Raw genomic sequence first — 144,179 nt, forward strand, 5'->3', positions numbered from 1 at the left:
TTTGGCCATAAAGGCAATGGGGCAGTGAAGGTCTTGTTATAATGGAAGCAGGCTATTTCCAGATAATGTGAGTCAAATTGGCTGCAAGGGCACGTCTGCTTTCCAGATGTTGGAACTGGTCAAGTGGAGGAGGGAGCCAGAGATGGTGGCTCACTAGAAGGAGAACATCAGAAGAGAAGTGTATAAATGATGCTATTTTCTGCAAACAATATTGGTGTTACCTCTGTGGGACTAACTGTGAGAGATGATCCACTCGAGTGGAGAATGTCATCAGATTCAGCATTAAGCAACCAGTAGGATTACACCAGGTGGGTGGGGGTGCGGATGGGGAGGAGGCACATGGAGTCTTTCCCCATCCTTATTGCACCTCTGGTGCCTGGGACAGACCTGGTGCTCCCTTGAGTCCCAGGAATGTGCCAGAGCTAGCAATTCTAGGGAGGGGCAAGGAAGACGTGGGGCCATAGCCCTGTCACATGCTCTGCAGCAACTGTGGGGCTGGCCAGCCATGGTGTGGGGGGAGCATACAATGCACAGGCACACACTTCCCCAGTATGGATTAGTTCTTAAAGGCACATTTGAGCCTGATAGGATGCAGCTCCTGGGAATGACACCACCCACATAATCGGGTGTCATTTTTGAAGCTGGCCAGTGGCCTACCTTGTCTCAGAAATCAGGCCAGCTGGCAACAAACTGAAGGCATTTGTTGGCAGTATAAGCAATCAGTGGAGGTAGTAAGAGATCTGTAGAGTCAAGCATGCACATTCAGGGTGTGGGGGCTCACATCTGGCTGCAAGATGCTTTGAACAGTTTGTTGGACAAAGACTCTTGGTCAAAAGAGGTCGTGGCAGGTTCAATAGTACTGCCAAGGGTGAAAACCATAGTGAAAGTCAATAAAAAAGCTCTCATGGCTTCTAGTTTACCCAAATCAGGAGGGAGAAGGATTGTTAACAGAGGGTTTTCCTTTACCTTTTCAAGGTCATAGGAAGGTTAGTGCAGCTCCACATCAGTGGATTTGCTGCATAAGATTCAAAGGGAGATTGAAAAATAAAATTTGGATTGGGAAAATAAATTCATTTAAACATGCGCTGTACTAAAATGGTATATGCAGAATGGGGAGTCACCAAGGGGCCAGGTGCAAGTAGATTTTGGAGGAATGCATATGAAAATAATGGGTACGAAATGGTTCTTTAATCTGTGGGAGAAAGGCATAGCAAGAACCCAATGACTGGAAGTTAAAGCCAGACACATTTAAATTAGAAATAAAGCACATGTTTTTAACAGTGAGGGTGGTTAACCATTGGAACAAATCACCAAGGGAAGTGGTGGGTTCTCCATCTCCTGATGTCTTCCAATCAAGACTTTGGTGCTTTTTTGGAAAATATGCTTTATTGGGCTCAGTACTGGGATAGCTGGGTGAAATGCTATGGCCTGTGTTATACAGGAGGTCAGACTAGATGATCTAATAGTCCCTTCTGGATTTAAAATCTATGGATCTATTTGCCACTTACCATACCTAAAAGGAGCATCATAAAGGCTCACCTAGACCTTGCAGAATATTCTAGCCCATTTTAAATCTGGCTCCTGAAACAGAGATTGTGGCAGAGTTGATTGAGCTAGATATTGCATTATCTTTGTCTTGGTGACCAACCTAATCATACTGTTTCCATGTATTGTGTTTTAAATGTACAAGAAACATTTATAAGTCTAAATGCTTGCCTGTTGGTTCCATTTATATTATGCTTTCAAAGCTGCCTGAGAGATGTGACAACCAATGCCATTACAAATTAGCAGGGGTTAGGTGTCCAAATCAGTGGGTTATCTACAGGAGGTAGTGCTTCATATGTGGAGAGAGGATTGAAACAATGATTCACCATATTTAATGGAAAGTCAGTGTATGTCCTGTTATTGTAAAAGAGGAGATCTCAACACAGGTTGCTGGTAGGCTTCATGATGAAAGTAGCATTCAGGTGAAAAATTAGTGGCCATACATAGTGAACTCAAGTTGCAGGGCGAGGATACAGAATGCATAAGACTTGTATCTTTGCCAAGGTGGACATCAACAGGGTAGCAAAAAGTTGATATTTGGGGGAAATAATTCTGTCATTTATGCCCTCTCCACCCAGGGTTATCCCATTTGTAGACATTGCCATCTTTTCAGATTATATGACAATAATAAGCAGTAATACCACAGAGAATTCAAAGAAACCTCAGGAACAAATACTGTACAAAGTAATTTTTTAACGAGGTTTCGGGGGGGGGGGGGCGGGAATGGGTGAGGGGCGGGATGTTGGTAGGGTAAACAGAGACTTTGAACATTATATTCTCTCCTTAAGCAACACTTCATCTGTATCCAGTCAACTCCCAGATGTAAATGGCTTTATTAGACACAGAAAATTAAATATAAATGTTGGGTGGTCATGATAGAAAGATCTGAAAGTGGTTTAAAAAGAAATAGAAATCAAAGATGTTTGTGCATGAAGAGCTATGTGTAAATACATTAAAACTTGAATTGCCTTAACAAGATATTTTTCATCTGTATGAAGTTAGGGAAAAGAGCATGTTCTCGAGGGTGTGTGTGTGCGTGTGTGTGCGCGCAGTATACATTTTATATATATATATGTGTATTGTACTGAAGTGTATGTACTTTTCAAACATTGTAGCTAATTTGTTCACAAATTAATCTGTTTAATGCAAAAGTCTAATACTCCAACTGGAGATAAATTTCAACCCTCTAAAATACGGAGATTTAAATACAGCCCTTTTAACACTTACTGTAGAAAAACAGTCTTTCTATCTGATGCGCTGCCTAAAGGCTGTGGAAGTTTTCCATACACTTATACAAGATCTGGCCTCTACTTGTGGAAATAGGACCAAATTACTCCGGGTTTTGAAAGACTCTAAGCAGATTGAAACATGATACAATGGTTGAACTTAAAAAGTTCCATCCATTTTCAGAGATGTTACTGGTTCCAGCTGTGTTCTCCATGTTAAGTATAGGGAATATTGCTCCAGCTGGTAGAATCTTTCAGAATGGAATGAACTCTGCATTAGAATAAAGGCTGCATGATCTGACCCTGAAAATACACCAAAAAGAGTACAAAGAAATTTCTGCTAGATCCAATAACAAGCCAGAACAAAAGCAGAAATGGTAGTCAAATTATATCACAATATTCTGATATACTTTACCTCCTACATTCTTCTTAGGAACTTATTCAGGTGACACTTTATTTAATAAAACAAAATACTCAAATCTGTAACCTTTAAAATTGACCTTAAAGTCATGAGTGATATATTTTCATCACTAAAATTTATTATATCAGCCTCAATAATTTATGTGTTTTAATTTAAAGCATCTGTTTTTAATTTAAATAGTTCAATCTTTGCTCCCTCTCTCCCTCAAGGTTAAGCATTTTTCCTTGCTGCAACTTTGTGGGTTGATATTTGTTGACCATCTTCCCAATCTGTGGATTTCCAGTATAGGTCAAACCATTGTGTCAAAATAAACATTATACCAAAATCACAGTTATTCACAATTTCATTGAAGTTGTTAATCTGAATTTCATTCAGCTTGGACAATGAAAACCTACTACTCAATTTCACTTTTGATTGTAGTCATTTTCACCTTCCAGTTCTCATGTACTAACTCAATTTTGCCATGTTGGGGTTGCAAACTGCAGGAGGATATTTAAGTTCAAACAAATAATAATGAAGTTTTTTATTGGTACTGATGCGACAGCCTGGCATAGTGGCTCCCAGTTAAGGATTCAAGACCCTTTCTTCCTCACTGAATGCATGGATCTTGGGTATTATCCTCAGCTGCGTCAACTTCCCACTTCCAGTGTTGCCAATTTAATAGCATTTAAGGCCAGAAGGAACTATTATGATTATCTAGTTTGGCCACCTGAATAACAGAGGCCAAAGAGCCTCACCCAGTAATTTCTACATCAAGTCCATAGTTTCTGTTTGAGCTGTCATGTATCATTTAGTTAGAAAAATATCCAGTCTTGATTTAAAGACTTAACATGCTGGAGAATCCACCACATCCCTGGGTAAGTTTAATACATTATGGTTTGCAGAATGTGGCTGGAATGAAGGAATGAGTTCTTGGGATGTTTCATCCCTTTTCTTGTGCAACTCAAGGGCCTATTGATGTCAACTGTCAGAGGGCACATAGGGTATATAAGGGTTTCAAGGATACCCTGGGTCTATTATCTACATTTTAGTTCACCAAAGATTGCCATGTAAGATCTCTAATGAAAGCCTGTGTCATACTGTCCTCATTATCATTGTGAAATATATGTATGGATAATTGGAAAGGTGTCTCATAATCATTCTGAAATAGATAAGGAGTTACGTGTATATATACTGAAAATTATGTTCTTAAGGTCTGTGAGTCGGGGCTAATGTTTATCTGTCTACGTGTAAATTGAGTATTGTATAGTTCACAATGGCCACCCATTTACAGTCCGTGCAAAAGGCTTCTCAAGTGACTACAAAGACTACAGGGAAGATCCTAGGCAAGAAAACACAAGCAGCAAGGGTTATTCTGTTTGCAAGTACAGACAGTGGAATTTTAACTATAACTTGTAGGGACAGAGGAAAATTCTGGATCTTTCCCCTGGGGAGGCCAGAGGAAAGCATGTTTCTTTCATGGATGGAAGACTACATATGAGCCTGGCTGTAATATGCTGGGAAGCTTTTGCATGCACCTTGTCTCTGTATGACATGACATCTTATTAGGTAAGTTTAAGCTCTACTGTATGCATGTTATGATTTTATTTGATATGTAACCCTTTGTTTCCAATATTTATGCTTCCTGTCATTTGAATCTCTGTTCTTTGTTAAATAAACTTATACCTGCTTTCTCTACAAATAAATAAGTGCTGTATGCTGGGCAGAGCTATGTTTTACGGTGTAACTAGTAAGATATGGAGTTCCTTTGGGAACAGAGGAACTGGGAATTCTGTGTGTGTCCAGCGGACGAGGGGCTGGGCACTCCAGGGAATCACTCAGAGGACTCAAGGGTGAAGTGTGCCTATTGTTATCCCGTAAAGAGAGAGGGGGGTCTGCAGAGGCCTGGAAGATAGTGCTTGTGTTGCCAGAAGCTGGTGGTGTTAGGGAACTGACCTACGGTAGGCACAGACAAAGCTTCTTCACATCTCTGAGTAACCCCAGGAAACATCACAACTTGATTTTCCCAAGTATAATCACTCTCAGTAATAGAAACAAGAAACTATTTTGTTAGACTGGGGTGTTGGGGGAGGGTTTGCTGTCTGAGTTTTTGAAGCTACAACTAGGATTTCCAATTGTTGAAGTGTCTCAGTCTTCTACCAGGAAGCCAAAGATGTTGGGAATGTCTGCTGAAGCCATTTATTTATTTATACAGACGCTCCCTGGGTTACGCAAGACCCGACTTACACAAATTCGCACTTATGGAAAAAGTTCCATAAGCCAGAAATAGGATTTTCGAGTTGCGGAAATTTTTGCATAATGTATGGGTATATGTTTCCGACTTACGCAAAATTCGAGTTAGCAAGGCTTTCCGGAACGGAACGATTGCGTAAGTCGGGGGGCATCTGTAACATGGACCAGTAGATGAGAGAGGGTTGGGTAAAAAAGGACAAACTTTTGTACAAAATGTTGTTGAAAATGTTGACGCTTTTGTTATTGAAATTCAAAATATCTATGAAATATTTCAACAAAATTGGGAATTCTGAAATGTGTCTGTCTTCAGGAATGTCTATGCTGCAGTCAGTGTTGTCACTGCAGCACATGTAGACATACCGGAGCTATCTTTCATCTAGCAAGCTCAAAGAACAATCGCAGTGGAGCCATGACAGCATGGGCTGTGCAAGCCCACCTAAGATGGTGGGTACTTATTGAGCTCCTAGCTTTTAGTCTTTTATTCTTAATTTGAATTGTTACCGTGGGATCCCACCCACAGCTGTCTGGCAGCCAGAACTGCTACGGTGAATGCATAATGTGTGAGAAAAGGCACAATATGTCTCTTCAAAAAACAATCCAGAGTAACATGCCCTTGGACATCAGAGCTGTGTGAGTGGTGGAAGGTCCCAGACCAGAGCTCTGCAGTGGGCCAACCTAAGCAGACTCATAGCACCATTTTTATTTCAGGAAACTTAAACTAATCTCTCTTTAGAAAATAAAATTGACATGTTCAAATCCTAATTAAATACTATATTTTAAATTCTGTGAACAATATTGTTTAAGAAACATTTAATCATTGTATTTTCTTGTTTAGGATTAGCTGTTTAAAGACAAAAGACTTTAGGCATCAATTAACTGCTGCCAAAAATTAATTTAAGTAGCCTAATTGACAACTTGCTTAAAGCTACATAAAATCTTGGCATAAAACTTATTGTCAAGGGAAAAATATTCCTAATATATTACTTTATAATAAATGAAACTGCCGACCAAAGTGAACTTGCAGTATTACAGCTGTTGTGTAAAACAACAATAGGAAGATGACAATGATAATGGGTTCTTGTCCTTATGTGTAAATATAAATTCCAATAAAATTGTGTTAGGCATTTACTTGCATATTGCTTTCAAATGTGCCACTAGGCTGTAGATCCATAGTGAAACTAGCAAAAGATGCCTTGCTTTCAGCTCCACACCATCTCATCATGGCCTTTCCTTTACGCTACCTCTCCTGTCCCAAATTATATGTCGTAGCAAAGTTATTAATTTAAGCTACCCGGCTCATCTTCTGACCTATCAGTCCCCATCTTCAAAGGAAACCTGCATAACACTTTCAAAAGACAAGCCTGGGAGCTTAAATTCATAACTTTGCTAGACTCTAAAAATCATGGACTGAATAGAGACACTGGATTTATGGCTTCTTACAACAATCTATAACTCACTAACAACCCCTCCCTCCAACGGCTTCCTCTTCCCCTCCCCATCTTCCTTTCTTCCCTCCGACTGGAGGGTGTTAGTAAGTCACTTCATCTTGAATGGTCCCTTGAAACATGTATTAACTAATTATGCTAAACTATCTGTTCCATCTTGTATTTAGCTGTGACACTCTGAGTAAGTTTCCCAGACCTGAAGAAGACCCCTGTAGAAGCTTTCAAGCTTCTCTCTCACCAACAGAAATTGGTCTAATAAAAGATATTACCTCACCCACATTGTCTCTCTAATATCCTGGGACCAACCCAGCTACAACAACACTGCAAACATGAATTGCTTTGATACCCAGGCGATGTTGTTATGAGTGTATCGGCATGTGTGTGGATGCTCCTTGACTCCTCAGTACACAGCTATAATGCTAGTGTCACAATATGTAGGCCAACAGTCCTTTGTGACCAGGCATTTATTAGGGAGCATAACTACAAGCTATGAACTAACCAAGTTGGCATCCACCTTTTTTCAGTGATCCGAGCCCACCCCCTTTAGGGAAGGAAACCCTTGATGTATCACAGAGACATCTTGTGTCCAAACAGCATGACTGCAGTTGAATATCATCACAACTAGGTAGCCATTTGTCATGGTGCACCTGGCAAGGAGTCTCTACTTGTTCACCTAGCATAGCCTCTTGGTTGCTGGGAAGCAAGATCAACCAACTGAGAGATAGAAGGAAAATTGTGATTAGCTGGTGTGTGAGATTGACTAGGTCTGGACCTCTTCTATCTGTAGCAATGGTGGAGGGTCAGGTGGGTGGAGGTGTCTCTTGATGGGCTGCCAGGTTACAATCTAGTAGGCTACCATGGGGATTGTGGTTAGAATATGTGTATAGAATAGAGTATGTGAATAATGGATTTCTTGATTTTCTGGCTATTTAAAAAAATTGTTTTGGGTCAATCCTAAACTGAAATTTGCTTGAAATGTTTTGGTGAATCAGAAAGTTGGGGGTGGGGAATCATTTTGGATTGAATTAAATGTTTTGTTCAACCCAAAACAAAATGCTGTGTTTCATTTTTGAGCAAATTTTTGAATTTTTTTGTATAAAATTAAAGGGAATTTTGAAACAAGTCATTTTGAATTGAAAAATTGAAACATTTCATTTAAAAAATGTCAAAACATAATGTTTAGATTTTTTTTTTCAGAATTATTGGTAGGTTTATTTCCTACCAAAATGATTCCATGAATTTGGCACGAATTTGTGAAATGTTTCAATGTCACAGAATTGGCACTTTTTGGTGGAAAAATTTCACCCAGTTCTAATTGTGGTTGGTTGATAACAGGAAGGAGTGCAAGACTGGATTCCCTCTTTCTACATCAGCAAATGGCCCCAGATGTTCAGCCAATTATGATAGAACAGGTGATGGGTTATGTTGCAGTTGGACTGTCTCAAGAGAGGGCACAGTTCACATAGGCTATAGACAAGAGCTAAGCACAATGGATGGTATTAAGAACTGTCTGATAGTATTTCCTTGCTTTTGTCAGTTTGTAGTTTTAAAATATTTTTGTATAGGTTTAATTTTCTTTTTCTTAGCTTTTGCATTATTTAAAAATTCCTAAGACAAGGTGGGTGAGGAAAAACCTTTTATTGGGCCTACTTTTGTTGGCGAGAGAGATAAGCTTTTGAGCTTACACAGAGCTCTTCTTGGACCTGAAGAAGAACTCTGTGTAAGTTCAAAAGCTTGTTTCTCTCACCAACAGAAGTTGGTCCAATAAAAGATCTTACCTCACCCACCTTGTCTCTCTAACATCCTGGAACCAACAGGGCTGCAACAACACTGCATTAAAAATTCCTGACATTTAAGTACAGTTCTGTTGTGTCCTTCCAGTAGGAGGTTCAAGACACTTCTGCATGATCCCATGCTGTTGTGCTTCAGGTTCCCCCTGGGTCAATATAAACATAGTGGGCCAAGTTTTCAAAGCCACCTCTTAAAACTGTGACCATGGTTTTGCACCTACAAATAATTATGTACAAAGATCCCATATTTGCATGCTGAAAAGAATATTTGCACAATTTGGTTGGGTATCTGAATGTCAAAATACTGATTTCACATACACAAGTCTGCGTGCAAAGAAAAGTTTTTAGCGTGGGAGGTTTGGTGTGTGCAATTCTACTGGCTAATTAAAATGCTTTATTTCTTATGATGGACACACATGCAGAGCTTTGAGTATCCCGCAATGTAGTCTCTGTAGACTAGACCTCTGGATTTTCCACTGGATTTTTCTTTCCATCCATCATAATCTGCTGCATGAACTTAGCAGGATCTAACCTTACTTAATACCATCTTATCTCAAATATTTTACAACACTGGTTTGGTTTGGGAAAGATATAATAATTATAATTATAATAATATAATAGATATTTAATATCTATTGCACAAGGCAGATATGTTGGTGGTCCATATCTTTTGCAATTAGACTCTTTGTAGGCTACAAAGGGTGCTTGCACAACATAGTACCCTGACTCAACCTTCATTGTGTAGGCACATTTCATTTCAGTAAATCACAAGCTACCAACACAACCATGTCATTGCAATTTTTCCAGCATTTTCTTTTTTTGTGTGTGGGTGTTTTATATCTTGGTGAAGTCACATCTCCCCCGGGCTATTGGAACAAAGCTCAGCTGAGACGCAAACATATTGTGAGAGAGGAAATTACAAAAGAAAAAGTTAATGGCTGCAGCCATTAGTATGGGCACTACTCCCGCAGACTCTGTGAGCCCTGCAATGTGAGTTCCCAGAGAGAAACACGTTCATTTGGAGAGCTGCTGCTCTGTGGAGCTTCCCAGAGGGACTGTGTAGTGGATGCAAGCCTTGGGAAGAACTCAGGGCATCCACAAAAATAAGAAACTTTGGAAAAACACCCAGGGCACATTGACCCTTCACACCCCTCCTCTGCCCGTACAAACTGTTTAAAGAGCGAGATGTGTTGTAGAGATAACAAGACCTCAAGAATTTACAGCAGGTTCTATTTGTAGAGACTCTGAACAATGCAGAATTACCTGTGCCCATTTTAAGTCCATTAATCTTCTTTTGTAAAAATAGTAATAAACCCTGCAGTGATTTAGAGGCAAGGGAGGAATGAAGCAAGAAGCACTAAGGCTATTATGGAGGCAGATCAGTGCCAGCGGGCTAGTTTTCTTTCTCTCTATGACAAAACACCCTAAAAATCTGAGTACCAGGAACTAGCTGGAAAACACAAAATCAAAGGTTGTGTCCCAAATACATCATCTGCATTATTATTATTTAGCAATTATATTGCAGTAAGAGCAAGAGGATCCAAGCAGGTCAGAGCTCCAATGCGCTAGGTGGTGTACAAACATATGGTAAACGACGCTCCCTGCCCTCAAAGGGTTTACACATAACAGGTGGACAAGACAAACTGGATGGTGAGGGAAGCTTGGGGGACAGACTAACAAAAATAATGGGATGCTTTAACATAGAGTAACTATGTCTGAAATTTGTAGCCAAGCAGTAACAGTTAATCACAGTAATTACAGCCTGCCACCTGCCTATCTGTTATCATACTTGCTCTTGCATCTCAGAATGCACCATAGGCCTCAGAACAAAAGTCTGACTATCATAGATAGACTCCTATTTATAAAACTTTGAATGCATAAAGGATGTGGGCCTGAAACCGAGATGATGGAAATCAAAGGGTGATTTTCCCATTGGATCAGGCATTGTGGTATAGAAACTGATCAAAGAAGTGATAGATGTGATTATGGTAGTAATAGACTTTCCTTCTGAAAAAAAAAATGAGTTTGCAAAGTATTAATTAAAATATTTGACTTGTTAATGAGCAATTAAAAGTAGACATTTCTGTATAGGTTCTGTTCTATATAGATTCTTACATAATTCTTATATTGCTGTTTTAAATATATTCTCGTTTTGCCCTGGTTTCCAAATAGATGCAATAACCTGGTATGTGTATATCCTGCTCCACAGGTTAGCTGAGAAAGTCCAGAGAGGTGCCTGACCTGAAATGGGAACACTCCAATGTTGTAACTGCCCTTTTACATCTGTGATACTGGCATTGTTTCTGCCTCAAAATAACAATACCTGATACAGTGTGACAGATCAACTTAATCTACTAATATTTGCATTAGTTCATCATCCACATTTTCCTGATACTTTTACCAACATTTGAAAAAAAAGTAACAATTTTTGATTTTTTTTGTTTACCAAAACCCCATTTTTCAGCGAAAAACTGTGTTTTTTTCAGAAAGCTGTTGAAAAAAATTCACAAAATGAAGAATTGGCCCATTTTTACACCTCTGAAGAGGGGTGGGGGACAGAGGCTTTCGCACTTGAATTTTTTTGCCAAATAGTTTCCCTGTTTTTTTACTTGCTCTAATATGAAATAATTGTATTTTCTGAAAGGGTCAGTCATTCCTGGATATCAGTCATAAATGAAGTAAATAAATAGCAGTCTGGATAAGGAGGCCACTGGTATTATTCCAAATATGTTGTCAGACAATAAATCCAATTCTCAAAATGAAGTGATTGGCTAAATGCAGATTTTATAAAAACCACCGTAAACTTGAACTAGTGGGAATATTTTCTTTACAAATTACTCTCCCTTCACTCTCTCCCCCGCCCCCAGTCAAATGTTAAGTATCCTTTATTCCTGGACACGAAGCTACACAATGGAAAGAAAGACCTGAGCATCCAGGCAGAAAAACAGGCCTTGTAACACAGCCAGAATGAATTTAGAATTCCTGTTTAATACAATGTTAAGGCATGAGTGTTGAGCAGAACTGTGCAATGAACTCTAAGTGGCTGCCTTTCAAATCTCAAGAGCTGAAACTGACTTGATGCTGAATACTACTGCTTCCACAGTTCAAGTATTCAGGTGACTTTCACCCAACAATAACAGTGAGAAAGGTACAAAGGCCACCACTTCTGCCTGGTGCTCATGGACACAGAATAGCCAATGTGCTAGGATCAGCAAGGACCTACCAGCTCTTCATTGCCAGCTTAAATAGTTAAGTCTCCATTGAAGGTTAGGAATTGGTGGTTAAATATCAGGAGGAAGAGTGATTGGTAAAGGTGGATATCAGAAGTCAAATCAACCGAATAAGGATGCACAGTCTCTAAGATTTTTGTGCACTCCCTAATTCCAGCCCCAAGATCAGAGTGTTGCAGCTTTTTTCCCCACTCAGTGCAATCCAGACAAGATGCCCAACAAGCATTCAATAGAAAAGGCAAAGCAACAAACAAGAAATATAAAGTCAAGCAAGGTGAGAGTCTGAGTGTTTATACTGTGCAGATGATTTTGAAACTTCACTTCTTCCTTATCAGAAAAGAATTCTCCTCCTTCAGATTCCTGCTAAGAAAAAAAAAATCAGCCCTTCAAATTCCACCCACAGTTTAGCGAGATAAAGAGGTGTAGAGTTCGACCAATTTACTACAGCTGGATTTTACACCATGAAAAATTCTTATTAAAAGAAAATTGATGTATAATTGGGATAAATCTCCAGTCTTTGTAACCCAATGCAAAATTATTACAATACATGCTGCCCAAGAGACTTTATAGGATCACCTTTTTCATTGACAAGGTTTCACAAGAAAAGCAACAGAGGGTCCTGTGGCACCTTTAAGATTAACAGAAGTATTGGGAGCATAAGCTTTCATGGGTAAGAACCTCACTTCTTCAGATGGACTCTTGCATCTGAAGAAGTGAGGTTCTTACCCACAAAAGCTTATGCTCCCAATACTTCTGTTAGTCTTAAAGGTGCCACAGGACCCTCTGTTGCTTTTTACAGATTCAGACTAACACGGCTACCCCTCTGATACTTTCACAAGAAAGGCATTTTCTCCTAAAGTATGATGCAGCCAATTTACTAAGTGGCGAAGAATAGTGTGTAGTTTGTATATCGTTTTGCCAAATGCTTTAGGCTCCTTCAGGATGAAAGTTGTCAAAGGTATATGCTCTTTGTCACTGAGACGTTGAAAGGGTGATTGAGAAAATGACTCAATAAAGATGTCAAGGAAAATTCACTGGAGTCCAGTGAAGGAGCAAGTTCGAGGCTCCTATTGCAGACACACAACACCACTAATACTTACCGAAAACTATTGGTCGACGGACCAGACTGCCCCAGCACAGCCCCCTAGACAGGGACAACCATCTCCATGAATTTGTATCCACAGGAGCTGAGGCACTTGTCTTTATTTATTTATAAAATTGGCCTATATAACATGGCTTAAAGTGCATACACACTATTTAATAAAAATACACACGTCACTTCTCTTTCAAGGAGCAAAAAGAAAAGGACATTCCCTAAAACAGAGAGTCTCCCACATTCACAGATCTTCTCAATCAAATATTCAAGGGGAAAAAATGGGCTTTGTATTGTGCCCTAAAGATCAATGTACTGAACTCTGTTGGACCAATGAGCGAAGTGAATTCCAGAACAGCATGCCCTAACCGCCAGATGCTTAAATGTTGCAACCCAAATTGCCTCATGGTCTCTTAACAACAGCCTCAGGTATGTGTTGCATAGAAGAAATGACAGAACAGAGCCCTGTGGAAACCCACGTGAGAGCTTTCTTGGGACAAATGAGCATTATTTGCATTACATAGCTAACAGTATTGAAAGATGTTCTTAGATTTAAAAGAACCGCTATAGAAACCTGAAAGTTGTCTACGGCCAGGAAGAAATCATCAGCCCACTCAACCGGTATCATTTCTGTGCTGTATCCACTGCTGAAACTGGACTGAAAGGGATCAGGGAAATCTGAGGACTCCAATTTACACCAATGCTGCCGTGGCACAAACCTCATTATTTTTTCCCACAAAGGGAGGGTTAGAGACAGGCTGATGGTGGGTGAAATTGCCAACATCTGGCAAAAGCTTCTTGAGTAGGTCTAAATGACCATTTTTCTGAGAGGAGCTGGCACTTCAAGACATTGATCTGAAGGATTGGCGCCCCCCCACTCTTCAAAAAATTGGATATATCACTACTGCAGTTAAACAGGAGAGGCCTCCAAACAGATCCAAGATCTGCTCCAGGACTGAGATAGATCATCATTGCCAAGAGTCTGAGACTGGACTCTAACACTAATGAAGCCAGTGTGGAAAGAACGTGCCCTTATGCATGGGCACGTGGGGTAGTTTATCATCACAGAACAGGCTATTCTAGAGCATGAGCAAAGGGCCACCTCCAAATAACGGCAAACAGCTGGTCTTGCCCTTGACCTTGGCAGGACAATTCACTGGCAGTCCCTGAGATCAGACGCTGCAGGGCGCCGTTCACATAGCCCACATGACCACAACCCTATAGAGTTCATCACACAAGTCTAGATTTTGACTCTTGCTTTTTGCTTTCTCTCCACTCCTGCCACTCCCTCTTCATTACTTCTGCAGCCCCTCTTCTTATGAGGTATTTCCTAAAATTACCCACACAGGATGGATTTTTTTTTTAAATCCATCTTTACTAGTTAGGTACACCTCTACCCCTATATAACGCGACCCGATATAAATGAATTCGGATATAACGCGGTAAAGCAGTGCTCCGGGGGGCAGGGCTGCGCACTCCGGTGGATCAAAGCAAGTTCGATATAACAGAGTTTCACCTATCACGGGGTAAGATTTTTTGGCTCCCGAGGACAGTGTTATATCGAGATAGAGGTGTATTCCCTAAAGTTTGATAGAGAAACACCTCAAACAGGGACTGATCTCGAAACGCTTGAATTCCTGTTTATCAATTGGCAGTGGTGCATGTTAACACCAGTCACAAATCAGAACCAGTGGGACAGTGGGGAAGCTCAGAGCTGGGTTCAAAAAGCACAGAAACGCTAGGATAATCTAATGGGGTTTGAGGTGATGTCCAAAAGGTTTATCCAGGGCCAGAGCAGCCAGATGAAATCATCTGAAAAAGAACCTATTGGAGTCTTTCCCTCACCCTAGACAAGGGGCTTTTCATAGCTGGCATGGGATTTAGCTCAAGTAATCCCTAAAATACGCAGAAGAGAATGTGAGGTGGGATGGGCTGGAAGGCTGGGAAATAATATCCCTCTCCCAGCTACCCTAAAAATGCAATTTAAAAAGGAGCTTTTTTTAGAACAGGATGCAGGACACAAACAGTTGAAAACTGGATTTTCTTCAAAAAAATTGTTATTTTAATAAATAAATAAGCATTTTTATAAGTCAGGAATGCACTCCATGAGGTAGGCTTATCACCCAATGCACACACTTCCCTGTCATACTTAGTCGAAACTTTAAATAGTAGATGGTTTCCAAACCTTCCAAAGAGCTAAAACACACATGATTAAGGCCCTACTTGAATCACGGGATGAGTGTCTAAAAATTGTGACTGAGTTGCGGAAAAGCCATGGAAAATCACAGAAAATTAATAATGGACCTTATTATTTGCAGTGTTTGCAGTACTAAGGTCCATTATTACTTTTCCGCAATTTTTTGCCGTCGGGCGCCTGGACCTGAGAGTGGGAGCTTGGGGCTGAGGGTGGGAGCCCTCACTTTTGGCAGCCCGGGACTGAGAGCAAGGACTCCCACTGTGGTCAGCCCCGGGGCGGCAGGGGCTCCCACTGGCAAAAATTTGTGGTGGAAGACTAATATTGCAGGATCCACAATTTCTGTAATATCGTGAATTAAGTAGGGTCTTGCACATTATTTAACAAATCAGATTAGGAATCAGTTGGGCTGCGGGTGAAAGTTAAAGGGATTTTTTAGTTATTCTCAGGATAAGTGTCTGACTTAAGGTTAGATTATTTACCTTTCCTGGTAAATAATCTAACCCATATCTTAGTCTATGACATGTATGCATGTTCTCATGGCCTCATCAACCACCATTCAGATATCAGGTTGATTGATGGATCATATGGCTTTTAATGGCCATTCAAATCTTCTGAATGTAACCTTTGTCTTCCCATTTCCTCTCTTTTTTCTCTCTTGCCTCCCTTATTCTTACAATAGATTGTAAGCTCTTTGGGCCAGGGAACATGTTTTTTACTTACTCTGTGATATGCCTTGCACAGTTATGAGTGTTGTCAGACATATAAATGATAAAAAAAAGAACTGATGTTTTAAACAAGATCAGTCATAAACTGATAATTCTATATTAGAGCGTAATTTTTAAGAATCTTGAGAAAATTGGTCGAGATCCTCATCTGCTGTAATGAGGTGTAACAAGGGGAGTGATGGCTATCAGCACATGGACCTCCTTCTTTGTCTCTGTGGGTGCACCCCCTCAGGTGTCAGGCCTCATCATAGGTGCTGGAACTAGGTGTGCTGTGGATGCTGTAGCACCTCTTGGCTTGAAGTGGTTTCCATTATATACAGGCTTGACAGTTTGGTTCAATGGCTCTCCACACCCCACTATAAAAATTGTTCCAGCATGCTTGGGCCTCATGCCTTTTCCTCTCTTGGGGTGGAATTCTGCAGTTCTCCCACTCTTAGATTGGACCTTGGGCTACAGTTTCCTTTGTGTCAACGGTGCTTACCCACCAGGTCGGACTGAGTTTGCGCATTTGAGGTTCTTCCCTTCAGAAATCTGTGACCAGGAGTGTGCACAGTGACAGAAAACCTTCTTAAACCTTTATTTTAACGGTATGAACAAAGCATGTAGAGAATAAAGGATTTTACAACAACAAATGATCTGCATCCATGTCTGTCTTACCTGAAGGCTTACCCACCCCTTCTGGCAAGCTAGGCACGTCCAACTCTTCAGACATCCCAAGCGGGGTTCGTGTGACTCACCCCTGAAGTGCTCCCCCCTTTTTAAACTTCCAAAGTTCTTCTGAGTTCCCAAACTTTGACTGGAAGGAGGTAAAACCTTCAAAGCTAACAGTTTGGGCATTGTCCCTTAACAACCCTCACGTGTTTACTGAGAGCTGGCTTGGAACCCATTCTGTTCCCTTCCTGCTGTTTTCCTTACAGCCCACTATTTAACTAATCCAATATATTAATACAGTAAACATTCCAATAACCAGGTCAACATACGTATTCATAAATTACTATAGAGCAACTCCATTTCCAACACCACAATGGTGTTTCACATCCATTGAGGATCAGGCCCTAATCATGATTATCTCTAAATTTATGAACAAGGTTCTACATATATGCATCATGAAAATTACACGTAAAATATTTAATGTTCTTTACATTGCGCCAACTAATGTTGTTCATATCAGCAATCCCAAAGAAGATCTAGTGGTTAAAGTGCCAGTCTGGGACTTGGGACTGCAGGGTTCCATTTTATGCTCCACCACAGACTTCCTGAGTGACCTTGGGTCGATCATTTAGTCTTCCTATGCCTTAGTTTCCCAGATGTAGTATGGGAATAATGATTCTCTGCTTCATAAGGGTGTTGTAAAGATAAATGAATTGAAGACTTTGAGGTACTGACACTATGATAACGGGGGCCATATAAGTACCGGAGACAGATAGAAAAGGTAGGCAATAGAAATTGTTGACATCTGGGGTAATGGTCACAGGGTTGGTAGGTAGGAAGTCTTGAGTGCTAATCCTGGCTTAGCCACTGACTTCACAATATGGTCTTGGGGAAGTCACTTCACCTTTCTGTCTCAATTTCCCCATCTGGTGATAACAATACTTTGTGGTGGTATTCAGTTAATGTCTGTACAGTGCTTTGAACGTATAGAACCCTATAAAAATGCCTGGTATTATTAAAAGGCCTTAACCGGGCAACATCCCTCTTACATTCTATTGAAAATGCATATCGTTCTTCAATGTCTGAGCACTTCTCTTTGAGAAACAATATTTAGGCCTATCTTGCAAGATGCTGAGTACCTCCTGGCGTTGGGTGCCCTCAACTCCTGGGTACACAACCTCTCCAGGACAGTGCTCAGCACGGTGTTGACTCAGGCCTGAATTTAGTTCCTCAGAGAGAAGTGCTCGTTCACAGAATAAATGGGCATTTTAAAAGAAAAGCCCTTTTCTGGGGAGGTAAGAAGGACATTATTGCCTTGAGTGGGCAAAAGTCATTGCCATCAAGCTGTTGAAACTGTTATGCCGCGCATAATTTTGAGGTAAATCAGCAGCATCTTGGATGGGAAGAGTCAGTGCAATGCACTTTATGATCATGATTATTATTTTACGTTACATACAAACCCATTGAAAAATGTCATAAAATGTGACTCATCACATCTGCATGAAGTTATGAAAAAAGTAAGCCTTGTTAACCTGCTGTTTGAAAACCAGAACACTTTTATCAGTTCATATAATTGCTAACCCCTTATTCACTGTTCAACACTGAAGGGTTCTTTGCCTTCTAAGATCCCACTAATTGCTGACAGATTTGATTTCTCTGTGACAGCAGGAGTCCTGTTTCTGGCCTTTACATCAAGTAATTGCTTTATTTTTCTCCCTCTGCTCTGAAAAACGGAATTCCCTTCTCCCCTGCTTGAACCTCTGTAATGACTTCTTTCTATGTTATTAAATCCTTGCCATTTAAATCACATTTAGAGATGTTTTGAATAACTGATTCCAATTACTAAGGCTCTTACTAAGAAGCAGCTGAAAACGCAAGTCATTACTTGCCCATAGACAAGCAGCTACACCTTGCAGTGAAGTCTCTGGTGGACTGTATTATATTTCTACTCAGTAAGGTGCAATTTATACTCCCAGGAGGCTGGTATTCAACAAATATATAGCCGCTGGAGTTCTTGTAACCTATCATTGGTGCAAAATAGATATTAGATTTTATATTTATTTTATAAATAGCACTATTCCTTAAAGAAATCATCCTGCCTTTCCTGTAGTGACTGGGTAAGTCTGCTTAGAACAACAGCAGAGATGAGCAGTTGACCGCTGAATGACCCATGTAAGGTTACTATTCAAAGATCTAATAAAAAAGCATGGCAGGATAAAACAAAACATGACGATAGGTTGTACATTCTTTCCATGAAGCATTATCAACTCTGTTGTTCTTAACATATTTTCTTATACGGGTCACAATTCTTCAGGTTTTGTTATGGCATTTCAAACAATAACATTTTATTTCAGTTATTAATCAAACTTGTAATCATTAGCATCTTTAAAAAAAAAGTGGTTAGGTGATGATTATCTGACAAATTACTACGGAGACCAAACATACAGTCTTCCTGATACTATCAGCTGGGGTCCATTAAAAACAATATAAAATGACTTCCAAGTGGTTTATGAAATACAGTACACCGTATAAAGTGTGAAACGTAGGACTGAGCATTAAAAGATTTGTGTGCAATTGCATGTACACATGTGCCTAAATGTTGTACTTTCACAATTACCATTGTTACACATGCAAATCAAATAATTGTGCATCAAGATGACCTGAATTCATTATTGTTTTGAGGAGGTGCCTAATTCAAAACCAGAATATTAGTAGTTGTGAATGCAAATTAATTGTGCACCTAACTTTGTTTTCATAATCAGACCCTAAGATTATGCATTTTATATGGAACAAAATCCCCTCTCAATCTCCAATAATTTTCTTAATGCACCTTTATTATGTTTTGTAAATATAATACATTAATTGTTTAATATTTTTATTATGCATTTTGGAAAAGATTCTTATTACAACAAAAAGTATTTTAGTGGCTGTAGTTATAAGCATGTTATACTTTTTTCATATCCTATTATAGGTGTGTGGCTATACCTCTAGGTATATATCGGTATCTGTACTTCTATATACACACATTTTTTTCTCTATTTCATAATTAAGGCTTCTTCTTACTCTCACTGAAATCAATGAGCATTTTCCCATTGGCTTCAATGGAAAAAGGAATGAGCTTAGAATCTGTTTAAACAGTTCTCACTACTGATGCCCCATTGTTGACATCTCACACGTATAAAATCAGAGCTAATGAGCACATTGGGGCAGGCTGGTTTTTGACGGTGTACAAAGCTAAGCTTCCTTACATTTATAATTTAAATAAACTATCAAATTCTGAATGATGAGGGTAGAGGAGGTTATCTAGATCCTTGACTGTTATATTTTTAAGCTATTTAAAACATTCTGTTTCAAATAAAGTTGACTGTGTAAAAATGAGAGAATGTGTAACTTACTCAACACAGTAAAAAAACAAGGAAAATAACAGTTGACTGTCAATCTATGTCATGAACACATGCTGATATGCCTTGGCATGTTGTATGTAATCTTAGATTGCTCAGTTGTCTGTGATTTCTTGATCATGGGCCAAATGAAGAGATGTACCTACACATATTTAGAGGAGACTGTGTATTAAGTGGTTGCCTCAGTTCTGAATTTCCTTGCTTTCATGAGTTTCAGTCAACCCTGTTAATACCATTTTTGAACTGGAGAGACAATTAGGTCTCCATTTTGACTCACCTGCAAATGTCTGATATCCTGGTGGACTATTCTAAAGGGGTTCTGTCTTCTCCTCTGACGCCAGTCATGCTTCAGTATTTTGGAAGAGCTGATACTGCCCTTGACTGTGCATATGTAGTAGCTGATTTTAGAGAATGGCACCAGGCCAAAACTTTCAAACTTGAATACCTAAAGTTAGGCACTTAGAACCAGGTTTTAAAGGTCTTTAGGCACCTAAAGATGCAGATAGGTGCCTACTGAGATTTTCAGACGCACCTAGGTGTCTAATCTCCATTGATTTCAATGGGAACTAGGTGCCTAGAAACATTTGAAAATCCCACTAGACATCTATCTGCATTTTTAGGCCAATAAAGACCTTTAAAAATTAGGCCTTAAATCCATATTCAGGGCCCAGTCCTCCACACATTGATGACAATGGGAATTTTGCTATTGATTTTAATGGGAGCATGACTGAGGCCTCAAGAAAATTGTGAGAGTCTGGTTTAGGGGTGTGGAAACATACAATAATCATTCAAGTAATAGTGTCGTTTTTATTGTCTCTCATTTAATTCCAGAAAATTCAAAAGATAAAAGCATTTTACCATTTTTACAGTTTTTTTCCCACCAACATGCAGTAAACAAGAGAGAAACCAGCCCATGTTTATTTGTTTCTTTTTCTCCTTTAGCAGCCACAGTTTAAACAACCAAACAGCAGGGCAGCTTTGAAGCAGACTGAACTCATATTGAGTTCTCTGGAACTTATTCTGTAGGGACATGGTTAAGACACTCACGACAGATGGCACTTTTCAGTCTGTGATGCATGCACTTCGTTGTGTGTTGTATTTGTTTCAGTGTGTGACAGACAGTTTTCTGCATGTAATTTGGATTTCAGCATATAATACAGGGGTGGCCAACCTGAGCCTGAGAAGGAGCCAGAATTTACCAATGTACGTTGCCAAAGAGCCACAGTAATACGTCAGCAGCCCCCCAGCAGCTCCCCCACCCCACTCCCAGCGCCTCCCACCCTCCAGCAGCCCCGCCGATCAGCACTTCCCCCTCCCTCCCTGCACCTCCCGATCAGCTGTTTTGTGGTGTGCAGGAGGCTGGGGTGGGGAAGGGGGAGGAGCGAGGGCATGGCAGGCTCAAAAAAGGGGGCGGGAAGGGGTGGAGTGGGGGCAGGGCCTGTGGCAGAGCCAGGGGTTGAGCAGTGAGCACCCCCAGGCACATTGGAAAGTTGGTGCCTGTAGCTCCAGCCCCAGAATCGGTGCCTATACAAGGAGCCACATATTAACTTCTGAAGAGCCGCATGTGGCTACGGAGCCACAGGTTGGCCACCCCGGTGTAATATGTAAGTTTCATTGTGATATGTGCATCTCATTATGTGATGTATACATTGCTGAATAAGAGGTACCAATGGGCTATCCTACAGAGTTTCCTTCCCCTCCCTGTCTCATTAATGCTCTCCACTCTGATTTGCCAGGAGCATCTCTAGAGGTGAAAGAGAAGGGCAGATACAATGATCATTTCAGGCCAAAATTTGCCCAGACTTCCACTTACCTATGCAATCCTACAGGGTTCACCTGATATATAAATCAGGATGTGATTTGTCCCCAAATCCTTGGCCTCTCTATGTCCCTTTCTAGTCTCTCTGAATGCACCCTTTCAGCCATTAGGCTTGGTGCCTTTACTTGTCCTGGGGTGGAATTCTGTAATTCCCTCACTCTTAGACTGGGCCCTGGGCTACCACACCCTGTGTATTAACCATTTTTACACAGAAGTCCGACTGGATTTGGCACCTGCAGTTCTTCCCTTCGAAAGTGTGTGATCCAGAGGTATACAGTGACCAGGCAGTCTGTTTGAAACCAAAGTAGTGTTTATTTTTCACAGTAGGAACAAAGCATGAGAGAAAGGATTTAAAAAAAACAAATAGTCTACAGGCTTGTCTATCTTACCTACGCCTTACTATCCCCGATGATAACCAAATGTCAAGGCTGTCTCCCCACTTTGAACTTTAGGGTACAAAATGTGGGGGCCTGCATGAAGACTTTTAAGCTTAACTACCAGCTTAGCTTTGGTTCGCTGCCACCATCTCAAGCTAATGCCCTTCCCTGGGAAGCCTTGAGAAACCTTTCACCAATTCCCTGGTGAATACAGATCCAAACCCATTGGATCTTAAAACAAGGAGAAATTAACCATTCCCCTCCTTCCTCCCACCAACTCCTGGTGAATACAGATCCAACCCCCTTGGATCTAAAAACAAGGAAAAATCAATCAGGTTCTTAAAAAGAAGGCTTTTAATTAAAGAAAAAGGTAAAAATCATCTCTGTAAAATCAGTATGGAAAATAACTTTACAGGGTAATCAAACTTAAAGAGCTCAGAGGACTCCCCTCTAGTCTTAGGTTCAAAGTACAGCAAACAAAGATAAACACTCTAGTAAAAGGTACATTTACAAGTTGAGAAAACAAAGAAAAACTAAGACGCCTTGCCTGGCTTTTTACTTACAAGTTTGAAATAGGAGAGACTTGTTTAGAAAGATGTGGAGAACCTGGATTGATGTCTGGTCCCTCTCAGTCCCAAGAGCGAACGAACACCCAAACAAAGAGCACAAACAAAAGCCTTCCCCCCTCCCCCAAGATTTGAAAGTATCTTGTCCCCTTATTGGTCCTTTGGGTCAGATGCCAGCCAGGTTACCTGAGCTTCTTAACCCTTTACAGGGAAAAGGATTTTGGAGTCCCTGGCCAGGAGGGATTTTATAGTACTGTACACAGGACAGCTGTTACCCTTCCCTTTATAGTTATGATACCAAGGGAGCCCTAACTTCTTCAGACGGACACCCCAGCAGGTGCCTCTGTCACAGCATGGTTCCTCCTTGAACAGCTTCCCCACAACTGGCTCCTGTCTGGAGAGAGAGACTTGTATAACTGCAGTAATCTGTTGGACCTTTTTATGTTCCCAGGATTTTGCCTTTCTGGACCAAACCAGTCTGGAGATCTCAACTGGAGGTCGAGTCAGACTCCTCCAAGCCAGTGGATCTGCCATTATCCTGTAACAACCCTCAAGTGTTAGTCATTATCTTGGCTATTCTTCTCCCCTTCTTGCTTAATTTTACTCACTGCCCACTATTAAATTAAACCAACATATTCATATAGTAAACATCCCAATAACCAGGTCATCAAACAGCTCCAGGTCCATCACAACTTTGGGTCTGTCCTGACTTACATCAACCCATGCAATCCTACTGGGTTTGCCTGGTATGTACATTAGGGCAGAATTTAAATGGCAACAATTTTTGCCAAGAGTGATGGTAAATCAGTGGGAGTTAGGCACGTAGGCACTTTTGAAAATCCCACTAAGGTGCCTATCTGCACCTTTAGGTGGCTAAATACCTTTAAAAATCTAGCCCTGTGTGACTCTCCCAAGGTCACACACAAGAAATCTGACAGAGCAGGGAACTGAACCCAGAGTCCTAGGCTAGCTCCCTGATCACTGAGCAATCTTTCCTTCCTTAGTTATAGACCAATGAAGAGCTCTCAGAGGGTGAAAACATATGGTTATAGCTAATGTGGACCACAGTAAAACCAGTGACTATGAGGCTCTGAAACCCATAATGACTTGCCTGAACCACCCAATTGTCCCATTTATCTTTAAAACCATTGCTCCATCACTAAGAAGTTTTATGGGGGAAAAGAAACCAACAAGCATTGTTACAGTGAGACTTACAAAGTGCTTCACCGTTTATGTTTCTCTGAGCATTGCACTTTGTGCCCTTCTGCTCCAAAACCAGCAGAGGGAAGCCAAGTTAGGAAATCCCTAGAATGATGCCAACATCTTTAATACAATTGAGGCACAAAATAAATTGTGTTCCATTTTCTAGGCCTGATCTCTGTGTGAGAGTGAATTTGTTTATAAAACTTAGGCAAAAATTTATTCAGTCATTTGGGCACATAGGGACAGAGAAAAAAACAACAGTGCTTTCTATATCATGAAAAATGTTTATGAATAACCCTTTAAAGGCAATGGCTGGGGGAAGAAAGTTATAATTTGGTAAAGAAATGTGAGGCCTGTGGGTATTAGTATGAAAACTGGTTTTGATTTGACCAAGCTGTCAGCCTTTTAATACCCTGTGTTCACAGTACATTTTTAACTACAGTAGCGCTAACATGGTAAAAAGCATAGCTAAAGAATGCCACACATGTAATGCTACCTGGACTCAATGACAAATTTAGTGAAAGTGGGCACTATGAATGAGGCAAGGGTGATTCTGGAGCCTTTGCCTCACTTCCTGCATGCACTGTAAGGTGGTCAGTGAATGAAGAAAGGAAAGATAGTCCAATGGTTAGAGCTTGTGCCTGGACTGTGAGTACCCTAGATTTAATTCCTGATCTGCTACATACATCTTATGCAATCCTTGGCAAGTCACTTAGTTTCTCAGTCCCTTATCTGTACAATGGGAACAAAGCATTTCCCTACTTTAATATATGAAAGATTATAAGGCACTCAGATACTACAATGTTAGTTGTCCATATTCATATCTAAGATAGAAGCAGGGCTCTGTATGAGCCTTTGCATTTTGTAGGGCAAGCAGAGCTACAAGGCAAGCAGAGCTACAAGGCTACATTGCATCTTATTTACCTTTACCGTGTATATTATATTCTGCTTTGAAAATAGTATCTGGTCATGCACAAGGGTCAGAGTTAAGGTTGAATGTGCAACTTTAGCATTGCCATTGCTTGGCTTTTGAGTGCTTAACTTGCAACCTCAACTGTCTCAGTGCTGTTTGGCACATTTTATTAAATCACATTTGCAGATGTCTTTAATGACATTTGAACTTTATTTACGATTGAAATAAGTCATCTCATTAACAGAATCGATTGTCCCTGACTACTGTTATGTCATTCTCATGGAAAAAAGGAATGAATGTAAAAGCATTTGGTGGCTTAGCTGGTAGCTAGTGTGCTATTATTCTGGAAACCTGAATTCATGCTCTACTTTGGTATGCCAGGCCAATAGGGTACTAGATCTCGCAATATTATCAGGACCGTCTCGATATTAGGGCTTTGTCTTGTATTCGCAACTATATCCTCCCCTCTCTGAAAAAAAGTCCCGATTTTTCATACTAGCTATCTGGTCACCCAACTAGAGGAAGATGGAAGCATCAATGATGTAATAGTCATTATCTCAAGGTGGGGGTGGGATTATGTTGTGCAATACTGAAAAATACCTCCTACTGTTAGTAGGATCATACTTCAGGTGGAACAGTAAATTCTATAATGGGGACAGGTGCTGAAAAGGGGATGTGGGGGCAAAAAACCAGCATCCCAGACAGGGAACAGAAAAATAAAATGCTCTGTTTTCACTGGTCACCTGTTATTGTTTCACTCCCTTTCAGTTTGCCAGATGTGGCCCGGGAAGCCAATTTTTTAAATTAAGCTCCACTCCTTTGGTGGCATCTCTAGTTTACAAAGATGCTGTTGTAAATTTTGCTTTGGCTGATTCAGAAGTGTCAGCTATAGACATGGCGTGGGGGGAAGATTCTCAAGTGCTCAGAAAAGAACCCACCGTTGGGGCCAGTTTTTCAAAAGTGCCCAGCTGCCACTGATTGCTAATGTGACACTTCTGACCAGATGTTTCAAAACAATTCAACCCCGCATGTGCTGAGCATTTCTAAAAAGCAGGCCACTTATTTTGGTGCCTGAATAGGAATGAAGCTCTTTGGGAAATCTGGCCAGCAAATGATAGCCTTCTGTAAGGTATTTTGCCTTTCTTGCAGAAGCAGCAGAGATTAAAGATGAAATGAAAATGGTGATTACTTATTGAACCATTGATTTTTATCAGCTGTGTTTTATATATTGGCTACTACAGTCATGTAAACTTGATATCACCCAGTATGGCGCAAATAGTTTTCTGTACAGCTAACCACGTTGCACTAATCCCATACCACTAAGACCCGTTAATGTCGATTGACGTTAAATGGTTTCACTGCTTTCCTGCTCAAAACAGCAGTTAATGTCCATTATTGCATGTGGTATAGGCAAGTGTTCAAATTTTCAATTAAGTGCTCTGTGGACTTGTTATTCTACGCTTGCCTTTACTTGTCTAGAAAGATTCATGCACCCAGGTGAAATAGCGATGTGGAGCCATGAGATGGACATACAGGAACAAAGATTTTATTTTTAAAACATTTTAATGAACTGAAGACAAATTCATCTGCTTTGGATGTGGGTTTTTGTTTGTTTGTTTTTGTTTGGGGTTTTGCTTTTGTTACATAATAATGCAGGTCCTATCACTGACTGGAAAATACTCATTTAATAGAAAAATATTTTGGGAAATTGATTATATTGATTTCCCATCAATGGGAAAAATATGCCCTTGACGGATAGAGAAGGGGGTTGATTGTGAGAGCAGCCAAGGACCTCATGGTCCATAGAGCCAGGGAGGAGCAGAAGGATGAGTAAATTGATTATAATAATAATTTACACTTACATAGGGTCTTTTGTCTGAAGATCTCAAAGCATTACATAAAGTTGGGTGAGCATTATTCCTTCCCATTTGTAGATATAGGAAATGGAAGCGCAGCACGCAGTTAAGGGCTACATTTGTGCTCGGGGAAGCTCAGCCCAGTACAGGAAGCCAGCAGCATGTGGCTGTACCAGGTGCCACAGTCCTCGAGCAAGGATGGACAGTGTGCCTCTTGGTAAGCCACAGCCTACCTGTTTGGAGCTAGCCCGTGGTCTGAGCTTTGCCCATGAGCGTCTGTTAGTGCACAACGAATACAAACTGACCTTTTCAAGATACCGGTATGTGTTGCTGTTCAGAGGCATATCCTTGGTTCCCACATTCCCAGCTCTACTCCCCCCGCACACACACACACAATAACCCCTATGTTCTTCCAGGGTAAAGCCAGAATCAGGCCCCACATAGCTTACATCAAGCAACACAATGAATCATTGGCAGAGCTGGAATGAGAGCCCCTGTTTCCCACCTCCCAGGCTCTTCCTGCTATCTTGCAATAAAATTTCATTTCAGGCCAGGTTGACATTAATTTCCACGTCTGCCTGAGCAGTCATAGTGTCTTTTGAGAATTGTAATACCTTGTCCCTCATGCCCCTATTCTCCCCTCTGGGCCTTGACTACACTATCAGAAGCAGGAAGCCTGCCAAACAATCAGAGGGGCCACTGGATGATCAAGATGCTAAAGGAGCACTCAAGGAAGAGAAGGCCATTGCAGAGAAACTAAATGAATTCTTTGCATCGGTCTTCACTGCAGAGGATGTGAGGGAGAGTCCCACACCTGAGCCATTCTTTTTAGGTGACAGATCTGAGGAACTGACCCAGATTGAGGTGTCAGTAGAGGAGGATTTGGAATTAAACAGTAATAAGTCACCAGAACCAGATGGTATTCACCCAAGAATCCTAAAGGAACTCAAATGTGAAATTGCAAAACTACTAACTGTGGTGTGTAACTTAGCACTTAAAGCAGCTTCTGTAGCAGATGACTGGAGGATAGCTAATGTGTAGGGCCTTACCAAATTCATGATCCATTTTGGTCAATTTCACAGTCATAGGACTTTAAAAATAGTAAATGTCATGATTTCAGCTATTTAAATTAGAAATGTCACAGTGTTGTAATTGTAGAGGTCCTGACCCAAAAAGGAGTTGTGTGTGTGTGTGTGTGGGGGGAGATTGGAAGATTATTGTGGGGGGGTTGCAGTACTGCTATCCTTCTGCACTGCTGCTGGTGGTGGTGCTGCCTTCAGAGCAGGGCAGCTGGAGAGTGGCAGCTGCTGGCCGGGAGCCCAGCTCTGAAGGCAGAGCCGCCATCAGCAGCAGCGCAGAAGTTATGGTGGTATGACATGGTATCGCCACCCTTACTTCTGTGTTGCTGCTGGAAGGAGGCTGCCTTCAGACCTGGGCACCTGGCCAACAGCTGCCACTCTCCGGCCACCCAGCTCTGAAGGCAGTGCAGAAGTAAGGGTGGCAATACTGCAACCCCCACTAGAATAACCTTGCAACCCCCCACCCCCGCAACTTCCTTTTGGGTCAGGATGCCCAACTTGAGAAACACTGGTCTCCCCTATGAAATCTGTATAGTATAGGGTAAAAGCACACAAAAGACCAGATATCATGGGGGGAGACCAGATTTCACGGTCTGTGAGGTGTTTTTCATGGCTGTGAATTTGGTAGGGCCCTACTACTGTAACATCAATTTTTTAAAAAGGCTCCAGAGACAATCCTGGCAATTACAGGCTGGTAAACCTAATTTCAGTACCAGGCAAATTGGTTGAAACTATAGTAAAGAATAGAATTATCAGATACATAGATGAACACAATTTGTTGGGGAAGAGTTAACATTGCTTTTTGTAAAGGGAAATCATGCCTCACCAATCTATTAGAATTCTTTGAGGGATCAACAAACACATGGACAAGGATAATCCAGTGGATATAGTGTACTTGGACTTTCAGAAAGCCTTTGACAAGGTCCCTCACCAAAGGCTCTTAAGCAAACTGAGCAGCTATGGGATAAGAGGGAAAGTCCTCTCATGGATTAATAACTGATTAAAAGACAGGAAACAAAGGGTAGGAATAAATTGTCTGTTTTCAGAATGGAGAGAGGTAAATAGTGGTGTCCCACAGGGATCTGTACTGGCACCAGTGCTGTTCTACATATTCATAAATGATCTTGAAAAAAGGGGTATACAGTGAGGTAGCTGAGTTTGCAGATGATACAAAATTACTTAAGATAGTTAAGTCCAAAGCAGACTGTGAAGAATTACAAAGGGATCTCACACAATGTCAGATGAAATTCAGTGTTGATAAATACGAAGTAATTCATATTGGAAAACATAATCCCAACTATACTTATAAAATGATGGGGACTAAATTAGCTATTACCATAGATCTTGGCGTCATTGTGGATAGTTCTCTGAAAACATCCACTCAATATACAGTAGTGGTCAAAAAAGCTAACACAATGTTAGGAATCTTTAGGAAAGGGATAGATAATAAGATAGTAAATACCATAATGCCACTAGATAAATCCATGGTGCCCCCACATCTTGAATATAGCATACAGTTCTGGTCACCCCATCTCAAAAATATAAATTAGAAATGCAAAAGGTTCAGAGAAAGGCAACCAAATTGATTAAAGAACAGCTTCCATATGAGAAGAGATTAAAAAAAACAGGATTATTCATCTTGGAAAAGAGATGACTAAGGATATGATAGAGGTCTATAAAATCATGAATGGTGTGGAGAAAGTGAATAGAGAAGTGTTGTTTACCCCTTTACATAACACAAGAATCAGGGGTCACCCAATTAAATTAATAGGCAGGAGGAACAAAAAGAAGTACTTCTTCATACAACGCACAGTCAATCTGTGGAACTCAATTGCCAGGGGATGTTGTGAAAGCCAAAACTATAGCTGGATTTTAAAAAATAGATAAGTTCATGGAGAATAGGTATCAATGGCTATTAGCCAAGATGTTCAGGGATGCAACCCCATGCTCTGAGTGTTGCTAAGTCTCTGATTGCCAGATGCTGGGACTAGATGACAGAGAATGGATCCACTTAGTAATTGCCATGTTCTGTTCATTCCCTTTGAAGCATCTGGCATAGGCCACTGTTGGAAGACAGGATACTGGGCTAATTGGACCATTGGTCTGACCCAGTATGGCCATTCTTATCCCATGATTCACTATGATCTCTCTCTCTCTCTCTCTCTGGGTCTTGGCCACCACAGTGCCTCATGATGTTGAAACATTTCATTTCAGTCATGAATGTTGAAATGAAACATTTCTGAATCAACATTTTTGGAAGATTTCATTCCATATAAAGTTTCAATATTTCAGTTTAACGTTCTGGTTTGGGATGAAAACAAAAGTCAAAATGTCCCATTCATTTTTTGATCAGCTCTATTTACTATTACTGTTTACTAGTCAATCTTTGTTAAGATAGGCATTTTAGAATTACTCAAAGTATGAATTCACAAAATTCAAACTATTAGATCAGTGGCTCTCAACCTTTCCAGACTACTATAATCTTTTCAGGAATCTGATTTGTCTTGCATACCCCCAAGTTTCACCTCACTTAAAAACTACTTGCTTACAAAATCAGAAATAAAAATACAAAAGTGTCACAGCCACACTATTACTGAAAAAATGCGTACTTTCTCATTTTTACCATGAAATTATAAAATAAATCAATTGGAATGTAAATATTGTACTTACATTTCAGTGTATAGTATACAGAGCAGTATAAACAAGTCATTGTCAGTATGAAATTTTAGTTTGTACTGACTTCCCTAGTGCATTTTATGTATCCTGTTGTACAACTAGGCAAATATCTAGATACGTTGATGTAGCCTCCAGAAGACCTCTGAGTACCCCCAAGGGTACGTATACCACGGTTGAGAACCATTGCATTAAACAACAGGGTCTGAAAGGAAATGAGATCTGATTCTCCTCTGTCTTACACCAGTGTAAATGAAAAATAACTCCACTAAAGTCAATGGCCTCACATAGGTGTAAAATCACAGCAGATGAGAGGAGAAACTAGACCATCAAGTGGACCTGCCCTTATTTAAAGAAGACAAATGTCTGCTAAAAGCAGTGAAACAAATGCAAATCTTGATCCATTGTTTTACGTGTAGATTGGATGTTTTTTTCCTTTTTGACACTGACAAATTCAGCCCTGGTGCATGTGGGCAGAACTCCACAAAGTCAGTGGAAGTTGTGTTTGCTCACAGACGGGCTGAGTCCCCTATGTGTAGTATCCTTCTTTCCAGAAAGAAAGTCTCCCTTTCTCTCAATTTCTCTTTTCTAGCTTCTTCCCTGATCACAGCATTTGCCACTTACTTGTGTATGACAACTCTAAAGCAAACATTTTGGGGATGATATTTTCAGCTTGAAAATAATTGAAATAACTATTTTGATGTAAATTGTATGACTTAATAGGTACAAGTGAGGTGATAGCTTAGACCAAAATACTATATGTGAAAGTCAGGCAAGCAGTGTACAAAGGACTTACCATCAATGGGAGTTACAAGCGCTCAGGATCACCTTAAAAACAAGCAGTATATAAACATGGCTATAGTTAAGAGCAATTCAGTGGCAAAGTGCAATTCAGTTGCAAACAATGGGACCGATGCCGGAGTCCTATGCAAATGAAACTCTTTGAAGTCAGTGGAAGACTTTTCTAGGCAAGGACTGTAGTACATAGGCCTGATTCTCATTGGCACCTGTTTTTCATTGAAGACAATGTGAAGAAGGCTTAACATAGGTGTATATTATGTGGTTTAAAGCAGTCTTAGTGTAATGAGAATCAGACCAATAAGTATTTAAACAGAAAGGTTCATCTGCTCATTTACATGCTGCCAAGTGTAAATGGATGCAACAAATGAATGAGCAAATTAAACATCAGCACAAAAAGTACCAACAGTTTAACAAACCATTTCACAAACATTACACCAAAGTTGCATGTGCCTCTCAATCATTTTGCTGCTTTCCAACAGTCTTTGCAAGCACTTACTTTTATCTTTCTGCCCTTCTGATTTAAGATATAGTGTGACTTAAAACCTCCTAACCAGCAACTAAATGTCAAAAGATGAAAAACCATTTTCCATCAAGTTCTGCTTTTCATAAAAATATATCAATTTAATAACTCGGCCTAAACAAAAACAGAATGGTCATGTTAAAATACTGCCAAATTAATAAACTTTGACAGTCCCACATACTGAGATGAACAGGCAAATTTATTTCCTAAGAAATTAAATACATTTTCTCCCTGCATTCATTGAAATAAAAAAGCACACACATCTGTCCCAAATTTCTTTGAAGGAATAGAATGACTGTTACTAGGAGATATTGGGTCAATGCTTTTATGCTGGCTTACCTCAGATAAATTTACAGTTTCACTATAACACTATCAAAATCTGAAATGTAATCAGTTCAAGTAGAATAGGATCAAATATTTTTGTTCATATTAACTCTTTGATATCAGATCCAATATCTCTTGATGAAAGATGCGGATGTAAAATGCATTAGTGTTTATGTATGCAGTACCAAAGGATTAAAAATTCATTAGATCAATTACTCACCATACCTTTCCATGGAGATTTACAATCCTGGTATATTGTAGAAAGGTGACTCTATTACAAGAGTTATAGATATAAGTGCTATTTTTGAAAGATGAAATCCTTAATATTGGCAAACTCTCCCAACCTCACCACCCAAATTCTGCCCAAGGACCTAAAAGGATACTCTGTGGTATGAAAAATTACACAGCTGTATTCCCAGTGCAAGATATTTTTAGAGTAAGAAAAGCAACATTCAACCAAACTACAATGGATTTCACAAGGGGCCAAATCCGGTGGTCCTTATATGTCCAAATTTTGCCCTGCCTCATCAGAGAGTAAGGGTCTTCAGGATTTGGCCCAAAGCAAACAAGGAACCCAGAGAAATGTTTCCATTCACACGAAAGAGAAATGCTTAACTGCGGTAGGAAACACCACGCTTTAAGGAGCACCATCCTTCTCGTCATGCTATGACAGAGCTGAGCCATTACATAAGAAGAAAAATGGATAGATGCACTGATGCCCACATAAAGAAAGAAACCCTTGTTTGTGAACTCACCTCCTTTTTCCAAATGGAAGGAATTTAGTCATGAGCCAATTCCTAAAATTCTCTGGTTCACTTTGTCTGCTCTGCACTACTCAGATGGCACCAGGTGGATAGATTCTGTCCAGAAATACCCTGCAGGGAATTCCCCTTTTAGGGAGGAGCTCTCAGCTGGTGTATACCTGGCAGAAGTGGTGCCATGTTCTTGCAGGATCTTGTCCTTTGACAACTGAGCCCCACACATCTGGCATAGAGGATGCATGAGGAGAGGGACAAGGTGTGCCAGGTCTGAATGATTGTTGGTTAAGTATTTTAACATGTTCAGATTTATTTCTTTGGAGAGGATTTTGTGCCTCATGTGTTTAAAAATGTAAATTGTTTAACGAAAGTTTCAGAACCTGAAGGCCTAGTCTACACTAGAAAATGTTCGGGTATAACTATACCAGCAAGCCCTCCTTGTGTAGACACAGTTTATACCAGCAAAAGAGTGCTTTTACTGGTATAAGCTATACCAGGTCCCCGAATGAAATAATCTATACCAGCAAAAGCACTTTTTTACTGCTATAATTGCTCCTATGCTAGGGCTTTTGCAGATAGAAAAATGTCATTAAAAAATCAGACCATAACGGACATTGCTATACCAGCAAAAGTTTTAAGTGTCAATCAGGCCTAAATTTGCTCTTATTGGAAAAGACTTTGTAGCAACCTCATTGAAGGTGGTTGTTTTTTATAACCAATGTCATGTTTCTTAAGCTTTCTAACAACATTAAAAGACTGGAAACACTCAAACTAGGATAATTATGAGTGAAAACAATGATAACATTAAATGTTCCGCTACAGGGAACTGCTTGAAAACAAGTGAAGGGGGGGCAGGGTTGACTATGAAAAGTGCTGCAACATACAAATCAGGAAAATATTTCCTTTCTTATGAAAAACAGCTTTTAGTCAAGGAAGATTATTCATTTTGGGTCTGGAGGATGCTGTGAAAACTGGTTTGTACTGTAGCAGGCCAGGGTCTTTAGGACCCCTAAGGCTATTCCTTTTGCTAATCATAACACTTTGCTCTTTACTAAACAGAACTATTGTATGTCATTGTCAATCCAGCAACACCGAAGGTATCTTAGTCTGCCACAATGAAAGGAAGTCTTCCTTTGAGAGATTGCCACAAGGAAGATTTAGTGGCCCTGAATACAATTGGCTGGGACAAAGAACTTCTCCACCAAAGAGCTGATAGGCCAGTGGCTTCAGTCGCTGATGCAATAGCCAAGCAATTTCACAAATGCAAATATTCCTTTTTTTTTTAAAGGAATGATCTGAATAAGGATTGCAGGATCTTGTCCTTTACATATAGCACATAGTAGAGCAAATTGGTGAGATAGATATGTGAGGCAAGCCTTGTAATATGATTGATTATTATATATAAAAATGTACCAGTTTATCCTTTAGATCAGCCTGATTTTTAGTTCACTTATGGTGCATGCATACATTTGCTATGTTAGGCAATTGACAGTAGTGTTCTATAGTGACCTCTATGCTGCTTCTTCACCTACAGACAACTAACAGAGGATGTACACCAAGAAGACTAAATGGCCATTGTACACAATATTTAGTTGGCCTAGTGTCACTTGGTCAAGCAATGGTTTATGGGTTTTTTTTAATCCTTTCATCTCCCATAATTTGGTATTTCACCTACACCATTTTTCATAATTATTTGCAGACTGGTAGAATGTCTGCACCCCAGAGTTTTCAGATTGTGTTTTGTGAAGATGGGCGGTAGGGAGAGGGGAGCGATTACACACACTATGGTAGGGTTTTCACTTTAATAGCATCCAATCCCAGCAAACATTTTACTGGGTGCACCAAAACAACGCCCTCATTTCACATACAACAAACAGTTGTGTCCACAAGTGTGCTGTCCACAAGTGTGCTGTGTGTGTGGGCAGTCCTATGTTAGGCAAGAGCAACAAGAGGAAAATGGAAACCATAAAACAATGTATACAAGTGAGTTTGATTCCCCGTTGCACTCAACAGCCAAGGAAAACTGGCTAAAGGCAGATGCTCTGTGCCTTATCACGTAGGAGAAAGACAACATATACAGCAGATGTTTGTTGTCTCATAGAAACGCTTCTAATTTGGGAGCCATAGTGAAAGATAAGTACCCAAAATGTACATTTTCTGAGCCAAAATCTCTGTATTTCACCAGTTTAACCCCATTAATCTCACTGGGGTAGCAGAGGGTTCATTTGAAAGGAGAATTTGTCTTTATTTCTCCTAGTAAGTCAACTCATAAATAAAAAATTACAAAGATTTAGCACAGGGATCGGCAACGTTTGGCACACGGCACGCCAGGATAAGCCCCTGGCGGGCTGGGGTGGTTTGTTTACCTGCCGCGTCTGCAGGTTCGGCTGATTGCAGCTCCTACTGGCTGCGGTTCGCCACTCCAGGCCAATGGGGGTGGCGGGAAGTGGCGGCCAGCATGTCCCTCGACCCGTGCCACTTCCCGCCGCCCCCATTGGCCTGCAGCAGCGAACTGTGGCCAGTGGGAGCTGCGATCAGCCGAACCTGCAGATGCAGCAAGTAAACAAACCGGCCTGGCCTGCCAGGGGGCTTACCCTGGCGGGCCTTGGGCCAAATGTTGCTGATCCCTGATTTAGCAATTATCTGCCTGATTTTCAAAAGTCCCCATAATGGCTAAATCAGGGTAAGCCATCCATTCACTTCAACTGGAGTTTTGGGTGCTGAATACATCGCTCTATGAAACCATCTTGAAAATGTTTGTTAGCAGAGCCCTCTGGGCAACAAGTCAGATCTAAGTGTACTTCCTTTAAGATGAAGTTTCTACTTCAGCTGCAGCTTGCTGTAACTGGTATCAGCGCTCTCAAATAATCATGTTCATTTAAATCAGCATGTATGTCATAAGCATGTGTCACCCTCCACTCCTTGGCTTGGTGAGCAAGCATGATTTCTGGATAAGCAGTAGGCAACTGAGTGTAACTGAAACCAAGAGTCTAGGCTCACTGAGAACAGAATAAAGCAGTTTATGAATCCTGAATCAGATTTATACTTGCAAGAGGCAATGTGGGAAATGCCTTAAGAGACTTCACTGTTAAAACCAAGGTGTCCAACTCTGGTTTGGACAGATCCCTTAGTCACCTACACACTGGTCATGAAATATTTCAGCATCTAAATTATCCATCGTGAGAGCAATTATAATTTAAGAAGCTGACTCTCTGGTTTCACAAGCCTACATGTTGAAATTTTGAGACAGACAGAATGCACTCACATCACCAGGCAGCAGGGAGAAAAAAGCAGAATGGAATTCTCCACAAGAGTGTGTATGTTCCAGGTAGTTGTAGTGGTGAATCTTCAATATATTTATCAATTGCTGCCATGTAGTGAGTGAAAAATAATTTTAACACTGTGGATTACATTTTTCTCTGCCTCAAAAAAAAAAAAAAAGAAATGTAATAATTTTTGGCCCTTAAAGAAACAAATATAGAAAATGCTATAATACGGAGCACATGATGGCTTGAGGGATTGGTGATAATAAATAATTACATAGCCCCAAGAGTTTACCATTTAGAAGGTAAACACTTAACAGACAAGACACATTGCCAAATTGAGAGGTAGGAATAGATTACTGCGGTGTCAAGCTCCATGTGGGTTTTTTTATTATTTTCTTTTAAATGGACTTTAAAGCTAGCTTCTTGAGGGCACTGCAGAAGTGTATGACTTCTAAAAAAAAAAAAAAAGGACTTAATACATTTTCTATAAATCTGCTCTAGCTCCTTTTTACCAAGTGTTCTTAGTGCTTGACAATAAAAGTGCAGGTGAGATGGTCAAAGGGACAAAACACTATATAATATACACACGCAGTAGTACACAGTAATGATAGTATTGCAATTTGTGTAACTACAATAAAGGTTGAATCAGCTATTGTTGTATAAATCAAGATAAAAAAATTATTTGCACATTATAGGCCTGATCCTACACCCATTCAAATCCATGTCAAAACTCACATTCACTTCAGTGGTACAGGAAAGTTCCACTGGTTAATCATAAAAAGAACAGGAGTACTTGTGGCACCTTAGAGACTAACAAATTTATTAGAGCATAAGCTTTCGTGCACTACAGCCCACTTCTTCGGATGCATATAGAGTGAAACATATATTGAGGAGATATATATACACACATACAGAGAGCATGAACAGGTGGGAGTTGTCTTACCAACTCTGAGAATGTTGGTTCTGACCCGGCGGGGCTGCGAGCCAAGCCACTGGCCCCCGGTTTGGTTCGGGCGGTGCCGGTCCCGGTCCCGGCCCTGAAGCAAGGGGACGGGGCGGGGATGCTGCTTTCCAAGATCAACTCGCTGGCCCACCTGTGCTCCGGGTCCTGCAGGGAGGTGCACTCAGCCAAGCTACAGCCAGGGAAGGACAAGGAGCCCCTGGAGAAGCTGTACCAGGTGGGCCCACTGCTGGGCAGTGGTGGCTTTGGTTCTGTATGTGTATATATATATATATCCTCAATATATGTTTCACTCTATATGCATCTGAAGAAGTGGCCTGTAGTCCACGAAAGCTTATGCTCTAATAAATTTGTTAGTCTCTAAGGTGCCACAAGTACTCCTGTTCTTTTTGCGGATACAGACTAACACGGCTGCTACTCTGAAACCTGGTTAATCATAGAATCATAAGAAGTGTAGGACTGGAAGGGACCTCAGTAAGTCATCTAGTCCAATCCCCAGCACTCAAGGCAGGACTGTGTAGTAACTAAACTATTCCTAATCTGTTCTTAAAAACCTCCAAAGTTGGAGATTTCACAACCTTCCTAGGCAATTTGTTCTAGTGCGTAACTACCCTGACAGTGAGGAAGTTTTTAGTAATGTCCATCCTAAACCTCCCTTACTGCAATTTAAGCCCATTGCTTCTTGTCCTAGCCTCAGAGGTTAAGAACATATTTTTGCCCTCCTTCTTGTAATAAGCTTTTATCTACTTGAAAACTCTGGCCACACCTGGGGCAGCAGGTGAACCCCCCTTTGGGGAGGCTAGCCTGCTGGCCCCACCCCTTCTGATCGAGGCCCTGCCCCTTATTCGCTGGGCTGCCTGCCCCCCCCCATGCCAGGCCAAGCCAATGGGCTGAGCCACTGGCCCCAGCACCAGGCCCATCCCAGCATTGGGCCAAGTTACTGGCTCCAGTGCCCCCTCAGGCCACCCCGGCCGCTGGCAGCCCCGAGCTCCAGGCCGCTGGCTGGAGCTGAGCCCCAGCTGGCTTCAGGATAGGGGGGAGGGAGGACAAGGCCTCCCAGCAGAACACGGGCAGAGCCAAGGCCTGGGTCAGGGCAGGCTTAGCATGTCCTGGCCTTTGATACCCGCCTCCCATGACTACACCAAGCCACCAGCTGAGTGTCTGGCACATACCACTTTTAACTTATTTGTATTCATATCTTACAAATTAAAAAGCCATCATACAAAAGTGATTCATGGCCATCTAGCTATGCTCATAGTTGACCTTATTAATGTGGAAGTTAATTCACGTTTTTATTGTTGTTTTCCTCATCTTCCTTCCTCATCTCCGTTCTACTTGTTGTCACTCCCACGGTTGTGTTTTGTCTTAAATTAGACTATAAGCTATTCAGGGCAGAGTGCTTTTACTCTGAATTTGTATACCGCCTAGAACAATGGAGCCTCAGTTCTGATCAAGGGTCTCTATACACATCTATAATACCAATTATTAATAATAGTATTTGTCTTTATCCATCATGGAATCAAAGAAATACTAGTATTCCAAAACAACTGGCACATGCTGTTGCAGGTAGCAAAATACTCCTGATACCCATGGCCCTTTTGGTGTTCTTTGTTAGCCACTAACTCACTTAATTTTGTGTAGTTTAGCACATTACAAGATTGTTCAAGAGTGCCATAAATGATGTCAGACACCATCAGAAACCACTTCAGAAAATCATTGCCTGTAGCCAGATCAAAAGGTGAACACCTGGAAACTAGCAGTGCTGGGAAAGCAGAATAAATCATTTTTTTTTCTTTCCCTTTCTCTTGGACGTTTGTTTCTTTTTGCCTTAAAGAATTTTAAAGGTTTATTTACAGCTTTTCAAATGACCCCTAATCTATTTAGAAAAACACAGAGAGACAAATTCATCCCGGGTGTAACTCCATTTGTTGATTTAAGTGAATTTGCACCAGAGCTGAGTCTGGCCTAGCAGTTTCCTCTATGGAGAAATACAAAGCATTTGAACATAACTGTGACTTGGCTTCTTGAATCCCATCGCAGACTGTCTTGTAACATATTAAAAACAATTCTCTTATTCTGGGAAGATTGTACTTGTAATTGAAATTCACTAAGGGTACAGCTTTAAAAAGTTGTCTTGTTCTATAGGTTTCTTTGCTTGAGGCTGATAATTTTCACAGAGCCTGGCAACAGTTAAAAGACACATTGCACATATAGTTTAGTGAAATCGGACACCGTAAAAAGCTCTGTAAGTTGCTTATGCTGTCAGATATCAGCAACGTAATTTAACAATCCATGAGGGATCAACTTTAAGAAAGTAATATAAAATGTTATTTATTATAGTATAATAAAAGTTAGAGAATAGCCAGGAGCATTTTGCAACAAAGCACGTAGTACACAAGAAATATTAAAATGATGTCTGATCAAATATATTTTCATTTTATTGTTAGACTGTCTGTGCTTATGATTCATGGTCCTATTTATTTTTGTCAGGTGTATTCGAATTTATTATCTTCTTCTTAGTAGCAATAGAGCTGGTGAGGAAATTTTTGATGAAATCGTTTTTTTGATGGAAAATGACGATTAGTTGAATTCTAAACTTTTTGCAGGAACTTACCAGTTTTGATGAGACTTTCATCAGGAAAGATGTCTCAGGTCAAGGATGGAATTTCTGGTCAAAACCAGAGAAAATGAGAGAGACCCTAGAGCAGCCCAGTGCTTATGGCACTCCTGACAAATGCAGGAGACCCAGGTTCAAGTCCCTGATCTGAATCATGCAGAGCAGGGACTTAACACAGTCCATGCACTGAATAGCTTACAATCTAAAGGGGAAAAAATCAGAATGGAGAGGGAAATAATAAACAAATAGACCAATAAGGATGATTATGGGAACATGCCATGTTAGTTCCATTTCTTTTTCTTTCTTTAATTATTCGTTTAGGACTAGATTCTGTCACCCTTACACTGCGTAGTACTTTAATCACCAAATAAACCCAATGAAATCAATAGGATTATGGTACTAGCACTATAGTATTCAATGTGAGCACTGTACTATTCAATGTAAGTATAATTATCAGAACCTGGCACTTATCTTTTATTATGGGGAATGGGTGCAGGAACTGGGAACAACAGGAAGGGAAAAATAAATAGGAACAAGGGTTTTCAAAGAAAAAGGAAGAGAGAGGAAGAGAGAAACTGAGGGGAAAGAGCAGCAATGGCAGGGAAGAATGGGCGATAGTATAAGTGCAAGGAGAGGGAGGATTCAGCAGAGGGATTGTTGGGGGAGAGGCAAGAAGAGGTTGGGGCAAACAACTAATCAAGACACAGAAAATAATGTCTAGAGTTCAAATGGTAAAAATCTCTGTGGGCAACAGCCTGAGGGCTGTAATTGGGGACAGAGGACCCCAGGTAGGTAGGCCTCTCCCTGCCCTGCTGACGCTGCTCCTGGGCATTGTCAAGAAAGGCCTTGCTGCTCTCATGAGCTACCTCCACCCTTGAGAGGTTCTGACTTGACCATGGCTGGGGGAGCAGAAGAAAGAGGTGCTTCGGATTTGCTCCCTCTAGAGGGGAGTATAAGTGCATGTGTTTTACCAACCTTTCCTGTGGGATTAATGACATACACTGAGTTTAGTTAGAACCTGGACAGATGCCCAGAGAGATTTCACAGTCAGTAATGTTCTGCAGAAACCCAATTCCCAAGTGGGGGTTAAAAGAGGAAAACCTCACCCATAGAACCCAACCGAGGGCAGCAAGGAAAGGAAGCACTACCCATATTTTGTGATGTTTTCTCTGTGTGTTCTGGGAATAGAACTGACAGATGGTGCTCCTCAGAGACAATCCTACAAAATGTTCTGCAGAACTGGATTTGGGGAGGGGATATGGTGGGCAAAAGGCAAGAAGCTGGCTTCTTGAAAATTTCCCTGTGGATTCCAGGAAAAGTTCTTCCATCTACTTTTACCTGAGCAGAAAATGGGTGATGGGTGAGCAGAGACCACTGAACGGCTGAAAAGGTGGTAAAAAGATGATGAATGGATGGAGAGTACCAGAGCACCCTGTTAGGAGATCTCGCACGTAAGTGTGAGGTCTGGTGCGAATGCTGTATAAGCTGGGGGAAAGCTGGACCATAGGGATAAAAGAGTGTGTTGTTTAAGGGAAGGCACAAGGGCCAGATGCTTGGGATCTAGGACAGGCATCCTCCCCGTCACCAGCAAGGTCCTTTTGTTTCTATCCTCTACCGAGGGCTGGTCTCTTCAGGTGGAAGTCTCTCCCAATATTCTCCTACTAGTGGGTCATACTCACATCTGGAGAGTCTTGTCTCTTTACTCCCGCCCCAGGCCCCAAAGGGGAGCTAGCAGTGGCTGCAAAGTGGCCTACTTGGGCATTGGAGTTGCAGCTAGGAGTACTGATTAGCCCTCCCAGTGGAGACCCTGTTAGCATCACAAGAGTCCCAAGTAGCTAAAATCCTAACCATCCTTTTCTTGTGCAAGGGATGAGAGTGCAGACAAGGGGTGCCCCATTCACAGCAAGATACTAGAGCCCATCCCTTACCCTGAACAGAACACTAAGTCCTGCCCAGTTACTACTCAGTTACATACTCAAAGATGTAAACTGGAAATACTAGCTCCTGCTGCCCTTAACGAACTTGCCCTGGATGCCTGTTGCACAATTACAACATAATATAATAATGAATATCCCTCCCTCCCAAATCTCCTGATGAGTACTCAGAGGAAGAACAATAACGCCACACACACACATGCCAATCTGTGATGTAGGCAAATTGCTTCAGGATGCCAAAGACAAGAGCACAACAGGGAAGTTTACAGAACAAGGAGTAATGGTCTCAAGTTGCAGTGGGGGAGGTTTAGGTTGGATATTAGGAAAAACTTTTTCACTAAGAGGGTGGTGAAGCACTGGAATGGGTTACCTAGGGAGGTGGTGGAATCTCCTTCCTTAGAGGTTTTTAAGGTCAGGCTTGACAAAGCCCTGGCTGGGATGATTTAGTTGGGGATTAGGTCCTGCTTTGAGCAGGGGGTTGGACTAGAACCTCCTGAAGTCCCTTCCAACCCGGATAGTCTATGATTCTATGAAGTCAAGAACATCCTGCAATCACTGCAACAATAAAATATGAACCAATGGAGATGGGAGAGAGGGTCACTTCCATTATCGCAGTCCTATCTCAAACCTAAATACTTCATGCCAGTGTGGATTAGTGAGTAATGTAATGAACACATAAGCAACCAATGATACTCAATTGAACAAAGCTTCACCCCTAACAGAACGCAAATTGGCTAATGGGCTGTGGAGGTGAAGATCACTCCAAGTTCCACCTCTCCCCAGACCTGGGGGGCCACATGATAGCTGAACGGGAAGAAGGTTCTTCCCTACACTCTCTGACCCAGGTCCCAGGTATATCTACTGTATCCTCTACCTGTCCAGTCAAACCCTCCACAGCAATCAGGGTGAGCAACTGCTTCAGACCCTTCTCTAATAGTTACCTTATCTACTTCTATAAGTGACAGAAACCCTGTAAGGTGAGGTGTAGAAAAAAAGAACACCAATGGAGATGAAGAGGGAGCTTTTTAATGACAGCATTTGAATAGTTTGAACACAGTTCATCTGAAATTGTGAGAACTTGATGTGTTGTGTTATTGTTAATCAATTGAAGCTGCAAAGTTCAAAAAGACAGGGTTTGTTTGAAACTGCAGTTCAAAATATGTTTCCAGTTTGAATCTTTGAAAACAAATAGTTTGGAGCTTTGAGGAGGCTGTGGCTGCTAAAGACTTTTCTTTAGATATAAGGCACAATCTTGCTCCCAGTGAAGTCAATGGGAATTTTGCCATCAACTTCAGTAAGGTCAGGATAGTTAATGGGCCTATATCAATTTACACCAGCTAAGAAACTGCTCCAAAAGACCCATTATTTTTTGGTAGCAACAAATTTCTAGTTACAAATTTCCAGATCACAATTAAATTTGTCATGGTTTTTCCCTTAAGTATAGTTCTTGCATAGATCTGTGTTATATATAAAAACTGTCTTTTTATTATAAAATATATTATGATGAACAATATTGGTTCCTGGCTTCCCAGGACTGCAAAATGAAACTACGTGCATCTATCCCCAAGCTGAGCATTAATGAAACACCCTAAAACCCAATGAATGGCAGTAGATAAATATATAATACATGTAGTTGTGCTTTTAATTGGAGGATCCCTGAAACCCATACAATAAAAATCAAACTACTAATGAAAACCTTATTTTATATCAATTGAAAATATTTTGTTCACAGTGCTCCATTAAACTAGATTACAATCTAAAAGCAGCTAGTTCCAATGCATAAGACACCCATTATATACAGAACTACAGGGTTACAGGTGATCATATGATGACCTATTGCACATCATAGGGAGTTACAGGCACATAAGGCCAGGTTGTCAAAGGTGCTTAAAGATGCAGATAGGGACCTAGTGAGATTTTCAAAAGTGCTTGAGTGAAGTAGGTGCCTAATTGAAAATTCCACTAGGGAGTGTTTGGGTAGCCTATTTATGTATTGTTTTCTCTGGAACAGAAGGAGGCTAGTACTCTTACTCCAATCCACATGGAAATAATGAAGGATCAATAGAAACTCCCCAAAGTGGCAAGAGAGATGCTGAGGAAATCAAGAGAAAATGTGTGGGTTTCCACCAATTAACATTTGTTTTCTAGTTTTAGACTGAAAAAAATTCTGTGGCTTTGTCTGAGTTTTGCTTTGTGTTTTTGGGTGCTAATGACACCCTGACTGGGGGGAGTTAGCTGATCAATTGTATTTTCAGAGCTCCTATCCTGAACCTGGTCCTTTTAACATGAAAAATAACCATTAGGCCCATGTTAAAGGGCCTCATGTAGTCTACCTTTGACCTGAACTTGTTCTTCCCGCCCTCTTTTCTACCTTTAAAATACTTAATAGGTGAGAAAATTGGGGCTATTACACCATTGTAACACCTGACCACTAAAACCCATTGTAACACCTGACCACTAAAACCTGACGTGTTCTAGCTTAGTTTGATTAGCTGAACAGTTGATAAATCCCACAGAATACATGGGAACAAGTATCAAGTGTGGGTAATGAAGATAGGACCAAGTAGGAACCTTTAATCCCCTGAATATAATGAGATTAAGGATTTTCGTTTTAAGGGAATGTACCTTCTCTAATTCAGTCCTTGGTTGTGGTAACTTTGTATAAAAACCAAAAATCTCCCTCCACATTCAAGACAACTGATGTAGAATAACAGGAAGTAATAATAAAGATGGAGAGGCATAAAATAGAGGTCTCCTGCTGAAGCTCCGAAGTCACTATCCAAAATTTTCTGAATACCAAGCTTCTGTTAAAGAGGCCTGCTTGATGCAGAAACACAAACTGCATGCATATAAATATATACTAAATACAATTCATTTATTATATGCAGTAATTCTTCTTAAATTTCAGCCTGGTAGAAATATTTATAGCAAAAAATGGCATTCAACTGAAGGCTCTCTTTGGTTTATAAAATCTGCTGTTGAACATCTACTGTAAGTAAAATTTTTGACTATGAAATTCTGTTATTTAACAGTGACACATTTAAAGATTTTTAAAAGCAAACAGAATAAACATATTACCGTGAGGCTTTTGGAGTTGTTTCTTTCCACACTGATTTCTTTTAAAACAATGAGGAGTCTGGTGGCACCTTAATCTGTTAGTCTTTAAGGTGCCACCAGACTCCTCGTTGTTTTTGTGGCTACAGACTAACACGGCTACCCCTCTGATACTTGATTTCTTTTAAAAACTTAGAAAGGGCCCAGTTACGCTAATCTTACAGTGATGAACATATAAGGTTTTCTCTCCCATTGAAGCCAATGGGAGTTTTTGCCATTGCCTTCAATGATCACAAGATCATTACCCACATGAGTGGTCACACTACGTGTGTTCCAACATGACCAAAGGTTGTACAATCTGGCCCATAAGTAGTTGTTTCTGGTCTTAAAAATATGACACCAAACCATAATTTCTTCTTCTTCTTTCTGACATTTTTTATTGTGCAGATTAAAATGTCAAATAGTATCTCTTCTGTTTTGATGTAACAAAAATGAAATATCCCAAATATTTCTGTATCTGGGTCTGATTCAAAGCCCATTGAAGTCAGTGGTTGTTTTTGCATTGACTTAATTGGAGCAGTCCTCATAGCAATAACAATACTATTGATATTTCTATTGCAAAAGTAGTGTCTATCTAAAATTATAAAGCCTAGAAAAGTTTCCTACATTTCCCCTATATTCACCATTATTTACAACATCTTTGTATGAACTGCACTTGAAATCCTTTCAGAGGTCCCAAGGTTACAAATGACAAATTTAATCTTAAGAGAAACATTTATGTGTTTGATAAGTACAATAACAGCTTTATTCAGTTAGACCTCTTAAAACATTTAATAAAACAGGTACCTGACACATAATTTGTATTTTTACATTTTTCTCTTTATAATAAATGTATTTTTCTAAGAGTATGAAGTGATAAATAATCTGAATACAGATTAATATTTCATAGTGTATTCAGTATGGCTAGCTTGCATGTATTATTACTGCATAATAAATAGATGTTTTAAATGTTTGCTCCTAGAGGTCTTTTGTTGAACTTAAGCATAAGTTATCTAAACAGTTGAAAAAAGATTTATAGTTATGAAGAGGCCTATATGTCAAGCAAAGTTTTATTATATGTTCCATAATAAATTAGCAATAAATGGATACAGGTGACTGTGGAATTTATGGCCTTTAATGTTTTAATGCTTCACTAAAGAAAAAACTATTATTAAGGTCCTAAAGGGTAATACAAGAATACCATCTACAAATTGTCAAATTAAATAGTTGTTCCTAAGTATTTGAGCTATGGAACATTTTAGTTTGACCAACAGCAGGGGCAGATGGCAAAGAAACGTCTAGAGAACTAGACAGCCTCAGATCCTAGAATGTACTAAACATGGGACTGATCCTCCAACACTTATTCAAACAAGTAGTCCCCATTCAGGCTACTTCTTTGGGACTGATGTCGCCACCGTTACTCATTTGAATATTCCTTACTCAAATACTTAGTCTCACTAACAGCAATGGGGTTAATCGTGTCATCAAGTATTACTCACATGAGTAAGGACTGCAGGATTGAGTCCAATGTGCATAATATTGTAAGTAAGGTCTAAAAACATAAAAATGTCACAACTGGTGCCCATTACCACAATTTAGAATAAGGCCCCACTTGGGTTTCTTTTTGTAGTTGCAATTTAAGATGAAAACACTGCATTTTGTGCCCTGCGATTCATTGTGGCTTCCAAAAATAGTAGCTGAACAGCTTTGGGAAGTTGGATTTGTGGGTGTGAATTAGGCAGTTAGTCATCCAACTATTAATATTGAACGTACTCTGAGTGCAAAAGAAATGCAGGTGCAATTTTCATAGTGCCATACCCACAGCAAGCCCATTTTGAAAATGTAGGCTGTAGCTTCTGCATTCTTAAAATCATTCTGATCTTTCTGAATGTTATCTAGTTTAATTAAGAGTTTATTTCATGAAACAAAATATATGTGTATCGCATCTGTTCCTGTTTCCCCTTTAATCAGTATCAAAAGTCCCATTGATTTCAAGGGTACAAGATTGCGCCCACAGTCTGGTCAGGCCATGAACTTGGAGTGCTGAGTGTTCTTACATCTCATTGATCAGAGCTAATGTTAGCAGCAAGCGCAAATAAATTAGTATAGAGCAATGCCAGAAAGTTGAGTGTTAGGCCTCACTTTGCTTGGCCGGCAAGAGCCTTTTTATTATATCTATTTATGAAGCCAAAATAATGTGAAATCTGAACGTCTCACATTGTTCCTTGAACCCAGGAACTAAAACACTGGGGGAAAAAACAGATCTCATTTTTTTCCTGCCCAAGTACTGCCTCCTCACGTGGCACTGAAAAATCCTCTGGCATACATACTAATACTAGACTTTTCATCTACCCCTATAGTCTGATAACTTTCTTTCTGTCAATGTCTCTTCAGATTCAGTGCTTAAATTGATTAAAAGCAAAACAAACAAAAAACCAGGTATGGATGGGTCTAAGGGGAGTTATATTTGGGCATAGAAATCAGATCTGGTAATGAGGAGTTAAGATCCACAAGCAACTTGGCACTGCCTGCCTCCCCTCAACATGTCCATATATGGGAAACAGCCCATGCTGAAGATATAAGACAGATCCAACTGAGCACTGAAGAAAGACTAAGGCAAAATTACTTTTTAAGATTACATATATCCAAGTCATTAGCACTGTGTCTGCATGTTAACACATCAGCACAAAGGTGGTGTGGGGGAGCGAGGGGGGTAAAGGTACTCTGACAACAATACCAGTGTAGCAGTTCATCTATAAAAGGAAACACATGTTCTCCAACCTTGTGCCTAATAGGACCGGACATTAATTAAAAAAGATCTTTTAGTTTGGAGTGTTGGGTCTTGGAGCTAACAACTCACTGCATTAATCTATTTGATCTACTGCACTGATCTGCTCCAAGGGTCAGAGACCATGCCGTCCTCTGTTTGTACAGAGCCAAGCATACTGTCAGTGCTCAATTAATAATAATAATAGTAATTAATACTTATATCCATGAACTTGTTGTGGCTAGGAGATAGATTGCACTTACAATGCTGTGCACTGACTATGGTGGGCTCACGCTTTCTCACACACATCTAAAACCTTTCTCGGTCCATCTCACTCCATGCATTTTAAAATAGCCCATAAATCTTTCCTTTTCAGACAGTGTATTTTTAAATGATCGCCGTTGGCTCCACATTTACTACTGTCTCTTCTCTTGCCTTTTTCTTCTTCATTTTTGTTATTGCCCCTCTCATTTGCTTTTATCTGATTGAATTATAAGAGGGTGATTTTAAATGATTTTTAATTGTATTTTAATTTGTTGTTATGTCACACAGTGCTCTGAATATCTTGGCCAGCATCAGCAGTAGGGGATTGCTGTACTGATTTATCAGTGCAGTGATATTTTTGTGCCAAAAAGACTGATGTATAAACCTCTCTTATTGGTCATGGTGTTTTTTCTTTGACCTGATGTTGGCCCCTATTGTCAAGCTAAGATAATGACGTTGTAGCTGGCACACAAAGAACCTACAATCACTATTTGCTTGTTGCATGATTTCTGGCACTCCATGTAGTCTCTTTAGGTTTTCCAGGCACACACTACAATAAATTCTGGCTTATGGACAATCAGACCTACCTGACATCTGTGTATTCCTTTCCAACTGCAGCAATTGTCAATAGCTGTGGCCTGTGGTTGTCAATAAGTATGATTAATGTAGTGGTAATGCTTCAATGCTATCATAGATAAGGGTTTTTTTCTGCAGATGAAATGGTCTTGTACTGTCATGCAGGCTTCTCATCTAAATCTATAGCTGCTTGGCTCTACTGTAGAAAGGTTTAACTATTAACAGACACCGTGCCAAGCTAATTGATGGCCATAAGTGTAGTCAGTAGTGGAGCCCATGTATGTACATCAAGTTGGGTGCTGAATGAATTACTACCAGCTGATAACAACGAGACAGCTGTCTGTTCTGAGCTTCCCAGCAATGGGTAAAAGGATATGGCCTCCCACTGTTAAACCAACTCTAAACTGGAGGAGCTTTCAAAAATAAAAAATAGCTTTTGCAGCTGTACAAGGCAAATTCTTGGCTTGAATAAGAGTCACTAATAACAGGCCATAGTGAAAGGACTGATTATAATGAAGGTCTTTCCCTCCACTCTTTCTGGCTTCCCATGCCAATAAACGAAACCAAGACACGGTCTTGCTGAAATTCAAGTGAATTGCTTAGCAAAGCGTGGCTACTTGTAGGCAGGATTTGGATGGGGGCTAACTACTGATGGGTTTTCTACACTTAAAAGGTTTGCTGCTGTATCTGGCCTAGCTAAAGTGGCAAAACACTCCTAGCATGAATGCAGTTATACTCAAATAAACATGCCAGTATCACTCATTCCAGTTCAGAAACCAACATAAACTATACTGGTATAAGGTACCTTTATATTGATAAATATAACTACGTCTACTGTGAGGCTTTTACTGGCATAATGATGTCAGTAAAAAATCATACCCCTAACCAACCTAGTTAGTTGGTTTTGTAGTGTAGACAAGACCTTGGGCCAAACCTTCTAAATGGCCTCCAAAGTTGCTTGGAACATATCAACAAAGTCCACTTCTCATTAGGTTTTCCTTAGCATGACTTTAGTTAACAGTTAATCTATTTTTCCCCAGAATTCCAGGATAATAGTTCATTAGCCCATTGGCCTTAAACGTTTCACAATCTCTTTCCTTTCTGCGGGATGCATGCTGATGGTATAAGAATGACTCTCTCTTTTCTTTAGCAATTTGATGAACACCTGTGATTTCATCTGGAAGCTGTTTTCATACATATGTTGTGAATAGCTGACTTCTGGGGTGACTTTCTAGCATCTATCACATGTGCTCATATGTTCTGTCGGGTTTGGGCAAGATAATATATATATATTTTTTGCCTTGGTCTATTGTATTGCACTGTGAATATATTTACCACTGGTAATGGTGATTATTACAGGTAAGTGTTGCCGTGTGAAGCTCAGAGGAGGCACTGTTATTACCTATTAGATATAACCTCTGTGTCCCTAATGGCTCTCTGCCATGCTCCACTCATGCAGCAGCTGGCCATGGATCTCCTATGGGGGATTTCCTTGCTTGGGAAGGTATAGGGCCAACATAGCCAACTCCTACACTTAAAATAAAATATCAGGGTGCAAAGAGCTAAATTTCTGGTGCTAAATCCTGATGTTCTTACACTATTTTATATAATCCGTATTCAATATGGATTATATATGGGAGTTTGTGTGACTTCAGCAAACGCAGGGTAGGGCCCCTAACATTTAGGTAGAGAACTCAGAGACGCTTTGAGGAGGTCAGTTCACAAGAGTGCTCCAGCTTCCTATTACAGGGCAGGTAAAACAATTACTGTGCAAAGAAAGTTAATATGTATCCAACCATGTCATTAAATAAAGAGTTACAAAGATAGATAGATAGATAGATAGATAGATAGATAGATAGATAGATAGATAGATAGATAGATGTGTTAAGGGCAGACTTGCTGGCCCTGGCTAACTCTTGTTTACTTTCCATATTTGCTTAGTATAATATTGTATCAGCACAAATAGATAAAACTTCATTTCAGAAGCTAAATGAGGCTCTTCACTATAACTACTTGGTTCTAAAACATACCAATGTGTTAAGTTCCTGGCTTCCATACCTTATTATATGGTTAAAATGTGTTGAATGCTGTATTCTATATTATATAGCTATGAGTCTTAAGATTTCCCATATATAGGCATATTTTAATTGCATCTACGGTAGTATTTAAATGAGTGTAAAGAAATAAAGTGTATGGGTTTCAGATGCTTCTGAGCTTAAAAGCCGCCCATTTGATAATGAGCTCCAAGTTTGTGCATTTGGGGGTTTTAAAACATGTTTAAATGATCAAGAGCTCTTCATGCCTCTAGACACATTTAAAATCTCTTTCATAAAGATTCTTTCTACATACTGATACTGTGCATTGGGGGTGGGGGCCTGAACCAAAACCCAGATTCAAACACTCTGAATTGGATTTGTGGATCTGGATCAGTATCAGAATTTTGCAGCTGAGGTTCATCCCTACTGTGTACAAGGTTGCCAACTTTTTCACTATTTGGGTGATTATTGTGACTTTGCAGCATTAAAATGGGCCTCTCATGAGAAGTTTCTGACAGCTCAGGATGTGAGCTGTAACGGATGCTGTACTTCTGACTGCAGCCACCAGAGCTTGCTGCTGAGAGACTGAAGTGCAGGCTTTGGGCTGCACTTCCAGCTGCCACCAGCAGAACTTCTGTAGAGTTTGCTGTGTCCTGCGGAGTGAATCTTTGCTTCCCTGTTTGAGGTGCACATGCTGAACGTGTGAACAGCAATCCCATGGGCAAGTGGAGAAGCAAGGGGTCAGCAAAAGCAGCTGTCACTTATCGTCTCCTTCTATCCAGCATTAAACAGGGGTGAGAAAATCAAAGTTGGGTGGAAAAGGGGTTTCAGGAGTGTGTGCTTCCCAGAACCAATCTTCAGGAGTCAGACCCAGCCCTGCTAGAAGAATCAGGGATGAGGGAAAGAAGTATTTGAGGGGAAGGGAAAGGTTGCTGGCAGGGTTATCCAGGGAATGAGGACAACAGAACTGGGCAGCAGCAGCGAGTTGAATTTTACATCAAACTTGTGTACCTCTTCCGTCTTTCCCAGGCCTTTGGTTTACTAAACACTTTACCAGGTGCAATATTGTCTCATGTTACTAATATTTCTAATGTATTTTTATAACAGCCCATATTAAGTGCAGAGGGCAATTTCTCTCATTCCTCAATTTTTTTGTCTGCTTGCTCCCAGCCCAGAGGGACTCAGGAAGAAGGAAGTATATGCTAATTAAGTTCTGTCTCTCACTTTTAAAGAGACAAGCACATTCTTGTGCTTATATGTTTGTTGAAAGTTCAAGATCATAGGGTCAAAATTCAAAATTATTTTTATATTCAACATAAAAACAAATAGGTAAAATTCTATACAAAACCATTTTAAACCACTCATAAAGAGTTTATCTTAAAATTGACTAACCAAGTCTAGTTCAGATTTGAAGCTGAAACTCCATCTTTAACCCTGCCATGCTGTACATAGATGTAGCTTCTCATATGGCTCCATTTCAGCCCCCCAGCGCACCAGGACTGAGGGAGTGAAAATGTGGATTAAAATCACCTTCCCCCTCCCCCCTTCCAGGTGCTGTGCTGATTGCAGCTCAGCCAGATATAGGCATCTGGTTCTTTTTTATTTATACAAAGTTATAGCAAAAATATATGAGTTTGCCCTCTATTTTTGACTGAAGTAATGTACATGAAGATGTCTAACTTTTACACAGATTTTGCTTTTTGCTGTTGTTAGGGCAACCTAGTACCTTGTAAAAAAATGTAACTACATGTGTTCCATAAAACTTATGAAAAAAAATAACATTTTGATACTTACATCTTTCTGGCACAATTAAACTCTGAAACAGCCATCTCTGGTTCTTCACTCCTGCAAATGGATCAAATTACATATTGCTGGGAAATGAAGTGCTGTATAATACCCTGCCCTTTCTGTTCTCTGTCTTGTCTTTTGCAAAGTATCAGATGTATGTATTTGCTGTTCAGTCTAAGGTACCTGTATTTAACATGTACAATATGCTATCCCCCTTTGGAGCCTGCACAGGTTAAATAAAATTCAATTGTCTTTTTCCATTCCTGGTGGCCCGTTTTCATTACCAAAACAACAACAATAATAATAAATAAATAATATGCAATTTATTAAAAAAACCAGAAAAATATAAATGTTTACATATTTTATAAATGTATAAGCAACTTGAAAATCTAGAGAAGAGAGTTCTTTCAATTATGCACAGAAATGAACAAAATGTTGATACAGTCGTGATGTTTTCTTGACTCTCGCTTCGCTCTGTAGTATTCTTCTAGTCGGTGAAAGTAGACACATCACATTTTGATGTGGTTAGACTCGTTTCAAGGTGTGAAATTGGTACGAGCCAACAACAAAGGGAAATATTTCTTTTAATATTGTATTTTCATGCCACTTGAAACAATATTACTCTTTGGCCAATGGCCAAAACAAAACCCAGTGAGAAATATTTTATAGCGCATGACTATAATAATAATTAATAATAATAAAAAATCCTGGACTAACAAAGGATTAAACTAATAGAACATCATTTATATTAGATCACAAGGTGGAATATCAAAAATAGAGGCAATATTTTTGAAAGAACAACCAGCAGTGAAATTTTTATTTCTAATATAAACCAGACAGTCCAAAATAATTTGTGGTTTATTTAATTCTTAGTGTTCATTTTGTGTTCTTTTGAGTAAGCTAAAGTAAGACACCCACATAACAACACCAGCTGTTTTCAGTTTTGATTTGGGATCTCTAGTGAGCTGAAAACTGTAGACTGCATATCTGCAGGGAGGGAGGGAAATAATCTTTGTAAACAGAAACAAAGTTTTGTATGAGGAGGTGAATGGGGGGGAGGGAACAACCCCAGAAATATATTATAATAAATTACTTTTTTGCCATTATCTCATTATATTTGTGCAAACATCAATTGCTTGTGAGCCCTGAAAAAGAATGTCTCGTTGCCTTTAATATGCTCTGCAATGTGCACCCATACAAAATCATTACTGTAACAAAACCAGCTGCGTGTAATAGAAAGCAAATGATTTACAATGTTACTATAAGAAACTACTTTATTTCACATTATCATAAAAAGAACAGAACTGAAAATTTGCATGACAAACACAAGAATCCAGGAAATTCCAAATCTAATTCATTTTGGGGTTTTAATAGGTATTAACTTAAGAAGGTGAATTGTTAAGTACTAAAGAATATTTCCAGAGAGTTTAGCGGCAATATTGGAAATCCTATTTGGTGAAATGCTTACTAGTCCAGTAGACGAAGGAAATGTCTAAGCCTTAAATAGTTTGGAATCACTGACGAATCTCCAGAGGAGTATTTATTTTTAATTCACATGGACATATCCTAGGTCATCCATAGGCCAGATCCTGCAGTCCAGCTGAAGTCAGTGGGAGATTTGCCTGCATAAAGACTGCTGGATTAGTCCCTGTGTGAAATGTAAGAATCTATAATCAACTTGCACAGCTAACATATTAAACTATTATGAGGGGGGGGAAAGACATTACCACTTTTAAACATATAATCTGTGACTAGTCATGCTAAATAGGAGTATTACTCATGTGAATTATCTAATTGAATATAATGGGACTACTCATGTAAGTAAGGATACAGGATCAGGTTTCAGACAAGTTTTCCAAAACCTGAAACACAACTTTAACTCGTGTTTTTGGTGGCTCCGGGAAAGAAAATTGTTTTCTATAACAACTGAATGAGATAATGACTAGCTGTTTAAAAAAATGTGGCAAGCATGATATGTAAAGCAAAATATATTTGAACAAGTGAGGCTGAATAAGACCCAGACAGAACTCAAAAGAATGTGAAATGAAAGTCACTTTTACAGCTTTACATTTGTTTATCAAAAGGCAGCAATAAATGTGTCTTATTAAAAAACAGTAAAAGAAAAGCACCGCCACCACCGATTATTGTAAGTGCAGTTACAGTGAATCTGGAATAAAGACCTTCATTTCCTAGTATTTTATATTTCCCCAAACCCACAAACTAGCTTTCAGTGGACTTGTAGATCCTATTGGATGCTAAAAGCTGCAGGTGGTGTTGGGAAAGTGGCATTTATGGAGCTCTGTTTCTTCCTTGATGGTGAATGAAGATGGAGGTTGAGTGAATACATCGCTCTTGCTGGCTAGTCCAAAGAGCCAAACCACAACCCACCTAAAGGAAGGCCAGGCACTTGCCTATTCTGGCCAGAACAAAAGTGTTGCCTTAGCATTCTGCAGGTGAGAGGGCTTAAAGAGACAAATTCACCCCTGGTGTAGCTCCACTGAAGTCAATGGCGTTCTGTCCAGGGATGAATTTGTGTGAGGGAAATGGGAGTTCCTGGAATGAAACCACAGGTAATTTTTCAAACCTCTTTGCACTCATCAAGAAATGGAGAGCAGGGGGCAGATATGATAAGGGAGAACTCATATGTGAAGGCTGGAGTTTAGGGTGGGAGCCACCACATACAAAGTTATTCTTAGTCTACTTGTTAGAACGTTTTATTGCACAGAATTTACATACATGGTTATTAAGTGGTTGAAAAAGAGGCCTGACAGATATTAAACTGCATGCCATTCTCTTTATGCTGCTGCCATACAGATGTGACTTGACCATAAGCAGCCTTAGATTCAAGATTTAACTGGAGCACAGCTTTTGAAAACCTCTCAAAACTTTTCAGTGTGGCTTCATGAACATTGCTATTGGAATCTGAGTGTATGTATTTTATGAGTTTGGGGGATTTTTATCTATGCAACTGTAATGTAGAATTTTTGCATTTATTTTTAACTAGTAACATCTTTCAATACTTTTTAATTATACTGAAAAAGAAAGAACAGGTTTCCAATACCCAATATTAAATTTCCTAAATATAAAGCAAAGATATAATTACCAGACTTCAAATTCTGGCACACCAGCCACAGCTGTATACAGGTTGGTGAGTCCATTACTGGAATACTGTGACCAGTTCTGATGTCCACACTCAAGAAGGGATGTAGAAAAAAACTGGAAAGGGATCAAAAAAGAGCTACAAGACTGATTTCTGCTCTAGAAATCCTGCCTGAAAGTGAGAGATTTAAGTAGCTCAATATATTGCTTGTTACAAGGAGGATGGAGCTCAAAAGGTTAGTACGAGGAGGAGGGAGAAAAATTGTTCTCCTTAATCTCTGAGGATAGGAAAAGAAGCAATGGACTTAAACTGCAGCAAAGGTTGTTTAGGCTGGACATTAGGAAAAACTTCCTAACTGTCAGGGTGGTTAAGCACTGGAATAAATTGACTAGGGAGGTTGTGGAATCTCCATCACTGGAGATTTTTAAGAGCAGGTTAGACCTGTCAGGGATGGTCTATATAATACTTAGTCCTGCCACGAGTGCAGGAGACTGGACTAGATGACCTCTTGAAGTCCCTTCCAGTTCTATAATTCTATTTAGTATATCAAATAAAAGTTAATAAGTGACTTGCTCATCATAGAATCATAGAATATCAGAGTTGGAAGGGACCTCAGGAGGTCATCTAGTCCAACTCCCTGCTCAAAGCAGGACCAATCCCCAACTAAATCATCCCAGCCAGGGCTTTAAAACCTCTAAGGAAGGAGATTCCACCACCTCCCTAGGTAACCCATTCCAGTGCTTCACCACCCTCCTAGTGAAAAAGTTTTTCCTAATATCCAACCTAAACCTCCCCCACTGCAATTTGAGACCATTACTCCTTGTTCTGTCATCTGGTACCACTGAGAACAGTCTAGATCCATCCTCTTTGGAACCTCCTTTCAGGTAGTTGAAAACAGCTATCAAATCCCCCCTCATTCTTTTCTTCTGCAGACTAAATAATCCCAGTTCCCTCAGCCTCTCCTCATAAGTCATGTGTTCCAGCCCCCTAATCATTTTTGTTGCCCTCCGCTGGATTCTCCAATTTTTCCACATCCTTCTTGGAGTATGGGGCACAAAACTGGACACAGTACTCCAGATGAGGCCTCACTAATGTCAAATAGAGGGGAATGATCACGTCCCTCGATCTGCTGGCAATACCCCTACTTATACAGCCCAAAATGCCGTTAGCCTTCTTGGCAACAAGGGCACACTGTATCCAGTTTCTCGTCCACTGTAACCCCTAGGTCCTTTTCTGCAGAACTGCTGCCTAGCCATTCGGTCCCTAGTCTGTAACAGTGCATGGGATTCTTCCGTCCTAAGTGCAGGACTCTGCACTTGTCCTTGTTGAACCTCATCAGATTTCTTTTGGCCCAATCCTCTAATTTGCCTAGGTCCCTCTGTATCCTATCCCTACCCTCCAGCATATCTACCACTCCTCCCAGTTTAGTGTCATCTGCAAACTTGCTGAGGGTGGAGTCTACACCATCCTCTAGATCATTAATGAAGATATTGAACAAAACCGGCCCCAGGACCGACCCTTGGGGCACTCCACTTGATACCAGCTGCCAACTAGACATGGAGCCGTTGATCACTACCCGTTGAGCCTGATGATCTATTAGATCTACATGAAGAGATTTCTGATAGTAGGGGGCTCTTTAATCTAGCATACAAATGCATAAAAACATCCAATGGCAGGAAGCTGAAGTTCAACAAATTCAGATTGCAGAAAAAGAGCAAATTTTAAACAGTGAGGTTAATCATTGGAAAGCTTACCAAGGGATATGGTGGAATCTCCATCACTAGAAGGCTTTAAATTCTTTCTAAAAGATATGCTCTAGTTTAACCAAAAAGTTATAGGCTTGATACAGGAATTACTGGGTGAAATTCTACAGCCTGTTTTATTCAGGAGGTCAGACTAGATGATGTAATGTGCCCTTCTGGCCTTAGAATATATGAACTGCCACTTTCTTTTTAACTTTAACAAGGATCAATCTTTAAAGATCCTGAAGAAATATATTATACTCAGAATAAGCAATTGGCAGTAAATTGGTCTATGCTCTCACTATGCCTAAAGGAACCATATTGTCAAAGTCAAAACCTCGGACACTTTTCTGGCAATATTTTTAGGTCATGGAATAGTCATACAAAAGGCAAAAGTATACTTTTTTTTTTTTAAGTGCTGGCATCGTTACTGCCAGTTTCTGACTCAACAGTGATATGTGCATATTTCTTGGAGTGGAGAGTTTTTCCAGTAATTTAGCGTTACTTTAATCATGACATGCAATTGGGCCATTTAGTCTCTTCTCATATATATAAATGCAACATTGCCAACCTCGTTTTAAGACTCACCATGAAATAATAATGATCAGACTTCGTAACTATATCATAAACTTCAGTATGATCAGACCTCAGTGTAATTAAGTGGAAAGAACTAATAATAACCCATAACCAAATATTCATTTCTTTCTCTCATTCTTTGATAAGACACAGTCAGTCATAGTTTTACAAGTTAACTTCTCCTGAGTAACTCATTCTTTCAGAAAGTCCATGCTGTCTTTGACTATCCACTGCATTATCATCCTTCAGATTAACTAGAGCAGTCCTACCAGTCTTGTATAGAAATTATTTCAGAGAATTTCATCAACCTTGGTTATCCACTAATGATGTCGGGCCAGATATACACAGGTGTTTAGGTGCCTAAAGATGCAGATAAGCGCCTAGCAGGATTTATAAAAGCACCTAAGTAAGTTAGGCATCTAACTCCCATTGACTTTCAATTGGAGGGGGGGTTGACACTGATATTTTGGCCCTGTCAGTCTCCTAGAAACTGTGGATCTGATGAGCTGGATCTTTGGAAGAAATCACAGTAGAATATCCTGAAGACAGCTACTCATTGGTACCAGCAGCAGGCCAACATGTAATACCTAATGCTGAATTACCCCTTCTGCCATTGCCAGTTGAAATGCTCATGATGCTACAGCAGCATGTGGAAAAGAGAGAGAAAAAGAGATTGAGCTGCCTCAAGGAAATGAAGGAGAAACTGAAAGAAGACAAAATATTGAGGGTAACTTAAAATCACTTCAGAGATCTGGGTAATGTATTTTTTTTAAATTCATTATGACTCACAAAAGATACATTCAGACAACTTCTTCACATTAGAACAATAAACTGCATTGAAAAAGATATGGCTAGTATCCTAGTGTGCTTCGCATACCAGTTTTGAATTACAGCTAGGAAGTTATATCCATTCATTGGCATTCCATAAAGTCAGGAATGTTGCTGCATGATGAGCCATCTATGTTCTTACATGGGCAGTTATTTTTGCTCTTTCTTTAGTGAGGCTATTTCTTGAGGAAAATTTTCTTAAGGATTAGAGTTTCCTCCATTTATCTTGCATCACTGGTACTCTTCAGCATATTTGTTTTGAACTTTTTCTGGCAAGCTTGGGTTTCAAAACATATCCTGATGTAGATAACTTTTATTTACATTTGTTCATTGCATTTTCACAATTAGATAGACATATATCTTTGTATATGTAAATGGTAATCATGGGCACGGTAGTGCGTCAAATAAACAGTAAATAATACAAATATACATTGAAAATTCAAAGATCCTGACTACAGTAGGAACATTTACCACTGTTGCAACACTAACGTAGCTCCACCAGTCTTAGTGTAGATGAGTTGACACCTGCCACTACTCTTTTAACCACCTTGTCATAGATCCCAGATTTAATAATAAGAGTGGTTAAAACAGCAGTTCAGAAGGTGGCCTGTGTGCACCAGCACTTCACAAGTGGAGCTGAGCCAGTATTAGGAATGATGGGAAACTTTTAGAAAATTTCCCTAACATTGACAGCGGCTAGGAGAGGAGGGAGCAACATTAGGAGCAAATTAATACAGATAAAAATGTTATCCCAAATGAGAGATCAATAAAAATAATCTACAACTAACTTTTTTTGATTTTTATTTATTATAAGAGTTCCCCAAAGAATAAGTTGCTTAAAGCAGAGCACATCGTTTTGTTTCCATAAGCAGGTAATTCTGCCAAACACAGTTCTAATGCCACACTGTGCCAATTTGATAGAATACAATCGGTGAATTTCCAGTATAGAAGAATGGTCTTTAATGCTGTAAATAATAATCAAAGACCTAATTCTGCTCTCAGTTACAAGAGGGGTAAATCTGACTTCAGTGGAGGTATCATAGAGTTATGATGATGTAAATGACAGCAGAATTTGGCCCCAGTATAGTAACTGATTTATCTAAGGCCCTAAATATAATTTCATAATATAATCCCCAGATAATTCCAGTAATACACCTAAAGCTAATTTATATCCAGACTATGAGACTATATCCAGTACTGACTTACAGGATGCCTGTAACTCTAGTCAGTGCCAAAACAAATTTACAGAATTCCCACGGCCCTCACAATTCTTCCAATATTTGGTGCAGGGAAGAAGATACACAGCAGATTGTTTGGAATGAGTGACATGTATCTGTTGTATGACTTGGTATTAGATAATTCTTATCTGTGCTCATAAAGGGATAGAATTTACAGTCAGCTGGCATTCCCTATTTGCATGCACAAGTTCTGTAGCCATTCTTCTCTCAATAACTTGTTCTTAACCAAACTGTCTCTATTGAGAGAAGAATTTTAGGTTCTTTAGCAGCTTGAGGTTTTTAAGAATAAGCAGTGCTCCAAAGGGAAGAGGGTTCTAGTAATGTTGGAGAATGGTAGCTTGGAGTGCACAAGCTCAACCTGCATATATATTAGCCACAACATTTTGGGTTACACATCCTTCTATTATCACATATTTATATTAAGAACTTGCTGTAGCCAAATTTAAATTTGCTTAGAGCAGTGGTTCTCAACCAGGGGCCTGGGGCTGCCTGGGGGGCTGCAAGTAGGTTTCAGAGAGTCTGCCAAGCATGGCTTGCATTAGACTCGCTGGGGCCCAGGGCAGAAAAGCTGAAGCCAAACTGTGAGCAACTTAGCTTTGCGGTGCCTCCTGTGTCATGGGGCTCTGGGCAATTGCCCTCCTTGCTACCCCCAATGCCAGCCCTGGCTTTTATATGCAGAAAAACCATTGTGGTACAGCTAAGCTATGAAGTTTTTATAGCCTGGTGGGGGGGGCCTTAGAAAGAAAAAGGTTGAGAACCCCTGTCTTAGATTTAAAATCTGCACTGATCCTTTCACTCAATTAATGAAATCTTCTTTCAAAATACCAATTTAATTTTATTCCCCCCACCCCCTGGGGCTTTATAACAGATCCACAACATATGATGAATAGTTGGAATATTACTTACCATCTAGAGCAGGTAGAAAGAGGAGGGATATTGAGTCTAACAGCGACATAATGCCATCTTCCATATAACACGATATTTTTGTTGGTACACCTCTACCCTGATATAACGTGACGCGATATAACACGAATTCGGATATAACGCGGTAAAGCAGCACTCCCTGGGAGGGAGTGGGGCGGGACTGCGCACTCCAGTGGATCAAAGCAAGTTCAATATAACGCGGTTTCACCTATAACACGGTAAGATTTTTTGGCTCCCGAGGACAGCGCTATATTGGGGTAGAGGTGTATAACCGGAGGGGTAGGATTCTCTTTTGTCCTGCCTGTTACTAGGTGTTGGGTCCCTGCAGTCGATTCAGGTGAATTATTACTGAGTAATTAGAGGATATGTAACACAGTGACCCACTGGTGATTCACTACTCTGTGACAGCAATTCTTGTCAGTCCTGATGCTCACTCACTACACCTAACACACTGTAGTCATAATATAAACCCAAGAGGTGCCATGTAATATATCACTGGAAAATGAGTCACTCACTGATCAAAAATATTCTTGCATGATGTATGTGTGGAATATGTGCAAAAAGTTATGGATATGTGCTACAATTATGTTCTTAAAATGTGTTTAGCAAGCAATGTACAAGCACAGTTTGCTTGTCTGACTAGCCTGGTCGTCAGGCAGAGACAATGAATATATTTACATAAAAGGTAAACAAAGCTATCAAGCTCACCAGGGCAACAACTCAACTCAACTATCACCAGCGAGGGAGGAACCAGCATGAAGTCTTCACCAGACTGCATGGCATCTCTTTGCAACAGGAGAAAAAGAACTTTATCTAAGAATACGTTTCAAAGGTTTACTGGCCTATAAAGACAGGGAATCTGAACCCCAAAGAATAAGCAATATTATTGTATTATAAAAGTGTATCAGCTAAGGTCTTTTATGAAAGCTAACGACATACTGGTGATTAATATAATTGTAAAATATATGTATTAACACTATGACGAATAATGAATACTCACTGATATGCTTTAAAGTCTGGCCAAACAGAGAAACAAGTTTTCTTCCAGACAGGATGGAAGGCAGCTATCAACCTGTCTCCAATGCAGTTAAGCAAGGTGTGACCAAAACAATGGAAACCCTAGTTACATACAAATCATCAGGGGGATGGGAAGTCCACAGGCAGGGAAGACCAGCATGAGATCACCCTGTGTCTGGTGACAAAACAGTGAGTTTGAGACGATATAAAGAGAGAGCCATCGTGGCATCCATCACTGGACAGTCACAAGGTGCCAGAGCTCTTGCAAGCTGGGAAAGATAGGTCCTTAAACAAAGGGGGTTGAATTCTCTGGGAACTGAATACAGATGAAAAACCTGCATAGGAAGACGAAAGAAACCACACCTTGTACTTCTGTCAAATGTCCTTATTACTTCTTTGAGTGTTCCAGGAGGCGGCTGGACACTTCAGGGTAAACAGTTTTGGGGAAGTTTGGGACTGGTAGTGTGTTGGGGTCACTCTGCAAGTAGCAACCAAGGCTGGTGGAGTCAAGGGTGGGACTATTGTGTTGTAGGCAGGCTGCTTGGGTCAGAGTGTTGAACCAGAGCTGCTTAGCACACAGATCCTCACGGAACTACATGTTTGTCTGCCAATTGTTGGTATTCAGGCTGTGAGATTCAGCAGCGGCAGAGCATTAAAGACCCCAGGTTTCAGGGCAGGTGGTGACACAGTCTCTCACTGGTCTGGATTGAACCACAAAACATCACAACAGATGTGCCTCATTATGCTGCTCTCTGAAGAGGAGGGAAGTGGGAGACAGAGTCAGGCAAGGCCTAATGGAAAGAATCCTAGAATCCTAGAAACTGCTGAATCATTAAAAAGGGGATAGAGAATAAGACGGAAAATATTTTATTGCCCTTATATAAATCCATGGTACGCCCACATCTTGAATATTGCGTACAGATGTGGTCTCCTTATTTCAAAAAAATTATACTGGCATTAGAAAAGGTTCAGAGAAGAGCAACTAAAATGATTAAGGTTTTGGAATGGGTCCCATATGAGGAGAGATTAAAGAGGCTAGGACTTTTCAGCTTGGAAAAGAGGAGACTAAGGGGGCATATATATGATAGAGGTATATAAAATCATGAGTGGTGTGGAGAAAGTGAATAAGGAAAAGTTATTTACTTGTTCCCATAATATAAGAACTAGGGGCCACCAAATGAAATTAATGGGCAGCAGGTTTAAAACAAATAAAAGGAAGTTCTTCACACAGCGCACAGTCAACCTGTGGAACTCCTTGCCTGAGGAGGTTGTGAAAGCTAGGACTATAACAGGGTTTAAAAGAGAACTAGATAAATTCTTGGGAGTTAAGTCCTTTAATGGCTATTAGCCACAATGGGTAAGGAATGGTGTCCCTTGCCTCTGTTTGTCAGAGGGTGGAGATGGATGGCAGGAGAGAGATCACTTGATCATTACCTGTTAGGTTCACTCCCTCTGGGGCACCTGGCACTGGCCACTGTCAGCAGACAGGATACTGGGCTGGATGGACCTTTGGTCTGACCCAGTATGGCCATTCTTATGTTCTTATGCTAAAGCCTGGGAAACAGACCTAGGAAGAGACCAAGATTTATGTATATTATTTTTTTTAATTGCTCTCTTGGTTAAGAAACCCAAACCTCAATAATAGTGACTTTTTGACTCTTTTAGTTAAAGATGAGTAGTTTACAGTGAGCTACCAGTTTAACACATACCAAGACAATGGAGGTACAGTAGTTTCAGATATTTGCAAATGCTAATGCCCTCTGATCTTTATTTGCACATCAGATATAGCAGTGTGCAATACAAAACTTATAAAAGACTGTCCTCTAATAGAGCGGGGAGCTGAGATTCAGGATTCCTAGGGTCTATTCCTGACTAACATCAACTCTGTGACCCTGGACATGCAACAATTCTCTCTCTTCCTCAGTTTACCCATCTGTAAAATGGGGACAACAACACCTAGGGCACTGAGTGTTGTGAAGCTGAATATTGAATTCTTGTGAAGCACTTTGAGAACATTGAAAGAAAGGTCTACACAAGTTCAAAGTAGTATTACCAAGAACCTTGCAGGACATAATACAGTATATGGGATTATTTCTAACAAGGAGGATAATTTGTGACATAATGGTCTCTGAGATCTCTGAAAACTTATTACTAGCTTATAAAAGAATGAGATGTAAACCCCAGGAAAAATGGCTCCAGAGAAACCTCACACTCAGACAATAATAAAAGTCTCTGATTTTTCCATAGTTCACTGGGTAACCAGATAGAGGACCATATTCTTCCAATAATTTTATTCCTTTTTAAAAACAATTTTCACATTTGACCAAACACAAAAGTATGTCATATGTAGAGATGGATAATATTTTGGTCATCCTTACAAAATCTCTGTACTATCCACTCCAACCCAGTAAATCTGTTTGAAGGTCATAAACATTAGAAACGTTTTTAACATAAAAGGGAATGCAGATATTTATGAAAAACTGAAAATAAATGACATTTATGTATTGTAACCCAAATTCATCCCTGGTGTAACTCTTCAAACTGGATTCAGTATGACCTTATGTTTACTGAATTTGCACCCCTATATTTAATATAAATATAAAATATCTTTTGAGCTCTGAACACTCCAAAACCAATAACATCAGAAAGGGTGAAATGAAAGTTTTGGTTTATGTCTTTAGAGTAAATGAATTTGGATAAAGAATAACATATAACAATCAGTGTGACTTTAAAAATGAATAATTATCACAGAATAACAATGGATAGCTGCGCTGTGGAGAATGAGAATGTCTATTGCTTATAAATATTGTATGGTCCTCGGTTTACCTGTGTGGTAAGATCCTCCCTGGCTGTATAGAGTTAACTAAAAGGAGGCTGTAAGGAGGAAATCACTGGGGAACAAAATAATGACCAAGACAAGGGAGTCTTGCCCTGTAACTGTGACAGTTATACTTTGTATACAGAATCTTAATTCTCATGTGCACCACCTTTCTCTATTAATTCACTCTTCTACATGTGCTTGGCCCAAGAGATCAGTATTTAAATAAACCTGTGGAATTCCAAGAGTTGTGGCAGAATTCTGTCATTTTCAGTCATTTTAAATACCCTCTCTGCTCTCAACCAGTGAGCCAACAGTACATTTAATTCCACATCAGAGTTGACACTTTGGCTGCCCCAATAAAAGAAAACACTCTCCTTTTACACTTGGCTGCTTTGAGACCATTCCACTCTTCTATTTCATTTCCGATTGCATACTAATACAGAACAGTACTTACCAAAGAGGATCAACACATTTGTCTGCACTTGCAGAGGTAAACAAATAAATTGCAGCAAATAATTTATTTGATGAATGAATTTCTCTATGCTTTCTGTTTGTAAATTGAAAATAGTTTGCTATTTTTGCATTATTTGGAATTATTTGCTAGATAATTTTGGTGAATAATTTTTGCTCAGCAGATCACTGGTACCTATTTGTTTTAAACTTTGGATAATTGGGTGGTCCTGGTTAGTTCTGAGGGGACACATAGGTCACATGGTATAATTTTGTTCCTGATTGGATGACCAGCTCTCTTAGTATCTGCTGTAAATACTCAAATTGCGAATTCTGTTTCCCTTGTGAATACTTGTGGAAGATATAATCAAGGTGTTCAACAAGATCCCAAAGAATCTCTCTTCTCCCCCCACCCCACCAATCAGCCAACTTACTGCAAAACAACATTGCCATAGTCCTCCCACCTTAACCTATCGTCTCCCCTACACATTACCTACCATCATCAACATCCTTGCTGACTCCCCTTGACCATTCATCCCTTCATGTTCCTGATAGCCTCCCACCCCCACTCCAGTGTTTGCTATATCTAAAGGATGATCATTGGGGATACTGAAGGGGATATAGGAGAGACAAAAGAAGGAGCATGTGTGGAAGAGCTGTTCATCTTGAACAGCCAATGTGCAGCCTTAATTCTGACCACAGATATAATACACTTCAGCAAATAGATATGCAGATTTAATATTTGTAATTCCCACACAAAAATTAATACCAAATCACATTAACATGGATTATCCATTTACCTTTTTCTCACCATTACTAAAAAAATTATCTCGCAGTCTTACACCAAAAGAAAACAACGTACACGGTAATTTATGAAGGACACACCAACCCTATTTAATCATCAATACACATACACTAACAAATAGCCTGTCCACATCAGAGTTCAAGAGTACCAGTAGTTGTACAGTACGAGTATGGAGACATGTGGGTTGTGGGTGGTGTACCAGAAGCAGATGTGGTTGAAAAGGGGAACTGATGACTAGTGTACATGAGGTGTTGAATGACATAATTGTTTATTTCTTTACTTTTTATGGTTTGTGTTGGTGGGACATATAGTCTAGCAACCATAAAGTGTGTATGTAGAAATATAGCTAATATCTGTAGCTATGACTACGCACAGGTACACACACACACACACACACACACACATAAAAGTCTTCTGGGGGGCAACACCATTCAAACTATATACAGTAGAACTTTGGAGTTAAGAACACCTCAGGAATGGAGGTTGTTCATAACTCTGAAATGTTTGTAACTCTGAACAGAACGTTATGGTTGTTCTGTCAAAAGTTTATTCATAGATTCATAGATTCTAGGACTGGAAGGGACCTTGAGAGGTCATCGAGTCCAGTCCCCTGCCCGCATGGCAGGACCAAATACTGTCTAGACCATCCCTGATAGACATTTATCTAACCTACTCTTAAATATCTCCAGAGATGGAGATATTTTATATTATAATTGAACATTGACTTAATACAGCTTTGAAACTTTACTATGCGGAAGAAAAATGTTTTTAACCATCTTAATTTGAACAAAACAAGCACAGAAACAGTTTCCTGACCTTGTCAAATCTTTATTTTATAAACATTCCCTTTATTTTTTAGATTACATTTAGCCCAGTACTGTACAGTATTTATTTCTTTTTTCTGTCTCTGCTGCTGCCTGATTGTGTACTTCTGGTTCCAAATGAGATGTGTGGCTGACTGGTCAGTTCGTAACTCTGGTGTTCGTAACTCTGAGGTTCTACTGTATCCCCAAACACTTTACAATTACTTTTGCTCTTTAATTTAAACTAAGAGTGTGGCCAAAGTGGGGTGACTTGAAAAAAAAATGAGATTTCAGAGTTTCTTGAAACAGACTTTGCAAAATCTTGAATCTCAAGACTGGGAATTTTGAAAACTTCCTTTAAAATAGCAGGTATGGGTGACAGGGTTGGACTAGTTGTACATCTAGATTTGTTCCCTAAGTGTGGACACTAATCTTTAATGCAGAAGTGGTGAAATATTTGGTAGTTTCAAAAAGCTGGGACAATCTGAATGATCTATATGTCAAGAAAGTGATATTTTAAATGTCTTATTTAAATGTGCAGCAATATCTCCTTTCAGTTGCAAGAGTTTTTTCATAGGATCCTAGAAAGGACAGGTAGGACTAGAAGGGACCTTGAGAAGCCATCAAGTCTAGGGCCTGGTCCCCACTAAGTCCCCACTTCGGACTAAGGTACGCAAATTCAGCTACGTTAATAACGTAGCTGAATTCGAAGTACCTTAGTCCGAACTTACCGCGGGTCCAGACGCGGCAGGGAGGCTCCCCTGTCGATGCCGCATACTCCTCTCGCCGAGCTGGAGTACCAGCGTCGACGGCGAGCACGTCCGGGATTGATCTGGGATCGATTTATCGCGTCTTAACCAGACGCGATAAATCGATCCCAGAACATCGATTGCCTGCCGCCGGACCCTCCGGTAAGTGAACACATACCCTTTCTCTCTGCACCAAGACAGGACCAACTAAACCTACACCATCCCTGAAAGGTGTTTGTCCAATCTGTTCTTAAAAACCTCCAATGATGAGAATTCTACAACCTCTCTTGGAAGCCTCTTCCAGAGCTTAACTACACTGTTGGCCAGAAAGTTTTTTTTCCTGGTATCTAACCTAAATTTCCCTAGTTGCAGATGAAACCCATTACTTCTTGTCCTGGTTTCAGCAGGCCTGGAGAACAATTGAGCATTGTCCTCTTTAATAAAAGCCCTTCATATATCAGAAGACTTTTATCAGGTCCCCCATTTTCTTTTCTCAAACACTGCTTTAAAATTAATCACAGTGTGTGGGTGGGTGTGTCTCCTCCACAATGCTGTACATTCGCACCTCCACCCAAAGATATTAGCAGAGATCTCTTCCTGCCGTGCTTTAAAAAAGGAGGAATTCAAGGCCTCCCTCTGTCCTATCTAGATGCTAGAGGTTCCCTCTTCCTTTCCCCAACCCAGCCATGGCCCCTTCTGCCTTTAAAAATATTAGGTCCACTCTTCCTTCCCCTACCCCAATATTAGGGGGCTGTCTTCTTTCCTCCTAATGTTGCAAAGGTTTCCCCCTCCCCCAGTAGAAGGTCCCCTCTATTCTCCCACTCCCCCGCTGTGGGGGTGAATCCCCCTGCCCATAAATAAGGGATCAGCCTCTTTACTACTGTCCAGGAGTCCCCCAGGATTAGGGGGGTCCCCTCTTTCCCCACTGCAGTGCGTGAGTGGGACCGGCTCCCTCAAGCCAGCAGCCCAGTAGGCTCCCGAGGCAGAGTGGGGTTGGCAGAGGCCTGCCAGGGCCCGGGGGCCGGCAGGGAGGGGACTGAACCCTGCCCCCTGCCCTCTGACCGCCGAGCAGGCAGCCGCCGCAGCGGAAAGGCGGAAGCGGCAGCAGGCCGAGCGCGCCGCAGACTGTGCGGGCGGAGGGCGGGCAGCGTCAGTGCGGGGCGCGAGTGCGCCGCGAGTCGCCGGGCTCGCTCGTCAGCCGCCGGGGAGCCCAGCCTGGTACCGCCGCGCTCCAGGAGCCGCCCCCGCCCCCTCCGCCGCTGCAGCGCTGGGGACTGAGGCGCCGAGGCTGTAAGGGGCCAGGGGGAGGCCGGCGAGAGGGGGGCGGGAGGGGCGGAGCCCAGGGCTCCCCAGATCCGGGGAGGGCCCCAGGGCTTCCCACATCTGAGGGAAGGGGGACTGAGTGTGTGACCCCCCCCCAGTACCAAGTGGGGCATGGTGGTGGAGCGCTGCTGAAGGGGACCCCGCACTCCTCACGCAGGGATGATCTCTAAGGGAGGGTATGTTGGGGCTCCTGCGAGGATATGGTTTAAGGGGGGACCAGGGTGTCTTTAGCACTAGGGGGAGTTTGTGGGTGAGAAGAGCTGCAGGCTAGAGTTGGTTACAGACCTGGAAACCCCATCTCACCCTCTGCCCCCTTCCCTTTGCAGAGGCGGGACCTGCCATGCCACAGTAGACTGCCTTGCAGGGAATGGGGAATTTTGTTAAAAGTTCAGGATTATCCTGAAAGGCTCTGGGAGTTTGTTTTGTTATTGGGTGTTTTTTTTTTATGGTGTGAGGGGAGAAACTGAGTAAAGAAAAGTTGGTTAATTGCTGTGGAAGAAAAACATCACAATAGAGAATTTTGTTTTAAAAATTAGTTATAGAGCTAAAGATGTTACTTCTCTGGAGGGAAAATCTAAGCAATGGTTAGTGTGTGTCTCTCTCTCTCCTTCAAAAAAAAACCCCTCCCAAAAACAAAACAAACGAAGTATTCAGAGAAAAAACACTGAGACTTTCACAGATATTCCTATTTTAAGTGCACTTATACAGTAACTAGAAGATTCACAGACTTAATTTTGTTACTACTACTACTGAACCCTTCAAGGATGATGTTGGCAGAGCAAGCCCAGAAGTGGTTCCCAACCCATGTGCAGGTTACAGTTCTTCAAGCCAAAGATCTGAAGCCAAAAGGTAAAAATGGCACCAACGATACCTACACTATTATACAACTGGGCAAGGAAAAATACTCCACCTCGGTAGCTGAGAAGACCCTGGAGCCAATATGGAAAGAAGAGGCCTCATTTGAGCTCCCTGGATTATTGATGCAGGGGAATCCAGAGAAATACATCCTCTACCTGATTGTCATGCACAGGTCGCTGGTGGGGCTGGATAAGTTTTTGGGACAGGTGGCAATAAATCTAAATGATATATTTGAGGACAAGCAACGAAGAAAAACAGAGTAAGTCATGTTTTGTTTAATAGTTATTGGGTTCTTTGATGTATGTGCTTCCCGATCAGAAGCCTTATAGCTAAAGTAAAATTAATAGGTAGATTATATTTTGTTCCCTGATGTATCATAAGCCTCTGTCCTACAATGAGCTGTTCATTGGTGTATCCTCATTGAAGTGACCACATGGGCCCGCCCACCTGGACAGAGTGGGACCATATATTTAAAAATTGTAGACAATTTTATTATCTATTAATATTTAACATCTTCTTACATTCTGTTTTTATTTTTTGTTCATACTACTCAGTTGCACAACCATTATTTCAACTTGTGGCACACAGTTTGGACTATATTTCTGACTGAGGAAGTCCTTAACCTCAAGCATATGTCTAGCATCAACCTGTCTAATGTAGTGTTCAGTCTTCATATTCTGCAAAACTAAGTGACTCTAAATTTTCCACATTTATTATCTAGTGTTGAATGAACTTTGACTAAATTAAGGTTTACCCTGCTGTACTGTACTTTTCTGTTTCTGATTAGCGTTTTAGGCATTGATCCTGCAAACTGTTCTGCACTGCAGGCCCATGCAGAGAAGCTTGTAGGGTAGGGTTTGGGCCTTAGCAACAAACTGGAGTTGTTCTATTCATGTTAGTCCAGTTCCTAGAAGTTTCTTCTATTGCAGTAGCCTTCAGCAGCGCCCAAATAAAATTGTAATTAACCAACACATTCTGCAACTAGAACTCAAAGGAAATAATGTAAAAGTTAGGTTTATAAATATTTTGGCCAGCAAATATACTATACGTTTAAAGACTGAGTATTCTAAGGCCTGGTAAATACCCTCATTTTTGTACCAATCTAACTTTTTTGATTAGGGTGTTAGGTGGGTTTTTGTTTGTGTGTTTTTAACTGAAGTATTAAATTGGTACAACCCCTAGTGTGGACCCAATTATATTGGTACAGTGTGGCTTATTTTTCTGAATATATGGGAATAAGTTGTAGTGATGTAAGTACCTTTGTACTGGTATGACTATATCCACGCTAGAGGTCATATAATTTTAACTGTACCAGTACAAAAACTGTGTGGACAAGCCATAAGTTAGGTGTGTAAAATTGCACTTGCTATTTCTGCCTTAACCATCTAAAGCCCCAGTTATGTAATTAACTCTGCATGTGTGTAGATACCTGCTCAGACTGTCCGTTGCAGGATCATGGCATAGGTTAGTTTTTAAACGTATTGTCTTTTTAAAGGCAGGCCAAAAGAATTGCAACTGTTCCACTGCAATAGGTGCTAACTCTTATAACCTTAATGGTGTGCTAATTTCTATTTCAATTTGATTCAAACATGTTTCACTGTTTCTTCAAAATTAGTTCTTAAGTGTTATTAAATGTTCTATAATTGGAAGTGATGATTAAACCCTGTGCTGCAAACACTTAATCACATGCGTACCTTTAAAGATGTGATTAGTCCCATTGAAAACAAAAAGATTAAATGAAAGACTAAGTAAAACAAGACAACAGTAAATACAAAAACTTGAATTAAGTAAATCAAAGTGGATATACATGTTCATAAAGTGGAAAAGGTAAAATGAGATGCATATAAAGAAATCAGGAATTATTGTGAAAAATCACTCCTTCCATTTAGGGCAATGCAATTTTTTTGCAGAATAGAATTACAGCACTTTCACATCTCTTTTTTATAATCTAACTGAAAGTAATGGTTGAACTATAGTATTGCAAAATTATTCCCGGAAAATGCAATCGATTTGATTTCCGGGATTGTATGCACTGAAGTAATAAGATCCTTGTGATAACTGAATGAACATTCAAGATACTTTTTGAGTGTGTGTATTTATGGGTAACACAAGTTTATATATGTTCTGTATCTTTATAGCTCTTATTTTCAAGTGTGAGAAGAAGCCCATATCCTGCATAATGTAAAGAATGGTGCACTGTTGCAGAGCCCTTTTGAAGCCAGTGGGGCTCCACAAAACTGAAGCTGTGCCCTGCAAACTACACTTTTCAGGATTGGGGCCTAAGGGTAAATTTTCAAAAGCAACTATAAACTATTTTCAAAAGTGACTTAGGGTCAGATTTTTAAAGATATTTACATGGCTAAAGATGCAGACTCACACCTGCTGAGATGGTCAAAAGTGCCTACTAGGCACGTTTCTTCATTTTTAGGTGCCTGCATACCTTGAACCATCTGGCCCTAAGACTTTTGAAAATTGGGGTTAGGCTCCTAATGCACTCAGGTGGTGTTGCAAATTTTACTGTGTCTACATAAGTATCTGCATGCATACATGTCAGCATTATTTCCTATTACTGTTAACTGGAGATCCAGGAATGTGTGTTGAGAGGAGAACAAACCTTCAGGTATATGTACACCAATGCAGGCTCTCTAACAAAGTGAAATAATCTTGAGCATTTTTAATTCTGGCTTTTTTATTATTATTATTAAAGACTTTTTTGGAGGTATAATGTTCTATTAACCTCAAATTGGCAGTTAGAATAAATAGTGTTCTCAGGTATGAGCATTAACTGGTTGAGCCAGTGAAAGTTGAGGATGCTTAACACCTCTCAGGGTCAGGCCTGTTGTTCTTGACCGCAAAGAATTCTGATGCCTCAATGCTATTTTGATTGTTTCAAAAGCACTAATTGAGTTTATTAAACTCTGATTCTGCTTTCAGGTGTATTGAACAGGCTTGTGGCATTATTACATCGAGAGTGATTTTTTTTTATGTTGATGTAGTGTTAACATTTCTTGCTTTGTTTGGGGATAAATGAGATCCAGTTATTTGATTGTGTCTTCACTGGTAATATTTCTACCTTTTTAATATATTTAATAGCTTCCTCTTTCCAACGCAGCTGTGCATATGGCGTTGTAAGAGACAGACTCAAGAGTCACTAGAGTATTACAAAAAAGATATTTAATATTCTGCACAATGCTGAACCTTGTCAGCAATTCCCCAGTGCTTTATAGAAATAGGTATGAGAAGTGAAGGCGACCAGCTGATTTTGAATCCATAGGACCACTGCAGGGTGTATGACATACAGTTTTGTTTGTAAGTATATTTACAAGTTCATTGCAGCTTCAAGAACACATGACAGGAAAAAATAATCTTTTTCATTTAGATTTTTTCTTTGCTACTTATACCTTAGAAAAAATGTGATTTAAAAAAATATTCTGAGCAATAAAGTTTTCAAGTAGCTGGAGCTGGGTAGCAGGTTGGAGCTGGGGCTGTCCAGCACCCAATTTCCACGCCGCTTCCTGTCTAGCAGCTCAGGTCTCTTGGGAGCACCAGTGTCCCCACTATGGTCCGGCCCAGCAGCACTGGCCAGGCTCCTGGGCCTGGCCCGCCTTCTCCTGGGCAGAAGGACCTGCCCCTGACTATGGGGATTGGAGCGGCCGGGACCCCGGCGCCCCACTGGAATGCAACACGCTTTGCTGCTGCCGTGTGCCGTCACTCACAAGCCCCCGGGAGCAGCACATGATGTGACGCCCCTTCCTCCCAGCCCCCACCCCACACTGCCCCTTATCCTCAAGAACCCTCCCCATGCTACCCTTTACCCCCAGTCCCCACCCTCGCGCTGCCTCTTGCCTGCAAGACCCCTCCCCCCACTCCCTTTCCCCCACCCCGTTGCTAGCCCTTGAGACAGCTTACGGATGCGGGTGCAGATACAGGTAAAAGACGGCTAGTGGATCATGGGTCAGATCACGGGTTGATCCTGGCAGATGCGGATTGGATGCGGATCCACATTTTTGTATCTGTGCAGGGCTCTAATTATGCCTATATTTCCATTATATAAACCGAGTTTTTAATTGCAGCTTTTTTGTCTGTTACTGCAAAGTAAATACATCCCTGTTGCCACTGCAGTCTGTATTAAATATCTGTGTGTGTGTGTGTGTGTGTGTGTGAAAGCATGTGTACATATTTGTACATGCATCTACTTATCTATTGGTCACGTCTGCCCAGAGGCTTCTGGCCTCCTGACAAGCATAACATGATAAAATAAAAGACAATATAAATTCCTGAACCAGCATGAAAACAATAATCTCCAATAACTGACTCTTTTAAATAATTTGCTACAATATTTTTATAGTAGTTGTTTAAATTTCTGTGTTTAACTCTTATTGTCATGTGCTGTAAATTCATAGTGCTATACAAGAATGGTTTTCCATTAACTTTTACTTCTGGTGTTACTCATCTCATTTGCATCCTCTTCATTCTTGTTGTCTTCTAACCATTTATTATCATTTACTTTATTACTTTTCCTAGTGAAGTGATCTATTACACATCCGGCTATGCTTTGAGATGCAACAGTCGTCTGAAGTGTTTCAACTTGAGCTTTTCTTCTTTACGCTTTTTCTTACATGTTGAAATTTGTTGCAGAGGATTTTTTTATCCCCATTTTGTGACCTAACCTCGAAAAATTCTTTGTAGGTAATGTTGACAAAAGTGAAAAATATGTGGTTTTTCTCTTGGCTATTTATTTAATACACAAAAAGGACCCTATCCTAAGCTCCAGAGACCTTTGCCATCAATTAAAATAGTAATGTAAGATAGTCGCCAGCATGTTCTGCTCATCCCAACCTCCTTTCCCCCCGAAAATACCAAAGCTTAAATCAATCCAATCAATACATCCCCTCATCACAAACACGTGTCCTTTATTGTGCCCATGTGCTGGTGTATCCTCAAAAGCCTGTTTAAAAGATTTTGCTGCATGCCCTGAATGTCTTATTGACAGATTCAGGCTATCTTAAACCAATGATTCTCCAAAAGATATGGCTAGTTGTGGTTACTGTCTTGCTGACATTGTCCTTTCTTTTTCACTGAGGGGGCTGAACCTTGAGCACCTCTGACTGTAGCTGTGGAAGTATGCCATGGGAGGGAAGAATCTCTTGAATTAGGTATCTTTCAAAACAACATCTTACATTCCATCCAGAAACGGACTACCAGTGCAGATCACAGTGCAGTGGTGTCACCAGCTTAATATACTATGATAGCAAGGAACCCAGAGCTTTTTGTGGATTGGTGCTTTTTCTATATTTTTATAAAATGACTCCATGACAAGTAGTAAGTCAAGGATTCTGTGCTAGCCTCGGTGGTTCAAGTTGATTTTAGTTGTAACACGTAGTTTATCAATATTTAGGTTACAAAGCATAGTTGGTGGTAGCAAGGTCCGCCTCTGAAAGAAATAGTCATAATATTCTGGTCAGATAAAGATGAAAAGCTGCTTTCCCAGATTGCTGTGTGATCATTTCACAATAATACCCCCTGAATGAAAACTTCAATAACAAATGGGAGCATGCACTCTGAATGAGGGAAGCAGATGTAATTCCGGCCATATCTATAGGTTGTCTAACCTTTGATTCATCACTTGTCACACATTCATCTGGATTGAACTTCATTCAGGCTTCAATTTCAGTAACACGTTAGAGGTTTGTCTACACACAAATTGAATCTGAAATAACTAACTTTATTTAAATTCATACCTTTAGTTACTTTGGTTCCAGAATAAGAGTGTCTGTGCATAGTCTTCGCTGAAATAAGTAATGGTGTGAGTTAAAGCCAATTTAGTTATTTCAATTCCAGTTGGTGTATAGACAAGCCCATAGTAAGATATCCTCGTACACCTACTTCCATTCATTTTGTGATGACATGATATTGCTGGTGTGTGTGTACACACACACACACCAGCAATATCATGTCATCACAAAATGAATGGAAGTAGGTGTACGAGGATATCTTACTTATATATATATTTTTAAACTCTGTATCACATCTTAAATTAGTTTCCAGAAAATAATGCTTGCTTTCCAGTCCTGGTTTACATCTTTCTCGATGATATCTTAGATCTTATTTTAATAAATAATGAATCAATTCCCCCCATCATTTCCCTTCCTATCCAGTACAATCTATACTCTCTTTCCTTCCTTAATTTTACCATTTATCAACTTTTGATTTGATGCAATGTATATTGTTGATACAGTGTCTGATCATCTTACCAGGAAAACAGCCTTATACATTTTTTCTAGTTAAATTTAGTGCTAGTGAAAAATGTTGAGTTTACACCTGTGAACACTGAAGTCCTCTTTCTACCCACAGATCAGATAGTTCTGGATTATCACACTAGTCAGGTTGTGTGAAGAAATGTTCAGTGTACCTAATCTTGAAGGAACTAATCTAAATGGAAAAATTAGTTATTCCCAATGCTGATTCAGTCCTTGGAATACTTTAAATCCTTGATGATCATTTTCCCCATGAGCACTGAAGATTTCAAATTTGGTTTTCTTGCAAGGAAATGTGGTTATCCCAATTTTCAGGCTATGGTCTCGTTCTCTCAAGTAAATTAAAATGAAATACTGTTGCAGCTGTAATTATCTAAGACATTGTTTCTATTCTGCTTGTTCTCTCTTGGAGTATTATCATAGGGAGTGTTATTTTTACTCCCTTGATTTTAGCATGTCTGACTCATTGGGTGTTATGTTTTATTTCGCCTTCACTTTATTATAAATTAAAATGTTCCTTCTAGCACCTGTCTAAGATGAAGTTAGAATTGAGACAGTAAACATTTATTTCAGCTATAAGCAAAAATGCTAATACCTGATGGATAATGCCCGTGTAGCTTTATCCTCATGCACAAGATTTGGAAACACTGTGATTTGTAAGCAAGGGACTGATGGACTGGAAACACTTGGGCTAGTCACTTGTATCTACATTAAGTCCAAAAATGGGTTTTGCTCTGGGACAGGTGTGTATGCATGGGTTTGCTTTCATTGTGTTCACTGAAGAAAACCCACTTTTTACCTCTCCAGTATTACAAGACAGTGAGGATTACCACCAGGAGCAATTTATCTTGAAAGGCAGGTGGCCTAGTGGTTAAAAGATTTGTTAAACATTCATGTGCTCTGGATTTTGATGGTATTTATAAGTAATTTTAGAGGCAACTACTGGTGTAGGGCACTTTCCTTTTTCCTCTTTGGTAAGTGGTCTAGCTGAGCCCTTTTTTCTTTTTTCTTTTTCTTCTTTTTAATCACTAGGCCACTGTGTGTGGAATCAAAGCACTGAAACCATGGGAATAGTGGGAACGGTCTCGGGGTGCTCAGTATTTTTGAAAATCAACCAACTAATTTCTAAATCTAAATCCTGATTTAGGTAACTGACTTCATATTCCTATTTTTAAAATATTTGCCTAAATTTTAAATTAACTGAAAACAGTTGATACTTCATTGGCAGAGAGGGAAAAGAGGAAGAACTTTGGAAAGTTGAAGTACTTGTGGCACACTCGAGACTAACAAATTTATTTGAGCATAAGCTTTCGAGGGCTACAGCCCACTTCATCGGCTGCATAAAATGGAACATATAGCCTGGAGATATATACACATACAGAGAACGTGGGTGCCACAAGTACTCCTGTTCTTTTTGCGGATACAGACTAACACGGCTGCTACTCTGAAACCTTTGGAAAGTTGTGGACTCAATGGGGAAATCACTCCATTGCTTCTCACATTTGGCAGTGGCAAGAAACAGAGGTGGAGGCTAGCTTTCATTCTGAGCCACAGGTTGAATATGCTCGTCAGCAGGGTTTCAAATTGCAGTGGGGGAGGTCTAGGTTGGATATTAGGAAACACTATTTCACTAGGAATTGTGGTGAATAGTGGTGAAGCACTGGAATGGGTTACCTAGGGAGGTGGTGGAATCTCCATTCTTAGATGTTTTTAAGGTCAGGCTTGACAAAACCCTGGCTGGGATGATTTAGTTGGTGTTAGCCCTGCTTTGAGGAGGGGGTTGGGCTAGATGACCTCCTAAGGTCTCTTACAACCCTAATCTTCTATGTTTCTATGGCCCAATCCATCTCCCACTGAAATGAATAGAAACTCTCCCATTGTCTTCACAGGGAGTTGTATGAGACTATATATGAGTAACAGACTTTATGGTTTGTAACAAAATATACACAGATTTTTGCCCCCACTCATATTATTATTCAGATAATGAGCAGAATGTTTTAAGCAATTCTCCTTTATCAGTTGGTGGAAGAGAGAGAGAGAGGACAGAGGAATCATAGTGACAGTAAAACGACCTACCGCCATGACTGGAAGAGAGACTAAGTATTGGTCACAAAAGATTTACTGGAAGCAGGGTGTAAAGTGTGTGAGGTGAGCAGTATCAAATATAAAAAAGTAAGTTGGAGAAACCAACAGAATCAGAAGAAAATGAGGAGAGCGAAAAAACAGCTTGAGAAATCCAGGAAAACAGAAGTGGGCTTGTAGCTCTTGCTACATTGAGTGAACGTTTTGAATTGCTGTCTCACTTGACTTTTTGTATATGTGAAAATTTGGCCTTAATTATTATGTACTAGTATATACACTATAATAGAAACAGAGTGTATTTTCCTCCTCACCTTTCCAGTCTACTACTGCCCAGGTAAGTGGGCTGTAGTCCACGAAAGCTTATGCTCTAATAAATTTGTTAGTCTCTAAGGTGCCACAAGTACTCCTGTTCTTCTTTTTGCCCAGGTAAAGGAGTCTGTGCTCCTGGTATTGTGGTGTTTGTTTATGTAGCATGAAGAGGGTCATTAAGAAGATTGCCAGAATAGTGGACATTGGTTCCTTATTAATTACAGGATTCTTAAGTAATTTCTTTAGTGGTTAGTAAATAACCATGCTTGTTCAGACTGGATTGTTGGTTATCTTGGGCTGCTAGGTAATAAGATTTTTCCTAGTTTGTCTTGAACCTTTCTGTCTCCTAGTCTTTGTTTTGAGAAGACTGATGGAGTGTAGAAGAGCAATACAAATAATAAATACCACTTACAAAATCAAGATAACCAAAAACTTGCGGGGGAGGAGCGAAAGTTCATGATCAGGATTCTCAGAAATATATGAGAAAAGGAAACATGGGAGGCATAGTTGGAAAGGGAAGAAGAGTAAGGAAATAAAATAAGAGGATATAAGCATAGGCATCATCTTCAGAACCTTTGAAGGTGAGGGCAAGAAGTTTGAATCTGAAGCAGAAGGCAATAGGACTTCCCTTGAAGTTGAGCCTTGGTATGAGGTTTGTTTAAATAAGAATAGATGCAATACTTGGTTATTAAATAAAAGTCCCTGTTCATGCATGTTACTGGCTATTTTCCTAGTGTATGCAAACTTTCTAAGGAAAAAGCTCATGGCATCCTGTCAACTGCAACATTTATTGTGGTTAAAAGTACTGTAAGCAAAACCAAAATAGCAAGTTTTATAACCTTTTATAATACACTGCAATATAAAAATTGGCAATAGTATAATGGAATTTAATAATTCAGGCCCAATATGCTGCTATCTGAAAACACAACTTTATTTTCCAAATCCTTTTCCTATTATGTACATTGTTTCTCTATTTGCTGCACACAACCTTGTATTTTAAAAACAGATTCTAATAAGAAATATTCACTGTTTCAGAATTGATTGTTCACGATGAACTGTTCACAAGATTTATTATTGTTTTATTCTTATCAGTATTAGAAAAAATTATATTTGACTCTGAATAAAAAATCAGAAATTGAGTCTACTTCTCTCATTCTCTTATGAGCTGAAGCATATGGAAATTTCATTATAACTAAAATGTAAGATACAGTCTCCAAAGTTACCAAAATAACCTTGTATTCGCCATAAAAATCAAATGTGTGTTTTTATACCAAGAACAAGAAAGGTCTGATCCTATAGTTATCATGCTAGCAAAACTCCACTGAAGTCGCTGAGAACTTGGCATGAGTAAATAGTTCAGGATCAGGCTCTATTGGCCTAGTCCTGCACCAGTGGATCAATGGGAACCTTGCTGTTGACTTCAGTGAGTGCAGGATCAAGCACCACATGTCCTTTTGTTCTTTTCCAAGGGACTTTTTTGTTTGTTTGTTTTTCATTTTTGCAACTGAACTATTTTTTTGGTGTGACGTTCTTTAAAGTCTTTGAATGCAAGTTGTGTATACTCCGAAGGCAACATACAAGTTGTAAACGTTCTATAATGAAACTCCTTCAGGCTTTTATGAATGTCAAAATAGTTTGCTGTATGTGTGCCAATAACAGGTGATACCGATTGTGACACACATTAGTTAACTTGTGATAATGATTTCAGTAGTTGGCTTACATTAAACAGTAAAAGACTATCCATACACAGATACACTAACATTTCTGTTTTTAAACCTTAAATGTGTGTTTTGACATTGTTACAAAACAAGTTAATAAACATCAGATGTCAGTTTAAAATTATAGTAATGTTCTGATCCCTAAATGAAAACATATGCAAATTCAGGAATATCCTTGCAAGAATACTGTCAAAGATACAATATTCCTGTCTGAGATTTATTGGGGGGATAAATGCTTAATCACTGCTGAGGTTGGCCTTCTTAAAATTGGAAAAACTGACTTAAAGTTTGTATAATTTTTTGTTTCCTGGTCTTTCTTGCCAGAATTTACTTTAAGAGTGCTCCGACAACAACCAGACCCACAATCCCACATGAAATTTTGGCCTGTCCAGTAAATGGTGTAGAAGGGGGAGCTTTCACTGCTTCCGCTTTTGCTTTTCTGAGAAACTGGATCTGCTTTTATTAATAATGTACAATTTAAGTCCAGTGATAGAACATAAGGGTTGTGTATGTGCATGGATTTTTTTCGTTTTTGTGTTTAAATATAGACGGGGGGAGAGATAGCTCAGTGGTTTGAGCATTGGCCTGCTAAACCCAGGGTTGTGAGTTCAATCCTTGAGGGGGCCACTTGGGGATCTGGGGCAAAATCAGTACTTGGTCCTGCTAGTGAAGGCAGGGGGCTGGACTCGATGACCTTTCAAGGTCCCTTCCAGTTCTAGGAGATGGGATAGCTTCATTATTATTATTATTATTATTATTACAGTAGAACATACGGAGTCTGAGCAAGCTTTCTTTTGAAGGTGACCTTTCAAAGGGCATCGGGGAGTTGTTTTTTTTTCACTTCTTTTGCTACTTTATGATGTACAAAGGACAGATATATATGTGTGTATGTATTTTCTGTTGTTTACATTAGAATTTAGGTTTTGTCTACCTTCTTTTTCCATTAACGAGTCGGATGAACTAGTTAGGTTTGTGGCATTACTGATACTAAAGAGGGTGAAGTCGGGTTAACTGAAAAGAGAAATATTTTTCTTCACTGTTAACACTTGTTTGCTTTTTGTTTAACATATATGCAAATTAAATGCCTAACAATTAAAAGGAAGAGTATCTTTATTAGAGATGTAATTCCCCTACCCCTTTATTGAAGGGATGAAAAAATTCTCAATCCTCTTATCTGGGCCTTTAAATGTATACTTAGTAAAAATAGGGAAGACGACTTGATATTAGTAAGGTATAAAACTTTTGGACCTTCTTTATACATCATGAAGAAGCAAAAAAAAAAAAAGTCCCTTCTTCTCCCTTTCATTTTTTCCTTGGCAGGTCACCTTTTGAAGGACATTCTCAACTCAAAATTCATATTTCGGGATCTGAAACCTTTTTATTTACTTAAGCCATCACTTGTTTAAAGAAAACAAACAAAAAACCTGAAAGGGGATTGAACTATTTTTCTCTTCCTTTTCAGTCTATTTACTTAGAGTATTTGATAGTACTATGTGCATAATCAGTTTCTTATCTGTGTTGATAGTAAGTGTCACTTCCTACCCTCCTGTTTTAACTTCGTTACATCATGCTAATCTACTGCTGTGGGAATACGTATGCATGTGTTTTTTCTAGATAGTTCACGAGCTGTGGAGCTGCTGACATGTCACTGTTTAGCGGGATGTTGCTGCTGACTAACTCAGGGCTTGTCTACACTGGCACGTTACAGCGCTGCAACTTTCTCACTCAGCGGTGTGCAAAAAACACACCCCTGAGTGCTACAAGTTTCAGCGCTGTAACGTGCCAGTATAGACAGTGCACCAGTGCTGGGAGCCACGCCCCTCGTGGAGGTGGGGTTTTTAGAATGCTGGGAGAGCTTTCTTCCAGTGCTGTGCCGCCACTACACAAGCCACGTTAAAGTGGTGTCGTGGCAGCGCTTGAACATTGCCAGTGTAGACAAGCCCTCTTTTTTTTTTTAATGTATATATATTTATTTATATATATATATAAATTGTATTGGTCTTGCAGGAACCAAGGTGTAACATCACCTACCAGCACCAAGTAAATGAGCAGCTGAGTGGGTGTCTGGGTGTCCGCTTCCTTGGACCCTTTCAGTGAGCTATGGAGACAGCCTATTTCCCTCATTCAATCCTCACTCTCTTCTCTGGTGCTAGAGAATGAAAATTTCCCACGCTCCCTTGATTCCTTTCACATGGCTGTACGAGCAGCAGGAGCTGGAGGAAACCTCAAATCCTCTTAGGGCAAGGAGAAATGGAAGAAGAGATGTAGCAATGTTTTCAGCCTGTGCCTATCCCCGCTCTTTCAGGATTGGGGACTCTGTGTGTGTCTCAGAGGCCCCCCAAAATCCTGCTCAGAACATGGGAAGTAATGGTGGAGGAAATGTGGGAGGAGATAATGACCCTCACTGAGTCCTGTGTACAGGTGGAGTAGGTAGAGGAAGTAGAGGGAGTCTTCACTCCACAGATGCCTCCTTGGGATTAGGGAGCAAAACGGAGTAGGAATAGAGCATGCTTGGGGTCAGGTGGGCCCTTGCTCCCTTTGACCAGGGAGCATCACTGGGCTGGTTTTAGGGGAAAGGGGAAATGATGGGGATCTCACTCCTCTGCTCCTCCATATAGGAGTGGGGAGTCAATATGGTTCCAAAACCAAACAGGAAGGGGTAGAGTATGCTGATGTTAGTGCTACGGTGACCAGCAAAGAGGAGGAGCAAGCCCTTCATTGTGAGGGCATACCTAAGTGGGGCCTGATTACTCTATTTGTGCTCTTGCAACTACCGTTAAAGGCATTTGGAGATGAACTTGCATAACTGATGGGATGTTTGGCCCTGAATTACCCAAAGGTCCCAAAAGCAGTCTGTGAGCGCTTCTCTGCTAGTGCCACTCATGTGAACCTCAGCAGGGGAGGAAAAAAATATTTACTGGCATATAAACTTAAGCAAAACCAAAACCAAAATGAATTTTGGGTGAAACACTTGGCAAACAATACACAGTTATGTAGTATGTTATTTACAAATAAAGGCTATTTTTGAAAAGTTGACAATGTCCTTTTAAATGGCAAAATAAAAAATATTTGGCTGTTTAATTGCTAGATGCCATATTCAGCCTTGTTAAGCAGATGACTTCAGTGGGGTTTAGTACACTTGCCCCAAGCCTGACTTTTCACTAGTCTCACATTCCAAGTGCCAAAGTAATTTTTTTTAGAGCTTCCTTTTCAGAAAATTATATTGGAAAAATATAAATTTGATCAATTTATTGCACAGAAAATCTTAAGCAAGAATTCCCTGAATAAAAATCTTCATAGCACTGGTGTTCAGTTTACAATATCAAGATTATTTTAACTTGTAAATAGCATCCAGCTTTATGACTAGTCTTCATAATGAAACATATCTCAACTTGTTTTCTCTCTCTCTCTTCCTTTCTCTTTTAAGATGGTTTAGCCTAGAGTCCAAACAAGGGAAAAGAACTAAAGACAGAGGAGAAATAAAGGTCAATATTCAGTTTATGAGGAATAATATGACAGCAAGCATGTTTGATTTGTCAATGAAGGACAAAACAAAATCCCCCTTTGCTAAACTGAAAGACAAAATGAAGGGTCGAAAGAATGATGGGACGCTTTCGGATACATCCTCTGCAATCATTCTGAGTACTCACATACCTGATGCGAACATGGACATGTCCAGTAATGAAATACAAATAAAATCAAAACCAAAAAAACCTTTCCTTTTGGGACCTCAGCGATTATCTTCAGCTCATTCAATGTCTGATTTAACTGGATCACATGTGTCTTCAGAAAAAATTAAATCCAGCACAATTGGCCATACACACCTTTTCAGAAGTCAGTTAGAATCTTTTACTTCTGTTGATGAAAGTGGTAAGTAAAACATGTTTTTCTTCATCTTAGCCATTGTGATTGTAGTCTCGTTGCTATCAGTGTGAAAATATTTAAGAATCTGGTACGTTTAGTGCATGCTGTAAATTCCAGACAAAGAAGTTTAGAATTTTTTCTCTGTATAGTAGCTTAATTAATAGAAGTCTTGCCTTTTTGTTTAGATCAGTAGGTGATGCCTATTTCCTGTTTAAATGTTGTTGCCAAGAAACAGGGAATAACCAGCTTCTGTGACTGTTTCATTGCCCATTTTTTCCTAAGTTTAAAGCATACAGTAATAACATTACATTTTATGTAGCAATCCAATACAAAAAAGGGTCTAACTGGTCAGAAATGTTTAAGAAAAAAATAAATCTGATCATGTTTTTTAGTGTCCAGAAACTGTCACCAAAGCAGGGCCGGCTCCAGGCACCAGCTTAACAAGCAGGTGCTTGGGGCGGCCAAGGGAGAGGGGCGGCACCTGCGGCAATTCGGGGGCGGCAGGTCCCTCACTCCCTCTAGGAGCGAAGGACCTGCTGCTGAACTGCCGCCGCCGATCGCGGCTTTTTTTTTTTGCGCTTGGGGCAGCAGAAATGCTGGAGCCGACCCTGCACCAAAGTAACTCTAATGTAGATGAAGAATTAAAAATGCTTTTAGTTGTGCAAAATTTCTTTTAGAAAATGACAAAAATGTATTGTTCTACAACTTCAAACTAGTCACAACCACCTTGTGTGTACAATTTTCATATCAGCGGTTCTCAAACTTTAGCAACCCGAGGATCCCCATTTTGATTTAAAAATTTTCACAGACCGCCAAGCCGGCTTCTAATTTTCCTCGAGGGTGCTCAGCACCAGACCCCACCCCTGCCCCACCTCTTCCCTGCCTTTGCCCCTCCTCTTCCCTCCCTCGAGCGCCCCCCATCCCCATTCCTCCTCCCTCCCAGTGCCTCTTGCATGCTGCTGATTAGTGGGGCCAGTGGCCTCGGACATGATTCGCGGACCCCTCTGGAGTACCCTCGCGGACTGCAGCGTGAAAACCACCGAGATAGAAAATAAGTGCTTATTGAAGAGCATATGGATTCCTTAAAAATTCCTTAATCACATACTAGGGACCATAACAGCTTTGCTTTTAAAAAAAAAAAAAGAAAAAGAATTCTCTCTTGAAATTAGAACCAATTGCAAAACTTCTAAACCTTAATAACATTAGCTCTCCCTCTGGTCATAAAGTGTGAGGTAATGTCTCACTGCTTATATACTAACAACAAAATTGTTTGCAGGAAGTCTGAAATCGCCACATAGGAGGACATTAAGTGCTGATACTTCTAAAATGAACCAGCTTGACAACACAGCTGATGAACGTGAATCAGCATCTGAAGCACAAAATGACCCCTTTACAAATGTGAGTGCTTCATTGCCCCAAAAGTTTGCAACGCTGCCAAGACAGAAAAACCCATTTGAAGAAAGCCCTGCATCATGGGACCAAAACATAAGTCTGTTTTCCAAGCCTGTTGAAATAAAAAAAGAAATTAAAAAAGAGAAAAAGGAGAAAGTTAGCCTTTTTGAAAGAGTGACTGGAAAAAAAGATAATAAGAAGTTGGATAAACTTAGCAATGGAGGATCTGACAGTTCCACTGACTTGAAATCACCTAGTGCATTTGGTGAAAGTCATAATCAAAACTCTCCGTATGATTCACGTAATCCGTTTACAACAAACTTCAAGCCCACAAGCATGTTGCCGACATCTAGGTAGGTTTTACTTATTTAGACCTGATATCTTGAGCATGTTATATAAATGAAAATGTGTTGTGTTCAAGTATATAATCTTTGTGCTTTTATTATATACGTTTATACCACTGCTCATCCATTTGTAAGTAAAAAGGATGAATTTCTTATATAGTTTGATCATTTCCTTTCCAGTGGTATACTTCTAAGGATCTTTTTGAAGTTACATTGTATATTGCTAACAGGAGCTGTGAGTGCTGTTTGGTTTTGAGTTTCTGAAGACATTATTCATGCTTCAGCATGGGTTTGTCTTTAAAGTCTTGGCTTTAGATGGAGCTTGTTTACTACTAAATCTAAATAGTGATCACATTTTAGAAGTCGCTAATTATTACAACACCTCTGTATAAGTATTGTAATATTTCAGATGCAGAGTGCAAGTATTGATAAATGTTAATCTTGTAATGGCAATTGCAACCTGCATCTAGAATAACTCCTGCTTCCCCTATTTTATGGTCACATTACACATCACAGTGCCCATTTAATAGGGATTCTTAGCCACTCATTCTGCATCTTTTTAAAATTGGAGTCATTCTGAGAAAAATAGTCTTGATTGTATATGTACATAAACTTTTAGTAAAACACTGCAAAGCCTCTTGGGTTTCTGCATTTATAATACAAGTTTCATTCCATTATTTCCACAAAGCCAAAAGTATAAAAGTTAGTCATCTTTACTGTATGATAAATATTATAAGAAAATATCCATCATGCAATAGATTTAAATGAAATATTTTACTTTTTACACATTCCAATATTATAGTCATATCAAAATCTTTGTGTGTTCTTCCTGTGTTGACATATATTTTGTGCAAATAGTATTTTCCTTTGAATTAGAAACTTTTACTTATGGAACTTATATATGTAATAACTTCACAATTTAACTTTACTTTTACAAATTTTAACTGGAAGGTAAGTAAAATAGAATGTTTAGTGTACATGTGGTGTTAGTGATATGGCAGGAAATGTCTAAATGTACACATTTATGGATACAGCATAAATTAGACTGAAAAAGTGAGCTTTTATATATGCATGTTCAATATTCGGATAAAATGTACATATTGAGAATTTAGATTTTTCAGCTGCTTTTTGCTTAATTTCTATTTTCCTCATTCTCCATATTTTAACCTCTTTATGGAAGGGACCTTGTTTCCTTACTCCTCAGAAAAGTACCTAGCATATTTTGGTACTACATAATAACAGTTTATAGTCTGAAGTCTTCCTCCAGTTCTCCCCATCTTAGTACACTCCGAAATCTCTGGGTACATTTCCCAACTAAAGGTTTAAAAGGCAAGGTAATGTAAATGATAGACAAATGCACTTGTCTTGCTTAAATTACAAAGAAACCATATACCTGGCCTCATGCAGCATGTATCTGAAGATTATCTGATAGAACCTCAAGGCTGAAATGTAAATTCTTTGTCATTTATAGAGTCTAAATGGAGACCATATGAAGAATGTAAAACTATTGTGAATGTATGTTGGTAGGACAAGGTCTATTTATCAGGCATCAGGATGGCTGACCATTAAGCTTTTAATGTTGAAGGAAGTGTATCGCTTTTTGAATCTGGGACTTAAGGTTTGAGGTGGTGGCTTTGGTTTTGGTATTGATCATAGCTGACTGGAGATTGGGATGATACGGGTTTTTTGTCTGGATCAAGTGAATCTGAAAAAGACTGGCAATTTTTTAAAATTTTTTGTCTGATTTATTATCAAAGATACCTGGAGCATACATACTCAAAGGTAATTAGGTGGCTAACTTCCACACACACATATATGAACTCTTGGTGAGCCTACCATGTTTCTTGAAGCTAATGTGAGTCTTTCTATTGACTTCAGTGAGCTTTATATCAGACCCCAAGTTAATCCTAATTAATTTAGTTTGGCATTTTTTGATTAAACAATAATAATTTGAGGAATGGCATTTCCTGGTAGTATAGTTAATTGTTGGCTAGATGAGTTCCTGGAAGGAGGCTTTTGTTCATCACCTAGCCAATCCATTAATTGCCCACCTTATTGATCATCCTTGCTATTATAACACAATACATTATAAAAATAAAAAGTAATTGTGTTTGCTACTTCAGAAGTGGGGAGAGATGTTAGTAGTTTGCTTACAGCACCTATTTGTTCCCAACAGTTAAATGGATGCAGTAGCCCTTGGGAAAGCAGGATTTCATTTTCATTGTTCTGGTAAGCTTAATGAGGGTTAACCTTCTGTTAGAGAATTACAATAAAATCAAGAGTAAGAGATGTTGGAAATATGGAGATATAGGAACTCATAATTTCTGATAATCTCAGCTCAGGCAAGAGCTCCTTCTGTCCCCTTGAGCAAGTCATTTAATCTTTCTGCTTCAGTTTCCTTATTTGTAAAATAGGGATGATGCTTCTGTACCCCTTAAAAATTTTGTGAGGATGATATTAGAATTGATTAAGGGCTTTGAAGATGTAAAGAATTATGTAAATGGTAAGGGTTATTTTCTTTTTTATTGTCTGATGTAAATGTGCATTAGAGACTTTTGTGCTAACTTCTTGATGTTTGAAATCTGTTATGGCCGTACAGTAAAAGAAAACGCACCTTTTGTAAATGTTTATAAATCCATTAGTTCCAAGGCATTTAGACCATGCAGCCAATGAAAAGTCACTAAGCCTACAATATATGCTAGTATTCTTTGTCACCCTTTAGCAGTAATGGGATTTGTCTTCATAACTCCTAATCCACTGCTTTGAAACTTTTGCCCTATATATTATATTGCATTCATTATTGTAATTGCTCCCATTAATTGATAGAGCTCTCAGGAGGATAATCTGTGGACACCAGCCATGTTGTCTTTATACTAAACACACCTAAATAAATAGATATTTGTTTTTAAAAATAAAAATCCTTCATAAAATGACCAAACCTTTGTGCATCATTTCTCTAAAATTGTTTGTTTAAAAAAAAATACACTACAGTGGGCTAATAAACTGATGTGAAAATTTCTCAATTTACACCACTTGACAGGTGCTAAAAGAAAAGCATCTTTAATTCTAATGTGTTGTTAGGACCTCTTTAGAGAGATTGTACAAGTTATTAACAAGGTCCTCTGAGACAGGAGACGGGTAATTAACAAGACCTACAGAAAGAGTTTAGGTAATTAATGAGCTTCTGGGTACTGGACACAGGGTAACAAATAGTCCAATAGTTAAAGCTGACAGGTTGTTACTAGTATGATCAAATGGCAGATTTAGGAAAGTGAATTGATAGATGTCTGTGAGCTTTCTAAGAATCGTTTAAAAATAACTCTTTAGGTTATATTTCCATGACACAGTAGTCTTATAATGGTAATTCTACACTTAAACAGTTCAGGAGCTAGTTGAGATTGAAATTTCTTTACAGACTATCAAATGGATGTAGCACCCCAAAAGGAAACATTCTAAGGCGGCATGAGAGGAATTATTACTAAGTGGCATGTATCTATAATCATTGTCTATTTTAGAGAAAAGTCAGCTGAACAACTAAATAAACCTTCTGTGAACTAGATGTTCCAGAAGCTGAGCAGACTTAGATTGAGTTAAATACATATATAGTAAAATAAGAAGAGCTTTCTCTACTCACATATGAGTTCTGATCAAACCACTCAGAAAAAATAAGAGAAAATTTGGTTACTTTCTTGATTTCTGGTTTCTTATAAAATTCTTCTATAGTGTATTTCAAGGAAAGAGGAAGGGAAATATAGAAGTCGAGAAGGAGGGAGTATTCAGATCTCAATAGGATTCTTTGTACATGCATTTAGATATACCAATCTGTTGGCCATCCACACAGTTTTGGAATAAAAATACTATCAATTTGGTCAAAGACTGTTGATGTGGAAAGGTCACAATAGCATATGGAGGGGTGGAAATTTACGGACTATTTGTGTTGATTCCAAAAGAAAATGTATGGTGCTTAAAATATAGGTGTTATTCCCATACTAACTTTGTCACCTCTTTTGTGTATTACATTAATACTGTAATATTAACATCTTTACATTAATTGCATTCAAAGAAATACTTACAAAATTCTTATAGAAATTGAAATCTATTTGAATATATATCATAATAACAAATACAAATAAAACCTGCGTTCCTTCTATCCTGTCATCTATAGTGAAAATTTATTGTGTTTTTAAGTATTCTTTTGCTACTTCAAACACACCTAAAAGGTGCATTTAAAAAAAAAAAGGGTTGTATTTAATAATCTCCATCTGTTTTGTTTATCTTTCTTGTTTTGAGAACCATTCCCAGATTTGACAGTGTTTGTCCCTTCAGTGAATCTCAATGGTTGTGCATGCTCATTATGCTTAACAGTCAGCCCTGGCTGTTGCTGGGTGTCTGCTGTTAGTAATGATGATGATGATTACTTTCTCTTTAGAAATACTTCAATTAATTATGAAAGTCTGAAATAACATAGATTTTTGCATTGCTCCTGTCTTCCTGAGCTCTCATCACTGTATTCTCACCAAACAGCTCTTGCCATCTCTTCATTTTCAGATGCTATTTCACAGAAAGTAACATTTGAGAATCAGATGGCACAAAAATTACAGGAATTTTGAGAGCATCAAAGGGACCAGAACATACTGAACTGAGGACAAAGAGCAGCACATAGTATATTTTCAGGCTTTAAAATTTCATTAAAGTTTAGTATGTGTCACTGTTACTTCTCAATTTCGCCTTTAAGCATGATGCACTAGGGCTCTCTTTCTGCAATAAGCTCCATGTGCGTGGACGCCTGCTCTTGCACACAGAGCCCATTACAGGAAAGGTGCAAAGGAGTGCAATGTTGCTTATTCCTTTTAAAGGTTACAATGCATCTCCCTTCTTAGCTACTTTCCTTCCTGCACTTTGTTTAGGAGATCCTGCTTCCAGAAAACCCATTATTGTGCCTGCTGCGGTAATGAAGTCTCGCTTAACGTATTTGTCTTTCCTCAATCATTCACAAAGCATAGGTGTGTAGGCTACACTGTTCTGAAGTTTTATTTCTTTTTCCTGAATTTTTAAAATTTCTTCTCTGTTAGCAGCTGCATACATTGTTACTGTATTAACTTTAACTTGGATGACTTTTTATTTATTTTCTTCACTTTCCTCTGCTGGTATTCATGAGATTATAGCTAAATTGCCATATTTCTAGTTAAATGAGATTACCAGTTTGATCTCCTAACCTATTGAGAATATTATGAAAATGATAGAATGAGTCAGTGTATTATATTATAGAATTTTAATATGAACTGTGAATTCAGTATGTAAGGCACCAGTCTTACCTTTTTCTGAAGCACAGAACAAGTACAGTCCTTGCAGGAGCAGTACAGGATTCCCACCCTGCCAATGTGCTTAATCTCTGATCTGGAAGGATCATCCCTTGTGGTGAGAAAGTAGTTACATCTCCATCATGTCTCTGTCTTGACATTTGAGCTAAACCTACCAGCTGTGATTTGAGGTTTTGTGATGTGAACATGAATGAACTCTGAACAGGGCTGAAACCACCAACCCCCAGGCCATCACAAAGCAACTCTTCAATGATTGGGTCACTATATATGCTGGATTGGAACAATGATTTGGTCTTGACTTGAGTAAACGAATCAGATATCTCTGATTAGAATACCTATCTTATAAATACTGATGGTGCTTAAAGTTCATGCTACTAAATAATTACAAGATTTTTACAAGCTTTTACAGTCTTGTAAATGCATATTAAGGCATATAAAATCCTTTGAAATTCAGTTCCTGCGCATATATAGTAGGCTCCACTCAAAGCAGAATGCATTGGCTAGTCAAGTCTTTAAAAAATTGTAATTGCTTTAGATTATTTTCTCAAATTTCATTTATTCAAGTGAAGTTGTTTTTTTAATTTAAACCAATGCACAAAGAATCTAAAACTGATAAACTTCTCTTTTTTTTCTCACTGATGTAAAAACAAATTAATAATAGAGCTGGTTCTTAAGTCCTCAGAAATAGTTCTTGAACTTGAGACTTTAAATACCTAATTTCAATCTGGAGTGAATTTTTCCAGCTGAGTTGTAGATCCCTGAATTTGTGCCTTATAATTTAAGTGCTTACACAACCTAAACTAGAGTGACCTGAATGCTCCATAGTACATCGCTTGAGGATGAAACATCATTAATCATTTAGCTAGAGCACCATCTGTTCAAAACTTGATGTCTTCGCTTGGTATAAAAATGCCTAATAAAAAGAAAAATATTTAAATGCTTAGAAATATTCCCTTTTTATGTAAGGTTATTGTCATTAGCCAATTTTGCTTATAGAAACTGTAATAAGTCAGTCTGGCATATAGTACAGAATCACTGCAGCTTTATATTTGAGGTTCAAATAGTTTTTTAATCCCTGTGCAATTATTCAGTGATTGCACTTGCATGATTAATACTGTAGTAATCTGGAGATAGTGGTGCTTACATCTAGTGGTTGTATTCAAAGTGCAAGTTAACTTATTTCAAGGTACTTATATTTGAAACTGCCTCTAAGGGCTTGTCTACCCTTAAAAAGTACAGCGGTGCAGCTGCACCACTGCAGTGCTTCAAGATAGACCAGGGGTCTCAAACACGCGGCCCACGGAGCTCTTCCCTGCAGCCCGTGGAACTCCCCACACACACCCCCGTTACTTCCTGTCGCCGCCAAACTCCCCTCACCCCCACCCCCCGAGTTATTTTCTGCGCCCATTAAGCTCCCTGTGCGCTGCTCCCCAATGTTTGGGGCACCTGCCACCCCCATGCGCCCTCCCCCCACCCCCCCAGAGTGTCTCCCGGCATCCACTTGCTGCCTCCTCACTGCCCTGAAGCCTGCAGCACACCTTGAATCGGCTCCGCTCTGCAGGCTGCCGGCTTCCGGCAGGTCCTAGTGTCCCTCTTCACTAGGGCCAGGGTAGGCTGCCCTTCCCCTGCCCTTCTGCCCTAGTCCTGAGCCTCTCTCTTCAGTGAGATGCTGCCACCCTGGAGTGGTCATTTGAGTTTGAGATCCCTGGTATAGAAACTACCTATGCCAAAGGTTCTCCCATTGGTATAGGTAATCCACCTTCCCAAGAGGTGATAACTAGGTCAGCAGAAGAATTTTTCCTTTAAACTAGCATTGTATACCCCAAAGGTTAGGTTGACTTAACTACATTGCTCAGAGGTGTGACATAGCTGGCTTGACCTAACTTTTTAGTGTAGACCAGGCCTGAGAGAGTTTAAGCCATCATCCCAGCAGGGCCCCTGTGCATGGCATACCACACTTGTTCTTCTTTCAGCACTGTCAGCCCCATTATGCATCTCGGATCTGCCTTCAACCCACTGTAGAACTGATTCTTCACTGCCATGTAACTTCTGCAGCAATTTACACATGTGCAAAGTAGGAGTAAAGCTACCATTCTCAATTGGCATTTTACACCTACTTTTTATTTTCTTTGCACACGTGGAGAATTATGTCCTTTACCTTTTGTTTATAAATATAACAAAGCCATCTCCAGTAAGGTGTTAAAAATAATTGTATTTCATGGTTGCACTTTTTCAAAAGAAAAAATGTAATTTCAAATCACATACATTGTACTTCTTTTAAAAGAAGTATTATTGCAGTTTGCATTAATATTAATCCCTAAAAAGTATTTACTTGGAGTTTTCTAAGTTACTAAGAAAAGTTCTTGGCCTATATTTCACTTCCACTTCAGTCTGTTTTTCTCTCTGCCTCTATTCAGCAGCCACTCTTTTTTCTTTTATACATGAATAGGCAGGCTGTTAGTTGTGATAGAAACTCAATTTAACAGCTGACAGTTGTTTAGTACAATGGATCAGATTAAGTCCAATATCTGAGAACATTTGTGGTTTATTGGTTAGAACACCAAAGAGTCTAGGTTCCGTTATCCAATCTGTGGAGAATATTTATTATGTGACTCAGGACAAGTCACAACCACTTTTCCACAGTTCACCAACCTTTAAAATTAGTCTAACCCTCATTGAGAGGGTGACGTGTGGTCTAAGTTTTGCAAAGTTCTTTGGGTCCTCTGCATGAAAATTTCTATGTAAATATAAAGTTTTATTATTAACATGATTGGTATAGCACTTAAGCCTTGACTACACTGCTATTTAAAGCGCTGAAACTTTCTTCACTCAGGGGTGTGAAAAACACACTCCTGAGCGATGCAAGTTTCAGCACTGCAAAGTGGCAGTGTAGACAGTCTTGGCTCCAGCGCTGGTAGCTATTCCTCTCGTGGACTATTCCTCCTCTTATTACAGCGTGCTGGGAGAGAGCTCCAGAGCTCTCCCAGCGCTGGAGCCATGACTACACAGCCATGTTAAAGCGCTGCTGCTGCAGCACTTAACATCGCCTGTGTAGATATACCCTAAATCAGTTGTATAGTAAGTGCTCTTCAAATATGAGGAAAAGGTTCCTGCCTTGAAGGGTTTACAGTCTAAGGCCCCAATTCTGCAATGAGCTCTGTGTACAAGACTCCTTGAATCCTCAGGGAGCCTCACACTGACTTTAATGGAGTTCCATAAGAATGCAAGAGTCTGCTCATGCGTAGCTTATTGTAAAATCTGGGGCCATATAAAAAACATATAGATGGAGGATGAGATGCAACAAAAAGTGTCTTCCATCCAAGATATGTTATTAACTATTTTCTTAACTCCTTAGCATGCAAATTCATAGAAATATTAACAAAATAGAAGGTTGGCAACCACAAAAATTCCTGGTATTATTTTTGCACAAACTCCAGAAGGCCCTGGATGATTGCTTTGTGGCAGGACAATTTATATAGCAGTCAATCCCAAAACATGGTTCACCAGAAACTCATTGGGAAGTAGACCGCAATAATGTGCCCAATTCATCCTTCCATAGGTGCCATATTGCACTGTAATTCTCCCTAAGAAGTGATGTCTGCATTACTAGCCTGCTATGGCTGGTAATATTTGAAGGAAAGTTAGTGTCATTAACTATATCATCTGCATCTATTCCTTTTTTTTTCCCCCTATCGTATGTTGGTAGTAGGATTATATTCATGTATATTTTCATGAAAATAAATTTACAGTTAATTTCAAGTTCATGAAACTTATTTTAAAAAAAGAGAAAAGAAAGAAATCTGAAAGGTGCGTCGCTTCTGAGTAAAAAAACATTCCACAGTCCAAAGATTTTGGATAAGAGTGACAGAGGGTCCTGTGGCACCTTTAAGACTAACAGAAGTATTGGGAGCATAAGCTTTCATGGGTAAGAACCTCACTTCTTCAGATGCACTTCTTTTTACTTTTTTGTAACTTGCAAATTACCTGTAAAATGGGCATTGTATAACATACAATGAAAGCACTCACTGAGCTGTGTTGATATTACATTAACCAAGAAGATTTTAATACTTTGAATAGTAGACTAATGTAAATACATACTTTTATACTGAAAAGTTACACACAGTAGTGATTGTATAATTAATCTGAATAGTGAAAGATGAGTATCTAAAAAGCTCTTGCTCCTTAGGGGAAATATGATTTACATACAGTATGTTAGAAGTGTTTGCCGCATACTCATTACAGTGCTAAAGTAAACTGCTCCAGCTGTAATATTTTGAAATTAGTTGTATAGCAGTTTTTTAAAAACATTGCTTTAATCTCTAGATATTTAGAAACCAAGTATTTAAACAGCCAATACATCTAATGTTTTATTTGTTTACCATCATAAATCTTCAAGAACATAAGTCTCATAAAACTGATCAGAGCAACTTAGAAAGGACTATTCAAGTAATGTACAACCACCAAACTTACTAACTCTTTCCAGGTGGCTGTATTGGAAGGAAAATTAGGTATTTTATGTGATTAAATAAATGTATTTAACTGGTGGAAAAATCATACACACATGATAAATTAAGTATAAAATAATATATTTTTATGGTCGTGATGCAAACCAAGACAACCAATAAAATCATAACTATGGTAAGTCTGTCTGTCTTAACTTATATCATTTTTTTTTCTAGTCACTTTTTTTCATTGTGACAGGAGTTAAGGGGAGTTTCAACTGTGACTTCAAATAAGTTAAAGTTGAAGTCAAAGTAATAAAAGCCAGGAAATTCAAACAGGTTTTACTATTTAATAAAATTTAGATTCTAAAAAAATAGTTGCAGTAAAATAAAGGTTCTGAATTAACCCGATAAAAATAACAGATATAAATAATCTAACCCTTAGGAAGCTAGCTGATTCCCAGGTGAGTGACATGGCGGAATTGGCTAATTACTATGCTAGGTAGAATTTTCTGTGCTCAGGAGGGAGCTTGGGTTTCTGGCATTTGGATGTTGGACAGGTCTTTTGATTGGAATATGTCTCTTCCTGCACCATTTCATGGCAGCTGATTTTGCTCTCCTCAGTGGCCTGTTCTGCTGACATGATTTACTTCCCTTGTGCTAAGTCATGACCTCTCTTCTGGAGAGTAGAACTGATAAAGGGGTGTTTGCATTGAGAGACCAGGCATGGAACATTCAAGGAAGCCAGCATGGGACCTGGGTGTAGAGTCTGACAATATGGCTAGCAGTGGAAAATTGGGACGAGAGCATGCTGTAGGCAGTGTGTGCAGTTGTTGGACATGGTTCTGGCAATCTGGAGTCATGGAAGGGGTGTGAAATGCCTTGATTCCTTTAGGGTAATGGACAAAATAGGAACAAGAGCTTCCTTAATGTTCTGTGGATTAAGTGTCTGTTTCTCACCATTGTGCTTAAATACTGTACATGTAGCATGTAGGACTCGTCTGAAACTCCTTCTACATCAGAAGTTTGCACAGCTCAGGGCAGTGACAACCATTTCAAACATCACAATATTTTGTTGCTTTGATGATGAAAGCAAAGCCCTTATTGTGTTTTAACAATCTTTTGTACTTTTCCCCTTTTATTAATTGTGATCTCTCACCCCTAGGAAAAAACACTTAATCATTTTTTCTCATTTGAGTGTCATCAGAATGCTTTGCATTATACATTCATAGAGAAAAATGTGGCCCCTGCCTCAAAGTTCTTGCGTTCTAAGATACTAATCCTGCAAACACTTACGTATATGTCTAAGGTTATATCTACACTGCGCACATTACAGTGGCACAGCTGTGCCACTACAGCCGTGCTGCTGTAAGGTACGCGGTATAGCCGCTCTTTGTCGGCAGGAGAGAGCTCTCCTGCCAACAAAATAAAACCACCCCCAACAAGGGGCGGTAGCTTTGTCGGCGGGAGAGCGTCTTTTGCCAACAAAGCGCTGTCCTCACCAGCGCTTTTCATCAGTAAAACTTTTGATGGTTGGGGTGTGGGGTTTTTTTTGTTTGTTTTTGTTTTTTTCCACACCCCAACCAAAAGTTTTACCAACAAAAGTGCAGTGTAGACATAGCCAAACTTTACTCTCACAAATAATCCCATAAAAAATTAATTGGAATAACACCATTCTGACACACACATACTAAAGCCTTGTCTACAGTTAAAAACTTTTCCACTTTAACTATGCTGACATACTTAAAGTGGCAAAAAAAACCCCCAACAAAATCCTAGTGAAGATGCCATTATACCAGTATAAAAATATTTATGCTGGTATATTTTATTCTGGTTAATGAAGCACAATAAGCATTACTGGTGTAAAGCACCTTATTCTAGTATAACTGTGTCTACACTAGAGCTTTTACTGGCATAACTAAGCTAATTTAAAAAAAATCATCCCTTACTAACAGTTCTACTAGAAAAACTTAAGTGTAGATTAGGTCTTAAGGTGGAGGTACCATGTTTGTGGCAGATTGTTGGGTGGATTATCATTGAAAACACTTCATAGGAGTAGTGTATTACACAAGAGGGATTTGAAAGAAGAGGTGGAGGTTATTTTACCACACAGGATGGGAGTTAAAGCAGCTACATGGATCAAGGTGCCAAAAAACAACAGAGGAATAAATAAGCACTGTTTAGTAGCAGCAGAAGTCAGTTGATCTACCAATTATCTCTCTTTTTCTTAGGTGTCTTTGGGCCCAATGTCATCTTAATGAAGCTTATTTTAATATTTTAGTCATTTTGGATTATAATGGCAATTTTACATTACACTTTACATACTATTCCTACTAAACTTAATAGATAATTTACATTCGGATCATGCATGCGGTGACTGAGCAATAGTACCCTGCCTTCTGGAATGGTTGTTTGTGGAGCTGCAAAATCGTATTAAAATTGATTTTTACTTTGCATGTGAGCAGCGGAATGCCTTTCTAATAGCCAATACGTACAAAATGCATTTTGTGAAATAGTAACCGTGCATACACACAACACAGTTTTGTTTTGAGGATGGTGACTTGTGAGCCAGAAAGAACCAATTTGACTTTTGGTTCCCAAGATGAGTTGGCAGAGTTGTTTAATTAGAAAAGACACATCTTTTGACTTGTAAACTGAGCAAATTTAGTTTTGAAGTAAATGAGAAACAATAAATATAAAATACCACAATGCTAATTTTTACAGTCACTTTTGACAGTGGAACCACACGTTAAAAACAAACAGAAAAAATGCTTCCAAGCTGTGAACATATTTTTGTCATGTTTCCACAGAAAAACTTCACTGCCAATTTATCAAACCCTGGGAAAAATAAGGATAGGACCTTAACTATTTTGGCTTTGTTGTGTACTGCTACCATTAGAAGAACAGCAAATCTAATATACTTTGTTCTTTCATCAGACAGATATACATATTATATAGAAACATGTTGTTGTATTGGTTACATTGGTGACTGCAATTAAAAAATCCGAATGGCCTTGTGTAGTTAAGAATTTTCCTGAAGAGATGGAAAGGCTTATGATCAATACAGTGTGTGTGTGTGTGTGTGTGTGTGTGTGTGTGTGTATATATATATATAGAGAGAGAGAGAGTGTAAAGGAGTATGTCATTTTGTTTGTTTTTACATAATTGTAGTCAAATACAATAATACATTAAAGTTAAGGGTGTGGCATTATGAAACAAAAGAAACAAAAAGACCCCAGTAACTTCAAATACACAACACATGCAGAAAAACCTATATTTGCAATTTTAAAGATATTCTAGTGTTCTCAGTCCGTGAGTTATGAGTACAGCTGCGAGAGTCTGGAACTGCTCAGGCTCACCTCAGGTTGGAAGAGCTGGCAGGAAACCAGGCTCAACGAGACCATGGAGCTCCCAAGTTAGTTAGTTAGACCTTCTCATTTAAAAAAAAAAAAAAATTACAAGGTTTCAGAGCACCTGTTTCTTCCTGCTTCATTCGGAAGGAGAATATTTCCCACTTATGTCTTAAAACTTGAATAGTGTGTGTTTCATTTGTAATCATATTTGTGTGCAATTGCAGCTAACTGCGTACCAAACATAACACTTGCTAATTTTGTAGATGGAATTAAGATGCCCACAGTGTCATAGTAAGTGTGCACATTTTTCAGTTTTAAAAAAGTCAGTACTCCTAATAGTTTACATTTCTAATTTCAAAATACAGATTTCATGTACAGTGACTGTTACCCACTCTTCTTTATCTGCTATTATGGAAGAGTATCTCAGAACTTGTTTTACAGGAACGTTTAAGTGGTTCAGTGCTATAAAAGATCTTGCTTCCTTAACCTTTCAGAAACTCAGTTGAGCAGTCATTGTATTATTCTGTATCTTGTCTGACATGAGGAAACAGTCCCAAAAGAAAGGTATCCCAAATTAACGCCACACTTCGTTAAATAAAGACATTCTTGGTTTTCACCAAGCTAATTTGATCCAGTTCAGTTAACTCATTTTTTTGTCCTCAGAACAGATCACAAAAGGCACCCATGAATGAGTAAGTTCATCATGTGTTTGACACATCAGTGTGAGACTAAAAGGCAGACCTTGTGGGAGGGTTCCTGCCTTTAGATTTGTAGACAATACCTGATGAAAGAGGCCCCTCATTCAAAACTGTTCTCTAGTGAACAGGACAGAATGCCTCAGATCACTGTACAAACAGGTATAATAGAAATTAACCAGAACTTGATTTCGCAGACACCTTTTCCCTCACAATTGTGACTGTTCATGTAATCCAATCTTTATGTAATATTCTCAGTATTGCAGTTGATTCACTGGGCTTCAGTATAAACCAAAGATCAAACTTTCCTAGAGCTCATTTGGCCTGTAATTGCTGTATAATTGCAAAATACTTGCTACATAAATAGGCTTGAGAGAATTCAGTGGTTTTTTTTTAAATATAATTTGGATGTATTATATCACTTTTTAAACAGTTTTTTCATTTTGTATCAATTTTAATTTTCACCATTGCAGGAAATTATGAGGGGAGGGCAATAGACAATAATTATTTAATGACAGTTGATACTGAGATTCAAAAAGTTGAAACTTTATAACTATTAAAACACAGGTTGTCAACCTCAACTGTCAAAATATACAAAGTAAATCTTAATCAAACTCCAAGTTTTCAAGCAGCATTTTTTCTTACTTTGTCTAGCTGTGAATTTCTGTTATTATAGATGGAAATACTTCTTCCACTGTGTGTGTATAGTGAAATTGACATTTACCAACATTTACCAATACAAATCTAATCCTTCCAAGCCTATATATAAAATATACCCATTCCACTCTTCCATATCATCTACATATATGATCAGAGGTTTATAGGTTTAGCAAAGGAAGCAATGGAGAGCAACAAAATAGCCATTAATTATTTTAGGTTAATTTTTTTTACGTTAAAACTAAAAATGCTGTACAGTGTTTTCGTAACTTTAAAATTGTTCTTTCAGATGCTTGTAATCACCTTTCAGTAGCCTGAAATTGAAATGTTTCATTACCAAATTTAATTTTCCTTCTTCATGCACCAGCTTGTTTAATGTATTCATGAGTACTAGGCTATTGAGATTTTTTTTTTCTTATTCCTTTTAAAAATTAAAGGTGAATTCATTACTCATGAGCCAAGAAGGTTTTGGATTGATCAGAATGGTTTGATACAGGTTACATGTAAGCAAGTATTGAGAAGGGCCCTTTTTCAAAAACTGCCTGCAAGCTTCAGCCTCAGCACTTTCAGTACATGTGTGCTCTTGGGCTGTGTATAACCCTTACAGTCATACCAAATTGTAGATTTTGTGATCTATATAATATAGGGACTAAAAATAATGCTGTCAAATAAACGTAATTTATTACCATAATCCAGAATCGGAACCCATTTTCCGGAGAGTAAATGTTATTTCAGTAATCATTTTTAACAAGTATAAAAGGACACAGATGCATTGGTTCTGAAAATGCAAATATATTTAGAAAATTATATACATGCGTGCCTGCCACTTTGACAATGGCAACTTTAGTATTATCCATATCAGCAGTCTATTGTCTCAGTTAATTTGGGAAAATTTTTAAATAGCTATGTTTTTATATGTGAATAATTTAATACGTTTGAGTGGTTATTTATTGATCTTATTATGCTTCTTTTAAAGCAAGTTGCTGTTTATATTTGTACCTTGTCCTTTAGTTTGATCCATATAAAAACAGATAAATGCAGTATATACTGTCCGATGTTAAATACTTACTTAATTTTGATTAATACATTGTAACCAAAGCATTCTAAATGTGCGTGCACTGTTGGATCACCAAAAATTCTTGTCTATGACTGCTGCAGGGAGTAGGGGAGTTTGGGGCATGTGCTAAATGAAAGCAATGGGCTGCAGGAAGTTCTGTGGGAAGTTCACTAATGGGGATTTTGGAAAATTGAGCAAGAGGGGTGAAGAGCTAAAAGAATTGGATCAGAATAAAACTAGCAGCAACTAGTGTTGAGAGAGGGAAAAAAAGCTAGACAAGTAGCGTAAAACTGGAAGGACAAAAAAAATTGCCCCATGTTAGATCTGGTAGAGAGTAAGCATTGTTAATGTGAGATGGTTTTTTCGACCTATGAAATAAGCTAGTGATTTCAACTGAGTTTCTGAAAAGCAAATCTCCAATAAAAAGACACCAGAGAAACTGGCACTAATTGGTACTTTTGTAATGACAATTTCAGTCTAGAGATGTATGACCAAGTGGACATTTGAAATTGTATTAGCATCTCACCCATAGAGATGATCTTTCTCAGGTCAGAGTTGAAGCATAATGACAGTGTAGTACGTGCAAACTGTGACTTTCATTATTTGAAGTTTACCTGGTCTGTGTCCATAGAGAACCTGAATTTCCAGGGCTATCAGTTGAACAGTTGAATCACTTACCAAAAAACAAAATAAAACAACAATCTTTAAAAGGCTTTTTTTCTATTTTTCAATGAAAAATTATAGCAATTTCATGAATGTTTAGAGTAGAAAACATGATTTCAAAAAATGCAAATGTGAGTTTTAACTTGATCTAAAATTATAAAGTTCCAAAAAATGCATTTTGTATGCTACTGCAGGGCAAATTATTGAATTACCATTTGGAACCATCTTCCCAAATCCTTCATTTCTGTGTTTAATGGTCAGTATAATTATAATATTATGATTTTAACTCTAATATATTTACAGGTTATAGAAACATTGCTTACATATTGTTTTATGAAAATTATCTTTGATTTTGTGTCTTTCTTAAACATATTTGAAGTCAAGAAATTATGTGAATGTTTCCACATTTCATATAAGCTATTTTAATAATGTTGACATTAGGTACAAAATAGTGGTTTTTGTTGATGAGTACATACCTATAATATTTTGTTTTTTGTTATTCCCCTAGTTTTACTATGAATCCTGCAAGCATTGAAGACCTCAGGAAAAAAAGGGTGAGTGACAGTGTAATGGAGAACTATCAGTTCTCCATGTACTTGGTGCCTGAAATGGACTAAATAACTAAACACGGTTTTTATTAACTTCTAATATGAAAATTTTAAAAACTTTCCTGCTTGTTTTATCCAGTAATTCTTAATGAAAGTCTCTTTCCTGGTCGGAGACTGGGTTAATTCAAAGGAACTGAAAAGAGACTTAGAGACCCAATTTGCAGAGTATTTGGAATAACCGCTGAAGTTATAGTGTAGAACCATCTCCTCAACCCCAGACCCCAAAACTACTTACCACCCAGCTGTCCGGAGGAGGGCCGCTCGAAGGGGAATGCACTTCAGAGCCCAAGATCTCGATGCCACACGCTGCCCTTCTGGGCAAAGAGACAACATGGCCAGTGAGTCCAGCGCCCTCCCCAAGAGCGACTTCATCTCCCCAAGCTTCTCTACCAGACCCAGAGGAATCACCTGGCAAGTCTGCAGGCACAACAGAGATCCACCCCACGGCGGGTGAGGCAGGGGAAGAAGACCGCATCTACCTCCAGTACCCGCTCCCTACAGGTCTCCTCCTCTGCCCCTTCTGTCTCCCCGTCCATGGAGTCCAGACCCTTGCGGCCCTCAGCAAACACGTTCGTAAAACCTACAACAAACGGATTGCTTTCCGGTGTAGCCGCTGCAATCTCCCGTTCGAGACCCAAAAGAAATGTAAGTTTAATCAAGCCACATGCAGGGGACCCCCCACGACCGCGAAAGTGAATCCCACTGACATCCTCCTGGTTCCAACCCTGACCCCCACTGATGATCTGGCTTCAGCACCCCAGCCAGCATCCCCAGAGTCACAGCAGATAAGGGGGGACCAATCGCCAACTGAGGGAAGCGTAACCCCTGCCTCGAGGACTGACGATGCCACCAAAAGGACCAGTCCCGTCTCCAGAATCCCCACGTTGGACCCTGCTGTGAGGGGGACCACCGCCACCTCTCAGGTCAACAACCTCACTAGATGCCTCAGCGACCTCATAAAAACCATCCGGGACAACATGGACACAAGACGCTGCAGCGCTCCCCCACAGGTAACCTCATGCCACCCTGCCGTAGGAGCAACTAGCATTGTCCCCCAGGCTGCATGGCGAGATCCAGCCAACGGAGGAGCCTCCCGTAGCCCCCAGATCCCACAGCCAGACCCCGCCCCTGGGAGACCCAACACCTCCTCCAAGTTTACCCAAAGAGCCTCTGACTGCCAAAAACCCCATGCCTCACCGAGGACCCACCAGCTGGATGCCGCCCGCAGAAGAACCAGAACCATCCCCAGCGCTTCCAAACACGACTGCGCCCCAACAAAGCCCTGCACCGGTGCTTCCAGAACCCCACTCCCTCCCGGAAGATCCAGTGCTACCTCGGAGACACCGAGAGCTGCCCTCCCCACCACACCAGGACCCCCGCCTCAAGACCCACCTGAACACCGCTCCACAGTCCGAGGGACAACAAGGCCGCAAACCGTCCCCGCAGCACCTGAACCTGCAGAGACAACGCAGCAGGAGGAGCGACGGCCACGAGCGAGGGTCGCCACTCCGTGGCAATCCGCCTGGATGGAGGAGCTGGCAAAGGCTGAGGACTTTGAGAACTTCGACACCCTGATGGACAGACTGACTGCAGAACTGTCTGCGGAAATTACGGCCAGAAGGAGGGAACCCCAGGAAACCGCATGGGCCACTCGCAGATTCCCTGCACCGAGCCGTAACAACACCGCCAGAGAAGGCAGGAGAGGGGATGTTGGCCACCGCTACGATCCGGTGGCTGCATCCCGTATTCAGAAACTAAACAGGATGAACCGGACGAAAGCCATGAGGGAGATCCTCGACGGGACCTCCTCCTACTGTGCCATCCAGCCCGAGAGGCTCTACTCCTACTTCAAGGATGTGTTTGATCACGAGGCCCAGACCAACTTGCGACGCCCAGAGTGCCTTTCCCCGCTACCCCGGATCGACCTCACAGAGGACTTGGAGCGAGATTTTTTCCCTGCAGGAGGTGCAGGCAAGGCTGTCAAGGACCAAAACCACCACCCCTGGAAAAGATGGCATCTGCTACCCCCTGGTGAAGAAGCGAGACCCCGGCTGCTTGGTGCTCGCTGCCATCTTCAACAAATGCAAGCAGTTCCATCGCGTTCCCCGCTCTTGGAAAAAGTCCATGACCGTGCTCATCCACAAAAAAGGCGAATGAGACGACCCCGGCAACTGGAGGCCCATCTCCCTCTGCTCTACCATCTACAAGCTGTATGCCAGCTGCCTCGCTGCAAGGATCACAGACTGGTCAGTGTGCGGGGGCACCGTCAGGTCAGTGCAGAAGGGTTTAATGTCCTGCGAGGGATGCTACGAGCACAACTTCCTCCTTCAGACGGCCATCCAGGAGGCCAGGAGGTCCAAGAGGCAGTGCGCAGTAGCATGGCTTGACCTGACCAACGCCTTTGGGTCCATACCCCACCATCACATCTTTGCCACCCTGGGAGAGTTCGGGATGCCAGAAATCCTCATCCACATCCTCCGGGACCTCTACAAGGACTGCACCACCACCATCCGCACCACGGACGGCGAGACGTGAAACAAGGATGCCCCCTTAACCCCATCATCTTCAACCTGGCCATGGAACCACTCATCCGAGCCATCTCCAGCGGCCCGACCGGCTTCGACCTGCCTGGCAAGAAACTCAGCATTCTGGCCTACACGGACGATCTGGTCCTGACCGTGGATGACCCAGAGAGCCTCCAAGGTATGCTAGATGCCACCAGCCGAGCTACTGACTGGATGGGGCTCCGCTTCAATGCGAAGAAGTGCACAACTCTGCACATTGACGGCAGCAAAAGGGACTCGGTGCAGACAACGGGGTTCCAGATCCAGGGTGAGCCCGTCATCCCCCGGGCAGAGGGGCAGGCATACCAGCACCTGGGCACGCCAACAGGGTTCCGTGTCCGGCAGACACCCGAGGATTCCATCCAGGAGATCTTGCAGGACGCCGCCAAGATTGATGCCTCCCTGCTGGCACCGTGGCAGAAGATAAACGCCCTGAACACCTTCCTGATCCCACGCATCTCGTTCACCCTAAGGGGATCCGCGTGGCGAAGGTGCCCCTCAACAAGGCAGACAAGATCATCCGGAAGCTGGTGAAGAAGTGGCTGTTCCTTCCCCAGAGAGCCAGCAACGAGCTGGTCTACATCGCCCACAGGCACGGCAGTGCCAATGTCCCCCGCATGGGTGACCTGTGTGACATCGTGGTGATCACCCACGCCTTCCGCCTGCTGACATGTCCTGACGCCATGGTGAGGAACGTTGCGGCGAACGCCCTGCGTGATGCGACAGAGAAGCGGATCGGCAGAGCCCCCTCGAACCAAGACATCGCCACCTTCCTGAGCGGCTCCCTGGATGGGGAATTCGGATGGGACGGGCACGCCATCGCTTCAGTGTGGTCCCGCACTCGCAACGCCACGCGTCGCCTGGGGAAGCGCATTGGCTGCCACTGGGAGTGGTGCGAGGAGCACCAGGAGCTGGGAATCCGGGTGCCACAGATCAGTCCGACGACAACACCGTCGTTACCTCGATGGCCAGGGGCTTGCTGGAGAGGACTCTGAAGGCCGCTGTCCGCTCGCTGTACGTGGAAACCCTGAAGCGTAAACCGGACCAGGGTAAAACCTTTGAGTTGACCAGCAAGTGGGACGCCAGCAACCACTTCCTCGACGGGGGCGGCTTCACCCGTTTCGCCGACTGGCAGTTCATCCACCGTGCCCGGCTCAACTGCGTCCCGCTCAACGGAGCCATCCGCCACCGAGACAAGCGTTGCAGGAAGTGTGGCTACCCCAACAAGACCCTGCTCCACATCCTGTGCAGCTGCAAACCCCACTCCAGAGCCTGGCAGCTGCGCCACAACGCCATCCAGAACCGCCTGGTGAAAGCCATCACGCCATGCCTGGGGGGAGATCTCCGTGAATTGCACCATCGCCGGTACCGACAGCCAGCTACGACCTGACGTGGTCGTCACCGATGAAGCCCAGAAAAAGATCATCCTCGTCGACGTCACGGTCTCCTTTGAGAACAGGACACCGGCATTTCGCGAAGCCCGAGCTCGTAAACTGGAAAAGTATGCTCCCTGGCTGACACCCTGAGAGCGAAGGGCTATGAGGTGCAGATGGACGCCCTGATTGTCGGCGGCCTGGGAGCCTGGGACCCCTGCAACAAGCGTGTGCTGCGGACCTGCGGGATCGATCAACGCTACGCACGTCTCATGCGGCACCTCATGGTCTCAGATGCCATCCGATGGTCCAGGGACATCTACATCGAGCACATCACCGGCCACCGACAGTACCAGGAGGCATGAGCCAGAGTGACATCGTTCTCCCACTACGAGAAAAGGACCAAGTGACCTTTCTCGTAGTGGGAGAACGATGCAATGAAGTTTGAGAACCCCGGGACTAGATGACCTAACAGGTCTTTCCCATCTGTAAAGTCTATGATTCTTTATGAAGGACAGTTTTTAGTGGGCTAATCAAAATGCAAGTCATCCGCAGGTTTAGGAAAATGAGTAAATATGGTTAGAAATACAAATAACAAATGAAGAGCAGCAATAAGGCCTTGTAATAAAGAGACTTGAAGTTATTCTTTGGAATGGTTGTTTGGCCCTAGAAATAGCAAAAATATAGTGTGTACTAAGAAATAAAAAAGAAGAAAATTCCACACATTTACTATGCAATTTCTTTGTATAAAAGAAAATATAATCTTGCTAGAATTTGTTTTATAAGGAGATCAGATCTTTAAAAGTGGGTTTGTTTTCCCTCTTAAAAAAATAAGTTGTATAGACAGATAGGACTTTATACTGTTTGTATTTTACTGTAGTATGTAAATGACTTGCAATAACTTTTGATGTTTCATAATAAATGCCCAAGTTTTCATAATGTAAGAAACTGGTGGGAGATGTCAGAATGTATGAAGGCTGCCTTTGATCAGATAGTAAACTAAATTCTACCAGGCAGTTACTTAATCTCTGACAAAAAGCAACATCAAAAAATTGATTTAACTTAGCAGCTATTGTCTGTAAAGTAACCTTAATTACAGTTTCTATGTGCTTGTAAATGTACTACCCCAAATCATGTAATTTATTGTTGGTAAAAGCATCGTTAGAATTAAGAAAAATAATGTGAATTATTTTATTTAAAGGATTTAAAGGTAATAAAAGAAATCCTTGATGTTGTGATGTTTCTTTGGAATACCAAATATCCTAAATGTCAGTTGCAGGATTCTAAGGTGGTGTTCATTTAATGCAAGATATAATTAAAAGGAGAAGGTACTATCTTTATACCCCTTAGTTTTTGAATGAAACTATTTGAAAAATTTTAATGTTCCTGATAATTGTTAAGATATTTGAAGTAATTTATATTAGATTCTGCAATAATAGGCCTCCACCAAGTTACATTTTTTTCTTCCCTTGGATGTAGTGTTTAGCAATTAAGTTTGTATATCTTCTACTCTGGTGCCAACACCTGTCTCTGAAAGCAGTGTTTAAACAGGCGCAGTAGCCAGTTGAAAGGGCAGCCTGAGCTCTTTAAGGCCTAATTAAGAACTGAAAGGGAGATGAAGCATGTAGGACAAAAGATGTGAAAGCAGCTGAGATGATATTCCCAGAGCAAAATTCCTCATTAGAACAATAGGGAGATGATCAGAGAATGCCTAGCCTTTATGTTATCTCTGTAACTCTCCTTCAGTTGCTGTGGATGTCAGTTTGTACCCCAATAAATTTGGTTACCAGGACAACACCTTCTTTAAATATTTTGCTAAAATGTAAATTGTATAAGATAATTATGTCATAGTAAATCTTTAGTAGCAATCTTTTTGAAAAGTAAAAATTAGATTATTCCTTAATCCTTTAACATGCTGTGTTGCCTAAATATTCAAATGAAAAATTAAAACCAAAATGTGAGTTATCCCCATACTATTGGCATTGTCCTTTCCTTAATTAATTAAAAACATACTGATATATAGTTGAATCTTTATTTTTCTTTAGCTGGAATTTTCTTGTATATCTGCTTGGTATTCCTGTGAAAAAAGAATGCAAGAAAACTTCTTAAAACATACATATTACACAGAACATTCTGGGAAACAATATTTAATAGTTAAAAACATCATTGCATACTGGATCTAGGTGTTTTCCAAATATAAAATTGAGCAAACTCTTTATTTTTAGACATGGAAGCTTTAGTAATATTTTTTTCTGATATGTATGAAGTATTAGTACTGTAAACAGAAACATTGCCTTCCTCAGGGTGGAAGAAAATGTGCAAGATACATGAATGACCAAGAATTGGAAATGCTTTCTATTCTGTACATATTATTGGAAATGTGGTACTAAATGATTTGTAAGTTTCACCAATTTAGGTATTTTTATGAAGTGGAAGAAATTATCTGCTATGATGATTTTTTAGTGTTATAAATTGACGAAAGCAAATTAACTGTTAGTGACTAAATACTGAGGTTTAGCTGAAATTAAATCTTACAGAATCAGTCAGAAATCCTAAAACGTTTAATAGTGCCAAGAGTTACTAACAGAAAACAATTGATGGAGAGAGGTTGGTTAACTTGTAGCATTCCAACTGATTTGCAATACACCATCACTTTTAATTAGCCTTACTTGAAAACTTTGGCCACCTGCATATTTTAATGATGAGATGGATGCCAAAGTATAAATATTGAGCTGTGTTGAAATGAAAAGGAGTGAAGCAGGCTACTTCTGTATATATCTACCACTCAGTGTGCTTGCTGATTGTGCCCGATTTATCATTTTTAATGAGAAGATTCAAATGTAAACAAAAATTATCTCCTAAGCAAGAATTACTTCACCTTATATTCAACTGAAAGGTTCAGGATTTGAGAGGTTAGATTATTTTACTTAATCAAATGTTTTATATCTTTAAATGTCCCAGTCTCTGAACTAGATTAAACTAATTATTATACACGTCTAACAGTGCTATTATTTTCATAAATCCACTCTTGCTAATTATCCTTTTCTTAATTATATGTTCTCTTCCCCCCAGTAGAAAATAAGGCATTCAGGGTTATAGTTTCCTGGATTATACATTGCTTTTATTATGGGAATTAAATTTACCCATCTCTCTTAATACTTGTACACATAGTGAATCATCAAAAAGCATTGCTGAAAGTTGTTGTTTCTCTTACTACTTAATTTAGAATTCTGTGCCGCACGTGTTTTTTTTCAACTTCTGGTAGTTCTCCTTTCTATATAAGTGCTCTTGTGCAATTACGACAGCCTCTTGTTCAGCTTTTTAACTTCATCCAAAATATAAAATAAGAAGTTCTAATATACAATAAGCAGATATTGAGGCCAGGACTTGGAGAGCCACTGAAGGCCAAGAATGGAACATTAGAGGCAGATGAGTCCTGATGTCATTAAAAATCTAGATACATTCTTTGCTGTAGTCCTCTCAAAAGATGAACAATAAAAGAAAGAGAACTCAAAATAGTGGTGGTAAGGTTTGAGTAGTCAAGGGCTGTCTTGCTTCTTCCCCTTCTTGGTGGGTCAATGACTTTATGGGCATTATATTACTATGGGGAGAAGCTTATTTCTGGATGTGAGGTGTACCCTGCTTGAGAACAGTATCATAAGTGACTTTCTGTTTCATAACCTCTCAACTAATTCACAATATTGGATTGTCTCCCATATGTCTACTAAAATGTTGTAATGTTTTTCATTTATAGGATAGAAATCCTTTTGATGCCACTGCAGGGTACCGTAATCTTACATATGAAGAGGTCTTGCAGGAGCTGGTGAAACATAAAGAGCAACTTAAGAAGAAAGACACCCATATCCGTGAACTTGAGGACTACATTGACAATCTTCTTGTACGAGTAATGGAGGAAACTCCTAGTATTCTCAGAGTGCCATATGAACCTTCTCGAAGAGCTGGCAAATTTTCCAAAAGCTAAGGCAATAACACTTCATGGTTCTTTTTGTTGAATGTGTTAATGGAAGGACATTGAACTACACATTTTGATTTCCTACTTTTGTTCTATTGTCCACTCCTTTCCCCTTCTGAGAGATTCAGGATTTTGTCCTTCAAATACTAGCAGGGATTGTCAAAACTAGTAGTCTGCTATGTTTATTAAAGAACTTTGCAAAAACAAATAGGAGATATAGTAGATGAATTTCTCACATTCCTTTTTGGAAATTACATTTAGCTATATTTTACTTGCAGGACTGTAATGTCCATTCAGTTGTTTTACGTGATAATTTACTCCTAGCCCTGTTGCGGTTTGATACCATATGTCTACTTTTACTACTTATTGATACTCTATTATGCAAAATCACTCTTTTTGGTATTACAGCATGCCATCACGGGTGTCATGCTAAAGTCTGTATGGTACGTTTTGCTGGATGTGAATATGGATTGTTGCAATGTGATATTTCAAAATAGTTAATTCTCAGCATTTATTAGAGAGAAACAGTGGAAACAAAGAGGAAATGTCATATCCTGTACAGTACACTTTGTTAAGAATGTTTTAAAATGTCATGTCAGTTCAACAATGGCATGTATTTCAATCAGTTATTTTCACACTTAAATTCTGGATTTTGTGTACAATGAACATTGAACTTTGAAATCAGTAAGTTATAAGCTAATTACGATACAGGGTTTTTGGTGTAAAGTTATTGCATGCCTTTTTATACATTAAAATAGTGTAAACAAAATGCTAAGAGAGTCAGAAGTAGGACTGAAGAAAGTGTTGGATAAAGAGTTTAATACTTTTTTCACTCAAATCCTACAGCAGTAAAAAAAAAAAAAGTTCAGAAGGAGGAATAGGAAGACTGACTTAGAGAGATGATTCTGAAGAATTAAAGTGACTCAATCTCAAGTTGGGTTTTTCACGTGATGCATCTTTCCTTTGATTTCCAAGGCTGCTAGGAAAAGGGTGTATTGCTTAGGCATGCCTGGAGTATTTCTCACAAAGACTAAACTAAAAAGAGGAGGTCTGTATTCCTTTTCAATCATTTTAAAGGTCTGCTTTTACTAAGGCTGATGGAAGAGGTATTTGAATAAGCATGCATCTAATCATTTATATTTGCGTATAATGTGTACAAAAGTGTGTACTGTTTCACACATCAGCTAAATACAGTAATCAACTTCTAATGGGAAACAATGGTGTAAGAAAAAAATCTTTACGAATAGCCACTAAATTATTTTATTTTAATTGCCCTGTAAGTCTTAAGTGAATTGTCTGTTACTGTGAAATTCTGAGGTGTATCAGAACCTATGCAGGAGAATATAATAGCATTGGATTTAAGAAGTTAAAATTCTTGGTTTGGGAAGAAAATTTTGTGTGCAGGATGGCAGGATTTTTGTTTTTTGCTTTCTCCATTTGTTCTTGTAAAGTGCTGAGTTTTCTTACACTCTCATATGGTGGGCTTTTCTGAGGAGGAAAAAAGCCTAAAATTAACTTCTGATTTTTGTTGTTGTTATGAAGAATGAGACTTTTTTTTTTCATGTTTAAGACTTCAAAAATTAATAAATCCATCTTGAATTGTTCTGATTCTAGACACTATGAGATAAACCATTGGTATCAGAGAGCTCTTGACAATGTAACTATATTACAACAGCATTGCATTGTACTCAGAAGAAAATTATTTCTTTGTACAGTGTAAATAACTTTTCACTTCTTGACTTTATTTCTTGTTTTACTTTGCATTCTCCAAAATGACATGGGGCGGGACCTGGGATGGGGAAAAGGATTGATTTATTGATTGTGCCAGAGCGTTAAGTATGAAAGTCCTGACCCTGTGTTGGGATTCATTAGCATAAACCATTGTGCTTGGGCGGAGCCACAGTGACTACAGTGGGACCCCTCCTGGTTGTAATGTTCTGCGTTAGCAGATCATGTTTCAGGATTAAGGCCTGATTCACTAAGTAGTTGCTATTAAGACCACCTGAGGATTCATCAGGTATTGTACCTCATAAACTAATATGAATGTTCTTTTGTCTACTTAAGTCTAAATGACTCAGTTTATTGTAATATATTCAAAGTGCCAAAGCATATTAAGTTACAGTTCATTTATTGCTGAGTTAGTTTTTGCACTTGAAGGAGATTTTAATTTAGAAATTATACAAGGTTGTATGTCAATTATTCAGTATTCCCACAAAGATTCTCAAACATTTTAGAGTAGTTTGGCTAAAGCTAATGACTTTTATATATACTGGGAAATGTGCCATTGAATTTGAAGCTGAACTCCACATTAATTTAAAAAATCACTGATGCTATGTGATCCTAAATTTGTAAGGTTTCTTCTCTCATCACTGTCTTATACATATCAATGGGAGTTTCACAAGCAAACCAGTAGGAAAATATTCCCCAATGAGTTTAAACTTCTGCAAGCCAATCTATAGTTATTAAAATGAAACATTACTGTATTTAGAACCTTTGAAATCACTTCTATTAGAATGTTAATGTGGAATATCAAAATGCATAATTGGCTAAAAGTAGATCATTTGACATTTGCGTAGCAGAGATGATAAGCAGATTAAAGGTAGCAAAAAGATCAATTTTAGTGCATTAGTGAAGAAATTCAGTGAAGTTTTTAATGTGCTATCTAGTTCTTTATCTGATCTGTAACTGAATAAAAGCGCCATTTGTTTCTCCTAGTTTGTCACAAAAAGGGAGAAAAAGACAAATTTAGCTTAGAAAAAGGTAGTTACTAAAATATGAAGAATGAAGCATGTACAACTATAAAAATATTTGTACGGTGTTCGTGTAATTTAAGGTACGAGTTACTTTTGGTTCAATTTTGGAAAGAGATTAAATTCATATGTTTTTCTGTTTTTAAATAGGTTTTTTTTAAATTATTCACATTTTCTGGGAATTTTTACAGGTTATTTTTCAAGGACATCTCACCGTAAAAATATTTTATGGACCATGCAAAATTTTCAAATCAAAACACTTCATACAAAATATTCCATACATGTATAAGACACAAGGAAATTTCTGTTGATTTTACTCTTAAGGATAAAAACTATAAAAGCATCTTCTAACAGTTTTTGAATCTGTAATACCTTACCGCATACAATCCATCTTTCAGTACTCTAAAATCTAAAGATGAAAACACTGGCAATCCACACACTTTTATTGATCTTTTCTCTGAAAAATTAACATGAAGCTTCATCAGTATATGTACTGTACTTTGAAATATTCCTTTGAAACAGCTCTGGTACTAGCAATGTATTTAACTACTTTCTTGAATGAATATCAAGGCCATATTTTAGAGTTGTAAATAACCAATGAACTTCTTGCCATTCAATAAGACTGTTTAATATTGATGTATTACTTTTTGCTGCTGTGTGTATGTATGTTGAGCTTGATTTTGCCACCTACCAATGAGTGTAGCATTATCCATAGATTACACATGACTCCATCTATTGCTGTTGTCTGTAAATCAAGATTAGTTGTAATTTTCCAACTATGAAAATGATGCCTTGTATTTGAAAGGGTTCTACAAATGGGGACCCAAACAGAACTGAGCTCATTCGTAACCAGCTTACATTATTTTGCTGTAAGGATGCGCTTTCTTTAACTAGGTGCATCTTAAATGAAACAGAACTGCTGTCTTAATATTTTTACTGTTGCACTGGAGTTTTATTTACACCTATAGCTTTAAAAAAAGTTGTCCTACACCAAGTTTTTAAACTAAACTCATGCTTTGTTGCTGTTTGTGTTTCCATAACTATGGTAGGTTATGGTAGAGGTGTCAGTTGTGTGTTTTAAAATGGTTAAAGTTAAAGCCTCTTGATTCACTTGCTGTCTTTTGAGGTAAATGGTGAAGGGTTATAGCACTGCTATGTTCCTGGTATTCGATTTAAGGCTTTGTCAGCATTTCCATTCTAAACCCCTGTTTTCAGGGATTTTATAACTTCTAAATCTAGGTACAGTCACTGGAAGTGTTTTTAATATGCAATAGGTGGCACTTTAATCTGTTTATGAAGGGTTGGGAGACTTATTTCTGTTGAGAGGCAGAGACGGCATTTATTTTATCTTTCATAATTTGTATGTTGAAAAATCCACTATATTTGCTGTTAAGTGTATTACAAATGATACATTCACTCATCTTAGAAGCTTCCAGGTGGCTTGTATATGTTAGGTACAATAAAATGCTGAAGATCCAAGTTATATAGGAGGACTGTAAAAGATGGGAGCATTACTTAAAAGTAAAGGGTTGATTTGTCTCGTGCAATGAATGGTAGCTTGTATACATTTTTAAAGTTACAGATTCACAACTATATGCACCCGTTACAACTGTATACTTATGATATTGCATGAAACATTTTTCTTATATGCACTAGGTGTTGATCTCTCTTTGGTTGATTAAAATATGTAATCTTAATATTTGAATTTATTTTCATTCAGTATTGCATGTGCAACACTAATAAAACACAGTGCACTACAGCAAATGTCGTGTAGTTTAATGTCTAATATGTGTTCAAAACATGCAAGATTTCAGCGTTCTAATCAAGTGTGTATTTCAGGACATAATGGCCATGCTTTTGAGAATTACAAGGAGTGTATTTTCTCAAGGACAGTTGGAAATGCATTTCATAGCTGCTTGGAAACTTCCTCTTAGATACCCTCTGGAGAACATAATTGTTGAAAGAGACCTATCTTGTTCGTGTGTGTGTGTGTGTGTGTGTCCTTTAATATAGAGGCAACAGTCACCAAACCCCATCCCCTTCTTCTGACTACACATGCAAAAACATCACATATAGTAATGAGGGCTTTGATACTGATGTCTTGGGTGGCACTTAACATGCTGACAATCATCCATGAAAGATGATAGGAGATATATAATCCACATCACTTTCCATGGCTGACAGTTTCAAAACAGAATCCAACCAGAGAGAGATTAGAACTAGGACCCTCCAAAGAAGTCCTATTTTCCACAGTCCCATCAACAAGAATGATGTTTTCACCTGTTTTTATCAATATAAAGGACCTCATTCAGTGGCAGGTGTAGCCTTCTGATTCAATGGGTACACCAGGCCTCAGCACAGGGCCTGCTTTACTCTGCACAGCCACTCCAGGGCCGGTCCCAGTTACACAAGGCAGTGAGAGGAACCCCACCCGGTATGTGTTGTGGAAGGCAGTTCTGCTCAACATCCAGATCCAGCTGCTCGGAATGGGGAAAGGCCCTGTCCTTAGCCCAGCATCCTGGCCCTGTGTACCTGCTTCCTGGACATATGGGGGCATCTCCCGACCCCCACTTCCCAAATTCCCTCTGGCAGATTTTACCTTTCAGGTATCCAAAGCAGCATATGACTCTGATAACATCTCACAGTGATGTGGGTGGGAGCAGAACCACCATGACACAGGGCCTGGGCTTCCTGATTTCTGGGGGTGCAAGTGAACCCATGAATCCACACTAAAGCCACCTCAGTGTGGATTCCTGTTCTGCCCCTCGTCTTCCTTGGGGCAACCTGAGGGTGGAGTCTAACCCAGGACAACAGTAATTTCTCCTGATGTTGGAAGGAGTTGAGAGCAACACTCCTCAAGATGGAGAATTTATTCCTATACACGCACAGCTGTTTGGATTTTGACTCTCTTGCACTGGATGGACCTGTCCCTTGAATAGGTCCGTCCCTACATGTTGCCTTCTGGAGCTTATGCCACCAGAAAGTTACTGATTTTTAGTTCTCAATATGGCCTTGAGAATGAAGTTCACAAATGCTGCTGTGTGTTTTGAGGCATCCATGCCAAGTGGTGGTCGTGGGAAAATTTTAGTCAATTTACGGTAGATTTCCCCCACACACTTTTTGGCAACTTTCCCTTGGCCCTAGCTACTTGCCCTCCTCTCAAGCTTTGCAACTGTCCTCACTTAATAGGGGGCTAAAAGGTCTGTCCTTTCCAGCTGAAGAAAATAAAAATGGTCTTTTAAAGCACTGCACTGCAGATATGTGTTCAATCCCCAGCTATGCCACGGATGTTCTAGATCTTAATTTCTCTAAACCTGTAAAATGAAGATATTTCCCCACATCCCAGGACTGTTGTGAAGATAAAAGCAGTGTTTGTTAGGTGCTCAAAAACTGTGGTTATAGGGGCAATATAAATTCTTAGATATAGTCCAGGATAGATTCCATAGTTTTCAGATTCTCTATATTAGATTTGATTGTAATCTTTTTATTCCCCCTCCCCCCCCACACACAAGTCCTCGATGAAAGTTGAATTACAGATTTAAAAAAAAAAACATAAATTGAGAGGGCTACTAAAACCCTTAGATATAATCTACAAGGGACAGGAAGGGGGCAGTACCTCTCCAACTATGTAAACCAAAATTGGTTGAGTGTGGTGTCCATCAGAACAAAGCTCAAGATCTCATTTCTGTATTTTAATAACAGACCAAACAGTACACTCTTTTTATTTAAGTATTGTTGCTAGATTGGTCTGCAGCTTATTTGGGACACGTTGCCCTTTTCTGTAACGTTGGGTGCTTCAGTAAAACTATAAATAATGACAAAAAACAAAGCCTATCATTGGCTCTGCACTAGTACATTAAATGTTGGACTTATTCTGTAATGAGCATCATTTTATGAGAGGTAAGAGTAAGAATAACTATGAAGGAAATCTGCCTAGTCCTGGTGCCCATACAGTGCGGTCAGCTTAAAATGGTGCTGTTCCTCCAAGGCAGGCTCTTACGGTGTTACCATGCAAAATACAATACAGGTTGAAAAGTGTGGGGCTTCGGGACATTGTGTCTGCAATAGTTATATAAAGGTCAGGATGCAGATTCAGCATGGGCTGGTTGGCATCTGGAATTGGCAATATTTATATAGTGGTTTTGTACAGCATTTAGACCTACTCGAAGTGCCTTTTATAAAACTATTGGCTTATACTCCGAAGCGCAATCTGTGGCTATGTTCTGATGTGCTTTTAGTTTAAAAATAAACATTTTTAAAAGGTATTGATTACACTTATGCTTCTATCCCAAACATTTTAAAATGGAACCAGTTAAGGGAAAGAGAACTATTTCCCATGATTGTCTTCTCTTTTCACCATGCATCTCATTTTTGAGCTAATGAAGTATTGAATATAACGAAGCAAATTGATGAGGGGAGAAGAATTGTGTTTAGGCTGCCCATCGGGATGTATGATCCAAATACCACTAATATCCCATTGAACCAATTGCTAGACACGTGCCAGATTCTTTCTTTAAGTGACCTGAATGTGGCATCCTTGATTAGCAGGATCAGCATCACACTGAAAACGGGAGAAACGAAATAACGCAGCAGAAGCAGCTAACACTGGGAAGTTTAGCAGATGGATTAGTTACTAGGGTGTTACCTATAAGGCAGATGTCAGGCAGAAGTGAAGAGCTTCAACCAGCTGTCACCTCCATTTCCCAGGTCCCTTGGACACTTTTTTAATCTTTAGGGATTAAACTAACCAGTTTCTCTGGGAAGTTAGACAGTGCCCCAAGAGATCTGGTGTTGGATTCAGTACGTGGTAGACCAGATTGCCTCTATTGTTGCCCTAGATAGGTGTCTATCACAAGGTGTCAATGACTCTCTAACAAGGAAAATGCGGAAATGTGTCACGTCACCTCCTTCTGTAAATGATTCATGCAGGGCCTGCTTAGGTGATGAGGGCTTCCTTCTCAGATATCTGCTGCTTACATTAAGAATTCCTTGAAAATTGACTCCCCAGGACACCTTTAGAGGCTACATCAAAGTGTCTAGTTTTAAAATTAATGAATATTAAGTCATTTGTAAAGGACTCTTACAATGGCATAAGGAAGATGTCTTCTTATTGGACCAGTTATGTCAATAGACTGATTCCAGAACACAGTCAGAAACCACATGATAAAAACCTATTTTAATAACAGCTGTTGACTGATCAGTTATCAGTATGTTCTATTGTCCCTTTATAATAAAGTTTATAATTATAAAGGATTGCGCATTTAACTAACTTGCGAATAGTGAACAATTATATCGCTTAAATATACTGATATTTTTATAATCATAGTTTACTTAATAAATATTTTAATGAACGTGAACCTGATCTGCCCAAGTAGGGTTTTTTTTATATTTGTTTTAAACCTGAATTATGGACACAATGACTCCATTTGTATAGGCCGTGAGTAATCACAATCATTCTGAAATAGTTTTATATATGATTCCATTTTAGATTTAGAAATGTCATTTAATCTTTTTAATAGCTTTCACATTCCCTTATAAAAATATACTACAATATTCTGTAGTAATGGTCCAAAACACCACAACTTACAATACTTTAATAATTACTGTAATGTTTGGCTTTATTGTAGAATTGTTTGGGCTTTTTAAAATATGTGTTTGCAGCAATGTACATATGCTTTATATATAGAAAGAATAACATTAGAAAGAATAAATTGGTATCTGGGCAAATTCTGGTATAACTTTTATTTTGCATGTATAAATTAAAAAGTATCTTTTAAAAAATAAACTTATTCCTATATGTTTCTGTTAATCTTTGTGTTAAACTAATGTAGCTAAACTTCTGTGTAAAGTCTCAAGGACTAGTTCATCAAATAGGCTTGCCTCAAATTCACTGACCTGTTTTTTGAATATAGAGAAATAAAAAGAATCTGATTACAACAGGTGCTAAATGTTGCTTTTAAAGGATCAAGAAAAAAGGTGGGTGACACATTTTATGAGACATGGTTTAATCTTCTTGTTTCTTGAAGGACATATTGAGTGTGGATAAGAGGGGCTAATGTATTTCCAGGATTGTGCATTTACAATTAGTTGTAGGATTACTACTTGTCTTCTGTTAGATTTATATAAGCCTTTTAAAACATGAACTTATTTTTTTTAAAGAATAGATTATGATTGGTTTAGCCAATCACATGACAGTTGCAGTTTGGGACTCCTTTTCAAGTGACCTCATCACAACTCAACATAAAATCCACTGAAATGTGCACTTTAAATTGAGAGGCCAAATGAAGGAAACCAGCAACAAGAGTGAGGAAGAAGTGAAATAAGTCCTAATAAAAATAAACAACTGATGTTGTTTGATCTGAAGGGGAATTCAGTTGGTAAATATCGCTGAGTATTTTCACTGGTATTTTCATTTTAACTGTAAAGAATAATCACTTTAGTATAGAAACACAGAGCCATAACTGTCCTAGTGCATAAGATTTGTTGGGTTCCTTAGAAAGTGGGCTTCAAATCAAGTTATATTGTATTTAATCATTGTTTCAGTTTAATTGATTTCAAACAGTTAAAGAGCACTGATGGAGTTGAGCCATGCTAGAATTGTGTTTGCAAATTGTGTTTTAGTTGCTCTGTAGTGCCTGTCTCTTTCTTGAACAATGTTTAAAAGCTGATTCCAACACACACCATTCCCATGCATATTGGTGGGCTAAACCTGCTTAGGAAAAAGTTTAGTTGTAGCCATTTTTAAAGGCTATTCTTTTCTCAATTCCTGATCTTTTTTGGAAGGGAGCCTAAGTTTGATGTAACAATTAAAGTGTGACTCAAAGTGACTACAGTGGCTGGTAAAACGGGAAGTGGAACAGGAACAAGGTAATTTTTTCCATAGAGAAGGTCAGATTTGAGAGGCCAACTCAAATGCAGCAGTAGCAGCAGAATCAATGAGAAACATAGTTCAACTAAAAGCTGAATTGAGTTGTTGAATCATGAAAGTTTAAAATAATACACCAGCGTACATTGCAGGGAAAAGGAAGTGATTGAACAGGTGAATTGCTGAGTGCATATCAGTCAACATGACCATGCTCTCCTTTGTCTTGCAGCTTAAAAAGAGATCAGTGTTCTTGCTACATCTGATTAATTGACAGTGAGTTAGCTAAATGGCATTTAAAAACTATTGCATCTTCCAATAAGATGAAGTGTACCATCAGTTTGTCTGAAAAAAAATGATCTATCTAGCTTTTAATAAGCCAATGCCAGGGTAGACTTTGCCAAATACACCTCTACCCCGATATAACATTAATTCGATTATAACGCGATAATGCAGTGGGGGCAGGGCTGTGCACTCCGGCAGATCAAAGCATGTTCGATATAATGCGGTTTCACCTATAACGCGGTAAGATTTTTTTTGGCTCCCAAGGACAGCGTTATATCGGGGTAGAGATGTACAGTCTTTTTTCCATCTTACTTAAGGCTAAGGTAGTGTCTGGTTTAAATTCATTAATTTCACCCTATTTGCTTGGAAAAGTAGGGATCGCATCTTTCCTCTCTGTGCGTAACTGGTCAGTACTAAACTACTATTTGTTACCTCGTTATTATACTTCTAATAAAAATGGTGTAGCCGGGCAAAGGTAACTGTTGTTGACAGTGAAGGATGCAGTGCTCTGCTGTAGAGAGAGAGAGAGAAATGTGTGTGTGTATTCTATGGAGACGAAGAAGAGAAACAGTACTTAAACGATGCATACTGTTGAGCTGAACTCAGCTCTGGAATCTACCTGACAGTGAGACCATTTCTACAGAAAAGTCCCAAAAATCCAACCGTAGCTCCCCTCACAAAGGTGTATCTCCCTGTCATTACCATTTAAGTCAGACATTTGAAGGTGTACAAAAAGTAGTACATAAATGGGAGAAAACCCATTTGGAAATATTATTCTTTAGAGGGAGGAAGTTGGAGGGTCAGGAGAGAGAAGAAAATTTTAATTTTGGAAGGGAAGGGACACATTTTGGATAGTCACTTTACAAAAAGAAATTTTGTTTGGGTGCTACTAGACAGCGTATAAAATTAGTTCTGACAAAATGTTTCATATAGAATAGGAAAGGGAAAAAAGTGGCTTGATGTTTCCCAATAACACAGATTAGATACTTCCAGAGCTGGAGCTTGGAACAGCTATATTTGTAGAAAAGACATACAAGTCACTAAAACAACAAATCTGACTTGGTACAGTAAATTTCCTACTTGGAGAGTACGCAAGGTACTGTGATCTGTAATTGCCTAAAAAGAAATAATACGAATTAAAACAAAAAAATGAAAGACTTAGTCGGAGACCAAGAAATGGGCAATCATGCATATTGGTTGGAGCAGGAGTCATGTCTAGCGGTTGAAGTAGGATTTGGTAGCCAGGGATTGGAGCTGAGGGTCAGAGCTGAAGTCAAAGGCCACCTGAAGACAAGGTAGGAATAGGAGTTGCGGGTCAGAACGGGGCTACCTGAAGTGAGGCAAGGCAGAGGTAGGGCTGGAACAAGGCAGGAGCGGGACAGGAGCAAAGCTGGGAACAAGCAGGTACAGGGGCTATCACAGCTGAGGGTGAACGCTTTGAGCAGGCAGTGAATTGCTGCTGCTGCTGGGCTTAAGAGCATGCCTGTTAGCTTCTTCGCCCAATCAGGCAAGACTTTCCTTCAGGCAGGCTAGCTGATGAAGCCCAGCTGTGCTCATTAGGCTGTCAGGAGACTGAGCAGGCGCAGCTCCAGGACCTTATTACTGACAGACGTGGATGAAATAATGAAATACTTGCCCCTGAGATCTTTCAGGGAACAAACTGCATGTACATACCAGTATAAGCTACATTAGGACATCCATAGTCTTAGTTGATTTCTTCCTTGATTCTGGACAAAGAAAGTTGTGAGATTTAATCTGACAAATGCTGGCACCTAATATTTAATTAAAAAAACACAATGCAGATCAGGAATGATGCTGTTCTTCAGGTGAGATATTAAAATGGTGGAGCCCTTTCTGTGCTGGAAATTGTTTCGCAAAATGATGATGATCTTGTGACCATAACAATTATTGACCTAATTTCCTTCCCTTAGTTAATACCATAACAGAATATTTGCCACTCTCATTAATACATTAACACTGCCAAGTTCAAGTATCCAAAACTCCATTTATCAAACTACATTTTTTGTCTTAAATCTTTAAAAAGGACATAGCCTTAAGTGGAAAATAAAAACATGCTAAGGAATAGGATTATACTTTATCAGAAAGAATCCCAGGGTTTCATCACTCTTTTTGATTGCTGGCGCAGGACTAGTGCTTAGAAAGTTTACTTGTTCCAAAAATATTTGACAAAGCTTTTCTATTTAGCTCTTGCAGATTATGAGATTTCAGATCTTAAAAGCACGTCATGCTGAAAATTATCTTGCTTTTCTATTCCACTTAATGCAAATACGGTATGTTTTAAGTAGCTAATGTCTCTCAAACTTTTGGATATTTAATTAATTAAACTATTGGGAAAACAAAACACCCAGCTTTTCACAGGCATAAAGCATACATATCTAGTCTTAGTGTTTCTCAAGATGATGCTTACACATAGTCCATGAGTTTTGTCTACTGCCTTTTGGAGAAAACCTGCCCAATGGCTGCCAACATTATGTATATTTCTAGCCATTGCTCTTAGATGACTTTTCATGAGCAGCAAACTCAGACTCCTTTAAAATTTCAGGAAGTCACACTGTAGTTTATTTGGCATTGGTCCTTCACCAAATATAAAGTTGTGGATCTCCCATAAGTATAATCTTTCAAATGTAGGCCAGATCTTCATGTCCCTGCAACTTGTGTGGTGATTTATACTAGCTCAAAGTGGGTGTAAAATGCTGAAGCAGAATAATCATTATATCCACTTAGAACTGATTTAAATGACTACATACGGTGTAGGGTGTTGTCTGATGTGATTGCAGAGCCATTGGCCATTAGCTTTGAACATTCATGGCGATCAGGGGAGGTCCCAGACGATTGGAAAAAGGCAAATATAGTGCCCATATTTTTAAAAAAAGGGAAGAAGGAGAACCCAGGGAACTACAGACTGGTCAGCCTTACTTCAGTCCCCGGCAAAATCATGGAGCAGGTCCTCAAGGAATCCATTTTGAAGCACACGGAGGAGAGGAAGGTGATCAGGAACAGTCAAGATGGATTCACCAAGGGCAAGTCATGCCTAACCAACCTGATTGCCTTCTATGATGAGATAACTGGCTTTGTGGATATGGGGAAAGCGGTGGGTGATATATATCTTGACTTTAGCAAAGCTTTTGATATGGTCTCCCACAGTATTCTTGCAAGCAAGTTAAAACAATTATGGATTGAATGAATGGACTATAAGGTGGATAGAAAGTTGGCTAGATTGTCGGGCTCCACGGGTAGTGATCAACGGCTCGATGTCTAGTTAGCAGCCGGTATCAAGTGGCATACCCAGGGGTCGGTCCTGGGGCCAGTTTTGTTCAACATCTTTATCAATGAGATAATGGGGAGATGAAGATACACTGGAGGGTAGGGATAGGGTCCAGCGTGACCTAGACAAATTGGAGGATTGGGCCAAAAGAAATCTGATGAGGTTCAACAAGGATAAGTGCAGAGTCCTGCACTTAGGAAGGAAGAATCCCATGCACCGCTACAGGCTGGGCACCCTGGCTAAGCAGCAAGTCTGCAGAAAAGGACCTGGGGATTACAATGGACGAGAAGCTGGATATGAGTCAGCAGTGTGCCCTTGTTGCCAAGAAGGCCAACGACATATTGGGCTGTATTAGTAGGAGCATTGCCAGCAGATCGAGGGAAGTGATTATTCTCCTCTATTTGGCACTGGTGAGGCCACACTTGGAGTACTGTGTCCAGTTTTGGTCCCCCCACTACAGAAGGGATGTGGACAAATTGGAGAAAGTCCAGCGGAGGGCAACAAAAATGATTAGGGGACTGTGGCACATGACTTACGAGGAGAAGCTGAGGGAACTGGGGTTATTTAGTCTGCAGAAGAGAAGAGTGAGGGGGGATTTGATAGCAGCCTTCAACTACCTGAAGGGGGTTCCAAAGAGGATTGAGCTAGGCTGTTATCAGTGGTGGCAGATGACAGAACAAGAAGCAATGGTCTCAAGTTGCAGTGGGGAAGGTCTAGGTTGGATATTAGGAAACACTATTTCACTAGGACGGCTGTGAAGCACTGGAATGGGTTACCTAGGGAGGTGGTGGAATTTCCACCCTTAAAGGTTTTTAAGGTCTGCCTTGACAAAGCCGTGTCTGGGATGATTTAGTTGGTGTTGGTCCTGCTTTGAGCAGGGGATTGGACCAGATGACCTCCTGAGGTCTCTTCCAACCCTTATATTCTATGATTCTAGGTGTAGGGCAACATAGAAGCTGACCCCACATGTCTACAAAGCAGTAATTAACCCATGGATCAATTTTAAAATGTTTGCCTGTAGCTGAGGATTCTGAAAAGGTGACAGTGGCATCAGCTTATCTCCTGCTCTAGTGCGTACCCTGCTCCTGATTTTTATTTAAAAGATGCAAGCTATTTGCCCACCGTGCTCACTTCCCTTTGGGTGCCATTGAACAGATCTAGAACACAACTGTGAGAGACAGGAGCCAGGGGACAAAGTGACTTCCATCCTAGGTGAAAAGGCATAATTGTAACTTTTGTCTACTTAGTCATCCTCTATATATTTCTAATCTTATCACGAATACCGATTTTGATTATATTTTTCCTATTTGTAGAATCTTACAACTTCCCTACTGAAAAGTGACCAATAGGGCTGAAATTTCTCAGGTTGTTCTCAATCTAAAAGTACATTTATGCGGAAGTTGGAAGAAGATCTGCACAGTTTTAGTTGATATTTCTGAACAGTAACTTTTTTCCAGCTACTAAAATAATTTTTCACATGCTCTTTTTGGTGCTCCTAAAATTTAGATTTGGATTCAAATTATCGTGGAACGTAAGCTGGTAAGCTGGAAAAAATCGCTTAAGAATATTAATACATTAAATAAAATAATATATTGCCCATCCACTTTGTTTTCCTTAATTGCACACCGAATGCATTTTCCAGATATATTTGCACCTTCCCAAGCATGTATCTTAATAACTTCACCCTTAAATTCCGTATAGTATTAGTTAACCACTGTTTGTGCCAGGTTCATCTTAACTCTCGCACTTTTACAAATATCTCTGCCATTTAAAATGGTATCAGGAGTACAAGACGTTTCGTCCCATCATTGGTGAAATGGAGGAGAGGGCTCAGCAAAGTAGCTTTTCAAAAAAACAAAACCACATCAGAATCCACAATTAGAACCCACCTGATTATAGCAATTCAAGGTAGGTCAGATTTTGTGTGAAACCTAGACCGTGGACCAAATCCTGTATTCAGTTACATCCATGCAGCTTCCTTAGCTTCTGTGGGTTTGTATGGGTATAAATGACGGAAGAATAAGATTTTTCAGCTTCTTCAGACAAGTAATTCTGATACATACCAGTTTTATGCTAATATGTTTGTATGCCCATCCTGTCAAACAGAAAATTCTGTTGTGCAAGAAACAATATAGTAAATGCAAAATTTCTCTGAAGGTAATTGACTTACCAGGTGGCTTTTGCAGCATCTTGGCACAACATAGTGTTTTGTTAGAATGCCTGGGTAAAACCTATAGGCAACACCTCTGGATCTAGAGATAATCAGTCAGAGAGAGACTAAAGCATAAGAGACTTAACTTATTCAATTCTTGGAGTCTAAAACAAACAGGATCACAGCTGTTTCAAGTATTTTTCCAAGATCTAACTCCTATACCTTCAGATAAATGGAACTAGTAAGACAATCTGCAGTAGTGTGAGATGGTGGCTTCCAACAGTGCTACAATATGAGGTCAAATTCAGTTTATTTGGTTGACTTTTGTGTAAGATTGGATGACTAATTTGCCAAAAACTAATTTTACTTCAATTTTCTGGGTAAAGGAAAAAAGTCATTTACTTTTTTATGAAAGACCCTACTTCTTTGCCAAAAATACTGTGCAGATATACTGTAACCTAACAATTCTTTGTGGCTTGGAAAGCATCATCACACATTACAGTTATATTGTTTCTTAATTTAAATATGCATCTTAGGTGCAGAATTTCACAAATGTGATTGTATTTGTCTTAAAGCATTCTAAATATGGGAAACCGATGGATTAGGTTCAATAAAAAACAGCAGCAAAGTCCTGAATGTGTTTAAACAAGTTCTCCCACTGATAAACAAGAAACTACTGGGTATCATTTTCAACCACACATACAAAAAAAAAGTCATCAGCTCTGCAGAAGAATTCATACAATGCTCAGGGCAAGTTACAGCTGGATCCTCTTAAAGAGCTCAATCTTTTCTACTAAACGACTCATAAAACCATTACATCTATGAAGCTTTTCCGCAAATTTATTCAATTAAAAGGGATTTTCACCATTTTAGCAAATATTACGTTACTGTACACAAATTCTTGTAACTTCAGGGGGGGAAAACAAAACAAAGTAGCTTGGTTTGTAATCATTTTCTCCCTCGAGCAACTCCCATTTTTAGCCTGGAAATTGTTTGAGTTTCAAAACTGACAGGTTCACTGATCCATAATAATTATTCAGGATGTTTTTTTTAAAAAATGACACTATACTGGACGCTGTTCAGGCATCTGATATAGGAATCTTGTTCCATCCATTTTTATAAGCAGCTGTGCATTTTGGGATTTGCTATGACATTTATAATAAATAAGAATAACTTACATGAACAATAAGACACAAGATCTGTAATAAATCAAATAAATGATTCCAAGATCATTCCACCAGAATATTTTTAAAAGTTGCTTTTGTCAAGGCAACTATGCTATGTTAATCTTGAAGTTATACATTAAAGTGTGTTTGTAAATGTTGCTGTTCAGTTCCTGAACCAGTATTTACTCACTCCTGAACCAATCCTGGACCCTTAACTAGTCCTGACTAAATAGGTCTTGGGCATCCTGCTGGCATTTGATACTGTTGATCACCAAATACACCTGTTCTACCTCCTAGAGGCTGCAAGAATGAATGGAGTCCTGGCTCCAGTTCTTCCTCTCAGACCAAACCAAACAGGGTCATTATGGATAACTGCTCCTTATTCTCCAGAGCCCTCACTTGCATCATCCACAAGGCTTGATCCTCTCCTACCAATTATTCAATATCTACATGAAGCCATTAGGAGAGCTGGTGAGACAATATGGCCTGAAGTGGCCGCCGTGTGCAGATGACCCCCAGCTTTTATATACAGCTCCTTTATGTTAGACATCAACAGCACTATCTACCCAGGTCTTTCAGGGTTGGAGCTAATGCCCACTAAAATCAATGAGTATTCCATTGGTTTCAGTGGGTGATGGATCAGATTCTCCGTCACATCAAGCCGAAATCAGCTCCTGGATAAGGAGCAACTGGCTGAAAAGAAACCCATGCAGAACAAAGTGATGCTGGAAGGAAGAAGGGAGCACTTACAAGAACTTGCTTTCTTCTTCGAGTGCTTGCTCATATCGATTCCAATTAGGTGTGCGTGCACCGCGTGCACGATTGTCGGAGAATTTTCTACCCTAGAAACACCCGGTGGGTCGGCTGGGGAGCCCCCTGGAGTGGCGCCTTCATGGCACTGGATATATACCCCAGCCGACCCAGCGCCCCCTCAGTTCCTTCTTACCGCCCGTGACGGTCGTTGGAACTGTGGAGCATGGCATAGCTGTCCTCCACTCTCCCTAGCTTTCCTCGGTAGTTATTGTTGTAGATAGTTCTTAGTTTAGTTTAGTAGTTTAATAGTGGTTACAGAGTAGTTATAAGTAGTTAGCGGGGGTAAGGGGGCTTTCATCTCCCCCTTTCCTCCTGGCGTGCAGCTGGGCTCATGCCCAAGGCTCCTGGCTTTAAATCGTGCGCGACCTGCGCTAAGCCTATGCCAATGGGAGACCCCCACGACTCTTGTCTAAAGTGTCTAGAGGAGTCTCACCAGACTGATAAGTGCAGGATCTGCAAGGCTTTTCGGCCCAGGACCAAAAAGGAACGGGACTTTCATCTTAAACAGCTCCTTATGGAGGCGGCACTTAGCCCAGATGCTCCTTCGGCACACCAAGCTCCGGCACCGAACGCCTCGGTGCGCAGCGCCCCGGCGGCGGCCTCGGGTACTGCACCGCAAGGAGACGCGGATAAGACCCCATGGCACCGTCCTCCATCAGCATCGCGTCCACTTCAAGCCCCTCGGCGCTGTTCCCTGTCTCTGGGTCACAAGAGACCCCATAAAACACAGGAGACTGCCAAGCAACAGCAGGCAGCGGCGCCCCCCACACTGACTGCGGAGTCACGTCCGGCATCAGAACGTCTGAGGTTACAGGCGCCGTCATGGACACTGTTGACTCCGGCAACGGTAGCAGGGCCGTTGAGTCCGGTGCGGACTGGCTCCCCGCCCCGTTCCGTGGTTGAGCCGTGTCTCCCGTCCACGCTGGAGACGTTTGTGATGGCGAGAGGCCTCATTGCCTTTACGGAACCGGCACCGTCTCAGACCGCGGTACCGCATCCGCTCCGCATGGTGCAATCCAGGGGCAAGCCTGCCCTGCTACACCCTCCATCTCCGAGTGTGGACTCTCGGCACCGCTCCCGGTCTCGGAGCAGGCCCCAACACCTCTCGCAGTCCTGGCACCAGTCTTCATCACGGCGCCGGTCGTACTCATGGCCCAGCTCTTCCTCCCGGCACTGGTCCACCTCTCGGCACCGACCTGAGCATCGGTGTCGCTTAGAATCCCGACGCAGTTCCCGGCACCGGTATGAGCGCCGATCCCGTTCGAGAGGCCGCTCCCAGCACCAATTCTACAGGCAGTCTTCTTCGGGATCCAGGTCTGGGTCCCAGTACTGGCATGGCCATCGGCACCGTTCTCGCTCCCGGATCCACTCCCCGGCACTGCGCAGAGACCGCTCTTCCATGGACCGGCACCGCTCGGCACCGTTCCAGGAGGAGCCAGTGCAATCACGCTTGGCACCGCCCTGGCCCTCAAGATCTGTATCTCGCTCTTCTGAAGGTGCCTCCCGCTCAGCCTATCCTGCTCGGGGTCAGGCAGCGGATGACCTGGGCCATTGGCAGGATGGGGCAGAGGACCCTAGACAGGACCCTGCACATTGGTCTTTCTGGACCCCATGGGCATATCACCAGGCACAAGGGACTCCACTAGCAGCCTCTCGCTTGGCACACTCAGAGCCCAGGGTACCGGAGGCCACCATTATCCATCCTTCCCCAGAGGGTATGGAGGCTCCTGTGCCAATGCCCACGCAGGCCCCAGACTCCGGTACAGGGGATCCTGGACATCAGGGACCCTTGGACCCAGACCCACCTCTGGATCCTTTACCCCCTGAGGCATCCTCCTCGTCTTCCCCAGATGGGGTGGTGGCGGGCACGAGAACCTCGGGCCCACCCCCGATAGACCTCTGTGCCCACCAAGACCTGTTACGTAGGGTGGCACGGAACATGCCTCTACAGGCAGAGGAGATAGTGGAAGTGGAGGACCCGGTGGTGAGCATCCTCTCAGCTGATGCCCCATCCCGGGTGGCGTTGCCCATCATCTGCACGATCCAAGTTAACGCCAACACCATATGGCAAACGCTTGCCTCCATCCCACCCACTGCCAAAGGGGCAGAGTGGAAATAGTTTGTCCCCTCTACAGACCATGAGTATCTTTATACCCACCCTCAGCCGTGTTCACTAGTGGTCTCCTCAGTGAACGCAAGATAGCGCCATGGTCAACAGGCGGCAGTGCCCAAATCGAAGGACGCCAAGCGGTTCGATTTGTTCAGACGTAAGATTTACTCAGCGGGGGGTCTGCAGCTCAGAGCCACAAACCAACAGGCACTCTTGAGCCATTACGATTACAACTCATGGAACTCCATGGGTAAATCTAAGGAGTTGGTCCCCCAGGACTCGAGAGAGGAGTTTGGGGCCCTAGTAGAGGAAGGTAAAAAGGTGGCTATTACCTCCTTACAGGCCTCGCTAGACATAACGGACTCTGCCGCTAGAACACTGGTTTCCGGTATAGCCATGAGACGCATTTCCTGGCTCCAGGTGTCTGGTTTGCCGCCAGAACTGCAACAGACCCTACAGGATCTGCCATTTGATGGTCAGGGGCTATTCTCGGACAAGACGGACTCTCGGTTGCAGAGCCTAAAAGACTCCAGAACCATCATGCACTCCATGGGGATGCATGTCCCAGGACCCCAGCGCAGGCCATTTAGGCCCCAGCCCCAGAGGTTCTACCCTCCTCCGAGTCCAAGACAGGACTTCCCCAGAAGGCGTGGATGAGGGGGGGTAGAAGGAGGTCGACTGGCCCCCAACCCAGTCAGAACCAAAGCCCTCCTAGACCATCTTCAGGGCCTAGACAAAATTTTTGAAGGTGCGCTCGAGGACGGCGTACTAGTCACCACCCAGGAACCATTCCCTTTATTTCGGGATCACCTCTCCCATTTCCACCGTGTTTGGTCCCTTATAACCTCGGACCGTTGGGTTCTTTGCACGGTGGAAAGGGGGATACGCTCTTCAGTTTTCTTTGCCCCCCCCCACCCTCCCCGTCCCTCTTCAGGGACCCTTCTCACAAGCATCTCCTTACGAAGAAGGTTTTTATGCTCCTTTCCATGGGGGCTATAGAGGAGGTTCCATCAGAGTTAAGGGGCAGGGGTTTTTACTCCCGCTACTTCCTGATCCCCAAGTCAAAGGGGGGTCTTCGACCCATTTTGGATTTACGCGGATTCAACAAATTCATAGTAAAGTTGAAGTTCCGCATGGTCTTGTTGGGGACCATTATCCCTTCCCTGGATCCTGGAGACTGGTACGCCACCCTCGACATGAAGGACACACATTTTCATATAGCAATCTACCCTCCGCACAGGCACTTCCTTCGATTTGTATAAACAACGTACACTACCAATTTGCTGTTCTTCCCTTCGGCTTGTCCACGGCTCCGAGAGTGTTCACCAAATGTATGGCCGTCGTGGCAGCATACCTTCGTCGACAAAGGATACAGGTGTTTCCGTATCTAGACGACTGGCTGGTGCGCAGCCACACCAGGGAGCAGGTTCATTCCCACGTCCAAACCACACTACAAACATTCCACAAGTTGGACATCTTACTCAACAAAGAAAAGTCTACTCTGGAGCCAACCCAGAGAATAGAGTTTATCGGGGCAGTCTTGGACTCCAGACTCTCCCGCGCTGTTCTGCCAGACATTCGGTTTCAGACCATCGCAAACATCATCCGCAGCCTCCAGGGCTTCCCGACGTCCATGATAAGGAAGTGCCTTGGCCTGTTGGGACACATGGCTTCTTGCCCTTACATAACCAGGCATGCCAGACTTTGGCTCCGCCCACTTCAGGCCTGGAAGTCATCGGTGTACCGTCCTTGTCGGGAGAGCCTGAACATGGTGGTCACGGTTCCGAATTCGGTCTTGATCTCCTTCAACTGGTGGCTGAACCACAAGTCAGTGTGCGAAGGAGTGCCATTTCACACCCCACAACCCTCCCCGTACCTGGTCATGGACGCATCATCTCTCGGTTGGGGCGCTCATCTCGGGGAGCACCAAACGCAGGGCCTGTGGACCGCATCCGAACTAGCTATGCACATCAATGTTCGAGAGCTGATGGCAGTGCGCTTAGCCTGTCAGGCGTTTCACGGTCTCCTACATGGCCATTGCGTGGCAGTCCTCACAGACAACACCATGGCCGTGTTCCACATCAACAAGCAAGGGGGAGCCCGATCGTCTTGCCTATGCCAGGAGGCCATTCGTCTGTGGGACTTTTGCATTGCCCACTCGATACATTTCATGGCATCATTCCTCCCTAGAGTCCAGAACACTCTAGCGGACCGTCTCAGCAGGTCCTTCCAAATGCACGAGTGGTCAATTCGCCCAGATATCATCCACTCCATCTTCCAAAGGTGGGGATTTCCCCAGATTGACCTATTGGCCTCACGCGCCAACAGGAAGTGCCAAGTGTTCTGCTCCCTCCAGGGGTGATCTCCGGGCTCCCTGTTGGACGCTTTCCTGCTACCGTGGAAGGACCAGCTGTTCTACGCTTTCCCTCCATTTCTGCTGGTCCACAAGGTCCTGCTCAAGCTACGCAGAGACAAGACACGTATGATTCTAGTCACTTCGGCTTGGCCAAGACAGAACTGGTACACCACGCTCCTGGAGCTGTCGGTACAGACTCCGATCACGCTTCCATTGTACCCGGACCTGATCTCTCAGGACCATGGCCGACTCTGTCACCCCGACCTGCAATCGCTCCACCTTACAGCGTGGATGCTGCATGGCTGACTCAGGCAGAGCTACGATGCTCACATCCCGTGCAGCAGGTTCTGTTGGGCAGCAGGAAACCCTCTACATGGGCCACTTACTTGGCCAAATGGAAGCGCTTCTCCTGTTGGTGCGAGCAGTGGGCCATGCCCCCTTGCAGACGTCGATCCCACTTGTACTTGAATATCTCCTATCCCTAAAACAGCATGGCCTGGTGATATCTTCAGTTAGGGTGCACCTGGCTGCTATATCGGCATTCTAACCAGGAGAAGACACTTCCTCGATCTTCTCTAACCCGATGGTTGTCAGATTCCTCAAGGGCTTAGACCGCCTATATCCACAGCTGCGTCAACCGGTTCCAGCGTGGGATCTTAACCTGGTTCTCTCCAAGCTCACAGGGCCCCCGTTCGAGCCATTGGCTACCTGCTCAATCCTTTACCTATCTTGAAAGACAGCCTTCCTTTTAGCCATCACTTCAGCAAGGCGTGTTTCTGAAATCAGAGTGCTCACGTCCGAACCTCCATATACAGTCTTCCATAAAGACAAGGTGCAGCTTCGCCCCCACCTTGCCTTCCTTCCCAAGGTGGTATCAGCTTTTCATGTGAACCAGGATATATTTCTCCCGGTCTTCCATCCTAAGCCGCACGCTACGCGTCAAGAGCAGTGTATGCACTCCTTGGACGTACGCAGGGCCCTTGCTTTCTATAGCGTACAAAGCTGTTTAGGAAGACGACTCAACTCTTTGTTGCAGTGGCTGACTGGATGAAAGGCCTACCAGTCTCCTCGAAACATATCTCCTCTTGGATCACATCCTGTATTTGTGCTTGCTACGACTTGGCCGGTGCCCCGACGCCGTGCCTCACCGCCCACTCCACGAGGGCCCAAGCCTCCTCGACTGCCTTCCTGGCTCACGTCCCGATCCATGACATTTGTAGAGCGGCAGTTTGGTCATCGGTTCACACCTTTGCCACTCACTATGCGCTTGCACAGCAGTCTAGAGATGATGCTGCATTTGGATCAGCGGTTCTGCACTCAGCGATGTTTCACTCCGACCCCACCGCCTAGGTAAGGCTTGGTAGTCGCCTAATTGGAATCGATATGAGCAAGCACTCAAAGAAGAAAAAACGGTTACTCACCTTTGTAACTGTTGTTCTTCGAGATGTGTTGCTCATATCCATTCCAAACCCGCCCCCCTTCCCCACTGTTGGAGTAGCCGGCAAGAAGGAACTGAGGAGGTGCTGGGTCGGCTGGGGTATATATCCAGCGCCATGAAGGCGCCACTCCAGGGGGCTCCACAGCCGACCCACCGGGTGTTGCTAGGGTAGAAAATTCTCCGAGGATCGTGCACGCGGCGCGCACACACCTAATCGGAATGGATATGAGCAACACATCTCAAAGAACAACAGTTACAAAGGTGAGTAACCGTTTTTTATCTGTAACTTTCCCCACTATTATTCACATTGTCTTCAGATTAAGTCTTTCCAGAACCTTGAGGCACTTTAGGATTTTTTCACTGGTAATGGTTCCTTTGGTAAGCATACACTTGGTCTTTATTTGCAAATGTGCCTGATTTCACCTACAGAAAATTGTTACTAGGAAAGAGAGATTGGCATAGTCTGAAAAAGACCAAAATAATTGGGTTTAAAATACTTATTTTAGTAATCTTTGTACCCAACCTATCTGAGGAAGCCATCTAGGAGATAAGACATTCAGCACTTCTAATCATAAGGGGAGAAGGATAGTTTCCCAAAGACAGAAACAATAAAAGGGAAATAAACCACCAGATAAAATAGCATTTGAAGAATATCATGATTCATTAGGATGGGGCAGTTCCTTTCACTGAGCTCCATCAAGTGGCACATCCCTGTACCTGTCCCCTTTCCACACAATTTTTTGATAGCATAATAGTTTTTTAACATGAATAATCCAAACCCTAATTTCCAAGTCTGTAAATGGAAGGAAGATATTAACAGGGTGGAACTGGGATATCTCTTTAAGATACAGGGTAAGATCCTGACATCTTTATTATTGTACGTAGTCCCATTGACTTTAATGGGACTATAGTTGTGAATCAGGGATATAGGATTGGATCGATGTTTCGGCCAACAAGGATTTCTCCATTTAAAAATAGTCTTATAATAATGGATTTAAATCAACAGCTGTAAACATATGAGAGAGGCAATGTGTAAAGATATCTGTTATCACCATACTGGCATAAGAATTACTTACCTTCCAGGACTCAGAGGGAAACTTGATATTCAAGGTGTTGTAGATCATAACAGTAAATGATATATCTCATAAGATGTTCTTAAGTTGATAAAATATATAGAGTTTTTAACATACATAAATGTAAGTTTTTAATATTATATGATTTTGCCCTAGGATTGTGTTAGCCAACTTGCCAGCTCAAGATGGTTATGGAAAAGATAAGCTATATCTAGGTATATTGTCAATTGAAGGTCTGTTTGATGATGCAAAGAATAACAAATCCTCTACTCAGAATCAGTTGCATCTCAATAACAAATTGGAATTAAGTACTGGTAAGAATGTGGGAGAGTATTCAGACTAACCCAACTGCATCTGACTTACATCTTCAGTAAACTTCCATTACAATACTAGTGAGATTTAAAAAAAAAAATCCAGAATGCCATAGACCTGTCTGTATGGTATCAAAAACATCATAGACCAAACTTTTATTGCAACAATCTCTGTTGGGAAAGAGACAAGATATATTGCTGAATTTTTTTGGAACTGAAAACCAAATTTGATTTACTAGATGATCACAGCAGAGATACTCTGATTGCCTTTCCTAGACCTGAAGAAGAGCTCTGTGTGGCTCAATCTTGTCTCAGTTGTCCAATAAAAGATATTCCCTCACCTACATTGCCTCTCACATATGCTGGGACCAACACAGGTACAACACTGCAAATGTAAAGTAAACATAGTATTTTAAATGTGTCTTTACAAAAAAGAAAAACAAAATTGTGCAGGGAGCTGAGAAGAGCTGGGATTAGTTTTAATATTTAGCAAATGAGTAGGTTCATTTGTCCAACTTTTTCAATAACAGATTTGTACCTTTGCCTTGGTTATTCCATGAGAGTTAGCAAATAGTAAAGAACAGATTATGATTTGGTGGCGCCAGAAAATAATGTGGGTCCCATTCTACAATTCAGTAGAAATCTGGATACAATACCATAAGTAAGCAACTCAGTCCCTGAACTTTCAAATCAATCCTTTCTCTGGGGGAAATATGAAACTGAAAATATGATATTTTGGTAGGAATACTTGTAGAAAGGCATCAGGATCATAGGGGGCTTGTATCAAAATAATATGTTGCTGAATTTTTGGCAACTGAAAACCAAATTTGATCTGCCAGATAATCAAAAACAAAGTTACAAGCAACTGAAGCTATGCCTTAAACATTCACTTTGAGTTCTACCCACAGACTCTACTGTAGCTTTAAAGGTAATTGAACTGGCTGGGAATTCCCATTTGATCTTTAACATGCATTCTTTTCTACAGGATTTATCATATGCAATTGAATCAATACAGCTGTTTCAAGAAAAGCTGGATAGAGAATTGAACATGCAATTTAATGCACGTCAGTAGAATAAAGTCCCTAGTTTTTCTATAAAATATTTGAGGAAATGCTCAATTAACTCAATTTTTAACAATTACACAACCTATTTGATACTTTCATTGGTCGCAATGATGTGGATTTTCATCTCCAGGTAGAGCTGGGCAAATAATTTGTAACAAATAATTCATCTGACAGATTTTGCCTTTTTTTCTGTTTAATTATTTGTGAACAGGTTGTGACTTTTTCAAGTGTATTAATTATTCAACATATTTACCAAATTTATTACAATATTTTTTGGTCTGTAGATTGTTCATGAGAGATTTAAACAGTTTTTTAAATTCAAACTGTTTGAATTGGACACAAAGGATAGGACTCACAGGGTAATGCCCCAGCTAGCAACCAGAGATTGTATGATGTCTAGAGAAAAGGCAAGATTTTTCAAAATTGCATAGTGATTTCGGGTACTTCAACATTTGGGTGCCCACCATGAGAAACCTTGAAGAGGCCTACTTTTGAAAACAAGCCCCTTTTAAAGTATCACAAGTTGAGCAAACAAAATCACTAGTCACTTTTGAACATCTTGAACCAACATCCTACTCCTGCATCAAGATCCCCTAGAGCATAGAATCATAGAATATCAGGGTTGGAAGGGACCTCAGGAGGTCATCTAGTCCAACCCCTGCTCAAAGCAGGAACAACCCCAACTAAATCATCCCAACCAGGGCTTTGTCAAGCCTTACCTTAAAAACCTCTACGGAAGGAGATTCCACGCCCTCCCTAGGTAACCCATTCCAGTGCTTCACCGCCCTCCTAGTGAAAAAGTTTTTCCTAATATCCAACCTAAACCTCCCCCACTGCAACTTGAGACCATTGCATCAGAAACTAAGGGTATGTCTGCACTTAGAGCTGGGGATAGGGTGGCCATGTGCCGGCTTTTGACTGGAAAGTCCAATTGAAAAGGGAACCTGATGGTGTCTGGTCATATCTACTGACCAGACACCCAAAGTCCAGTTACTGAGAGTGTGGGAGGTGGAGAGGCACCAGGTCATCACCCATGCCAGCCACTACTCCGCCAGTGCTGCCTCCCACCTGTGTCAAGCGGCTGCAGCTCCCAGCCCCAGCTCTGCCACAGAGTCCCTCCTGACCCAGGTGGGGTGGGGGAGGGGAAGATCAGCGAGCGACAGGGGGAGAGGGAAAGAGGAGTGAATGGGGCGGGGCCTCGGGGGGCAGAGGCAGTACAGAGGTGGGATCTCAGGGGGGGAAGAGGTGGGGTGGAAGAGATTCCAGCACTCCTGTGGGAGTGTCTGTTTTTTAAATATTACAGAGTTGGCAACCCTAGCGGGGAAAATGATTTCTAAGCTCACACAGACACACTTGCGCTAGCTGTATAAAAATATTGGTGTAATTGCAGGCTACAGGCAGCAGTTACTGGCAGCACAGGCTAGCTGCCCAAATTACAAGCCAGCCTGGGTACATACTTGGGGCCTGTGCCCAGCTCACTGATGCCCATGCTACCGTGGCTACAGTACTATTTTTAGTGATCTGTGCACCACACCTCCAGCTCCAAGTGTAGATTTAGCCTCAGTATTACTGCTATTCTGCAGGGCCATCTGTTGTCGCAGCAGAATCCTAGAGCAGCTCATTCTTCTCCCGTTCCTGGAGTCTCTGCAGCCAGCAAGGGATGAGACAGCACAGTCCAGAATCCAGGACTCTGAAGGGCTAATTCTAGATACCCCGTATGGACTCACCAAGTGCCTACTGCCTGGAGCCCAGACAGGAGGGACTCAGCTCAGCAGGAGTTCCTGCCAACTTTCTGCATTTCTCCGGGCCTGGCAAAACAGATAAAGGTGCCTAAAAGGGGGAGGGGGAGTTCTGAGCTTGAGCACGTGGGTGGAGGTTGGTTTTGATGGGAGCTAATATAGGAAGTGGGAAATTGGGTTGATGAGCTATGGGGAGCAGAGGGTGGTGCCTGGGCAATTTGAAGGGAGGTCTGGTCCAGTTTGTGAGAAGGAAGGGATTGTTAGGAGTCAAGGTTCAGGAGTGGGCAGATCTGCCTATATTGGAACTGCCTGGGGGAGGGGGGGGGGGGAGAATTGCATGAAATTTACATAAAATCTCCATATTGGAACCCAACTACACAAAACTATTTACTCCATCATTGTCACCAATATGTACATCGGTCTTCCTCTTCACAATTCAGCTCGTCCCTCCTTTCCTTGTCACTTCTTCCCCTTCCCTCTGCAGCTGCATTAGCTTCCTTTTCAGTCGACTAATTCTCTCTTTCTTCATCTAGTCTATCTTCCCAACTTTCCATCATAGACTCCTCAACCCCTCCCAGTCTATTAAACCCTCACACTCTCCTGGTCCATCGGTACCTGGCTCAATGGCTGAAGTAGCTCTGGCTACTGGGCCAATGGAGCCTCTCCCTCTCCTTCTGCCAGCTGCTCAGTCTTCTTACTCTGGGCTCTTCCACCTCTCTCAATTATCTGCCTCTTTGGAAGAGAGCTCAGAGCAGGAGGTTGCCCAGTTGGCTAGCAGAGAATGAAAAGGGCAGTGTTTTTCAGCCACTGATCATGCCCGCCTTGACAGCCAGTGACATAGTAGGGGAGGCTCTGAAGAATGTTCCAAAACCCCCAGACCTCAGATCAAAGCCTGGACTTGGGTGAAAGTGTGGATAACGGAAGAAGGGAAAATTGACACTGTGAGGCTTTGTATGTTGCTTCTTTAAATCTATAGCTCGGAGCCCAGCAAAGGAGGTTCTAGACAGAAGCTCTACAGTGAAACAGAGAAAGACAGAGGAGTAGCTTTGAGGATGATAGAATTGTCCTTACTCAGAGTTTCTTGTTTGATGTTAGAAGAAAGTGACTTTTTCTGTGAGTCTTCACCATTGACACATGGAGAAACTGACTTAGAACCAGCATAAAGAAGAGGAAAATATTCTCTGGGACTTTAAATCCATAAAATGAACTTAGGAGAAGGAGTGCTATATCAGATTCCAAAGTGCAATGAAGCTTAACACACAGTGCAGCAAAGTAAAGGTCAGCTTGTCAATTTATGCAATGGGCATTGAAGCTGAAAGACTGTATTAACATCGTTTACCTTTCTGGAGGGAGGAGGTAACTGTAAGAAATTGCTGAGAATAAACTGATGAGAATAACAATTATATTGTTCTTCAAAAGCTTGGGCATTTCATTCCCAAAAAGAATGTGAGTGTATCAGGAGTGCTTTCACCGAAGAGTTCAGAAGCCCAGAGAAAGTGTGGATATCTTTATATGGACCTTCTATGAATCAGTGGAATATGGTGACCGTGGTATGAATACGGAGGAACACATCCAAGATGAGCTAGTAGATAGTATATTAATCAAGAAGCTTTCAGGAACATTTGTTCTCTCTTCTGAGCTATAGGACAATCTCCAAGTCACCCAGTTCAGCCGTTTGAGTTGTAAAATTGGAGCAACACTGAAAAGCTTGGAAGAAAATCTTTATCTAACCGAGATAAAGTGAAGAGTGTAGGATGTGAAACTGAGAGATGCCACGTCTAAAAGGTCCCAGGTTTACTTAACTTCAGAGTGCAGTCCAAAGCGTATCCAAAATTAACAAGGAGACCCTAATAAAACTGGATGAGGAAAAATATCTGAACTTCAATGGTTGTATTGAAAAGAGCTGCACCCCAAATTCCTGTGGTTGAGATCAAGCTACTCATGATGAAAGAAACAAGTAGTCTCTTCGGCAGCTTTAAAACCCAGTTAAGTAGGACCTTAGAAGAAATTGGTTGTGGGTTATAGAAACCTTAATTGGTGCTATAATCCATGGTATGATGGGGGATATTAGGCCTCAATCCTGCATTTTAGGCGCCCCAAACTGCCATTGAAATCAACATAGGGTCAGGGCCATAACTTGTAACATACTTTTGTATGAATCTATCTTATATAAAAATGTAGGGAACTAATGGAAATAACTTGTGTCTATCTTGAAACTGCTTCATCCATTGGTGAAATAACGCCACCTTTTGGGTGGTAGGACAGTACTGTACAACAGTTTAGGATAGGTAGACTGTAAGTATCCAGAACAACAAGCATAATAACTCTCCTACTGTGAAAAGTGCCATGGGATTTTAATGATCACATGTGATTAGATCCTCTGTTATGTATTCTGTACGAAAGATGGAAGCTCCAGTAGCACCGTGCCCCCTAATATGCTTTGGCACCAGCTACTAAATCATCCATGCAATATATGTAGTAACTATGTTTTCCCTGGAAGTCTCCTATCAACTTATGACCTTCCCTACCTTGGTTAGTTTGTGTGATCTGTTGAGATTAAAGGGCAAGTTGGTAAAACTGGAGGCCAACCCAGTACTGTGTATCCAGGACACAGCGGATTATGAAGCTTTACATGATACGTCAGGAGTTCCAGAGTTGTTGGAAGAAATATGAGATATGGAAAATTGATTATATGAACAACTAAAGCCAGGATCTTTTCAAGACTCAACTACTCTTTAGCCCATCTCACCAGCCAAGCACGGATGAGCCTGATCCAGAGGAAAGAAACTTTCCCCTAAAATGTTTAAATGTGAAGCTGGCGCCCTACCCAACCCTTAATTAGCAAGATACAAGTATCTAGTTTTCATTGTTTTACTCACATGATTAATGACCCTACATGCTTGCATGACAAGGGCCCCCACTGTGGATTTTCCAAAATGATTTCCCACTGACCAGTAACAATCCAGCGTTGCAAGCTTGCATAGTGCGATTGCCACTCATTTGTCAACTGTCAATGCAGTTCTCATTATAGTGTTTGTGTGCTGGAGGGCTGGCGTGAGCTCGGCTTATAGATCCAGGAATGTGTCCTTTTGTATTAGAAAGTTCTGCAGCCATCACTCATCATTCCAATCCTGCATGACGATGCAATCCCACCAGTCAGTGCTCGTTTCTTAGACCCAGAAGCGGAGCTCCACCATATGCAGCTGCTCCATGAATTAATTATAATCAATTGTAAATTAGACATTCAGGCTCAGGCTGTAGCCTGAGCTCTGGGACCCTCCAACCTTGCAGGGTTGTAGAGCCTAGGCTCCAGCCTGAGCCCAAATGTCTACACCACAGTTAAACAGCCCCTTAGCCCGAGTCAGCTGGCATGGGCCAGCCATGGGTTTTTAATTGCAGTGTAGATATACCCATAGCGCACAGATTGAAGAAATGGAGGTGAGTGGACTTAAATCTTACCCTGTCACTTTCCCCAGAACTCTTTTGGGGCTCCTAACTGACCCATCTATTTTAGGTACATGGATGGCCTGCATTATTGTAGCAAGGGGGGTGGGGATCACAATCTTGAATACATTCATCTTCAAAACATCTTTGTGAAATAGAGAAGTACTATTAGTCCCATTTGACAAAAGGGGAATTGAGGCACCAAGAGACTAAGTGACTTGCTCTTGTGTGGCAAAGCAGGGAATTGAACCTAAGTCTCCCAAGTCCTGGGCTAATCCCCTAATCACTAGACCATCTTTTCATTCTTGTGTTTTACTTTTATTCTTGATTATTTGTTTGGGTGTGATCCGATTTCTTTCTGTGGTTTGTTCGGTCAGCAATCCTAGAGGTCTGGGCTTCTGACTCCAGTCTCTCTGTCAGTTCAAGGTGACCCTGCCCTCTGCATGAGGTCTTTTCTGGACTGGCCTCTTTGACAGTAACCCCTAACACACTGTCCTCCTTGGGACCAGGGGCAAAGGTCCGGGGTGGGTAGCGGGACCTAGGCCCTCTCTCTCCTCTGGGTCCTGGTGCTGGGCCCTGAAAATGAAGCAGCATGTACTGGCCTAAAGTTTGGTCAGCCTGCTTTCTCACCTTCCCCTAGGCCACTTCCTACCACCACTGCATCTCAGTTTGGTGTGTGGTCGCAGTGGACTTAGAGTCTTTACTTCTAAACCCCCCAAAGCATAGGGCCAATGTCTGTGGCCTACTCGAACCCTTGCCCACGATTTTCCCTTCTGTTTCTGCAGAGCAGTGCTCCTCCAGGAAATGGCCCCTCTCTTATCTTTCTCCCCACCCACCAGTCTGGGGCTGCTGAAGGATAGGGGCCTCCCTCACCCATTACTGCTCCAGCACCTCCCCTGTCTCTGCCTTAGTGTGGGGCTTGTAAATCCCTTCACACTCTTCATTTTTTTAGGACTTTCTGACATCTATTCCCAGGAGTGTCTGTGAAAATGTCCACAAAGCAAGTTTTTAAAACAATGTTTACCTCTCTTCTGTCTTCTCTTGGAGTCCCCGTGTCTCTTTTCCTGGCCTCTTAGCTCTCTGCACTCATTTCCTATTAATCCTTGGTGCAATTTTTACCAGTTTACATTGTTTTTACAGTCACAATTTCTTGAGTATCTCAATTCATTAGACAGAAGCTTTTAGTGGTAAGTCCACTTCTCTACAATAGTGCCAAACCATTAGAGCTGATTGGAAACTTTTAGACAAAATGGTTTTTGATTGGGAAATGACAATTTATTAAAACCAAAACTTGTCACAGAAACATATCAGCTTTGATTAAACTTTCACTGTGTAGATTTCTCAGATCCAGGATAGAATCCTGGTCAAAATGAGAGATGGAGAGAGAGACCAATACATCCACCCAAGAATAGACAATACTCTGATGGTTAGAATCCTCACCTAGGATGTAAAAGACCACTGAACCTGGTTCTCTCTCATCCCATGTGAGTGCCCTATCCACCATGATATAGGCTATTCTGAGTTGGGTGTTGTCACTGTGCTTGCTAAGGGTCACAGCTGTGTGGGCCAAACTCAGGTCAGACTGTCAAAAAACTGGGCAGATGCTCCTGTTGGTGGTATATTCTATAACTAGATTTAACCAAACCAGCAACAAATGTGTGCTCCTGGGTCACTATACTAGCTAAACATGAAGACACAAACAGTCCCCTTAGACACTCCAGCCCATATTAGCACCCAGACAAGCTGGACTTCTGTGATGAAAGGTTATTAAAACTAAAAATCACCACACATTAGGTTCTTCCAGCCCCAGGTCAATGCATGCTCAGGACCTTACCCCGAAAACAAACTGTAGTCAGTCCTTTAGTAGAAAAAGGAATGAGAACTACTAAAAGGTCAAAGCAAATACACCTCTACCCCAATATAACGCTGTCCTTGGGAGCCAAAAAATCTTACTGCGTTATAGGTGAAACCGCATTATATCGAACTTGCTTTGCTCTGCCGGAGCACTGCAGCCTTGCCCCCCCGGAGCACTGCTTTACTGCGTTATATCCAAATTCATGTTATATCGGGTCACGTTATATCGAAGTAGAGGTGTAACATTTGTTACAGTTGCATCAAAGTATGTGGTTCAAAATGTTAGCAGGGATGTTAAATCCGCTAGTTTTCTATAAGTCTGAGTTGCCCAAATAGTTTTGGAGACCTCAGTCCTTCTATTTGAAATGTCCCCAGTTACAATTCACCAGTCCAGAGATGGGGTAGGAAAGAGGGGGCCAGGGGCCTTTGTTCTCCCTCTTTATATCTTGACCCTTTCTGCTGGAAAAATCCTGGCTGTGTAAGGGATCAGGCAGTATGTACGTTGGCGTATGTACTTTGCCATCAGTCCTTGATATGAAATGCAAACTTTTCTGGCACCTCCTGCTTACCTGCCATCTGAGGTATCTTCCGGAGGTCTTTGTTTTTAGTTCTTTTGTTATTCCTGAAAAGCTAACCTGTGTGCGTTTCTCAGACTCACATGTTTGAGTTAAAAACAAATAGCAAAATTTCATAATTCTGCACACAGTTGATACACACAAGATAATACACAACAAGATAATAATACTGAGAAGATGACAACTTGTCCAGTGATACCTCACAAAGCATACTTTGTACAAGATTTATCACACTTTTAAAAGTGGCGACCATATTAGTGTAGATGGTCACTTTCCCCTTTAGACAACATCACAGATGTCTCTTGTTTATTCTACAGAGATGTTGAAAGGTCTCGGTTTCATTGTATTTCAGAACAGAAACAAATGCTGATACCTTTAATTTTTTTCACAAAACAGAATTCTTGTTTTCCTGCCACTGTTACAAATCATGCTGCTTCTCCATCTGCTCCTTCAGCAGCCCCATTATCCTGAAGCCTCCTTCCTCAGTCATTTTTGCAGGGCTAGCCAATGCTCCTGAAGCTGGAAAGTGAGGTCTTAGACTGCTAGAACTATGAGCAGTCTTTTGTGATGTAGTGCAAACAGATAAACTTATGTCAGTTTTCCATACTATTTTCCCACTTAAAGGACTAAACTCTGATTTCAAATGAAATGACTCTAGACTTAGACAGGTGTAACTGGAAGTAGAAGTTGGCCCTTAGAGCTAACTGTATTGAAAGTTAAGAGATGGATTTAGTGTCCCATTGTGGCTATTGCAATGCAATTTTCTTTTGTAACCTAATATTAGAATACATGTGTAGCATATAATGTTGCTCCCAAAATTGTTATAGTTCCAAACGTAATCCAGGCAG

The 144,179-nt window shown here is 40.5% G+C and overlaps 1 protein-coding gene across 2 annotated transcripts; it reads left to right on the forward strand.

Annotated features, from left to right (window-relative positions):
• Positions 1-67,171: 67,171 nt before the first annotated feature.
• On the forward strand, positions 67,172-114,567 carry RAB11FIP2 (RAB11 family interacting protein 2). Of its 2 annotated transcripts, none has more exons than XM_005284152.5 (5): positions 67,172-69,640; positions 83,175-83,617; positions 84,888-85,356; positions 102,044-102,089; positions 109,835-114,567. In XM_005284152.5, exons 1-5 carry the CDS (start codon positions 69,288-69,290, stop codon positions 110,060-110,062), a joined length of 1,539 nt encoding a protein of 512 aa, XP_005284209.2. In that variant the 5' UTR covers positions 67,172-69,287; the 3' UTR covers positions 110,063-114,567. The 2 variants fall into 2 exon arrangements, with proteins under 2 accessions (XP_005284209.2, XP_065408460.1); XM_065552388.1 differs by lacking the exon at positions 67,172-69,640 and adding an exon at positions 77,331-77,786.
• Positions 114,568-144,179: the final 29,612 nt, after the last annotated feature.

Source organism: Chrysemys picta, chromosome 7, assembly GCF_011386835.1.
Source record: "Chrysemys picta bellii isolate R12L10 chromosome 7, ASM1138683v2, whole genome shotgun sequence".
NCBI classification, from domain to species: domain Eukaryota; kingdom Metazoa; phylum Chordata; order Testudines; family Emydidae; genus Chrysemys; species Chrysemys picta.

Excerpts from the sequence above, each read along its gene's own strand:
- RAB11FIP2 (XM_005284152.5), top strand. The coding sequence starts at position 69,288 with ATGATGTTGGCAGAGCAAGCCCAGAAGTGGTTCCCAACCCATGTGCAG. Across the intron at positions 83,618-84,887 it reads TACTTCTGTTGATGAAAGTG|GAAGTCTGAAATCGCCACAT; the intron begins GTAAGTAAAACA and ends AATTGTTTGCAG. Across the intron at positions 85,357-102,043 it reads AGCATGTTGCCGACATCTAG|TTTTACTATGAATCCTGCAA; the intron begins GTAGGTTTTACT and ends TTATTCCCCTAG.